General features: G+C 51.1%; 1 protein-coding gene across 1 annotated transcript; it reads right to left on the reverse strand.

Moving 5' to 3' along the window:
* Positions 1–411: 411 nt before the first annotated feature.
* On the reverse strand, positions 412–55,276 carry UNC5B (unc-5 netrin receptor B). Its single transcript, XM_074154233.1, is given in 18 exon segments — positions 412–1,098; positions 1,583–1,764; positions 1,856–2,020; positions 2,298–2,447; positions 3,323–3,556; positions 3,682–3,850; positions 3,940–4,027; positions 4,481–4,873; positions 5,034–5,228; positions 6,289–6,321; positions 7,100–7,264; positions 7,777–7,944; positions 8,468–8,648; positions 9,555–9,658; positions 11,833–11,976; positions 15,741–15,962; positions 55,026–55,176; positions 55,178–55,276. Coding segments are annotated over 18 exon segments (3,009 nt in total). The 3' UTR covers positions 412–932.
* Between the last annotated feature and the right edge of the window lie 87,884 nt (positions 55,277–143,160).

The following is a 143,160-nucleotide window of genomic DNA, read 5'->3' on the forward strand; positions in this document are numbered from 1 at the left end:
TATCTGGATGTACTTCCCCCCCCCAGCCAACTCAAAAAGCAGGGCAGCATCCCTCATCCCTCCTTGCAGGAGGAGGGGGACCCCTCGCTCCATCGAGTGCTGCTGGGGAAAGGGGAGTTTGCAAGGAAAAAAAGTCTTGGGGATGGTCTCAGGTGGCCCTGAACCAGAGGGGTGTCGAGGCACTTCACCCTACAGACTCCCCGGGGGTTCCAGGACATGTAAACACGTTTTGCTTGACTTGGGTTGCACGCTTTTCCCTATAAAAGTATGTTCACTTAAATATCTCTCTCTGCCACCCCGACCACAGCAACACTCTTGCTCTCACGCACAAAAAAAAAAGAAAGATTTATAAATCTGTCTCTTTTTTTTTTTTATCTTTTTTTATCTTTTTTTTTTTTTTTTTTTTTTTTTAAAAAGGACTCATCCAAAGATCTGGATAATAAATTACTTGCGTTTCCTAAGAAACTTTTTTTTTTTCCTTTTTTCTTTCTTATTCGCCTTATTAAGTAAGCCGTTCGCCTAGATTGTACTCGTCTCTTCAACGCAGAAATGCTATTAAAGGAGGAGGAGGGGAACCCAAACGAAGAAGGAGAAGGAAAGCCCCTGTCCCGACTCAAGAAGCCCTAATTCCTCTCCACACCATGAGCGTCACTGGCTGCCACCTTGGGGACAGCCGGGGAGAGGAAGAGAAGGAGGAGGAGGAGGAGGAGGAGGAGGAGGAGGAGGAGGAAGAGGAAGGCTGTGTAACACTTGAATTGCTTGTAAACGCTGAGGATGGGTCTCTAAGGCTGACAGTGATGGGGGTAGGGAGGGAGAAGCAACGGCCTCAGCCCTTCCTCGCTCAGCTGCTGCCTGGGGATGGATGTGCGAGGGGTTTCCCCCCCTTCACCCCTCGTTTCGTCCTCCCGGCCCGCCAGCCGTGGGGAGCATCATCAGCAGTCCCCCTCCGTGGCCATGACCACCAGCATCTCGCTCTTGCCCATCTCTTCTAAGGCACTGGCCAGGGTGTTGAGATCACCATCGTCTTGGTGCTCGGCTTCCCATAAGTCCAGGAGCACCCCGGTGGGGCTGGCTTTGGTGGCAAAGTAGTTCAGATACCTGCCAAGAGGAAGCAGAGAGGAGGTCCAGGTTGGCGTGGCACCCTTCGGGGATGGAGAATGCCATAGCCTAGCAAACCTGTTTTGCAACATGAACCCTGATGGAAATGCCATAACGCAAATGCCAAAGCCCTTGAAATCATCGTCTTCAATTTTTGATGCAGGCATTCATGCAAAAGCAATACAAGCTTTGCTTTGCTGAAATTACCCTCCCTTTCCTCAGTCCTCAGAGGTGAAACCAAGCAGGAACAGCTCAACCATCATCCCAAATAAAGAAGGGCCAAAGTGACAAGAGACCCAGAACCGTGGCACAGGTGGATGCATGGATATAGATGGGTGTAACTACGTGTAGCTGTATCCGTATTTATGGCTGGACGTATAGAGCTGGACAAAACCCAGCTGGATGCACTGCAGCAGGGAGGGACTGGAGTGAAGACCTCCTGCTTGGGGCACAAGAGGGGAAAGCAAAGCACCAGGAGACCTACCGGTCCATGGAAAGCTTCTGGGCGAGAAGTCTCCAGTCGTTTCCCCTGGAGTTGGGGGCATCCAGGCTGTTGCAGATCTTCTGCCGAATGGAGAGGGGGATTTTGAAGGCGTAGGGTCCCAGCTGGGTGGTGGTGGTGGCACAGCTGTGGTGGGAGTGGAGGGTGTCGAAGGAACTGGCGTGCTGCAAGGGGAAGGATGGGGCAAGACGTTGCAGCACAGAGCGGCTCCCGAGCGTGTCCCCTGGCTGTCCCCCCCACCTCCCCACCGCTCACCTCTCCCAGCGTGACGTGGAGCTGGAAGATCTGCCCTTCCCCTTCCACCTGCCGGACACAGATCTTGCAGGTGAGCTCGGTGGAGGCCTGGTTGTACCTCTCCAGCGTGAAGGTGCAGTGCAGGGCTCGCTGGCTGCCGCTCCAGATGTGATAGAAGGGGATTTCCTGCAGACCACCAAAGGAGGGGCTTAGCAAAAGCTCTAGGAGCTCCCCTGGGAGATCCCACCTCCTCCAGCCACCCCAAGGGGATGAGATGGTACAGAGAGACACCACAGACAGCATCCCACCAGGAAAGATCATGTGAAAACCAGTCCCCCTTCCTCCTCCACCCCTTTGGGAGACAACTCTGGAGACAGGACCAGGGCACTCACAACACTGTGGTGGCTGGCTGAAGATGGTGTCCCTGGTCTCGGACCCCGCTACCCCCACCTCATCCCCTCACCTGGTACTTGGCCAGCAGCTTGCTCCTCCACAGGGCGTGGGGGATGTCATGGATGGAGAGACGCAGGTTGTGGTAGCTGTCCTTGAAGGGCAGGGGCTTGGGCTCCTCCAACAGGTACCCACCCAGCGTCCGCTCCAGCTCCAGCACCTCCTGCAGGCAGCAGAACAGGCAGCGTGAGACCCAGGAGACCTTCTCCATACCCAAAGCCAGGCATGGTCCTGCCAAGAGGAGCCAGCAGCAGCAACAAGCCTGCGGGACAGCAGCCTTTGCCACCCCAACAGCTGCTCTCCAAGAACTTGCCAACTCCTCTCACACAACAGCCCAACCTACAACTTGAATTTTCTAACACACGAGCATCTGTATGCACTTCTGTACTTCTGAGATGATGCAAAGGTCCAACACAAAGGTCAGGGATGACCCTTCAATGAAGAGTGCCACCCCATCCATTTTTTAACACTATCCCACGATTACACCAGCAACTCTGAGGAGAAAAAAATGCAATCCAACAGCCAGAGCGCTGCCTACATCTCCACCTAGAGGCACTGCAGCAATCCTGACACCACAGGACAAGTCACAGGGAATTAAACAGCCACACTGCACCAGTGGTCCAGGCAGCCAAAGCACCAGAACTCGAGCTCCTCGTGTTGCACTCGATGCTATCGATGCCACAAACCTTCCCAAGGAGGGGACAGACACGTCTCCATGCAGGGATAACAGGATCTATAGAAAACCCGAGGCAAATCACAGCAGCAAGTGGGTTTTTTTCATAGGAGAGAGAAAAAACCCACCCAGCAGCAGCAAAACCTCTTGCGTAATGTCCGCAGAAAGGGGGGGCCCAGTATAGGAGTTAAGCAACACCCTCATCATTTCCTTCAGAGAGGGCGGGGAAGGATGGGGAAAGCAGTAAACGCGCTTATTATTTCACTGTGGTCACTTTGCAGGCAGTTGCATCAGGTTGTCTGCTCCTTGTGGCCCTGCTTTGGGAAGCAGGGGCAGCCCGCACCAGCGTTGCAAGGCGACGTTACCTTCAGAGCATCTGGCGTGTCCTCCAAGCAGTAGACCTTGAGGCTGTACTCCAGGGAGGTGCAAACAGTGGGGGCAAAGATGGCCAGCTGGAGCCTCTTGATGGCTGACCTGGAGTAGGACTCTCCCACGAAGACGTAGGTGCCGAGCTGGTCCAGCAAAATGTGGCAGGACTTGGCTTCCAGCTGGCAGTAGCAGGGAGTGTTGAGGGTCTCCTCATCCAAGGTCACAACTTCCTACGGCGAGAGATGGGAAATCAAGGCTGGGGTTCAGCCTGTCGTCTGCAGGGGAGGTTGAAAGGGGTTGTGTCCCACAGCGCTCGTGGTCTTCACAGCCTGTAGGGGCTGGGTTCCCACCTTACCTCCCAGTTTCCCTGGTGGGACTGTGTTTTCAGCTGGTAAATCCAATCCGAGGAGCCGACATCAGCACAGTGGGGGATCGTCAGGACGACAGGGCGGCACAGGAGCAAGCCGGTGGGTCCGCAGGTCACTGCCGGGCTCAGCACCGTCTGCGTGCCTTCGGAGGGCAGGCTGGGGAAGGGAGAGGGGACACCAGTTGGAAAGGAAGCCTCACGGCGGCCAAAAAAGAGCAGAAGCACAGGTGGCGTGGTGTGACTTACAGGGCGCTCTCTGCCTTGTTGAGGACCAGGTACATCTCGTAGAACTTCCCCTGGGGAATGGCCCCATGAGGCACCAGCAGGCTCACCCCTAGCATGGCACACACAGGCGTTAGTCACAAAACAAAGGAGAAATGACCAGGGAGAAACCACCCCTCCACCCCAGCTGGCGAGCACAAGGACATCAGTGAGCTAGGGCAGCCCAGAGCACCCCGGGAGAAACATCTCCAGATCTTCCTCAGCTGCACCGCTTGCAGGGAGGAGCCAGGCCACTGCATTAGGAAGCAAAACTCCAGGTTGGATCTTTTTGCAAGGCTGTATCTTTTTTTGCCCTGGATCAATGGCAGGGCCAACCAGGAAAGTCCCAGGAGGCTGTGACCTCCAGCCTGAGAAGCCTAGCTTGGGAATGGCTTGCTGCTTTCCTCCGCTGAGCCAGCTCTGGGATAGCAAAGGGTTCCTCACAGCAGGCAAGTCTGCTGGGACAAGAGGAACTCCTTGATCATTCAGCAGCCAAACATGCCCTCCTGCCCAGCCTGGGGCTTACCGGTGCCTGGGACAGTCAGTCTTCCCCCCAGGTAGCCAAACGTGCCACTAGCGCTGTTGCCATGCTCCCGGGACAAGCTGAGGAGATGCTGGGAGCCCAGGGCTTTGTTCCGCATGTTCGCAAAGTGGCTGTCCCTGGTATTGTCCCCTGGGTAGGTGCCAGCGGCGGGGACCCCCCCAAGCAGGTCTGTCCCATCATGGAGCCCCGGCGAGGAGGAGGCGGTGGAAGAGTTGTACACCTTGATCTTGAGGTTGGGGAGGGGGTCGAGCAGGGGGGAGTTGGTCATGGGGATCTTGTCGGAGGAGTCCTGCAGGGCGTACATGGGGCCACGGTACACCCCCGCACTGGCCGTCAGGTCTGGCTGCATCGAGGGGTGCAGCAGCTGAGGGTTGTCTGTGGGAGGAGAAAACATGGATGGGATGAAGACGGCAGTGGAGACAAGGGGACGTAAAAGCAGTGCTTGACTGGAAGAGATGCCTGTGAAAAAACCCTCCCCTCCTCTCTGCCCGGGCTCGAGCCAGCGAGCAGGACCTGCATGGGCTATGGCTCTTACCATGCCGGGAGGTCTTGAAGTTGGCAGGATGGAAGCCTCCGGTCAGAGCGGCTGATGAGTCCGTGATGTCCGTGTCGAAATCCCGGCATCTCCTCCGGTACACCACCACCCCCACAGCCATGAGGATCACAATGAAGACAAAAATGGCTACCACCAGCCCGGCGTACAGGGCCACGTCGCCTGTGGCCTCCAGCACTGGGAGGGATGAAAAAAAATGGAGGTGAAAAAAGGAGCACCAGAAATGCAGGTCAAAACCCACCAGCGGGCCCCAATCCCACCACTGATTCAGGACATAGGCATGAAGGGGAAGATGTGTACTGGGCCTGCTGGAAAGGCTATGGCAGGATGATGGAGGGTTTTTTCTAAGAGCAGTCCAGATGTCAGAGTGATGCCAGAGAATAAAATAGGAGCGAACCCCTCAAACCTTTGGAGAACACCTTGCCGTGGCTCGTGCAAACTTTACCCGAGCACCAAGAATCCCGGAAACGCTAGGTTTATACAGCTCAGATTCATGAAGTGATCGACCCACACATCCTAACAGAGACAACCCTGAGGAGTAAACCTAACGCCTATCCATGCATCTCATACAGAGGTACCCGAGCTATGCATCCCATCCATCCAGTAAGATCGAGTGTCACCACACCTATACAGACATCCCTCAGCTTCCCCATCGCCCCTTCCCCTGCCACAAGGTTCTTGATCTTCAAACGCGGCAGGAGCTGAGCAGGCTCAGCCCATCCTTCTTCCTCCCTCCAGGCTCACCCACATCTCTTGGCTTCTATGGTTTCGTGATGGAGTGAAGCCCTGTCCTAAGCCCGGCGATCTCAGCCGCGTTAGGACTATGCCACTTCTGGGAGGTGTCACGTCACCCCCGGGTCCCCCTATCTGGATGCCAGAAATGGGAACCTTGATGCGCCCTGGCATCTCCAACTTGAGGGAGTCCTCACCTGGGCCGGGGGGTGATGCTGCCTGGAGTAGCTTTGGTGGGGTTGACACCAGCTGCAGTGTGGTGCACCCAAGAACCGCAGGCAGCAAAGAGGGGGACGGTAGCGGGGGTGCAAAAACGGGTCGTGTTTATAGCTTCAAGCAGAGCATGTGATTGAATGTACACAGGAGTTTTGGGGTGGGCTTTAGTTGTTCCCTCTTTCAACCTTGTCCTGCCCCGGCTGCCGAGGAGCCCTACCATGGATGCAACAGAACAAAACCAAAGCGGTGCCTCTCAAAGAAACAAAATGGTCATGAAATGAGCACTTACGGTGGCTTTTGGGTTCGCTTAGAACTCTTTTATCTGTTAGGGAAAAAAAAGTTAGAAAACAAAAGGTGAAGGTGGTGATGGTAGGATGAGGATGAGATGAAACAAAAGTCCGGGGAAGGGAGGAAGCCAGCCCGAGGGGGCACGAGAAGCTGAAGTGCGGTGGGGAGGGATGGGAGAGCAGCATCGTTCCCCAGGGCATGCAGAAAGCCAGGTAGAAGCACGGGTGATGAGGATGTTCCCACACCTGACCAGCCCCCAGGGCCCATGTCCCCAGCTCACAGGACTTTGGGCATTTCTGGCCACGGCAGCATTAAAGGGGACAATGGTGCCACTCTGCAGCAGGTGGCAGCATCGGCTGCTCAGCCTTCAGCGTGTCCACACAGTGTAGCAGCACCATTATCATCATTATCGTGTTTTTTCATAGCTGCTGCTGCAGAGCTCCTACTGAGCAGTGACACAGGCCAGATGTTTTCATGGTGGGACTGAGAAACTCCCCCTTTGCTTGCCCTCACTAACCACAACCAGCAGAGACCCCAAACCTAGCGCTGCTCCAGAAGGCTTGGTGGGACATTTAGATCCCACCAAAAAAAAAAATAAAATCCCAAAACCTTTCTTTCCACCAAATGAGAAGTAGCCTTGGACGGGGTGAGTCCAGTTAAAGAAATAAAAACAAACCTTGATAAACACACAATTTAAAAATCAGGTGCCAGCAGCGCTGCTGCCCGCCCCATCAACTTGGAGGCATGGCCAACAACAGCGTGGCCAAGCCACCGGCATCACCTACGGCCCCGGTCCCTGCCAGCATACTCACTCTGCAGGCAGAGCCCGTCGGTGCAGTTTTTGGAGTCCAGCAGCACGCCGCTGCAGTCCTTGCCGCCGTTGCGGGGTGCTGGGGCGGCGCACTCCCGGCTGCGCCAGTGGGTGCACTCGGTGCTGCACGCCGACCACTTGCTCCACTCCGTCCATGCGCCATCCACTGCAGGCCACCAAAGACAGGCGTGTTGGTACACCCCTCAGCACCGCCTCGGGGCTCTTTCCCCAGCACCGGGATGTCTCCAGCAGCAGAAAGGTGCCCATGCCCAACTCAGGTCTCTCTTCAGGGAGCATTATACCAGCAAACCCAGCCCTGTCGTGTCTCTGCAGACATCTCCAGCTCTTTCAGGTCTTGGCAGACTGAAAGATGCTTTGGACTGGTCTCCTGAGCCCTTGCCCTCTTGAGGAGACCACGATGTCTCTGCAGACATCTCCGGCTCTTTCAGGTCTTGGCAGACTGAAAGATGCTTTGGACTGGTCTCCTGAGCCCTTGCCTCCTTGAGGTGACCACGATGTCTCTGCAGACATCTCCAGCTCTTTCAGGTCTTGGCAGACTAAAAGATGCTTTGGACTAGTCACCTGAGCCCCTGTCTCCTTGGGGAGCACCAGGAGCACAGTTGGACTGTGCAACCTGGGGGACGGACAGCGTGGGCAAGACTTCTGAACCCGCCTTACCTGGGCAGAGGGTGGTGCAGGTGATTTTCTGGAAAGGCTGCCCATCGCAGAAGGAGCCACCGTTCAGAGGCGCAGGGTTGGTGCACGTCCGGGTACGCTTCTGCCAGCCCCGGCCACAGCGGTTGTTGCAAGGAGACCACTCAGACCAGGTGGACCAGCCACCATTCACTGCAAGAGGAGATCGACAGCCTTAACACATCAACAGAGCCCATTTCAGCAGGGACTGGAGCTAAGCCTAGGGTTCACCAGGCCCTCTGTCCTCACATCTTCTGTGACACTCTGGAACAGCTCACCCTCACGAAAAGCAAAATCATGAGACTCCTTCTCGTGTTGCACACTCCATGTACAAAACACTCAAGCCTGCTTTGGTCCTTTTTCCACTTTGCAAATATTTTTGCATCTGGCCACAGCAGATCTTTGGCTTCAGCTGCTTTGAGAGTCAAAGGGATCTAGCTGGGTCCAACACCCACCCACCTTCGTACCCAACTGAGAAGGCTTGCAAATGCCTACACCTCATAACCTTTGCAAGCTGGTGGAGGTACCTATTTTGCAGATATTGGCTATTACCTAATTCAACACAGTGTCCTGGTGGGGTTCACTGCTACCACTCCCAGAAAGTGCCTGTATTTCCCCTTGGCTTGGAGACAGGGCTGACAGCAAAGGTCCCCTCCCCAAGAGCAAGGGCTAGTACCGTAGACAATGACAGCGGCCGTGGTGCTCCGGCGCTTGGCCACAATGTTCTTGGCCATGCAGGTGTAATTAGCAGTGTCCAAGAGCCGGGCTTGCTTGATGATGAGGTTGTGATCGATGGTGATCAGGAAGTTGGTGTCCTGGGTGGGATCGATGACATCCTCGTTCCTCAGCCACTCCACCTGGCAATACAGAGGAAGGGATGGTGTAAGGACGGTGATTAAGCAAAACAAGAACTGAACACTCAGCCAGGAAAAGCACCATGAATTTCAGTGGAAGTGCCCATCCCATGTGCTCCCCACCACGAGGGTCTCTGAGGACACCCCCACAGAGCTACGCTAGGACACAACTGCTTAACTAGGCTGTTTGGTGAGTGATACCATTGCCAAGCACGGCTGTGGGCACAAGCAAGGACAAACACCGGGTTGGAGGGGGGCTGAATTCACCAGCCCTGATGGAGATCAATCTTCCCCCCAGATCAGCCTATGACCTGCCCCAAAGCCCTCCTCATCTTTATCACTGAGACCACAGACATCCTCAGCGCCACAACCATTGACCGGCCAACCTTGCCCCTGACTCTATTTGTTTCTCCTCGAAAGCTGGGTCAAACCAGGCCTGACCAGGGCACATTACTGCTGTTTTGGCCAAGAATGGGACATTCTGGCTACCACCAAGGCACAGCTCCTGGGAGCTGACGGCGTCACGGGCAAGGAAAGCACTGCTATGGTGCAAGGGAAACCCATCTGTACGGACTTTCCCAGCCCTTGGCTCTCGCTTGTGACTGCTCAGCTTCAGACAAGTCACCGGGTGCCTCCTAATTAGATCTTCCCTCAAATGGGTTAATGGCATATCAGAAAGAGTGGGAGAGGTGGGTTGAGCAGGTGGTGAGGTTAGGTGTGTTATTAGACGTCAGAATAATAGATCCACTGCCCAAAATAAACAATTCTGCTGAATAATGAAAGCTGACGGTCTCGGTGAGAGGCCATCCATCACAGCCGCAAGCTATCTGCAAGGACGTGCCCCGTCTCCCCCCCGGGATGGGAGGGGACACCCCACCGGGCATTTCTTCAGGCTGCTAAGGGGCTCACCTCAGCCTGCGGCACCCCCTCGGGCGGGCGGCACTGCAGCAGGACCTCATGCTCCAGGGGGACCTCCTTGCCCAGCGGCTCTTGGTCAAAGTTCTTCCGTAGGTCTGGGAGGGAAAGGAAAACCCAGAGGTTACCAGCCCGCTGCAGAAACAGAGCAACCTGCAAAAACCTTGGTGGGGAGAGAACATCACCTCAGCACCAGGGGTTCAGGAGTAGAGAAATCCCTCTGGCATAGCACAGCTGGAGCAAAACATGTCCTGGGAGGAAGGGGCCAAAGGAGGACCTTTGCAGGATGGATTTGGGACAGCACATGGTGCTCAAGGATGACACCTGTCCTCCTTCATGTGCTTGCAAGCTTACACCCCCCTCCTGTCTTTTCCTTTTGGGGCTAAACCTCGGCTTAACCGTTGTTTCTTCAACTCTCCCATTTCTTTCCCCTTCTGGACTCTGCACCAGGACCCTTCTTTGTTGAAGGGGGGAAATGAGATTTGCACAACAGCTTGGCTCCCACATCAGCACTGAAGAAAATCCCCCAATTTCAGGGCTATGGGGGCTTTCTGCTTGGCTCTGCCCCAGTTGGTCCTGGCTGAGTCACCTCCTCAGACTTGCTGGAAACCCAGCCACAGCACTCCAGTGCCAAAACGGGCAATGGTCGCTGCTGAAAAGCCCGGTTTGCTCAGCAAGGGGGCTGGCCAGTGCTTTGGGGAAGGGGGAGAGGAGGGAAAGCCCAACAGAGCCCCCAGGGATCACAGAATGATGAACGAATCATGAAATGATATGGGGTTGGAAGGGACCTCTGGAGATCATCTAGTCCAATCCCCCTGCCAAAGCAGGTCCACCCAGAGCAGGTTGCACAGGAACGTGTCCAGGCGGGTTTTTTGGAATGTCTCCAGAGATGGAGACTCCACCACCTCTCTGGGCAGCCTCTTCCAGGGCTCTGCCACCCTCAAAGTGAACAAGTTCCTCCTCATCTTTAGATGGAACTTCTTATGTTCAGTTTGTGCCCGTTACTGTTTGTCCTGTCCCTGGGCACCACTGAAAAAAGACTGGCCCCATCCTCTTGACACCCACCCTTTAAGTATTTATAGATGTTGATCAGATCCCCCCTCAGCCTTCTCTTCTCCAGACCAAAAAGACCCAAGTCCCTCAGCCTTTCCTCCTAAGAGAGATGCTCCAGGCCCCTCATCATCTTGGTAGCTCTTTGCTGTACCCTCTCCAGCAGTTCCCTGTCCTTCTTGAACTGGGGAGCCCAGAACTGGACACAGTGCTCCAGATGGGGACATGGCAGGGTCCCGCTCCAGAGCTTTGAAAGGAGCAGGAGCATCACTAGATGGTGCTACAATCCTCTGTTACAGCACCCAGCCCTCCACGGCTGTGGCTCCCTCTCCCGCAGAGCAGTCAAACTTCGCTTCACCTCATCTGCTCAGCTCCGAGAAACACCAAACCCTTGGCTGGGGCCAGACAAACAGGCTCCTTCAGTAGCCTCATAACATTTACCCTGTTCAGATTAAATCCTTCAGCAGCATAGCTGATTCACCAGCCACCTCCGCTTTGGGTAACACACTGGGTTTATTAGCCTTCTTCTAATAGCAAACTCTGTTTATGACTGGGGAAGCCTGGCCATTCTCCTACAGCTTTGTCATCTCATTTGCTAAGAGAGCAAATTCAGGAGGGTAACAGCCTGATTAACTCGCCCTTAATCAGGCTGACACCCACAAGCAGCAGCTTAGAGAAGTGACATATGACAGCAGGGACTCCAGAGGCAGAGTCGCTGATTCAGGCAAAGCCTGCAAGGTGCTAACTGTTGGGTTATTAACGATAATAAAGCACAGGGAAGAGCTGAGCACGCTGATGGGCAATGCGGTATTAACCCAGGTAGTGCCACAGCCTCTTGCCCAGGCAGGTGGGGACGATACCCACTCAGAGCTGAGATGGGGAGCTAAGACCAGAGCCATGCAGCAAGGATGGGTCAATCTCCAACTGATCCAAAAGTACTGTTTCCAACAGGGAGCCAACTTTTGGAGAGGGCTAGCCCCACCATGTCTTGGGGTACCGGCAAGGAACAGCCTTGGCCACTATTTCAAGCTGGTGTTGCTGCCAGAAGCAGGACATGCCTGGCTTGAAACCACTGCTTTTTCAGCTCGGTACCCAGGGTCACACCTCAGGCTTTGCAAACAATTAGGAAATCGGTGGGTTGTACCCTCTGGAAAACTTTTCCAGCTCCCAAAGTGGAAAAGGTGGGAGAAGCGTTCATTTAAATAAAAGACCAGGCACTTACACGCTATGCGGACGTACGCCCTGCGGCTCTTCGTGGTGCCTGCGGAGCTCCAGGCCACACACTGGCACCAGTAATCTTCTAAGCCAAAGAGCTCTTCCACCTGCTGCCTGGAGACCTCAATCTGCACCTCCCGCACCAGCATCCCTGGAAGGGGACAGAGAGATGGCATCAGCTTGGCAGGAGCACCTGGGAGGAGGGAAACTGAGGCAGCACCCAAGAAGGCTGGTGGATGCACAAAGCTCGAGGACAGAGGCAGTAGGTTGGAGGCATCTCAGAGGCATCTCAGAGGCATCTGGGTTTGGCACCTCTGCAAAGCAGACTGTTCCCTCCGGAGGGGGACTTGGAGCTGAAGCCAGGGCAATGGCTCATGTGGAGGAGTCTTATTTTTGTTTTCCCCCCAGTCTGGCTGGGCAGGACTAGGACCTCTTGACCGTTTGTAGAGGTATCACCCTCCTCCACCAGCCTTCTCCCCTGGCACCGATATCCCTGTCCCTGCCCAGATCTTTTCCCACCCGCTGCGTTGGAAGGATGCCTCCTTAGGCTTTGCTGCAGGGAGGAATCATCCCTGTCGGCTGCCATTTAAATACAAATATACCAAGAGAAATAAAAGATCTTAAGGAAATCATCCAAGGATGATGGTGTCTCATGCCCAATGACCCCAGAAAGGGTTACACATCCCCATCAACACCCCCAGAGGTGAAGTCTGCCAGGACACCCTGGCCATGGCAGGGACGTGATGATAAAGGTGGCACCACCACATTCAGGACACGGTCTCCTGGACCACAGGATGCTGAGGAAGCACCAACCCCTCACAGCACGGCCATCACTGAGGGCAGGAGGGACTCAAGGCTTACTTTTCCTTATTTTCAGCAATACCTGCCCTTTTTTTTTTTTTTTCTTTTGCAGCTTCTATTTATAAAAAGGCCTCAAGTTCATAGTGATAGAGCGCCGTGTGCTCCCCAGCTGTAATTTTGTTAGCTCGCTCCCAGCGCTGCGAGGAGCAATTACCATCTCTCTGCCACTGTCCTGTGGAATAGCTGACAAACGCGCACCTAGGAAACACAATTTATTTTGCCACTGTTAAGGGATAAAGAAAAAAAAAAAAGGCATCTGGGCCAAGCACTTTTGGAAAAATTAGGGCTTTTAGAAGGACCCAGGATGGAGATGGCTCAAAACCATCTTATCTCCCCGGCGGGATGGGTTAAAGCAACCCTGGAAAGGTGGGGAGCATCCTGAAAATGCTCTGTTATGTCTGTAACCCCGAAAGCAAAGGCTACCCAAAACTGTAGAGCGAGCTTACAGCTCGCAGGAGTGACTATTTAAATGTTTCACAGGCATCCAAGCACAGCCGCTCTTACCAACCGTCTCTTCTTGTCCATCTGAATTATCCTCTCTGACTTGGCCTATTTTTGCTTTCTTCTGCATGAAATGTTTTGGATCAGATGCAGTCAGAGCATTACCAAGCCCGATTCATTCAAGACACATCACCTTAAAAGTTGCCTTTTATTTATTTTTTTTTTAAAAGGTCCCTTTTTTCAAGCTTTTGACTGAGGACACTTAAAAAGGCACAAACATTTAACCCTGTTAACCTGTCCCTTTGTGGCCAGCTCTCCCCCCTGCCCTTTCTTAGGGAACTTAGGGAAGTTTGCAGCTTCCCCATGAACGGCAGGCGCTGCAAAGGCAGATTTTTTTAGCACAGCAAACCATTTTGGTTCCAGCTCCTTCTCCCTTGGGCAGCTATGTCCATGCCGGCAGAGTTTTACATGCATGGTATCAACTCCGTACCGAAGGTATTGTCAGGTTTGTTCACTGACAGCAGCAATACCATTCTTTTGAAGCCTGAGTGAAGAAGGTGTGAACTGTTTCCTCCCCAAATCGCTGGCACACCTTTTGCATCTGCCCACTGGGATCTGAGAGGGAGATGTTGGCCCAAAGCGAACGAGTTCCCCCCTAAAACAGGGTAAGATCACGTTGCACAGACTTTCTGTCCCCTTTCTGCTGTTTTCTCCAGCCTGTTTTGCTCAAGAGTTGCATGAGGCAGGTTATTCGGTAAGGGGTAACTCACCCAAGAGGAGGGTCAAGTGGTGGGGCCAGAAACATAGTCCTTTTTCCATACTGCACATCACTAAGTCATGAAACTCCCTGCTACAGTATGCTGGGATGATCCAGAGGAGAAATGAGACCTAAAAGCATTTAACAGGGGTGGGGGGAATCCATCCAGGGCTGGAGCAGGGAGTCCCTAATCGGGGACTGTAGAAAGCTGGAAGGGTAACGGAGGGGAGTCCATCACTCCATCGTTGTCCCGGTTCAATATTCTTCCCTTAAGCACCCACCGCTGCCTCACGCAGGGTGCACAAACCTCTGGCTCGACCCGGCGCGGCCACACGTTATAAATAAATTAATAACCCCTCGGCGAAGGCTGCTCAGTCACTAATCAGCACTGACTTTGCCCTAGAGCAGAGAGGGTTTCAGATCTGGCCTCCGTGAGAGCTGGGAGGTGGAAGATGCACCCCGAAAGAGAGAAACGGTGCTGCCGGTGTTCCCGACAGCCTCCCGAGAAGCAAAAGGGCAGCCTTTCCGGGCATTTTTGACCATCCTTCACAAAGAGATCCTCTACAAGAAAAAGACGCCAGGAACAGATGAAGCAGCTTTAGGAAAGGCTCAAAAAGCCAGGGGGCAAAGAAATGATCTTCCCTTTGCAGAGCAGGTTCAGAGATGCACCCAAGCAAGGACCAGCTCACGGATGAAGAGCTGAGGAGACGCTGGGGATGGGCAAAGCTGAGGAAAAAAGGACAAGAGGAGAGCCTATTAAAGTACTTGTGCTCCTCCAGGCTGATGAAGTCTTCTCCTCTAAGCTCAGCCTGCGTTCTGGGGCCAACGCCGCCATAGTTCAAAGAGCCGCCTTGGTTTAAAGCCCTCAGGAGACAGAATCATTGAATCGTCTAGGTTGGAAGGGACCTTTAAGATCATCTAGTCCAACCATTCAAATGGAGATGAGGGATGCCCCACGCTCATTTGCAGAGAACAGATCTTCTATGGGAAACGTGAATGTTTTCCTTCCCTCCTGAGCAAGCCCCAGGTACCAAAACTGGTGCAGAAAAGATGGGAGCTGAGCTAAGGCATCCCAATTTTAGCGAATCTACTTGGCTACATGATATATCCACCCCTCACGCCTTGTTCTCATGCTGGGACATTTTCAAAGCAGGGGGCAGGCAGCTCCACGGTGCCCAGTCTCATGGAACAAGACACCCCCTAAGACACCTAAGCCATCTTCTTGCCCCCCATTTCAGCCAGCCAGCAGCTGACTCGTCCTCCAAGGCAGGGAAGAGCTCATCTGCCATTAAAAGGCATTTCAAATCCTACCTGCAAATGTTCTCACTGCCCATTAAATGTCTAATCCTTTTGCGAACCTGAGTAAGCTGCCAGCCTTTGCCACCCCTCGCGGCAACGACTCCTACATGTCGACTGGGCATTTTGTAGGAAAGCCTTTCTTTTTTTTTTTTAATCAGTTTTAAACGTGCTGCCTTTCAAATCCCATTTCACAACCCTGAGTCCTGCAAAAGGCTACGCGTGCAAGCACACAGGCTGACTTCCCCAGTTTCTACGGGGTATGGGGACCCATACCATCATCATGCCACCATCAATAGTCTGGAAGAGAGCAGCTTCTCTACTAAAATTCACCGATGATATGGAAAGAGAGACAAGCTGAGCACAGACCAAGAAGGTGGAAAACATACAAAAGCAACCTCAGGAGCTTGCGGCCACCTGGGAATGAATCAGAGAGACCTGCTGGTTTACCCAGAGGAGAATCATCTCCAGTGTGGATGTGCAAGAGACAAAAGGGCAGAAGCACCTGGAAAGAAGAGAGGGGAAGGGCAGGTGGGGGATGCTGGGATGGGTTTGCTCACCAGTGACCTCATCCAGGCTCTCCTTGGTGACGTGGTCGTTCTGGTTGACCCACTCCCCGTTGCACTTGAAGTAGATCTGGGTGGCGGGGTTGGCGCGGCAGACGAGCTCCACCGGCTTGTTCTTCACGATGTAGGCATCCTGTGGCTCCAGCAGAAAGTGAGGGAGGGTCTCCGCCGGGGCCGAGGGGAAGGAGTCGGGCAGCACGTCACTGTACTCCAGCCCTGCCAGGGGAGTCAGAAGGTTGGAAAGTGTCCTTAGTCCCATCCCAGCAGGGATGCAATTCCTACCTATGCCGCTTCATCCCTCCCTCTCCTTCCTCAGGACTGCCCCTCGCGTGGTGGTGTCACTAACAGCCCTTGCTGAGGATGCTCAGAAAAGCAAAAGAGGGCTGGAGGTTACCCCCCAAAAATAAAAGCAAATCTCTGCCAGCTGGAGACCTGCGGGGTGCACCCTGGTTTTGCCTGGGTACCAGCCCCCTCATCCATACCCCGAGTCCTGGCCAACCACAAAGCCTGCATGATCTTGCTAGAAGACACAACGAGGAAAAAGGCAAAACAAACCCAAGTCCAGGGATGGTGATGGAGAAACAGACAGGCTGCGGAGGGGCTAGCGTCCCCCATCGCAAGCTTCCTTCCCACAGCTCTGAGGAATGCACGAGCATGATCCAAGCAAAACGCTGGCAGGGCGTATGGTGGGAATGCTGACCATGACCCTGGCACAAATTTCACACATCCCACTCTCTGGTGGAGCCACGTTTGGGATCCCACCCCCTTGCCAACACCATCTCAGCATCACAGGACAGGGTGGGGGGCACCAGCAGCCCCCAGGGACCAGCCATCTACTCATCACAGGCAAGTGATCATTTCCAGCCCAACCACCTCCAGAGAACATTGCCCAAAAATCCAATCAGGATTCCTAACATCCCACCCCAGAAACCAGATGGGGTCAGTGCCCTGGTCATCTCCATCTACCTGCTTGTTTCCTTTCAAAATCAACCTAAATGCAAAAACAAACCAGAAAAAAGAGGTCATGTCTGCTCAGGCCAGGCCAGGAAAAGTCCTGAAAGGGGGCAAGCACCTCAGTGCTCACCCAGGGATAGAATCCCTCGGGATTGAAAGCCTCGAGGTGGCTCATGCCCAGCACCAGCTTGGGAAGATGCCATGATCGACGCTGCATCCAGCATAGGAAACCTCTTTCCAGCCATTTTGCCCAATTAAGATCAAACCCAAATACCACAGGAGTGAAAAAAAACCACACACACACACACAGGGATGCTGCTGCTTAACCTGTTGTTTCTGGGCATCTCGCTAGCAGTCAGGTCACATCCCGAGGCTTTCCTTTACACCTAAAAGAGTTATGAGCTTTTTCCTCCTCCTCCTCTCCTTCTCCCAGCGGGAGCTGTGATTCTCAACTCCTGGCGCTGCAGCGTGCAGGAAAACAGTAAATATCCCCAGCCCCGCGATAACATCTCTGGAGCTGGCAAGGAAGAAAGGAGCCCACTCCCTTCGTCACCCTTGGCAAGGAGCAGCGCCGCATGGAGAGGATGAGAGAATCCCGGTATGTAAGGAGAAGAAGAAGGAAAAAAAAAAATAATCACATGCATCAAGAAAACAAGATGACCAGGCTGCCTCCCGAGCCAAAATCAGTGAGGGGAAAAAAAACAACACACGAGGTCAGTCGTTTAAAATCCATTTAGGAAAATTGACTTTCCATTTCCATTTAACACAGCACTAAGGGAGAGCGGTAGGACATTTGTCATAATCCATTAACTGCTCTTTTGGAAACAATGAATTAAACTCCAGGCTAATTTCTCTCTCTCTGGCTGGCTCTTCCCCACCTCTCCACCGCTGGCCGTTTCCTCCCCCATCTCATTTGCAGACCTGTAATTTTCCCAGCACCCGGCGGCAGGCAGGCAGGGGGACGGGGGCATGCGGAGGTGCGAGCCCCCGCTGGGTTGTCCCCACATCAGCCCACTGGTACTGCTCCCTTCTCCTGCTGAGCAGCCTCTTACCTCTACCACAGCAGCCAATATCACTTGGTTTTTTCCCCTTTTTAAATTTACTCTTCAATCCTGCATCCACAGAGGTGTTGTTTTGTTGGTTGTTGTGTTGTTTTGGGTTTTTTGTTTTTTTTTTTTTTAAAAACCGCTTTGACGCCACAAAACTAAATTCCCTGGCAAAGGGGGCTGGTAGGAGATAATCCAGCTGGCAACAGAGGCAGCCAACAAAACTTCACTCATGGGCTTGTGTGAAAACCTCTCTGAAACGATGCTCTCCGCGTCCCTGCAAGCGTGCAGCCTGCAAAGCGGTACCCGAGCTCGGGGCCAGGACAGGGCACAGGTATCACACGCTGCAGGGCATAGAATGAACAATAGAATCATTTAGGTTGGAAGGGAACTTAAAGATCACCCAGTTCCAACCCCCCTGCCATGGACAGGGACACCTCCCACCAGACCAGGTTGCTCAAAGCCCCATCCAGCCTGGCCTTGAACCCCTCCAGGGATGGGGCAGCCACAGCTTCTCTGGGCAACCTGTTCCAGTGTCTCACCACCCTCAGAGTGAAAAATTTCTTCCTGATATCTAATCTAAATCTACACTCTTCTGGTTTGAAGCCATTACCCCTTCTCCTATCACTACATGCCCTTGTAAAAAGTCCCTCTCCAACATCCTCTGCAAACCACTGGTGCGATGCCTGGGGCGGGGGGGGCTCGCTTGCCACCCATCCCAAGACAAGGGTGGTTCCTGGGCTTTGTTTTACAGCTCTAAGGGTGGGTGGGTTTAGAAAGCAGGCTTGCTGTAAGGAATGTGAACACTTGAAGTCCATTAGTCTCTCAAAGGGCACTTGGCAGAGTGGAAGCCCCCCCCAACCCCTCGCCCCCGGCAACCAACCCGACACAGCTGAGGACAGTGGCAGGGACCATAACTACTCCAAGATATATCATCCCTGGCTGTAACATGGGTATGAAGCTCTTCATTAAGTTTTTCTTCTATATCTGAGCCAGCTGCTTTTCATTTCTTTTCTTTCTTGCCATTTTTGTTTGTTTGCTCCACAAGCCAGATCTAACACCCCAGGATGTAGGCAAGGAGTCCTGCAGCCTACCTGGCACCATAAGGGTGACCCACAAAGACCCAACCTCCCTGAAGAAGCCAATTTTCAGAAGGACCCTCCCCAGTGGGGCTTGCCTCTGGCAAGGTGACACCCCGAAGGGCACACGTATCCCCTGACCCAAAACCACAGGCAAGGAGAGGTCCTCCTCCAGCAGCCAACACCGAAGACACATTTTCTCCCACCCCACCACCAGTTTGGTGATGCTAAACAAGACTTTAGGTCATCCGAGAGGATTTGAAAGCAGGAAGGGGGTGAGTCATGGCCTGTCGGGGATGAAAATTGCAGATTTGTGACTCACCCACGATCGTATGCAGTAGGATGGATGGGTGACGCTCTGGGCTGCGGTGGGAGCCACCTCAGTCCCCCAGCACAGGCTTCAGGGCTGAAAATCCACCAACCCCTCTGTTGATGGGTCCCACCCAGCCCCCTTCCCCAAGAGAAAGTCTGCCCAAATCTGTGCCGGAGGTCTCAACTCAAAGCTTCAGGTTTCTCCTGCAAGGGGGCACACTGAGTTTGGGGATGAGGATGGTGGAACAGAATGACCTCCCCAGACCAAGTAAGATTCAGTATCTGCTTCGGTGCTACAAAAATCTGCTCAGTTGAAGGTTTGAACCAAAAATCCCAAACCCTTAGAGCCAGGAGCATCCTGGCTGCTGGGAAAGTCTGAATCCTGCAAACTCACAACAGCTGAGAGATCGTTTATTCCTGGCCAAGAGAAACCTGGGGCCAAAAAAGCAGCTTTAACAGGAGACGGGGAAAGAGATGATGGGTTTTTTCATGGCAGACTTGTAACCGGGACTGTGCCGCCGAGCCCCAACCCCACAGTTCCCCCAGGCTCCTGCCTGCTCATGGATGGGAGCAGAACAAGGGGGAGGCTGATTTTCTACTGATTGACCTGTTGGAACAAGTCCAGCAGAGGGCCACAAAGATGATCAGAGGGCTGGAGCACCTCTCCTATGAAGACAGGTTGAGAGAGTTGGGGTTGTTCAGCTCAGGGAAGAGAAAGCTCCAGGGAGACCTTATAGTGGCCTTCCAGTATCTGAAAGGGTCTACAAGAAAGCTGGAGAAGGGACTTCATACAAGGGCATGTAGTGATAGGATGAGGGGGAATGGCTTCAGACTGGAAGAGGGGAGATTTAGATTAGATATCAGGAAGAAATTTTTCACTCTGAGGGTGGTGAGACACTGGAACAGGTTGCCCAGAGAAGCTGTGGCTGCCCCATCCCTGGAGGGGTTCAAGGCCAGGCTGGATGGGGCTTTGAGCAACCTGGTCTGGTGGGAGGTGTCCCTGTCCATGGCAGGGGGTTGGAACTAGATGATCTTTAAGTTCCCTTCCAACCCAAACCATTCTGTGATTCTCCATCCAGAAACCAGCCAAAGACAGGCATTTGCAGCTGGGCAGGGCATTTGGCTCCAGCATGATACGGCCACCGGTATTTAAACACACTGGGGAAGAATTAAGGCAGAGGAAAACCAGGGACTTTGGATGAGAAAGGGGAGGAGAACCATACTGGGGACATTTATCATAAGCCATCAACCTGGCCTTACATCCTCCATCCTGACACCCAGCCACCTGCCTCATGGGAAACCTCTGCTATTGTTCATGATGGGGCCCCCCAAAAAATCCATGTACAGTCAGATGGGGGGGAAACCCCCCCTGCTCATGCCATGAGGATGAATGGCTGCTGCTCCCAGCTGCCCTGACTATCCAGTGGCAGCTGCAAAATACCAAAAAAAACCCCACCTTCGCAGTGGTGCAACACCATCACCTCTGTGTCCCATGGGACAGGGGGGCAAATAGCTCCAGCACTGCCAGGATGAGGTGCCAGGACTAACGGAGGAGGAGAGGTTGGAGAAAGGTTCTGATCTGCTCCTGTGTAATAAGGACATTGACAATTGGCCCTGTAAAGGTGGGAGAGGATATCCTCTGCTAGGACAACCTTCACCTCCAATGGTCTTGCATAATATCATTGTTATTATTATTATATTATGGTTGCATTATACATGTAATATATAAGAAACCTTGCAAGAAGCGGGCGTCTGGCTTCTCCAGGCTAGTGGTACACACTGGGACGTTTAGATGGCTTTTATCCCAACGAACGCTTTGCCAGCAGGAGGGTTCACACACCTGCTTGCGACAAGCACAACCCTTGGGAACGGGTGCTTTGACCCACACAGGCACAGAGGCCACCTCTGCTTTGCCCAAGGCTGCTCTGATCCCACCTGAAGTGACAGCTTTGCCCGCTGACCGCAGGGGTGGCACGTGCAAGAGAGACACTTTTTGCACGTGAAGCCAGGGAAGGAGCCCCACGCAGCTGGGATTTCCAGTGCTGCAATCAGACAAGCAATAAAACTCCCAGCAGCGACAAACTAATAAATATTTGAGAGCGCGCTACACTGACTGTAATCATCATCTCCCTGGCAGACGTCTACAGGGGGTTCCCATCTGCCGGCTTCCCTCCTTCCCAGCTCCCTTTTGGGGCTTTTTTTGGAAGTCCCAGGCTGTCAGCATCCCACAGTCTCGCACTACTTGGGGCACACGGTCTGGTGCTGCGGTGCGACGTGCTACGGGATGGGCTGGAGCGCCGACTTCACCGCTAAATCTGTATTTGGGGGAGGAGAGGCAAAGAGGGAGCAGCTCAGGGCTCGACCTGAGGGACCAAACCCCCAGGGATGAGTACAATAGGAGCAGCGAGGCAGGAAAGGGAGGAGGGGAATAGGCACAGACTTCTCGTTTCCTCTCCAGCCTCCTCTCCCTCATCCTTCATCACACGTTTTAATCTGCTGGGGTTGAGCTGGATTATCCGCAGCATCTGTTCCCCAGGGGGTGACTTGCAGATGTTCAGAGCTAGCATTTGCAACTTGGCTGGAGATCGATGACCCCCAACCAACCAGCACCACCAGCCTGCACAGGGAGCAGCACCAGAGCCGGGGTCGAGCATCATATCCTCCCCCCGACTCCATCACCCCAAAAACACATAGCGCAAGGGATGAGGAGCCCAGAAAGCAATTCCCCTTGCAGCAATGGCCGAGCAAATCAACCTCCGCAGGAAAGCGTTAAAATCCTCTCTTCTGCAATTGTTATCCCTCCAAATATTTGGAAGATTACAGGAGCATTAGCAGTGGTGCCCATCACCCACGGCCACGTATCCCTCCCCTCCGCACCGGGCAGGCAGGAATGTGATGTAAGGATTAAGAAGGGATGCCTGGGTTTCTCCAGCTAAATCTCAGTGGCAGTGGGTGCTTAACCCTTTCTGCCTCCATCTCCCCCACCCCACGTTTATTTCGGGGCAAGCACTATTTCATGCGAAGGCCTGAGAGGCAATGGTTAAACCCATTCCCGCCTGCCAGGCGGGCAGAAATCCTGTAAAAATGAAAAAAAATAAATATGACAGCTTATCTCCAGCACCGGAGAAGAGTCGTCTGCCTTCCCAACCCCCTGGCAGGGAGGGAGATGGCTTCAGCTCCCAGGGCTGAGCTGGTGAAGATGCTCTGGCCACCAGCTTGGCTCAAGGGGGTGTCTGAAAGGCTGAGCAGGGCTCTCCCCCCACTCCAAATCCCCCCTCCTGCTGCCTCCAGGGGGAACGTATGACCACACTCATTTAGGGTTTAGTGCTGTTGCCATTTAAGCTCCAGCAAATTGCAGTGCCAGAGCCACTGCACGGCTCATTCCCATGCCAGGATGCCCGCCAGACCGAGGACATCCCCACTGCAAGCCCCAGAGGGACACAGAGGCATCCCTACCCGAGACAGCGTCATCACACAGGGTGTAGTCCTCGTCCCACCACATTTCAGTCCATCCTGGAGCTCAGGGAAAGCTGGCATCACCACTCCAGGCCTGCCCTCTTCCCAAGGGCTTCCCATCCCAGAGTGCCCTCCTGGGATAATTTCAGGCCCAGCAGTAAAACATACTCTATCTTTTCCTCCTAAGAGCACCACAAGCATCCTGTCTCCCCACAGGATCATCTTTTCTTCCCCAAGTATCCCCTTCTCCTCCCCATTGCATGAATTCAGCCTCCCGCGCACCGCTGCCATCTCCCAAGACCAAGCCCCATCACCAAGGAGGTGCCAGCAGCTCCTGGCACCTTCAAAGGCAAGATCTCCATGAGGCGGAGCAGTGCCCTGCGAAACCACGGTCCCAAAACCCCTTTCTCCAGGGACCCACCTGATGCCCCAAAATAAAAAGCGTTGCTGAGGATGGGTTCGGAAGATCTGAAGCCCCTTGCACTGAGCGAAGCTTCCCCCCCCGCCCCCAGCTCCCTCCCTGCTGCTCCCTTGCACAGAGCCCCATAAAAAACTCATGCCTTCAAAACCCTCCAATTTGTTTAAAGTGGGTTGAGACGCCAGGTGGGAAGCACCGAAGAGAGAGATGCCAGGGACGTAACGGACCTTCAAGCACCGCCACCCCGAGGGCTGCTGTCACCTCCGAGCCCTTGCTTGCAGCTTGCTGATGTAACCCCCCGGCCTCATTAACTCAGCACGGCGCTCATTAACCTCTCCCTCTGCGGGAGGATGGAGAGGACGGGGTGGGACGGACCCGAGCTGCCCACAGGAGGCCAAAAACTGAGCACGGAGCCTTCAGGGGTTAACAAGGAGAAACACTAGTACCCAGCCTCTCACCTCCAGCCTGGAGCGAGGTTGGATTTCGAGGTCAAAAAGCCACGGGGATGTCCGGCCATTGATGTGCTCACGGGGTGTCCATCCCCATGGCCTCTGACACCCCCCCCACCCACCCAAGCATGTGCAACAGTAACTCAGCAAAAGCTGGACCCCAAAACCACAGCGCTCAGCATGTTGCTGTGTCGTGTGCGAGGGGTGACCCTGGTGCACCGGGGTCCGCAGAAGGTGTTGCTCCACCTCAGGGTCACCTATTTATAGGGTCTTCTTCTCCGTCCCACTGCAAAAGTGGAGCCCGCCGCTCCCACCAGCCAGGAAAAGACCTGCAAGTCTGGCTGCATGGGCTGGACTTGGAGAAACCCACCCCGCCATACGGAGCAGCAGGACTCACGGACAGCACGGATGGACCGACATGATGTCCCCAAGGTATTGCAGGCTGCAAACCCCCTTGTCCCCCCCCCTCTGTGCCTCCCCACTCTCACCAATCTTTTATGGACAGCCACACTTCGAAAGAACCATTCAACCTTTTCCCCAAAGCATCTCTGCCCGACAAACCAGCTCGTTTTCCTCCATGGATTGCCCTTTCCCAGGAGTTTTACCGTCCCTTTGCGTCCCTCCCTTCCTTCCAAGCTTGGCATCATCCCCCAGGGTGAAGCCAGCCCTGTCCCCTCCATCCCACCACCTCCAGCTCCTCCCGGAGCCCACCCAGCCCTGGACATGGCTGGGGGTGAGGGTGGGGGGGCACCAGGGACAGACAGACACAAGGACAGCATTTCACGGCAGCATCCCAGACGGGTTAACAGATCCCCCCGGCAAGCAAACGTTATAATTAGAGAGCATTCCTCCCCAGCGTGGGTAATGAGGGGGTGCGCCCAGCCAGCCCTAATTACACCCTTGGAAAAAAAAAAAAAAAAAAAAAGCAGATTCCTCTCCCAGCCAAATTAAAAGCCTGCAGCCGGCCTCCCTCGCCGCGTACCTTTATTAACTGGGACTGGATGGGGGGGGGGGGGGGGGATGGCAGGGGGGTGAAAAATAACAGAAAGCAAAGTCTGTGCTGAGAAAAGGGTGGGAAGAAGGAGCAGCGAGGGTGATTTTGCACGCAAGGGCCCTATCAATCAAAAACCACTTCACCTGACTGAAAGAAAAAAAAAAAAAACAACCCAACAAAAAAATAATTAATCATCTCTTTAGCTAAATTCCCAGGTCAGGTTTTTGTAAAGGAGCCCAAGAGGAAAGCTAAAAGCAGGGTACCCTCACACGGGGCATCTCCCACCCTGGTGAGCCACGCTGGCTAAGAGGGTCCGACCCAAAGCCTGACCCACCACCACCACCCCCGGAGCAGAAACACCCAGGATCTGCCCGCAACTTCCCTCCCTGGGAGCTGGGAAGAGAGAGATTTATCTTGTTGATTGTGCATTACTACGCTGGAGTATTTATGGAGTCACTACTCTTTTTGTTTATCTTTATGATTATGATAATCAAAGGCGAAACCTCCTGAGAAGTGTAAACAGCCGAGATCCCTTACGGTATGAACCTCTTCATTTTTCATGATATAGATTTATAACACGGCACAGCCCGATTGGAGTAAATTGTTCCTTATTTCTGGTTTTAACAGAGAGGAGCTGTGAGCCTTGCGAAGCCCCGTGAATACCCACGGAAAGGACAATGAATTAAAAAAAAAAACAAAAAACAAAAAACAGAAAGAAAAATAAAAAAAAAAAAAAGGAGGAGGAATTATACAGCAAATCCCCGTTACGCTCTATTGTGCTCGTTTCTTTTGTGCTATTTTACACATTTCCTTCAGGGAAGCAGTTATGTTTGAAAACTATCTCCAAATTTCATCTAGCGCTAGTTCTTGTTATGGGCACAGACACTTTTTTTTTTTGGTGCTATTTTAATTCCATTGTCACGGCACTCTTGTATAGTTTGTTCTGTTTACTGAGCTACAGCGTTATTTATAATGGATATAATAATTATATGAACTTTTATTTATTTGCTTTGGTTCATAAAAGAAAAAAGCCAGCAGCGGATAATGCGGTAATATGCTGTTTATTCACATGTACGGCATGTACTGTGTTTCTGTTGTGAAAAGAATAATAATTTCAACAAGAAAAGAGAAAAGGGAAAAGAAAACAAGGAACAAACAGGGACTTGTTACCCCGGTTAACGCCAGAAAGTCCAAGGAATTATTTATCATCATTCAAACTGCAGTAAATCAAGTGCAAGATGCAGTCTCTCCCTGGGGAAAAAAAAAAAAAAAAAAAAGAAAAAAAGGGGGGGATCTCCTATTCAAATGAGCAATGCAGTTTTAAAATGCTAACTGTGAGAAAGAAAGTTGCCAGTTTCGCAGAGAGAAAGCGATTTCCCCTTCGCCCAAATTACATACATATTTAAAAATGTAAATTCCCCAGCATTCCCCTTGAAAGTGCAATTTCCAGGCGGCTGTTTTGCAATGTGTTTTGTTTTTTGGGGTTGGGTTTTTTTTTTGGTTTTGTTTTGTTGGTTTTTTTTTCCCCCCTCAACATGCAAATCAGGAGGCGACCACCTTGGCTTTGGGCACAAAAAGCAACTTTAAATCGGCAGCAAGCAGGGCCACAAACCGCCCGGTGCCCCTTGGGAAGAGAAGGATGCTCTGCTGCCCAACGAGCATCCCAGCTCCAAGCATCCCAGCTCCAAGCATCCCTCCACAGACACGTGCATCACGTGGGGGCCGTGAGTCAGAAGGTTTTGACCTGCCGGGCACCTGGATGCCCAGCATCAAGGTGGGGACAATCCAGCCGCGCTACGGGGGGATCTGATCAATGTTTATAAATACTTAAAGGGTGGGTGTCAAGAGGATCGGACCTCTGGGAATCAAGAGGATTCTTTCAGTGGTGCCCAGGGATAAGATAAGAGGAAATGGGCACAAACTTGAACCTAAGAAGTTCCATCTAAACATGAGGAGGAACTTCTTCACTTTGAGGGTGGCAGAGCCCTGGAAGAGGCTGCCCAGAGAGGTGGTGGAGTCTCCATCTCTGGAGACATTCCAAACCCACCTGGACACGTTCCTGTGCAACCTGCTCTGGGTGGACCTGCTTTGGCAGGGGGGATCGGACTAGATGATCTCCAGAGGTCCCTTCCAACCCCATGTGATTCTGTGATTCTGCCTCTAAAAGCAGCTCACAAGGTTTGATGGGTTCTGGGTGGCACTTCTGTGCCAAAATCCAAAGGAGGAGGGCTGTGTGTGTCCCACCTGATGCCAGAGAAGTGAGGGATGGCATGAGCCCAACAAGGTAAAGCAAAAAGTTAAGGCAGCTGGCTGCAAAGGAGGGAAAAGCAGTCCAAAAGGAGAAAGTAGCTGCCTGGGTTTTTTTCCCCGCCCCCCCCCCCCTCCACCGTTTTTGCCTTTTTTCTCACCCACTCTCTCCTCCCCGGCAGCTCCCGCAAGCCCCAGGAAGGCAAAGCCGGCTGGGAAGGATGCTCCCCGCCGCCTCCAGCCAGCTTCTCCGCAGGCCCCTCGCCAGACGCTGCCCTACTTTTCCACACACACCCCCCCTCCCCGATGTTATTCCCACTCTCCTCCCGCAGCTCGCTCGGCGGCAGGCGTGGGCTGGGGGGGCAGCATCCGACCCCAGGGACCCAAAGCACCCAGCTCCCCGTGTCAGGGCTCCCACCAGCAGACCCCCCGTCCGGGGTCACCTCCCACCCCCACCGGGCATTCAGATTCATTACAGGAAGGCGGCTGGTGCGATGCTGCGCCGTCCTTAAATAATTGTAATCATTGCATTATTTTTTTTTTTTTTAAATCATGAAAAACACAACAAAAGAAAAGGTCCATTCCGTGCCCCAATTTCTGCATTAATTCAACTGGGGGAGGAAGATCACAAGAGCGGCTGATTGAGGCCCCTTTATTAAATAGTCTTTAAAGTTGCCCTTAATCTTTCAGATTTGTTGCTACGATCAAAAAAAAAACCACAAAAAAACCCAAAACCCACCAACAACCACCACAAATGCAAGCTGGAAATATTTTGCTTTTCATTGTCCTTTCCCTGCCCTTTTCTTCTCTTCTCATTTTACTGCGCCAGTAAGGGACAAACAGAAGGGGAAAAAAAAGAGGGGGAGGGGGAGAACAGGGATAGAAAAAGATTTAAGGGGAAAAAAAATAAAATGAAATAATCCTTTCCAATGTCGAATATCGAATATTAAGACTTTTCTCTCCCCCCTCTTCCAGCAATGTCCCTATTAAAGAACGAAAAAACCAAACAATCAGCGAGACTAGCTTAGAGGGCAAGGCTTCCCCATCCCCTCGCCTCCTCCGTCGTACTTTAATCTCTGCAGGTAGGAGAGCAGGCACTCGAGACCAGAGCTTGGCTCTTCCATCGCAGCACATAAGAGAGGTCTCCGGCCAGTTGCAAAAGGATTTTTTGCAATTACCTTCATTAGTTTTATCCCTTCCCCTCTAAACCCCCAAAGCCAGCTGGGCTCCTAGCACTTCGCACCTGCTTTTTACAGAGAGCAAAAACCTGAGATTTGATTAAAACTGGGAGGGTTTGGAAGCGGGGGGTCGGGATGTTTCTGGTGGGTGCCTATTTTCGGTGCCTGGCTTCGCCTGGCATCGCTGCCTGCCTGTCTGCACCAGGGGCAGGGAGAAACATGGAAGGAAGGAAATCCCTACAAAAAACAAAGCCTTTTCCCCTCCCACTCTCATTGAGGGCAAGGTGGGAAGCCTTCGGGAGCTTCCTAACGTTGTTTGGCACCCTCCTTCCCTCCCTGGCATTTAAATACTATGGGACCCCATGTCGCCGCAGACGGTTTCTTCCTTTCTCGCCACTGGGAATTTCCACCTTTTCTTCTCTGGACACAGCCCAGGTTCCCGCAGCGCCAAGTTTCTCTTTCCTCCCTTTGTACTCCCAGCTCTGTCCCACAGCCCAAACCCCAGCTCCCGGCTGGACCAGCCTCCTCACAAGCATCCTCCCCTTCTCAGCGTGGGTACCACTCAGCACTGGAGGTGCCAGGGCTGGAAATGTCCTGGCTTTGCGGGGGGGGTCTGTGCCACCCCACATTGCAAAGGGGCAGCTTGGCATCATCCCCGCCGATGCTGCGACCTGTACGGACCCTACAGGTAGCGATACACAAAGTCATGCTCCCTCCCACACCTTCCCCTCTCTCCCTTCTCACCTGGTGCTACACGATCCCAAGGTATCAATACGAATTACCCGGAAAAAACAAACAAACCAGGATGCTTGCTAGCAAGGTGCAACGCTCCCGAATTAAATCGAGTTCTGGTTTGCTGAATCCAGAGACTTTATGGCGACAAACGCACTTGAGCATCTCTAACTTCAAAACAGGAGCAGGACGGATGCAGGACACCCAGTGCGCAGCTTTAGCAGTGACACGGCTCTTGCAGGGCTCAGAGGGCACCACCGAAAAGATGCGTAGCAAGAGAGAGGGACCAGAAGTGATCCAGAAAGGTCTCAAGGGAGCAGGGGCAAAGGACCACGCGTACTGAGCGGCAAGCCTGCAGCACACAGGGAAAAAAGAGGGGGGGGGGAAAGGGGGGGGGGAAAGGGGGGGGGGGGGGAAGCATCATGCCCCCCCAAGCCTCATCCTCCTCTCCTCTCTGTCCCCCAGCAGCTGCATTTCCATAAGTGATTTGTGCTAATTGCTTTAAATACAGCCATGCTGCGGGTAATCAGAGTCATTAAGTGACCTCTGCTCGGGGAGGGCAGGCAGGGCTGGGTCAGAGACACCCCCCCCCCCTCCACCCCAGGGCCAGCCTCCCCCCTTCCTCAAGCAGGGCACGCTCCTGGATCTCCGGCGTGCTGCAGTGATGGAGCTTGCCTCCAATTTGCTTCTCCCTGGAGCCCAATCAGTGAAACGGCCTCCCTCCTGCTCTACCCGGAGCAGGGAGCTGAGGTGATGCCCGACACCCACAGTCACAGTGGGGATGGATCCCGATGATCCAGCTTGGCCCTCCCTGCTGAACCAGCTGCCTGCAAGCCCAGGGCTGGTGAGGACCAGGTTGGCTTCAAATCAACCACCCGGAAACCCCAAACATCTCCCCCAAATGCTATTCCGAAGGCAGAAAATAGGTATTGCCCTGGTCCCATGCCGGAGGAGGGTGACAGGAGGGAAGAGCCAGCTGTCACCACTCAGGGAACACTGGCCTTTAAGGCTAAGCACCAGCCCAGATCCGCTTCCAGGCATCCCTGCAGCACCCACGGATGGCTTTAGCCTGTGGCTGAGGGGCTTAGCCTCAGAGAGCCCCCGCCACCCTGTCAAATTAACCCTGTCCTCACTAAGGGACATGTCCACCGCCATGTGATGTGCTCAACCCTGGCCAGGCATCTCATCTACAGGCAAGGCTTAAGCTGGGGCTTGCAATTCATGCCCTTGCCAAAGAGGTGGCAGATGGGGTTGAGAATCCTCCAGCACCTTCCCACAGGTCTCTCTCCACTCCTAGATAGATGAATTTTCCTGGAAGCACACCGAGCTCCTCCGGTTCTGCTGCTTGGTGCCCACAGGAGCCCCCAACAAGGGTTCCTAAGTGCCAGTGAGCAGCAACCCTAAAATGCAGACCCATGCAGGGACATATAGCCCTTCTGGTTGAATTTAAAGGCTGGGTTTAGAATCATAGAATGGTTAGAGTTGGAAGGGACCATAAAGATCATCAAGTTCCAACCCCCCCTGCCCTGGGCAGGGACACCTCCCACCAGACCAGGTTGCTCAAAGCCCCATCCAGCCTGGTCTTGAACACTTCCAGGGAAAGGGCATCCACAACTTCTCCAGGCAGCTCGTTCCAGCATCTCCAAGTCAGAGGTGGGTCACAGCAGGCAGGGGGCTCCCTCCCGCACCCTCAAAATCAAGGCTGGGAGGTGTAAAGAAGCAGCCGCGCTTCCAGGAAAACGCACTGCAGCACGGCTTCTGCTCATCCGCGGGGACCCATTACACTAACAGTGTGTCCATTCAGCCTGATATATAAATTACTAATGTAAATTAATGGATAATTGAAGCCCTTTAGTCCTAAATATTTAAATTATTTAACAGGCAATTAAGAGAGAAGGCGAAAGAAAAGAGGAAAAGGGGCCTTTACCCCAAGAGGCAGAAAAAAATAATATAAATGAAGTGAGAGGAGATCAGAAAGAGCCAAATACACACATTTTAAAGAGACACGTCCAGCTTCATTATGTTTCCCGGTGTGTGTGAGGGCGGTGGATATTACAGTGGATGCCCCAAGACCCAGGGGAACGGGCAGGGGAGCATCCACTGAAGAAGCCCATCGAGCAGCAGAACCAGTTCTGCTCTGGGACCTTGCCAGGAGAGGAAAACTTCATGGCTGCCTTCGTTACAACTCTTGGTTATGGGGATCACTGGGACTTCCTGACATGCCAGAACATATTATATTTTTAGATTTATTTTTTTTTTCTCCTCCCCTCTGCCCCCAAGTCAACTGCGTTCCTTTACATCATACTATCTTTGATCCCTTTTTAGTTTGTTTTGGGGTTTCTTTCTTAACCTCTGCATTCACCTGATCAAGTACAAACACCTTTAATCCAAGTGTTTTAATCTTTTTTTCTTTTAAAAGTGGTCTAGGTGGCTGTTTCGCTTTCTCCGCATCCCTTTCCTCCCTCTCCAAACATTCTCAGCAAGGCAAAGTGCTGGCACAAGAGTGATCCATCAGGATGCTGGATCCCATCAGTGCAATGAGTTTCCCATCCTCAGATGCACAGCAGAACCCTCTTAACAGTCCAGCCCACGGCAAAGAGTAGGTCGGGACCGAGAAACACGGGATGGAGGTTTTCTCTTGCCTCCATCCCAAACTGACCAGGGATATTCCCACCGCTCCCCTGAGCACTGGAGAAGGTCGTAAGGAAAAAAAAAAAAATAAAATAATCAGCCCGTTGAGAAAAGACGTCATGTGGGAAAAAAGACGTTTTAACAAAGGCAGCGTGTGAGTTTGTGCGTGCCCAGGGATGACACAGAGGGCAGGGAGAGGGATCGAGACAATAGTGAATAGACTTCAGATTATATCCTGAACTCGCAGCCTCCTGGGAATGGGGTTATAAAAACCCTTTTTATTTTGTTTGTAGTCCAAAACAAACAAGTACATAAAAAGCTAAAAGTGTAGGAGCCAGACAGGAAGTGAGTAACATCTGGGAAACATCTGGTCCCAGCCGTCCTGCAAGCCCAGCCTCCAGCACAGCTCCGGGTACCTGCTCCTGCACTTCCAAATCAGCAAGGGTACCCAAAACCCTTTCCCCTGGCCCAAAATGGTGTTCTTTGGGGAAAACTCTGCCCATCAGCCAGCTCGTCTCATTTGCCGAGTGATGCAATTCCCAAGCTTCCCGTCCCTCTCTGTGCTGGGTGAAAGCAGTAAACCCTTGTGCTATTCCCGCATGGGTACCCAGCATCTCAGCCCACTGCAACACTGTGCCATGGACTAGAGGGAGGAAAGCCCCAGGGGCACGTCACCGTCGAGCGGGACATCCCAGGGCAGGACTTGGAGCATCGCAGGATGCCCCTGCGCAGGGCTCTGAGCGCTGCAGGACGCCCTGAGCATTGCAAGACACCCCGTTACAGGGCTCTGAGCGCTGGAGGACGGAGGCAGCCTGGGCAGCTGGCAGCAGGGCACGCTTTCCCAGCCCCAAGAGATGCCCCACAGCCTCCCCAATAGGAGGGAGGAGGTTCTGCCCAGCAGACAGGGGGACGAGGATGGTAAGCAACTCCCTGGATCTATTAGGTAGCAGGGGGAGGGCTGCAGTGAAAGAGCAGCGATGCTCAGGCCGGGTCTGGATCACAGCAGGAGTCACTCCTGTCACCTCTGTGCACCCCGCAGCTGCATTTACAGCTGGGAAGTGCCACAACCACACTCAAAACACACAGAGCAGCGCTGCTGCCTCCTTCACTGTTACCCCAAGGCAAAGCACCAAACTTCTGGCAAACCAGCTTCATTGGGCTCCTCGGAGCAAACCGGCCGCTCCTTGCACTGGATGGGATCCCCTCCAGCTCACCACATAAAACGAAAGCAAACCCCAGTTCCCCCCCAAAACATTTCCTCTGCATTTCCTACACAGGCAGAGACGTACTTTTCCCTTTGCCCTGGCAGAGCCCAGGATTAGCATCACGTATTTTCCAGTGGGGAGGATTAAAGCCGGTCCGGCGCTGGACCACGCTGGTGAGGAAGCAGCGGCGCGGCAGCCAGCTGTGCAGCATCTGGCACCCACTGCTCATTTCCCATCGTGTACACGTGGGCAGCAGCATACAGGACCCTTGAGGGCCACCGGCGATAGTGCTCGTGGCTCGGGCATCCTACCAAGAGCAGGAAGGACAAGGACACGTCTTCTGGGGTGTTTTGCACCCGTGCTGGCAGCCCGCCTGAATCCTGGAGCATCTCCCCCCTGGAGAGCCAAGGCAAGATGCAGGGGACTTGGGAAGTGAAAGGGAGACACTAAGGATGACGTTGGGGACATCAGAGAGAAAAACAGGGAGGAGGAAAGAAAAAAAAAAATATCAGAGGAGGAAGGACAGTGGTTTGGGAAGGGAAAGACCCAAAGCACTTCAAAGGAAAAAAAATATCCAGCAGGCTGGCAAGGTTAAAAAAACAAAAACACTGGAACGGGAGGATATCGAGACGTAGTCACAGAAGCCTCACCCAGAACACGTCAGTAGAAGCAGCCTCTGACACATCAGGGACAGAGACATAGGATGCTGCGTGCCCAACCCCACATTGCTGCACATACTGCAGCAAAGGGCACAAATCCCAAACCCCGAGGACCAGGCATCCCGAGCCCCTCCAGCAGCAAGTCCTATTTTCTTCCTTGATTTTTCAGTCACCTTTGCACCAACCAGTGGCTGCCCTGATGAGTTGGACCCCATCGCAAGGGGGGGGTGACAACAGCATTGAACTGGTCCCCGCTGTGCGGCACCACAGCTAAATTTGGCCCAGCGAGCAGGCAGAGTGGCTCCTGAAGATGTCTGAACACATCCAGGCCGCTGGGGCGAGGAGGGTGATGCACAGGAACACACCAGAGTCAGGCAACCGGTTCCCACCATCCCCTCGCACGTGCTGTTGTTTCCCTGGCCTTTTCTTTAAAATTCCCAGCCTAAATAAGGCTTTGGGGAGGAAATTAATGAAAAAGCGAAGCTGATTACAAAGAACAATACAATGACTCAATCTGTTTCTTCTACCTCAATTGTATAAAGCTTTTACATTTATAAAGGTTTCTCTCAATACACAATGAAATGTCCTCTGAGGGAAGTGGTAATGGCCCTGGAGACTTTTGAGCAAGACTGGACAAAACACCTTGAAACAATCCCAAAGGAAGGGCCAGATGATCTAACAGGTCTTTTGCATCTTTAATTTCTTGCCCTTTCCTTTCTCCTCCTGTTTCAGGCACACGGTTTGTTGTTTGGTGGTTTTTTTTTTTTTTTTAGCTGCTGCTAATTAGATGTTAATGCGAGAGCGGTTGCATTTTCAGCACACAGTGTAACCAAGAGAAAAATATCGGGGCCCTAAATGACAAACAGATCACAGCGATGGGCATCCTTATTCTCAGTGTGCGAAATACCTCTCTGGAAGAAAAAACAGGTCATAAAATATTGATATCCTTTCCACACCGGGATGGGTTCCTTTTGCACCCACGGTAGCTGCCTGATGCCCGTGAGTCCCAGCAGCACCTGCTTCAGATCTCCTTCTCCATCCCCACATCCAACCTCTTCACCAGGGCACGGAAAGGATCTCAGAGACTGTTTTGTTTAGTTGTAATGCAGCCAGAGACAGTGGAAAACCCCCACCAGAACAAACCCATGTTTAGGTCAACCACAGGACCAGCCAACCCTCCTGGCTGTTCCTTTGTAGACCATCTCCCAGAAGAAGACAACAGGATGCTCTTCACCACCACCTCCTCCTCCTCTCTGCTGTTTGCTAGGCTGTTTATTTGAATCATCTCTAACACCCGCCTCAGCAAGTTGCAAGGAGCTGAGCCGAGCTGTTTGCAATAAAAATCAATGAGGTGGTGCAGAGGCAGGAGCCTGTGCCCTTGCCTGCGGCGCCTGCCCCCACCACAGGACAGTCAACAAGGGCCACCACCCGTCTTTGCCAACGCAACCGTAAAGCCAACTGCACTCACTTGGCAGAGATGCTCCATCACGCTCTCCCCTTCACCCTGCAACCCAGCTCACCAGTCTCACAAGACTTAATCAAATTTCAAATGTTTTATTGTCTTTTATCATCCTACCAGAAGCTTTATAACAGAAGACAACGCTCTGCAGGCCCTTGCCAGCAGAGATGACCCTGACTCTGCACCAACACACCAGCAGATAGAGCCTGTGCAGAGTTTTGGCTTTGCTTCCCACTGGAGCACCATCATACCTAGAGGTGATACTCCAAGGTCCACGTTGGAAGAGCAAGGCACAGGTCAAGAACGGATGAGGAGACTCAAATTTGTGGTGGTGGGATGTTACTCCCCTCATCAGTGGGGTCAGGGCCTCCCCACCAGCTACTGGTGTCCCTGAGGGCAGTGACCTCCCTCCAGCCCAGTGGGGGACACGATGCCTACGCCCCAGACGAGACCAGAACGAAAGCCACTGCTAAGAGACACATTTACGACCTTCCAAGAGGGAGCCCGCTGACAGCTTAACGAGCTTTTTGTTTTTCAAGTAGTGGTTTTATATTTACGACCTGAAAGGGAAAGATGCAAGTAGGCAGACGATCATGGGGCTATCTGCTCCTTCTGCTCCTGACCTGCTGCCGTCCAACCCACATCCAAGCCGTTCCAGGAAGCCATAAAAAACGATTGCATTTCAGCTTTTTCCCGCTCCTTCTTTCTCTCCCCCCACTAAAAACAAAAGAACTTTTTTTTTTTTTTTGGTGGTGGTGGTGGTCATTTCTCTTTAATGTTCACCCCAAGGAAGAGCATCAAATATTAATGCAGGAAGCTTCAGAGAGATCACACCGGAAACCAGAGGTGCCATATGTTGTGGAACATCCCAGTGGATGCAAGATCCCACCAATTCATCCCCAAGGCCTGGCTCTTTAATGCCCGGGAAGGTGGGAAGAGAAAGGAAGAGGCCAGAACCTGGCTTTATGAGCACAAGAGATCACATTCCTGGGATATCAGCCCACAGTTGCACTTAGAGGAAGAAAAAAAAAAAATTAAGGAAAAAAACCCTAAATCCCCAAAATCCACCTTCCCTCCTCAGGATGCTGCACTGTTCTTTACGAGCTTAATAGTGAAAAGAAAGGGCATAACTGCCTGCTTCCCCCCCCCATCTCAGCGTTAGCACAGCAGAGAAATGCCTTTGGGCTGGAAGAGCATTCCAGCCACCAGCGGGAAGATAAGCCTCTTCCTTTGCCTCCAGATTCCTCGGCAGAGAGGAGACACGCGGGGTTTAATCGCACACAGAGATGCCACAGCCAGGACACGAGGGCGATAAGAGCTTTTGTCTGGTCGTGGGCTCAGACACCCTGCTCTACAACTCAGAGGGCACCTTGGCCAAGCCCAGCTGGAGGAGTTGGTGGTGGGGACGACAACGTGCAAGGTCAAGACGTGCGACACCAGGGGCTGACAGGGGGACACTCAAGGCCGAGACAGGCGATGCGAGGGGTTGGTGCCAGACACTCATCGCAACACCCGGTAGGGCAAGAACGTGACACGGCAATGTCCCTACACAACACACTGCTTGCTGCACCGTTGCACGTGACCTGGGACACGCACATCCCCTCTTCCAGGGGAGGAGGGGAGCACCACTGTGGGGCATCCTCGTGCCAAAACCTCACAAGGCCACGGACAGGAGGTGAAACACGGAGCCGGCAGGCAGTTTGTTGCTGGGCAAAGACGGGAAGCTCAGGCCATCTTCTCCTTTTATCCCTTCCATCCCCAAGGCAAGCCCCGTCTGCTGCCGGCAGCCATGGAGACCACGGCAACATGCAAAAATTAAATATATATATACATATATATATAAAAAAAAAAAAACCAAATACCAACTTTTAAGTGAGGTTAAGAGTTTGTGAAGCGCGGTGACGGGTGTTGAGAGGTGCGGGGTGGCTGTGGGGCAGGGCTGGCAGCAGGGCAGCCCCCTCCCCTCCGCTCCCCATCCTCTCTTTATCTGGTGCCTGGGGCTCTGTCCCGGCGCCTGCCGATAATCAGGGAGCTGCACTGGAAACCCCGGCGCCAGACAGGATCCTTATCTCCTCCCGAAGAGGAATGCGGGATGGGGGCTGCCACAGCTCCAAGAGGAGGAGGAGGAAGAGGAGGAGAGGGCTGGGAGGAAGAAGCAGCCCCCCCTCGCCATGACCAGGGCTCGGTTTGCCTGCACGGAGCTACCTTTTTCCAGCTGAATAGCTGCTCCCAGGGCAGCCGGAGGGGTCGGAAGCACCCACCACCTTGCGCAAGGGCCATGTAATTATCCCCAGGGATAATTGCTCTGCTTTAATTGCCCCATAAAGTCGAGTCCTGGGTAGGCTGGCTCCAAAGGAAAAAATTTTAAAAAAATTAATAAAAAAGGCAAGCGAGGAGCCAGGGCTGGGCTGATCCCCCTGCGAAAAGCCCAAGGGCATTGGCCTGGGGCACAAGAGGTGACAGCCTGGGAGACCCACCTTTCCCCAACCTGGGTGGCAGGCAGCTCTCCCTCTCCCTTCCCACCCATAAAGATGCAGGGTGAGAGCTGTGAGCCATCCCTCCCTCCACCAAAAGGAAAAAAAAAAAAAAAAAAAAAAAGCTGAACACCTTCAGGGCTCAGCTTGTGGACCCTCAAGATAGGAGCAGCTCTTAGGGTGGGGGAGAGAGAAAGACTGGCGCCCCCCCAGAGCCTTCCTCCCCAGCTCTGCTCAGGCACTGAGTGCTAGAGCTTGCCCGGGGGCTGATCTCCATCACCAACAGGACCAACAGGAACTTCAAGCAGCCTAATAACAGTGGGGAGAAGGAAAGGAGGGGAAAGCCAAGCTGCTGGCGTTCCTCCTGCCAGGCAGGACAGGAGCCACGGCTCCAACCCAGCGCTCTCAGCTCCCTCCCGCTACAGGGGTTGCATGCTCCGGCACCCAAGGAGAGCTTCACAGTGGTTATTTTTGCAATTAGGAATGCAGACCCTTCCCCAGAATGGCTGGAAAGCATCACACCAGCACCCACGGTAAACTGGTGCCGTAGGTACGTGGCTGCCACAGACAGCCGAGTCCCAGCAACCCTCGGCTTCATCCCAGCCAGGGCTTTCCACCAGCATCCACCAAAGGACACATTTGATGCTATCAGACCCACAAGGAATTTGCATTCAACTAAATAAATAAAATAAAATAATAAGTAGGGGGCTGATGAAGTTTAGAAGCTGCCGACGCCAGCCCTATGTCTAAATATGCACAGTACAGTTGGTGCCTAGGTAATGCAACTGCAGGTATCAGCTCGCCTAATTAGCTACCAGAAGAAAGTCTAATTTAAAACAAAGCTCTTATTTTATTTATTTGCTGACAGTAGCAGAGCTATTCCCTCCAGCACGATGTGAAAGCAAACACACTGTCCTCAAAATAAACCGCCATGGGCTTTTTAATTTTATCCTTCAACAAGTGTTCCCTGGTTAGTCTTTAGGAAGAAGGTGGGGGGGGGGAACCAACACAACTCTGGGGAGTGCCAACCTGCAGGTCCCATTAGCATTACAGAGGGCTTGCAAAGACAGCTTCCCACTTGTCACCTCCCTGCCACAAGAAAAAAAAAAAGCAAGCTCACACACCATAGGAGCTTCTGTGCTGTGCCAGGGAAAGCAGGGAAGCTGCCTTTATTAAAGTGTCTGCAAGAAAATGTGTCCGTCATGTGTCGTCCCCCCCCCCCCCAGCTCCACTGTCATCATTTGGGGTGATGAAAGGATCTCAGCGTATCCCGGCCCCCCTGGCTGCTGTCACCCCGCAGATACCCGTGAGATGGGGCTGCTGCTTGCTGGAGGCACAGGTAGTGGCACAGGTTGGCATCGGGCTCCAGACTGCTGTTGCAGGGTATAGGTCGCCCACCCAAACTAAGAGAGTCCTGATAGTCCCCATCCCTTCCCCACCTTCGCTTTAAGACGCACCCAGAGGCAAACACAGGGGGAAAAGAGAAATCCCTAGGAGCTGGGAGAGAGCACAGGGCCGCTGTGATTTTATTTAGTATCTTTATTTATTGACGTGCTTTAAATAGATATGGATTGACTCTCTCAGCTCTGGCTATTACAGCTTGAAAGGGGAGCTGCAGGCTCTTTAATACGCACACGGCCGCTTCCACAGATGCTCAGCATCCAACGCCACCCAGTACCTCCTCCTGCCTACCAAACTGCAACTGAGACCCCTTTATCACTCTCCCTGTAGGTTCAGGAGGGTGGCACAAGCCCCTGCCATGTATGTATTAGCTCTTGAGTGCCATGGGTTTGGGCAGGGCTTGCTCCAGAAGTGCCACATCCTCACTTTGCCTGGGAAAAGCTTCCCCAAATGCCCACTTTGACACCATTTTAAACCACAAATCCATCCAGCCACCCAGGCACAACCCAATGGGTGGTCGAGACATTCATTTATCACTGAGCAAACAACCCACCCACCTACACACCACATGCAGTGGGTCCTAGGGAGGCTCTCCTCAATCCCAGCATTGCAACCACATCCCAGCAGCAAGACCCAGGAGCAGGGTGGGAAGGGGAGCAGCAAGATGCCAGCCTGGGGAAGAACCCTCCTCTTCTGGGCATTGCACTTCTCTCCCAGCTGGAAGAGGACGTTCGGTGCCAAGTCCCATCACAAGCCTGTTCAAGGGATGCTTCAGCATCTCTCCTCTTGCAAAATCCAGTGGCCTGGTGCCTCCACCACTTCCCCTTTACACCATCCCCATAAAATCATCATGCCTCTCAACCATCTCTGAATCATAGAATAGTTTAGCTTGGAATGGACATTAAAGATCACAGAGTTCCAACCCCCTGCCACGGGCAGGGACACCTCTCACCAGACCAGGTTGCTCAAAGCCCCATCCATCCTGGCCTTAAACATCTCCAGGGATGGGGCATCCACAGCTTCTCTGGGCAACCTGGGCCAGTGTCTCACCACCCTCAGAGTGAAAAATTTCTTCCTAAGATCTAATCTCAGTCTACCCTCTTCCAGTTTGAAGCCAGCATCCCTCATCCTATCACTACATGCCCTTGTAAAAAGTCCCTCTCCAGCTTTCTTATAGGCACCCTTCAGGTACTGGCAAGCTGTTATAAGGTTTCCCTGGAGCCTTCTCCAAGCTGAATCCAAGGCCAGGCCACTAGCTCCACAGCCCACCAAGACAAACCCTTCATCCTTCCCCTGCCACCTTCTTCATACAGTCCAAACTCATCTGAACAATCAGGGATTTAGTCCTTCCTAACAGCATATCCTGCCACCCATTTATGAAAGCGGGGAGAGGCATCACAAGCCTTTATGGACAACTCTGGCTAGGATGTGCATTTTTCTTTCCACTGATGAAAGTAATTCCGTTCAGTTAAGGAGGAAGTAAAAAAAAAAAAATAAAAAAATCACACCATTCTTAGACAGCTGGAAAAGATCAGGAAAATCTACTGCAGCAACCCTGAACAGGTGCTTCCCCAGGGCTTCCAGGCAGAAAACTTATCAGACCGCACTGATAACATTCACGCTGAACCATAAGTCTTCAGCGCATAAGAGGTGTTCCTAACTGCAAACTGAACGAGCAAGGGGAAAATAAGGTTAAAAAACCCCAGAGGCCAAAGGCTGGGGGAGAAAAGAAGGGGGGCGGCAGCAGGTCTGGGGCTCATCTGCAGAACAGGCAGCATCACTAACACCAGACCCACGCTCTCAGGGAATAAAGCAGGAGGATGCTGATGCTGAGCACCCATCTCCTGCCACCAAGACATCCAGGGAAAGTTTGCCTTCTGCGTGTTTAGAGCTGCAGAGAAGTGGGAAAATTAGCATCCATACCACTACCAGACTGGTGAAAGATTTCTCCCCTGGGGCCAGCATCCTCAATCATCCCCAACAATTTATTTGATCATTATTGCCCCATTTACCTCCCCCAGCAGCGTTCAAGTCCAGTACCCATCTTACAACACTCCCCCCCACTCCACCCCCCCCCAGGTCCTGCTCCTTTTCTTCCCCATAACCCCAAACCAAGTCTTTGTCCCAGGCACAAAGAGCCATAAGGTTTCCACTGAGGGTTTCTTTGCACTGTTTCCCCACCCCAAAGAGCTACATTTCCCAACTCAAAGCAAGCTGGCTGTGATTTGTGACTGACGTTTTGAGGAATAACTCCACTGGAGTTTTCTCCACAAGTTTTCTCCACACCTTTTGCAATGATGGGAGTTTGCAGCACAACCTTGGAGGGGTCCACCTTTTTCCTTGGCAATTCTCTGTTCACTCGTTAAATCCCATAAGGATCGCCCCAAGCTGAGGAAGCCAAGTGACACGAAACAAGCTGGAAACAAAACCCTGTCTTATTTCCAAACCACCTTAGAAAGGCGAGAAGTAGCACACGATGCAGCTATATGGTAACCTGACCGGCAGGAACCACATCCAAAAGGGAGGTTTTCCAGCTCCCGGCTGCCCAACATGGCAAGTTATTCTTCTAGAAGGAAAAATAAATAAATAAAATTTTCCACATTTCCCATGCCTAAATACTCTCTGGGCATGGATGACAAGCTTATGGCATGAGCAAACGGTGACCACAGAGCTGCTTTTGCAAGCTCCTCTCCCAACACCTCAGGCTCAGAATTCCAAGCAAACCCCAGGCTTCAGCCGAACTGCTCCCCCATTTCTAGGGGAGCACAACCTCCCAACCAACAGCCTGCCAGCACCACCATCCCCACAAATGTCGAAGGCCACCACCTTCCCCCAAATCTGCAGCTCCGTGCCTCGGCAGAGGTCTACCCACGGCACCATCTCCATCAGCCCGCACCCAGGCACTGGATCCCAGCATCTCCCAGCCCTAACCATCGCTCCTCCCTCCTCCCCTCCCTCCGAGGCCGGTTTTCCAGGCAGAACAAGGATGGGAATTACTCAGGCAGCATGTGACATGACCACCAGGAGGAGGGCATTGCATTACTGGAGCTAAAACTGGATCCCGGTTTCTATTGTCTATTCTTTTGTAGTGATGGGAAGAAAGAGCTGCTGCTCTGTAATCAGGCCTCTTCTGGCTGGTTTGCTGCTTTTAGGACCAACCAGGATAATGCCACGTTGCTTTCATGTGGCAACAGCAGCTTATAAACAATCCCATTACACTCATACACCACTGAAATTAAAGCCCTGCTCCGAGTTTCAGTTGCTCCCAGAGGCAGCCTGCTCACCTCGGACTTAGTATCTTCTCCAAAGGTCTGGAATACAGTGAACGGACTAAAATTCTTTTTAAATAAGCACTCATTAAACTTAATTCCTCCAAAAAACAATGCCTAATACCTCTTTCTGAAAAGAGGAGTAATTCCTCCCAGCTTTTTGCTCATGTTCTTTTAGCAAACGCTCTGCATGTCTTGCTTCACTTCTCTCTGTGTGTAAAGTTGGTGACAGTAGAGCAGCTCCAGATCACAACTCACCCAAAAACCTGAATGCCTTCTCTTCACTGGTGATTCTTCACAGCTTTTACTTTTTTTTTTCCTGTTCCAGAATTGAGATTCCCCTTCCGTCTCCCCATAAAAATTCAGGTTTTGAGCTCCCCCATACAGACAGATTGAGACTAAAACCTCCAGAGTGGATTAACCCAGCCAGAAATGATCTCAGCTGTGAAACATCACAAGGGGCAGTCACATTCTCAGCAGCTTCAAAATAGAGTTGCTTTTTTTTTTTTTTTTTAAAATTAAAAGGGATGCCATCTCACTGCATCTGTGTTTTATCTAGAATAAACATCCTGGTCCTGGAAGAAAACACGCTTTTGCTTTCCTAACTCCAGGTTCTCATTTTCACCACCTTCTTGAGAACCTCTCCATGGTTTCTCAACCCGCCTTCTGCACTGCATTAAGAGACCATCTCCGCAAGTCACACGGTTTAAAACCAAGGGAACTCTGCAATAGCACAAGGATTCATTTCACTACCTAAGTGACCTCTGGGGCCACTTTAAGCCACTTGGTCTTGGCTTAAAGCATCTCCTGGGCAGCTCAGTTGGGACGAGCCAGGAGGCCATCCTGCCAGCAAACAAAGGGCTGGGTTTATTACAGCAGGTAGAAGGACAAATGCCAGCCAGATCAAACCCCACAGAGACCCTCAGGACCTGCAGAAACAGCTGGTACCACTCAATCAGGAAAATGCTATTTCCCCCATCTTTCCCCTTGACACTCTGCTTTCAGAGAGCTGCTCCCCAAAAATGTAAAAAGCCAAAGCACCAGAATACCCTTCACCCAAAGGTCTACAATAATTCAAACTCCTCCAGCCTTTAGACCCCACGGTTTACATAAATACCTTTTTAACTCCCTTTTTTATTATTATTATTTTTTTTTAAATGCTGGCAGAGCAGGCCTAGAGAAACTCTGCCACATCCAGCTCCCCTAGCAGTCTCACCCCAGAGCCTTTTCCAAAGCATGCGGGGAGGCTACAAGGAAGCCCATGTTCTCCTCCCCACCTCCCTCCAGCTGACCCAGGTGTAGGATGCTCTCCTTCTGCTTCCCCTTCAGCTGCTCAACCATCATTAGCAAAGGACCATTTCCTTCCCCAACAATTAAAGGTCAGCTGCCAACAAGTATCTTTTTGCCATGACCTGAAGGCAAGGCATCCTTCAGCGCTTCTTCTCTCGCCTTGCCCAAGGTTTTTCCAACGTTTTTCTCAGTCCTTAATGTATTTTGAGGTAGCCCAGCTCAGCTCAAACAACACGGTCCCATAAATAGCAGAATAAAACCTCCTTTCCTATAAGATCTGCTGCTCAAAATACTCACACCCACATGGCGTTTGTGTTCCCCAATAGTAGGTGGCAAGTGTTATGCTGTTGGTGGTTTGGATTTTTTTTTTTTAGTAGGATATTAATAGATCTCTCTCACTGGCCGAGATAAAAAACTTTATTGCTAATTTCCTAATCAGGCAGGCGCTTAATTGCGAGATGTCTACTTCTGAGTCAAAGAGGGGGAAGGCTGCAGACACACAAACAGCATGACTGCAAAAAAAGTCTGGATTTATTTTTTTTTTAATGGAAATCAAGCTAAAAAAAGAAATATCCCCCAAACAAACAAACAAAAAAAACCCCAAATAAGCCAGACAGCCAAAAGAAAAATCCATTGGAATTTTTGGTATTTTCAGCACAGGAGCTCCTCTTGGTGCATGGGCCAAGGAGATGCTGTGTTCCGCAGTCCCTTCTGCAGAGAGGCTGGAGCCTCCGGCTGCTCCCTGGGGGGGGGGGCACAGCAATGCCTCTCCCCTCCCGCATCCCATATATATAGCACGGTCCCCGCGGGCTGCCAGCAGATGGTTACCAAGCTGACAGGTTGTAAACAGCTCCAGAGAGCCAGTCGGGGAATCAGAGATTGTCTCCATGCCTTTAGTTTTGGAAACAAAAGATGTCTCACAGCTAAAAAAGTTTGCTGCGGGACCTTGCCGCTCCCCCTATTTTCGGATTTCTTTTTGAAAGCACTTCAATCCCCACTCACATCGCTTAGCTCTGAAGTCTATACAACTTGTCGGGCTGCCTGCACATCATTTTTTCCCCACTCTGAGAAGGGAAAAATGGATCTTTTCATCTGGCTCTCCTCTCCGTAAGCTGGAAGAAGAACGCAAGGACAGCCCTGGTGCACAGCACAACACCAACCTTGCTTTTCCAGTGAGCTTCAGGCACTCCCTTCCCTCCAAAAAGCTTTTTTTTCCCCCCCTTTGACTTCCTATAAAAACTTGCAAGTGCCATGAACTCAGGGCAACGTGGAGAAGCTTCTTCCCAGCATCCCTGCTGTTCATTTATGGGAGCCCCAAGGGCTTGGAAACGGTCTTGGATCCCAGCCCTAAATAGGCGGGACACCAGGGACACCGCAGAGTGCCAGGCAGGGACCCAAATCATCTTTTAGGGTGGGTTGAGTGTTTTTAAAAAAAATCATCCCCATGCCAGATACCGCGCCACACCTACCGGGGGTGCAAACTGCAGGACTCCAGCTTCTTTTGCTTCCCTGCTGGTTTTAGCTCTGCAACTCGACCCTGGCAGAAACGTGTGGTTTGCATTCTCCCCTGCTATGCCTTGCAGAGATTGGTGTGCACTCTCCTTCCCATCGGCGCACAAATCCCAAAAATTGCTGAAGCGGGCTTTGCTAGCTCATGCAGGGGTCATTAACATCCCGGCCGGATCTGCTGCATCCCCTTATAGCCGGTCCATAAATACTGATGGAAACAGAGCCGGTATTTCAGTGGGATATGGAGACGAAAAGGGGAGAGGGGGGGGGGGGAGGCAGCAAGCTTGTGCACGACAAAAACCCCTGCTGGCTGGTGACCACCAAAAAGCCACCCTGCTCGAGCCTTCAGCCTCATCCCTCTGCGATGCGAGAAACAGCGAGCCCTTCGGACGTGGGGACACGGATGCCAAGGCACTGCGGGATGCCAGAGGGTCAGAGGATGCTCGAAGGGCAGGCACCAGCCGCCGGCAGGGTTAAGCAGCAACTTCGCCTCCTCTGCGTGCAAAACCCATCCTCCTTTCCCTGTTAGGCAGTTTTCATCTAATTTTCTGCTTCATCCAGCAGCCGGGTTTCTCTCCGCAAAGAGACAAGAGCAGCCTAAGCTGGTTTTTGTTCAGCCCAGAGGACCAATGTGGCGGGAAACAGCAAGAGGGATTTTTACGGAGCATTACTTTGCCTTACCGACGAGCAAGACGTCATCTTCCCCCTCAACCTGCCTTGTGGGATGAAGTTAAAAATTCACCTGGGCCCTCGCACCCGCTTCTTCCCCCCCCCCCCCCCCCCAGGTGTCCTTAAAGCATCACACTCGAGAGGAGCCTCCCGGAGCCTGGGAGGGCTGTGGGATGGACAGATGGACAGGTGGATGGATGCCCCTGGCCAAAACAGCCTAGGCTGTGATAGAAACCAGAAGCCTTGCGGTCTGTGAGCCCGGCTGCCTTTGCAAAGCATACCGAGCATTGCTGGCGCGCCTGCGTACCCCACGCCATCCTCCCGGCCGTGGCCGACGAATGCTGCAGCAAAAAAAAAAAAACCACCCCAAAAATCTTCCGAATTTATATAATTCTTTCAGCAGCACAGGACCGGCAAGCCTGACAGTTTCTTGGTGCCAAACCGGCATGAATGAATAGTTCTCAGCAGGTATTATAAAGCCACACTTTAAAAAAAAAAAAACAAAACAACAAAACAAACACCACACCTGGTTTTGACCCGTTGTGTTTTTAGGATTGGTGTTACTTAAAGTTTTAGCTGGATAGATGAGGCCTTTCCCTACCATTTATCCCTCAGGATCCTTCCCCCATCGGCTGGGACCCCATCTGCAAAGCCAGCACGAGGGTTTTTCCATCCCCAGCAGGACCAGCCCCAACACGCCCCAGACTCCCGGGGTTTTGTTGTAAACTACAAAGGAACCTGCCCAGTTCGTCCCAGTTTGCATAACCAGTTTATCCCAAGCATTTGTTTTAAAAAAAAGAAAACAGGACCCCCCCCCCCCCCCCCAAACTCAACTCTTGTTAGTCACCGTTCAGCCCAAACAAAACCCAACCCTCTTCCCAGCTTTTGGATCTCGCTTTTCCAGCTGTGGGCAGAGCCAACATTTTTAATTTTGGTGTGTATAAATGTTAGAGTCTGAAATATGTACCTCGATACCTTGTTTTATATATATATAAAAATATATATTATATATATTTTTATATAAAATCATATAATTACTATATATGTATATATAGCATGCATACATACATATATAAAACAGATGAAGTATCCACGACAGGGATTAACCGGGGGGATTGCTGCAACTCCTGCAATCCAAAACTGGGATCCCTGGGCTATGGCACCACAGGATTTTAACACGGAAAGCCTCCGCAGCCGCACCTCCCAGCCTTGCTTGCTTCACCCAAGCACAGACTAGTCATTCATCGGTAGCAAATAATTCAGCATAGACACACACGGGGGGGGGAGGAAAAAAAAAAAAAAAAAAGGTGAGAAAAATCAGTTTTATAGCCCTTGGCAGCCGCACCCTGGCTTCATCACACCCTGGAACCTGGTCATCCGAGCAGCTCCGTGCAGCCAAATCCCCTCTCCTGAAACAAATCCCTTTAGTGCTGACGCCGGAGCGTGGAAGGAGGCGCTTGTGGGGCTCCGACGGCAGAAAGCAGCCCAAAGGATGCGTAGCTGGCATCGCACATCCTCCAGGAACGCACGCTCCCTACAGCCAACTCAGGCATCTCCTCCCAAAGGCCAGGGGAGGAGGAGAGGAACCGCAGCCCCAGGTGGAAACGCATGGGTGGAGATGGCAGGGAAGCCCAAAATTGCCACCTCTTCTTCCTTCCAGCAAAAAGCAATAGCCCACAGCCCCAGCAATGCCAACAGGACCGGGCATGCACCCAGCAGCCACACTGTGTCCCCAAGCGGGTAAGACTGGTGCAATGCAGAGGAGACCCTACGGGGCCACGTAGTGATGCCACAACCCCAACAAGGAGCTCCTCAGCACAGGGAACAGCTTACTCCCAGCCTGATGCAGATTTTCAACAATACTTGACCCCCTCTAGGAAGATGTCCTCCAGTCAGGTCCCAGAAAGCAGAAGGGACAGGACACATAGCCTTCTCCAAGTTAGGCTGGAAGAGCAAACCCTTCAACGAGCACCAAGTCTCCAATGCAGTGACCCAGACCACTGATTACTTTTAATCGCCGTGTAATTGGGACTTAGGAGCCCAAGTGTTGTCATTTTAAGCACATCTATACGTTTCACATCTGTCAAGGGGGAAAGAAAAACCTTCAAAACAATATTCCAGTGTGGGAACACCATCCAGTAACCATAAAAAAAAAAAAAGCAGCTGCACCAGGCAGGGAGGCAAAGGTACCCACACCTCGAGGAGCAGCATCCCCAGCCTGTTTGGGATAAACAGGGGTGGAGGGAGGCTGCTGGGATCCTAACACCTGGGCAGCGGCCACCAGAAAGGAGGCAATGGCCCCAGGCCAGACCACAGCAGACAGCATGGCCACATTGCAAGATCCACCCTCATGACCAGCACTAATTACTAGCTTCACTTGCAGGCCCTGCAAAGCCTTCAGAGATGCCCCTCCAGGTGAGGGTGGGGACACTTGCTTGGCTCCATGGATGAAAAGCAAGCAGCAGACGGCTTTTTTTTCTTTTTTTAAGGTTGTTTTAAATAGCAACCATTCTCCGGCTGCTGGAAAACACCCTCCTTCTGTTCTTCAAGCCAACCTAAATAGATAAGAGCCAATAACGCAGCGTAGGACGGCAAGGTCTCCATGGGGAGGGGAAAACAGGCACACAAAGGAGATCAGCCCTCGCTCACAGAGCATGCAAGGCAGGGGGACAAGACCCCTTCAAGGTGGCAGAGAGGCAGAGCCGACCACCCCAACGGAAAGAAATCCTGCTCATCCATCTCCAGAGAAACCTCCAAAGGCCCATTCCGATTGCTCTTGGTCCTCTAACCGTCATCTGAAGGAAGAACTACAGCCTCCCGTCATGCAAGTCCATTGGAAAAGTGGACAGTCAACGAAGCAAGGCCTTCTGCTGAAGACCTTCGTGGTGCCTTCAGCCGCTGCTGAGAGGATGTGCCCATACGTGCCATTAGTTGTGAATAAGCCCAAAACCTCACAGCCTAGAAAGCACTGAGGACACTCACCGACAGCGACCTCAGACAGGAGGAGACAGCAACACTGCATCCCAGGCATGTCCCTTCTCCCACTTAAATCCGTCCCGAGGAGTTTCTGGGCTCTCTAACCTCCTGCCTGTGGAAAACTCCCACACTATACAATGCGACACAACCCTTTTAATGGCCTCCCACCTCCATGAGCCACCCAGCCCAGAAGCCTGGGTTTGTTTTACAACATCTTCTCCCTCCAGCCTGCCACCACCCCAGGAGATGCAGGTACACCAAGGAGCCCCACCAGAGGTGGACAGTCCACGCTCCTCCTTATTTAAGTTGAGGAAGACATCGAGAGGTATTTAAATGCTGCCAACCAAGGAGGGAACGTGGCAAGAAGGGGGCAACTGGGGATCATTTCCAGGACGGTGGCAGCAAAAGGGAAGACTCACAAAGCCACAGCAGGACAAAGTCAGGGTGGAGAAGAGCGTGCTCTTATCTCAGCCCTGCTCTCACCTCCCAGCTCGGAGCCGGCCTCCTCCTTGCAGGGCTCCTATCCTTCAACAGCCACCATGTCCATCTCCATACAACTTCAACGGGGAGGCAGAAGCATCATCACACTTTCCAGGAGCGCTTCCCAAACACCATCCCGCGCCCAAACCCTCTTGTGCGCATTTTACCTGTACCTGAGTGCTATTTGGTTGAACGTATCGAGCCGTGATGAATCCATCTCTCTAGGAGAAGCCAAAGCACCCCAAAACAATCTTGCACCTGCATGCAGCGACATCAATACCAAGAGCATTTCTCCACCTCTATGGAAGTTTTGTGGGTTTTTTTACACCACCTGCCCCCCTTTCTAGCATCCCAGGCTATCCCACCTGCACGGATCCTCTGGTCAAGGATGCTGCTCACAGCATCACTCCTGCAGAGCCCCAAATCCCACCCGGGCACCAGGCATCTATCTGCATATGGAGGTCCTCGCCTCTCCTCCTGCGGTGGCCTCCGCTCAAGAGAAAGGCAGATGGATCTAATACGCGTTAAACGTCTCAGAATGAGATTTTCCACGCTCTTTCAAAGGGAAACAATCCCTCAGCGTCTGCACTCGGCGCAGGCTTGTGAAGGAGGAGAGCTGGGGGGCAGCAAAGGTTACTCGTGGGATCTTTAGAGGAACCACACTGGTGGGACCCCCCGGTAGCAGGAGAGATGCCAGGATCCGACTGTTGCGCCTGGCTTGATGAGGGTTTGGTACTGATTAGAAGCACAGCCCGTGCTCTCAGCCCTGGGTATTCAGGCAGGGAAGGGATCACTTGTGGTGCAAGCAAGGCCCTTCCTTCCTCCTGGCTTTTATGAGAATAAAAGGGGTAAAGAAGCAAGAACAGCCGTGATATACGTGTATATATACATATATTTTGGGTTGCCACTCATTAGACTTGCAGGGCAAAGGGATGGAGGTGGAGGAGACCCCCAAAGATGCTCTGCAAATCTATGGAGGTCTTCCTCCCTACCTGAAGGGACTCACTTCTCCAGAGAAAGGGACAGCCCAAGCCCCGAATGCAAGCAGAGAAAAGCTTCATAGTTTGAGGCTAGAGCTCTGCTCAGTTTGCTTCTTGTAGAACCAGGTGCATTACTCTTTAATAAGCGTCTCGATTTGTGCCCTCCATCTCCCTGGGTGATAAAAAAACAAGAAAAAACCAAACCCACCAAAAAACAACCAAACCCAATGCCACCGCCTTTAACTTAAACAACAAGCAAAGCTAAAGGGAAAAAAAAAATTAAAAAATGGCTCAAAACATTTGTTTTTCAGATCCCAGGGGATTATGCCAGCCCCATCCACTCAGACCCAGCCCCGGGTGGCAGGCAACGGGATGCACCTCCCAATGAGTATTTCGCCTGCACAAATTCAGCTCCAGGAAGAAACCTTGTCTCATGGTCACAGCCCAGTTTGGGGAGTCTCGTGCCACCACCGTGCCTGCCATCCCCACGCACGTGCCCCATGTGGCTCTGCAGCCACCCCCAGGGCTTGGGACCTTGTAATTCTTCTGCCTCACAGCAAAGAGCGAGGTCAGCAAACGTATTAGCTGGAAAGTGGGTATTTCCCAGCACCTAAACGAGCAAGTGCTTGGCCATAATCCCCTCCGGAGAGGGCCTGAGGGCTGAAGTAGGTGGAGGGAGGGAAGACACAGTGGCCTCCGTGGATGCTTCAGGCAGGCAAGGCAAGGGACCCGGCAGAGCCCAGGCTCACAGTTCGAGGGAAGATGGGAAGCAGGGTCCACATAAAAGAGAAAAAACACTTTCTTCCCCCTCTTGAGCGGTAAGACACCCTGCCAGCTGCTGAGCATCACGGTGGCACGTGGCTTGCTTCACTTGCATGCTCCTTCCCCCTTCCTCACCTGAATTTCTCCAGGGACCCCACCACTGAGAAACACAGGGAGCCAAACTTGTCATCACGCTCCCATCAGCGGATTTACCCCCAAGGTACACTCCCAACCACCAAGAGTTTGGGTCAAGGCTTTTGCAGCTTCCAACACCCCAGAAGTTACACTGGGGAGCAGCACCTAACCCCCCAGTTTGGGGATGAGGACCAGGACCCACCGCCCCAGGCTTTTCACTACAAACCTAACCCAGCCATAACCCACCAGTGCGCGTTGGGGGAAGCCGGCTGCAATAGGGAACGGCCCCCCCCCAAAAAAATCTCAGCCAAGCCAGCAGGTCCAGGAGAAGCCACCAAAGGCAGCAGGGAGTGGAGGAGACCAAGAGGGGAGGGAGCTGCAGGAGATTAAAGGCAGCAGGCAGGACACGCCGGAGCAAGCCCCGTGCTAAATAATTCCTGCTTCCTTTCCCTTTCTTCCCTCGTTTTCCAGCGGGGCTTTGCCCAGCCTTTCCCAGCCTGGCTGGCGTTTGATCTCAGGGCTCGCTCTGCCTTTCCCTTCCCTCCAGCCCAGCGCAACCCCAAGGTCTACGACCCACCAAGTTGCCCCAACCCCCCCCAAAAAGCAGCCCCTAGGTGAAAAAGCAAATAGCAAAGGGGGGAGAAAAAAAAACAAAACAAAAAAATCCCCTTAAAAATCCCAGCTCAGCAAACATGTGGCTGCTACCAACCCAGCCCAGTGGTTTGGGAGGAGAAGGGATGGGGAACCGGCTCGGCTCGGAGGAGGAGACGGCAGCTCTTCCCCTCCACCAAGGAGCAGGTCCAGGGCTGCCAGCCCAGCACATTCCTGCACCGTGACTCAGGCCTCCGAAAAACCAGGAGACTTCAAAAATAATATTCTGTGCAGCCGGGATGCTTTGCTCGTCCTTCTAGCTTCCCCAGCCTCCCCCAGGCACGCAGCCCCTGCATTCAGGGCTTTTGCTCCACAACAGGACCAAAAACGGATTTAAACCAAAAACCCAGCTGGGACCCTCAAAAAAACCCAACACAACAACAAAAAAAAAAAAAAAAAAAACCACAAACCAACAAAACAACATCACCCTTCATGCTGGGCCTCCAGCACAAAGCTAAAAGGAAACCCACACTCCAAAACTGCCTCGACAGTAAAAATTCAAGCGGCAACCAAGCCTGCAGGGCTGCAGGGACAGGGAGACGGAGGGTTTCGGGAGCGTTAGGGAGGGTGCTGCATTCAGCCGGGGGCCTTCAGGCTCCCACCAAGAGAAGTCCCTCAGAGGGTGGGTGTGAAACCAGACATCAGAGCAGCTTTTTGGTGCTTTCTGCCTCTCCCAAGTCCAAGCTCCCCCATTTCCCAGCCCTGGTACAACCCCACTGCAGGTCATACAGGATTTTTTTTTAATTATTATTATTTTTTTTTTTCCTCCAGTACCCCAGCCTGACGCGAGGAGCCACATCACTCAAAAGCTACCGATTCAGCACACGGGGAGGGGGGCAGCACCCCAAAGGCTCTGGTCTGGGAGGAAAAAAGCACATCACACCATATTTTCTTTAGGTCCTGAGCTTTGGCAGAGCCAGAGAAGGATCACCCAAGCTCCCTTCGCCCCAGGATGAACAGGAGGAATGAGTGAGTCTTCATGCCACCAGATGCAAGCCCCCTCCCCGGCCGCCAGCATCCGAAGAGCCAGGGCTGTGTCAGCTCGGTGCCACTGCGCCCTGACTCAGGAGCAGGGGGGTGGCTTGCACAATACAACTGATTACAGCAGATTACAGTTGGGCCTATTAAGGAAAGCAGAAACGAGAGGCAATGGGCCTTAAAATGCCACAATGGGGCCAGCGGCAGCCAGCGAGCATCCCTTGCACCGGTATTAGAGCATCCCTTGCACCGGTATTAGAGCATCCCTTGCACCGGTATTAGAGCATCCCTTGCACCGGTATTAATCTCCCCACTTCCCAAGGTGAGATGTGTGGCAGGAGGGGTGGGCAGGGGGAATGGGCTGGTAATTTATGCCCCCCTCCCTTCTCCCCCCCCCCCCTTCCTCCTTTCCCTCACTCCAGCAAATGTTTTCACTCGCATTAGCATCGCTAAAGCGGGGAGGATATAAGTGAATAGGAAACAGCAGGAACCTGTGGCTTTATGGCACCGACATCTGCTGTAATGAACTCCTCGCAGACTCCATACAGCCCCTTCCGTCCGGCTTTCGCCGAGCGGAGCCAAGCCCATCTCATCTCACAGACTCTCCCGATATCCCTACGGGGCCAGCAGGCTGGATCCCACCGGCCCCCAAACACGCCGGGAGGGAGGACTTGAAAGAGCTGCTACTGCTAGAAATGGTAATAAAACCAAGCTCCTTGCATCATCTTGCCTTGCTTAACAGACCCAAAATACAGCGTTGGGGGGCTTTTTTATTCCTGTAGGGTTAGGACAGGGATGGAAAGGGAGCCACACGCACAGCACCAAAAGGACCCATGGACCCTTACACAGGGGAAGGGATAAGGGACACAGCTGGGCTCTCCAAGCTGCTTATTGGGTCAGCAGCAGTGCACTTTTGATTTCTAAAGAGAGAAAAGGCAGTCTGGATTTCTCCCCTATCCCCACCCCCCCAACTACCACTTCTGAGAGATTCTGCCTTCTTAAAAGTAGTATTTTTTCCATTTCTCTCTTTCTTTTTTCCTTCATTATTTCATTCTGCCACTATTAAGCAGAGAGAGCTTCTAAAGAGGAGAGGGCTCCGTAACCAAGAAGCTAAAGGAGAAGACAAAAAGCCAGAGCAGATCTTTCCACACGGGGCTGGCCTCGAGCGAGCGAGCCTCCACCTCCCAGGAGGGCAAGGCTTCCCTGATGAGCAACAGGTCTTGGAGCATCTCTTCCCCCAGCCATCTGCTCCCAGTGACAGCAGCGGGCAGGCAGCCTCCTGCCACGGATCTGCGGGAGCCCACCACCCATACCGGTGGGGGACAGCAGTGCCAATATCTCCCCCCCCCCCCCCCCCCCCTCTTCCTTTCTCCCTCCCCTGGTGTTGCCCTGTGCTGGTGGTACGGCAGAGGGATATACCTTCACCAGGATGGCAGGGTCACGCTGTCCACAAGCGCCCTTGTCAGCGGCACCCTCTGGATTTTGGCAGAAAATCCGCGGGGAAAAGGCCCTCAAAAGCAAGCTCAAAGTCCTCACGCCGAGTTGTTTTCCTGTTGAGAGCAGCACGCTCAAGCGGAACGGAGCACGGCGAGCAGCCCCGGCACAGCCCCAGGACTCAGTGGGGACACCGGTGGGAGCCGGGGCTCCCCCAGCAGCAGAGGAGAGAGCACAGTCCCGGGGATGTGTGGGGCCCACCGCTGCCGGGTTTTCTCTCCCTGCCGCTGCAAAACCCAACGCAAACCATATGTACCTTCTCTGTTATCACAAGAAAAAAATAAATTATTTTCCGGGTGATGTCTCTCCCTCCTTAAAAATCAGGCAAAGACGGTGAAGGGAGCGGATCATCACAGGGTAAGGACCAATCTCAGCTTCCTCCTCTGCATCACCGCACGCAATACCTACACAACACTACTGGAGAAACACTAATTATAGCTCTACAGCTACAAACTTTATATGCGTTTACATACGCCAGATTAACAGCGAGCCTTTAGAAAGCTCCCCAGACTTAAACCGATCCAGCTTGGTCAGGTTCAACTTGTTTTTTTCCTTCTTCATTCCCTCCCTCCTGCCCAATTTTATTTCAACCCCTGCGTGAACTTGGTGCATGCAAAAAATAAAGAGCACAGCACAGGATGAAGCCAGGCACAGGGGTCCTGCACCACCAACATCCCCCCGCCACCACCACCACCATCTCCAGCACCTCCAGGCTGCTTGGCCACAGTTAAACCCTGACCCAGAGCATCCTGGCTAAATCCAGCCTTCCCAGCCCCCTGTCACCCATAGCATCCCACACCCTGCCGAGCCTCCAGGTCCCTCACTGCCCACTCCCACAGCACAGGACCCTCAAGCACACACCGAGCGGGACACCAGTTGCCAGCTCTCAAAGCTCTCCCCTTTTCCAGCAAAGGGAGAGTTCCTTCTGGCTGGAGGACGCTGCTGCAGCAACATCCAAGGCCACTGAGTAAGTCAATAGTGCCATTTCTGTTTTCCATTTGCCAAAACACACTGGATCTTTGTGCGGCGGGGGCGGAAAAAAATATTAATCTCATTAAACTCCCTCCCCAAAATTCCTCGTCACCTTAATTACACTTCAGAAAAGAAGGCTTGGTTCATTTTCCTAGAAAATCAGCTTGTCAGGAGACGTTTTTAACTACTAAGGAGACGGATCTGTGCTGTGCGCCGCTTCGCAACGTGTCCTCAAACCCTTGCCACCAGCTGCGGGAAGCGAGCAACGGGCTCTCCTTCCGAGTTCCCATGAGGATGACAACCTTGCCAGTCAGCGGAGCCCTGACGGTTACGGTTATGGTCTCTTCCAACCTCTAAAAAGCCATCAAACTTTATAGGTCTCCACTTCTGAGCTCTATATTCGAGGACACCTTTTTATACCTGGAGGATAAACATGGGCACCTTGGCTTTGCCGGCGCTGGAGGATGACAAAGGCCAAAGTCCTGAGATGCAGAGGATGTCCATGAGTTGCAGGGGGTGGGGGGGGGGGGGGACAGGACACAAAAATATAGCGGAAAGGCTGAATTTGATCACAAATTAGAGTCCTAACGAGAGAGGGCAGCAGGAGAGACGTGCTTCTGTTTATTGTCTGTGGCAGGGATTACCAACGGAAGGGCTGGATTTAAGTGCATCTCAATCACAAGATTGGGTCGTGCCCAGGAAACTTTGAAGAGCCATAGGAAAAGCCCACTCGGCTGCCCGGCCATCAATAGCTCCGTTTATAAAAATGCAGATTTTTAAAAAAAAAAAAAAAAAAACAACCAAAAAAACCAAACATCATAATATCCAGGCTGCATAATTACTTATTTGACCCGCTGGGGAATCACAGCCGGCGACTCCGCAAACGGGGCTGGGTTTGTTTTGCTTTTTCCAAGGAGCAAATAAATAAATAAATAAAATAAAATAAAAAACCATAGATATAGAAAAATATAAGTCAGCGGCACGGTGAGGTGGGGAACGGCGCTGCCACCCCGCATCTGCCCCGCAGCATCTCCCGGCCCCGAGAGCGGCTCAGCCTCCCCCGCACACCCCTCAGCCTTTAAATTAATGAAGGGGAAAAAAAGGGGGGGGGGGGGGGGGTGGAAATAAACGCCTCAAGGTTAGACTCCCCCCACCCCGTCCCGGAGCTGCCCCTATAAAATAAAGGGGTAAACCAAAAAAGAAAGAAAAAAAAAAAAGAGGTAAAACTGAACTTTTATCGGGGGGATGCAGCGAGGGATGCTGCCCCCCGCCCCGAAAAACTTCTGTCCCCCTCCCCGACCCCCCCTTACCTGCGGCGGCCAGCGCCCGGCGGAGCAGGAGGATGAAGAGGAGGATGAAGATGAGGATGGCGGCGGGGCGGCGGGGGCCGGGCGGCGGCATGGCGGCAGGAGCCGGGGAGCGGAGCGGCTGGAGGCTGCCTGCCCGCCCGCCCGCCTCGCCACACTGCCGGGCTGCCCGGCGCCGAGCGGGGCGGAGCGGAGCGGGGCGGAGCGGCGGGGGCGGTGCCTGCGATGAGCTGCTGCCGGCCTCAGCCCCCACCCCACCCCTTCATCATCATCATCATCATCGCCCCCCCCCCCCCCCCCCCCCCCTCATCCCGAGCAGCCGGAGGAGGGGTGAGGGGGGGGATACAAAGCCGAGGCAGGGATGGAAAACCCACGTTGAAGACCAACTGGCGGAGCCCCATGTGCAGTGGGGAGGTGCGGGCACAAGGGGGAGCCCCGCAATGCGCTCGGAGCCCGCTCCCCGGTGTCCCTCCTTCCCTCCCTCCCCCGTAGCCCAGCGCTGGGGGGGGGGGGGGGGGGGGGGGGGGGGGGGGTCGGTACCGGTCCCCGGGAGCCGGCGAGCCCATTTTCTGGGTCCCTCGCCCCGGGGAGAAGCACGCCGGTAAAAAAATCCTCTTAGCGCCTGAAGCCAGGTGTCCTTTTGCTGCTAAAGGTGTGAGTGCCATCGGATCACACCCCAGGCTATTTCACGTCCCTCCCCTCAAAAAGAAAAAAACAAACCACCGAGGTTAAACCCTAGCTGCAAAACAGAAGCATAAAAAACCCCCAGACCCACGTATTAAAAAAAAAAATAAATAAAATAAAAAATTAAAAATCGCACATTAGGGGAGATACCCTGCAACTACTCCTCAGTAGCCGGGCATCTCCCTTCCCACAAAGAAATGAAAACAAACTTACGTACGGGTTTGGGAACTTGGAGCGGTGGGGCTGCAGCTTTTCACATGGCGAGTCCCTCCTCAGGCTGAGGTTTAAACCCCCTCTCTCACTGGAGGACGGGGGGGGGGGCGGGGGATACAAAAGGGCTCAGCGCTTCCCAGAAGAGGGGACAAGCCCAAATTCAGCCAGGTTTCGTTAACCACAGAACAGCATCCACGCAAGCAGGGCTACAAGGTGAGGGCAAGAACCTCTCCCTCCCCGCTAAGAGAAAGAGAGAAGGGGCTGCCATTGCTGCCTATAAATGGTTAAAATAGCATGGGAACTGCTAACTACTTTTAATTGCTGGCAGCTGCTGGGTTCCTCCGGGGTAGGGCAGTGGGGGCGAAGAAACCCTGGCAGGCAGGCGGTAATTACAGCCTATGCCTCGCTGACAGCCCGGTGGAACCGGAGCTGTGGGTTTGGTTCTCTCCAGTGCCCAGCGTGCCGCTCCAGCCATGGTTGTTTCGCTCCTTGGCCTGAGCTTGGTTTTTGCCTTCAGAAGCGGGGCGCAAACCCGGATGGGATGGAGAAGCTGGAGGGCGGCTTCTGCTGCCCCATCGGGGTGGCACACACGGAGCACGCGGTGGCCTTTGCCTGTGGGATGGGTTTTTTAGGCATCACCCCAAAATGAAAATCCGCCTTCGGAAACCTATCATCAGAGCCATGATGAACTCTCCCCGCTGCCCAGTTGCCTTCTCCCACCTTTGCAGAGCACCTCCCAGCCTCGCTGCCCCTTGGCCAGTCCCACGGGTACCCCAGCCAGACCCCAAAACAGGGGGTACTCATGCCACGCTGCTTGGGCCACCTGCACATCTCCAGCAATACACAGAATCATAGAATGGTTAGAGTTGGAAGGCACCTTCAAGATCATCCAGTTCCAGCCCTGGGCAGGGACACCTCCCACCAGACCAGGTTGCTCAAAGCCCCATCCAACCTCGAACCCCTCCAGGGATGGGGCATCCACAACTTCTCTGGGCAACCTGTTCCAGTGTCTCACCACCCTCAGAGCTGCCTTGAGTGCTACCTCCAGCATTCCACACTTGGCTGCACTTCAGCCTGTATTTACAGAGCAGTGGGATGTGCCGGAAAAGGCTTAAGAGCAAAAAAAAAAAAAAAAAAATTAAATAAATCTCTTTTCCAATTGCTGTCAAGAGGGTGAAGCCATAAAAGAAGAGCCTGGCTGGGCAGCACGGGGAGGGATGCGCGCCCGGCAGCGCTGGCATTGGAGAGGGGCTGGGGATGAGAGGTCTGGGAAAATAAATCGGCAAAAAAAGGGCTATTTTCCGGCCTGATCAGGCCAGAGGTTGGGCTCACGTGCAGTTCATGGCAGCGGAATGCAAGGGCACGTCAGCTCTTGGCTCTGGGCCCACACGCAGCCCCGAATCCCGGGCACTTGCAGGAACCCATCGCGCAGGAGAGGGCTCTGTGCCTGGGTGGGTATTTATTCTTTTATTAAATAACACCAATAACACTGGCTCTGCTGTGCGAAGCACATTGAGGGGCTCTGAAGAATGGCTTGGTACCAGTGCGGGTGTTTATATGAATGAGCGCGGAGAAGCCGGTGGGCATCCAGAGCACCTGCTTTTGGAAGCAGAGTGTGCCTTTTGTACAGGGGGGTTTTTTTGGTGCTTTTTTTTTTTCTTTTTTTTTGGTAGAAATGAGTGAGAACGTGTGGGTTAAATGGGGTGGCGTTTAAGTTGTCATCTGGTATTCAAAATATGAATTAAAGCAATGCAAATTAGTGGTTAGCCTGCTACTATTTCGCAATTTGAGAAAAATATGACACGACAAACTATCATTAAAGCAAAGGGCTGTTTTTCCTCTCAGGTGTTTACCTATTACCCCTCATTTTCCTCTAATGGCCCGGTGCGCACGGGTCAATCAAATCCCCGGCACAGCAGCACCCCTCCCAGCAGCCCATCAGGAGGTGCGACGAGTTGCACAGGCCTCAGCAGGCCCTTGTCACCCGACAAGCGACAGCTCCAAACGAAGCCGAGGGGAAGCGGAAGGCAGGTGGGAAAGGGTCCGCGTCACCCGGTTCAGGTACGACTGAGGAGAGGGACAGCAGCAGAAAGGGACGCCCGATTTTCGGCATTGTGCAAGGAGGGGCTGCTCCCGCTCGGGGATGCGAGAGGACCCTCGGTCCACATCCCAGTGGTGATGCGCTCGGCATCTGAGCAGGGACCATCTCTAGGGCACGTCCCGGGTCGGGCATTTGGGTCTTTAGCATAGCTTTAGCATAGCATTTGGGTCTATAGCATCTTTAGCATAGCTGGGGGGTGGGGGATGGGGGTGGGGTGTGTGGGTGCATTAAGCGTTAAAAAGAGATGGCAATCAGATGAATAATAAACAGAGGAAACTCCAAAAGTGTAATCAGGAGGTGAGACAAAGACTCGCTTGTTCAGGCTTGGAGGTCACGGCGCCCTTCACTCGTGATGACAGTGTCACGGGAGGGGTGGGTAGCGTTTCCCACCCAAATTTTAGAGGCAGAGCGGACCTTTGGCGGGCTGAAATGTCCTGTAAAAGTGCCTTTTTCTTTCAGACGGTGGCCATGCTCCTCACTAAACGTCTCAGCTCTTCGGGATAAGGCTGCACTGAGATGTCAAGACATTTTTAGGGTATAAAGAATCTTCTACTGGGGGGGAAAGGATGATTTGATTCTTTTTTTTCTTTTTTTCTTTTTTTTTTTTTTTTTTTTTTTTTAAAGAGTATTTTCTTTAAAGCCCCCACATGCTATTTGCAGCCGTGGTGGGCTGGAAGGGCCGCAGGCAGCCGAGCACGGGGGTGGCCAGAGGTGCTTATCTATTTGGGGGCTCGTAGGGCTTCAAGACAATTTGCATAGCATTATCTATAACTATGCTATCAGGCCAAACAGTCCCACCGATATAATTAGGCGTTAGGGAAGGAGAGAGCATCTGAAGACACGCACTGAAGAGGGGATAGGCAGCAAAGCCACAGATAATACGGGGTCGAGACGCCGGGAAGGGTTTCCCCACCAAGGAACAGCCGCGGCTGTACAGAGTTTTGCTTTTCCCCGGCACGCTGCAGCCCAGCCGCCCTGGCATCCGCTCCCCACCGGCTCACCCACAGCAACAGGGGCCAAAACACAGAAAATTGCTCGTTTCCAGCTCGGGGAAAGCGGCCGCCGCTGAAAACTGCCGGTCTCGCCGCCACAGGAGGCTCAGCCAGCCCCTGCTGCATCTCCTCTCGCTCCGCAAATAGCCACTTCCCTCTCGCAGGAATCCAGCCGGGTTGAAATCCTCCTGGTTTTTGTATTTATTTTTTTTTTAAAGGGAGATTTTTTTTTTTTTTTTCTTGGGAGCTTGTTGTTAGCAAGAGAGTCCCAGCGCAAAGTAAAGGCAGAGTTTAGCAGTGGTTTTTTGTTTTGGTTTGTTTTTTTTTTTTTCCCTGCTACTGACAATTTCCTCGCCACCTCTCGGTGCACCGAAGGAGGCTGCGGAAATTGCCGCCGACAGACTTGCTGCAAGGATGCTGTTTAGCGCCGTGGAGAAGTCCCAGCAGCTGCCTGTAAAGGATAGGGAATTCACTTCTTAACACGGGGAGAGCCTGGGCAGAAAAAGGGCTGGAGGAGGAGAGGGCAGGTTTTCCCGCAAAACAGGCAGACCGGGGTATTTTGCTGGGCAGGTTGTCACTGGCGGGCACTGGGATGGAGCCAGCCCGTCCTCTCAGTCCGATGTTAGCCAGCCTCCCTGCTAATTTTGCTCTCTGCGCAGCTCCGTGGGGATGCTCGGAGGCAGCAGCGTACCCGGTGCTGGATGCACCCTCAAAGCTTGAACGAAGGGCTTTCTCAGAAACGTCCGCCTCCGTCAGCAACTCCCGTCCTCTCTGAGGGTGAAATACCCAGCACCCCACCCTTCCAATCCCCGCTCCCTGGGCTCCCCCACCCCACGCTGGGAAAGGCGTCCTGAGGTCCCCAGGTAAACCCTTTTCGGCTTGGCCAGGGAGGTGAAGGCAGGGGACTCTGCTCCCGCTCCTCACCTCCAGACACGAGGCGGCTGTACGCTGCATGTCCCGTGCTTGGGCTGGCAGAGGCTCATGAAGGAGCCGAGCAACGTCTTCACGGAACTTGAAGGTGGAGAGGAACCACTGGATAAGTGAGATGTGAGGCATGCCCAATGCATCACATCGGAGCATCAATCTTGGATGCATTGGGATTGATGCATTGGGAGCATCCATCTCGGAGGGAGACGTCCCTGTTGGGGAGATGACCAGTGAGGGCAGAACATCCCCAAGATGAAGACCAAGACCACGAAGCACCATATACATCTCCCCAAATCCCCGGACCCACAGGGATACCTGGTGTGATGGCTCTGCACCAGACACGGGGCACGAGGTGGGCTATCTGAGCCCCCGCCCCCAGCTCCCTCCCAAATCGTGTTCATGGGTGAAAGATGGAGAAGAAGAGAGGCAGGATCTCCATGGAGGCACTGGGGAGGGAGGAGGTGTTTGTGGTTCAGTAACTCCCGAGTCCTTTCTGCTTTGCAGAGCTTTACGAGTGACACTGGCGTGTGATTCGATTAGGGAAAATGCTTCACTTTCTACTGACTCCAGAGCCTCCTTGGCTTCAGCTTGAGATGCGATGGAAGTCCCACTTGGGGGGGGGGGGAAGAGGCTGACACAAATACCCACCTTCTCCCGGTCCTTTTCCATGACCATCGTTCCACCTCTCTCATCCACCCCAGCTGATGCTTCGTGGCGCCCCTGTCCCACAGGGAGACAGAGGTGGAACCCGCTCCCCTGGGGCTAGGACAGCCTGGTTAGGAGACAGGTGATTCCCAAGGTGATCATAACCCGTGTTATGAACTCTTCCCTTCTGTTTTGCTCCAGAGGGAGCCCGTTGGCATCTGGACCAGAGTCAGTGGTGCCTTCCCAGCAGCTCTCCCACACCTATAAAAAAAGAGAGCAGGAAAGAAGCGGAGATAAACACAGCCACGAAGCAAAGCAGAGACCTTTCCGGCTCCATCCTCCGTGCGATGCCAGGCTGGGGAGTGGGAAATTGCCAGGAGGTCTGAATGAGGGAGAAGCAAAAGAAAAGCCGCAGTGGGCCGGTATAAAAGCACCAGTGCTGTGGAGCAGGTGCAGAGGCAGTGATAATTCCCCATTTTTTTTCCCAACACAGCAACTAGGAGTGCCCAAATCGAGTTATCGGACAGCAGATTTAAGGACAAACAAAAGACAGTGCTTTTTCCACACCACCCATGATTAAATTATGCAACTCACTGCCACAGGATGCTATGGAGACCTACAGTCTAAATGGGCCCCAGAACGCATTTAGGCAAACTCGAGGGGCACACAGGTCTGTCAAGGTCTGTTAAACATGATGGAGCAGGCACCTCAGGGAGCCTCTAAGCCTGGGGCTGCCGGGAGCATGCATGGGACAAGGGGCTCAGCAGACCTGCAGTCCCTTGCCAGGCACGCTGGACCAGCACAGCCCAGGAGACAAATAGATAGTGTGTCTCATCACCTAAATAAATCATTCCCCTAATCTTCTTGAGGGCAAGGGGGAGGTTATTGGGCCTCAGAAGTGCACAGATGATGCTAGAGGATAGGCAGAGTGCAGCATGGGGGGGACACCAGGGTTTATGTCCGTGTCCCAGAGCAGGGTAGCTCCGAGCCCAGGGCACTGCGAAGCTGCATTGAGGTGGCACAAGCAACCCCAGAGAGCAAAGGAGCGGTGAAACAAGTGTGTCTCTGTCCCACCTTGGGACCAACCCAGGGCTCTGCTTCATGGCTGAACCGAGCCAAGCTCAGAAACCACAGGGGTGGCCGCTCCTGCTGCCTGCCCCTTCTCCAAAGCAGATGCTGGAGTGATTAATGACCACCTCAGCCAGGTGCCAAATCCCTATACCCACCACGCTGCTGGGCAGGCTGCTCTGGGGAGATAGGGAGGGCAGGAGGGAGGGTGAGCTGGCTATCCAGGGCCACAGCAAACTTTGGGACCAGTTTGTGCTCAAGATGGGCACTGGCGCTAATTGTGCAGCTCCTCAGCAGGAGTCTTCCCCCTTCGAGTAAGAAAGATGAGTGCCAGGGGCTGACAAAGCATGGCCACCGTCCCTGATAAATCCTTCTTGCTAAAATATTGGCTAGCTGGTTTCCTGCATCTATGTACACAGCGGTGTTTGAAAGGCACCCTCACATTTACAGAATTGGTGAGCTTGCTTTATCTTCCATCTCCAACACAAATATTACGCAGCCAACTGTATTCCGAACAGACTAAGCAGAGTTCTCCCTCTTCAGCAAGCAAAAGCAACGTCTGATGCCATGGAGGGGGAAGAGGTTGCTGTTTGGAGCCAGGGGCCGGCACGCTGCCCTTCCTCCTGCTTTGGGCAGGCGTCCCTATACCTGTGGGTTTTTTTTAAGGAACTCATCTCATTTCCTTTTTGCAGACCAGTGTTATCCATTCCCAAACTCCAGCAAGGGTGCAAACCCAACAAGAGTGTGAGCAGAAAAACCTGGGGGATTGGGAGAAACCTCCCCCCCAAAAAAAAACCCAACTCCTCCGGGATCCCTTGCCAGGGATTTTGTGCCTGTGGCTGCCCTCACGTCTGAGTCAGTGGGTTACGGTGGGCAGAGCCCGGCTGTTTGCTCAGCTTCAAGCGGAGATGCTCTTGCTCAGAAGGGAGAAAAACCACCCACCTCCTCCCCAGCCTCCCCCCAGCAAAGACAACACACGCCAGATCCTCCTGCCGTAAACACGGCACCAGCTCCTCGCTCTCCATCCAGCATGTCAGCTCAATAATTTATCGCCCGGGAGGTGCAATAACTATCCATAATTCACGAGCAATAATGTTCTACAAGTTGGAACGGGCAATTTGGCTCCCCAGCCCGCGTGCCGTCTTCCTGGGCCTGCCTTGCGCCATGTCCAAGGTCTCATTTCTTCTTGGCAAAAAGCAGGAAGGCAGCAGCCGCCTCTGGGTTGATGCAGCCATGAGGGGCATCCTAGAAGTGGCAGGTTTTGGAGCCGTGTCCACCTGGCCCTGCTCTTCAGGTTTCCCAAGAGCTTCCTCACCTGCTGGTCTCAAAATGAAGAAGAACTGTTTTTTTGGTCCGAAAGGCTGATAAAAACCACAGGTTGTGGGACTCCGTGTTAGCAGAGCAATAGATGGAGGTGCTTGGGAGGAGCTAGACAAGGTGCATCCCTGATGCAGAGACCTGGCATCCGCCAGCAGCTCGTTGCAGCAGTGCCTGATGTTCACCAACCACCACGCCCAGCAGCAAGGGGATTCCTGTTGGTGCACAAACCCTGTGCCCTGGGAGCCTGCAGGTCCCAGAGATGCCACAGAGTGAGATGTACAGCCATATCTTAACATCCGAGGCTGAGAAATAGCTCAAAACCAGGGGATCCACAAAACAATCTGGGGTTGGGAGTTGGGGGGCTGGGGGAGGTTGCAGCAACGGGTTAGCTCCCGGGAGGTAACACAGAAGCATCACGATATCAGCCCTCCGAGACACAGGGAAGTGAAGCAGCTTCGGGGAGAAGTTGGAGACGTGAGGCACCGAGTTCTCAGATTAGAAAAACACCTTTTGCTCTGCAACTCTGTTAGTCAGACGTAAAACACGGTGAAGCAGAGCATGCCGGAGCTCCTTCACTCCCGGGGGAGATGTTTATTAACTCGTCAAAATATAACGTCTGTTGTTGCCAGTGAGAAGCTAGAACAGCAAAAAAAAAAAAAAAAAAAAAAAGAAAAAGAAAAAAAAAAAAGAAGAAAATAGAAAAGAGGGAGGAAAAATAACCACCACACATGAAAAATATCATTTGCTTCCCTGTACTTGGCTGGAGATGCTTGGTCTATGGAGCGTGCCCCAGCCTGGACTGCGGCAGGAGCTCCTGTAGCATCATCATCCTGGTGGGGCAGGAGGAGATCCCGGGGAAGATGCTGTTCCAGCACCCAGCTCCGACCCACGCACCGTTTGCAGGAGCTGCTCCTCGACCTTCGCGTAATTGGGACAGTTGGCGTACCAGGCCCGACATAAATTAAAGCTCCTAAAATAAATAAGGTGATAGCGGGAAATGAGATACCAAATTAATGTTGAAAGAGCGCGGGGCCGCGCTGCTGCAGTCATTACCGCCCGGTGACACTCCGTAACAAGAAATGGGAGAGCAACCACCCAGCTGCAGCAATTATTTTAATCGTATTTACTTAAGCGCGACAGATCAGGGAGTAACTTTCTTCACCAGGTATTTGCTGCTGCTTTTCTCACCTTGAAACAGAGACCGAGCGCCCAGGGGATTTATTTGGGGGAGGGGGGGATGTCATACCGTTACCCCAGATTTGGCCAAGTGCATCCCTCTGAAGCAACGCTTCGTCACTCCTGGTAACCACGCTCCTCCGTGTGTCACAGGCAGCATTACCAGTTTATTATTATCAGCCCAAGTGGCTTTGGCAGAGGGTGATGCTGGCCTTGATCCAGCCAAGCCACCAGGGATATCCTTTTTTTTTTTTTTCCCCCAACCTGTATTTCAGGACCAGGACCTTGGTTGCTAGGGTTTGCAGGGTGGAAGATGCTCTTCCAGGTGGGAAGGCAAGATGCAAAGCCCCCACCTGACTCTTTGTCAGGAAATGTAGTGACAGGACAAGGGGTAATGGTTTTAAATTGGAAGAGGGGAGATTTAGATTAGATATTAAGAGGAAATTCTTTCCTATGAGGGTGGTGAGACACTGGAACAGGCTGCCCAGAGAAGCTGTGGCTGCCCCATCCCTGGAGGTCTTCAAGGCCAGGCTGGATGGGGCTTTGAGCAACCTGGTCCGGTGGGAGGTGTCCCTGCCCATGGCAGGGGGGTTGGAACTCGATGATCTTTAAGATCCCTTCCAACTCTAACCATTCTATCATTCTATGAGGATGAACATTACAGACCAGTGCTGTGGTGCTTTCCATGCTTGCTGTAGGGTTTCTCCAGCTGTTTCAGCCTCTGATGCTGTCAATATGTACTTTAAGGAACAATTTACACTTAAAAATTACCCCCCTCCTGTGAAAGTGCCGCTGTACAAAACAGCAGATGGTGTTTGAACACTGCAAAACGAAAAATATATCTTTAAAAAAAAAAAAAAAAAAGATATACAAGAGTCTCCCTGGTGCTACACGGATGCCTCAGGGTCTCGATTTGCAGCTTTCTACATGGGGGAAAAAAAAAAAGAAAAGATGGAAAGTGCTAGGAGATAATACCAGTGGCAGGAAAACACTCTTCCTGATGGAGCTTCAGAAATCATGGCATGGGCATGATTCAAAAGGACTATGCAGGACAGGCTCCTTACCTGGTGGCATCGACAGTCCCCAAGGGCCACCACGGGTGCCCAGCTGGGGATGGGACAGGGAGCAGAGCAGGCTTTTTCCCTGCTTTTTCCCCCCACTCACGCTCATTTTGTTTCGTTGGGTGAAGTGTTGTTTATGGAGAGGCAGGGTGGGGTGGGAGAAGCATAAATCATCTGCTTCTGCTTCCGTTTGTGGCTGTTGGGGAGGAGAAGCTGGTCCGGTTGGGATGGTGACCCTTCCCAAGCGCCAGCCCCAGGCAGGACCTGCAGGGCTGATGCGGCAGGAGGTCCTGCTCCCAGAAAGGCACACCCAAGTGTTCCAATAACACTGGTTTTCTACATGAAACATCAAAACCGCTCCTTAAAAAAAAACCCTCCCGCTTGCAAATCTTTCCTCTCCCTCCCCATTCTGGAAACAAAGCCCCACTGAACCCTCATCCTCCAGACAACGCTCCTTCCGTGTGAAAAAAACCCTTTTTCTTAGAGGTTTTATTAATAAAAAAGCTTGAGCGCTGCTAATTTCCAAAATAAACAAGCAGATCTTCAGGGCAGCAAATGCAAAGGGCCCCCGAGGTGTCTTCTAAATGTCACCGAAAAGTATTAGTCCTAACGCGTGCCCGGCTGCTGCTGCCTCCCTGGCCCCTGCGCTGGGCACAGCGGAGACTGGGAAGTCTGGTTTTGGTGGGAGCAAAGAAAAATCCCAAACTCGGGCCCCCGTGCAGTTGCTTTGAAGCCGACGGGCTCCGCAACAGGAAAAAAAAAATTAAAAAAAAATTTAAAAAAATTGGGTTCAGCTTCACTCCTAGCAACGACATTTTGACAGCTTCTATTTTGGGGATGGCTTTATTGTTTTCCCTCTGGTCCTCAATTAATGCCTTACCTCAAAATAGCTACGAGCCAGCAGGACTTTTCCACTCACCAGGCTGTGAGCCGCTCTCAGCTTCCCCCGCCCTGCTGTTGTTGTTCTTGCTCATGGCTTGGGCTCACTGTCCCCAGTTGGACCCCAAGCCCCCGGTGACAACCTCCCTGCCAAAGCCAGGTGCTGAGGCTTAAAAGTCAACCTGGAGGAGAAAGCAGCTGGCAAAATTCTTTTTCCATCAGGCTGAGGGTGCCGTGCCCGAGCACGCCGAGGCCAGGATCGGGTCAAGCTGCCGGGAAGCAGCTACAGCCGGTGCCACGGGAGAGCTGCCGGGCTGGGGATGCTCCAAGGGCTGCAGGAAGGAAGACACAGCCGGAGCTGACCTTTACATCCCACGTTTGCTTTTGGAGCCGGGAAAGGTTCGGCACGTGTTAGCCTCTAGGATTTGCCCTCTGGTGCTGGCTTAGCTGGATAACCCTGCGCGATGGATCCTGAGGAGCATCGCACCGGGGCAGCACCCCCCAAATCCCCTCAAGCTCCCTGCTCCCCTTGCCACAAAACAAACTTATAAACACCCCTCTCAAGGTTATCCAACACTGGTTAAAGATTTAAGAAGAGCACCGTACAATGTATACAGCTCCTCCTGAAATATTCATCCCCCGACATCAATGTTTCATCAATTTTCCATCATATATCACCCTTGACACCAGCATCAATCATGGTGGTGTGGATTGTGAAAAAACAGATATGTTTACAGAACCGCCCACCTCAGTTTCCTCTTTTCCCACATAATTTAGTAGCAATTAGCCTGTGCAGATATCACCTTCCCCTCTGCTCCGGGTGAGCCAGCCATGCCCCCAGCTTCCCTCTGGGGGTGGGCAAGCTGGGGAGGGCGATCAGGAGGCAATCCGGACTGAGCGTGGGGAGCCCCGCAGCAGAGGAGCCGTACCAAAGGCTTCGGCTTATAATTTATCCATGAGAGCCTTCATACCCCTGATGCGGGATACTGGCTGCTTTTTCCCCTTTCCTGGGGCTCCCAGGAACTCTGTTTTTCGTGTGGTGGCCATGTTCTTGGGCAGATGTTGGGCATTGAGTCACAGAATCACAGAATCTTCTAGGTTGGAAGGGACCTTCAAGATCATCTTGTCCAACCATCAACCTAACTGACAAAAATAAACACCCACAAAACAACAAAATGCAACACCATCACTAAACCATGTCTCCCAGCACCACGTCAACCTGTCTTTTGAACACTTCCAGGGATGGTGCCTCAACCACCTCCCTGGGCAGCCCATTCCAATGTCTGATAACACTTTCAGTGAAAAAATTTTTCCTAATATCCAGCCTGAACCTCCCCTGGCGCAACTTGAGGCCGTTTCCTCTAGTCCTGTCGCCCGTGACTTGGGAGAAGAGACCGATCCCCGCCTCTCTACACCCTCCGTTCAGATAGTTGTAGAAAGCAATAAGGTCTCCCCTCAGAGTCCAATGGCCTCGGCTCCCCAGGGAACCCCAGCTGCGAGGGGAACACCTCACCTCTGTTCCGAGGCCACCAAGGAAAAGCCCTGCTGCTGGTTGTCCACGCCAGCAGCCAAGGAACCGTGCCTGCAGGCAGCAGCCTGCCAGCCCAGGGCCATTAGCAATTTGTGCTGCTCACCCAGAAACCCTAGCCTGGGGCCTTTGGTCTTTCATGGAATCATGGAATTGTCAGAGTTGGAAGGGACCTCTAGAGATCATCTAGTCCGACTCCCCTGCCAAAGCAGAATTGCCCAGAGCACATTCCAAGGAAGAGATTTCAGGTCTGACCCCATCGCTGGCATGGGCAGAAAAGCCTTGTAGCCTTTTTGTGTTTTTTTTTTTTTTAAAAAACCCACTTTTTAATCTCAAAAATCATTTAACCTGTGTTAAGTGCCTGCCTGTGCCTTCTCTGGCCCCGGCTTAAAGGGCTGACAGGTGACTTCAATCCACCCGTCAGTCCTCGCCCAGCTGCTGTGGCAAATTGAGGGGGGGAGGAAAGGCTCTCTCTTGCCCCAGTCATCTTTTTTGAACCACAACGTTTCAGCACGGCTAATGAAGTTAAGGGAGACCTTTCCTCTCCCCCTAGCCTCAGCCGGAGAAGCCAGAACATTTTTGCCGTTATCTGATTTGACGTGCAAAAAAAAAAAAAAAAAACAGAAGGAGAGGGAAAAAAAAAAAAAACAAACAAAAAAACCACAAACAAAAACCAACCACCCCACCACTGGCTCCTTCTCGCCTTTAATTGCGATGTACAAATGCCAGGCTTGTTTTTGCTCTCTCTGAAATTCCCTCTGTCAGCGCAGGGCTCCCTCCGGTTCAGGACAAAAATTGACTTCACGTCATGAACGGAGTAATTATTTCCCTCCACAAATGAATATGGCAATCATTTCCCTTTTTGAGAAGTGAGGGATATGTGTGTGCGAGGTTTAAGCTGCCGAGCAGAGCCCTTACCCGGAAACAGGGCTGCTCTCGGGCTTTGCTCACCGGCTGGGCAACCAAACCACCACGGGTGGTGGTTCCCTTCACTGAGGAAGAGTGGGGCTAAAATACTTCCTCGGGTATTTGCGCAGGGGGAAGTGCTGGAGCGTGTCCAGAGGAGAGCCACCAAGCTGGTGAGGGGTCTGGAGAACAAGTCATAGGAGGAGAGGCTGAGGGAACTGGGCATGTTCAGTTTGGAGAAGAGGAGGCTGAGGGGAGACCTCATTGCGCTCTATAACTCCCTGAAAGGAGGTTGTAGAGAGGTGGGTGTTGGCCTCTTCTCTCAAGGGAATAATGACAGGACCAGAGGAAATGGTCTGAAGTTGTGGCAGGGGAGGACCAGCAGAAGTAGGGAGGTGATTGTCCTCCGGTACTCAGCACTGGTGAGGCCACACCTGGAGTATTGTGTCCAGTTTTGGGCACCTCAATACAAGAGAGATATGGAGGTGCTGGAGCGGGTACAGAGGAGGGCAACGAAGCTGGTGAAGGGCCTGGAGAATAAATCGTACGAAGAACGATTGAGGGAGCTGGGACTGTTTATTTTGAGGAAGAGGAGACTGAGGGGTGACCTCATCACTCTCTATAACTACTTGAAAGGACATTGTAGAGAGGTTGGTGCTGGTCTCTTCTCACAAGCAAACAGCAATAGAACAAGAGGGAATGGCTTCAAGCTGCAACAGGGTAGGTTTAGACTGGACATTAGGAAGAAATTCTTCACAGTGAGAGTGATCAGACACTGGAACAGGCTGCCCAGGGAGGGGGTTGAGTCACCATCCTTGGATGAGTTTAAGAGTTGCTTAGATGTGGTGATGGGGGATATGGTGTAGGGAAGAACTTTGTAGAGTAGGGTAGATGGTTGGACTCGATGATCCCAAGGGTCTTTTCCAACCAAGATGATTCTATGATTCTATGATTAGATTAGATATTAGGAAGAATTACTTTACTAAAATGGTGGTCAGGCACTGGAACAGCCTGCCCAGGGAGGTGGTGGAGTCGCCATCCCTGGAGGTATTTAAGAAACATGTAGACATGGCACTTCAGGGCATGCTCTAGTGCCCGAGATTGTTGGTTTGTGTCTGTCTGTGGTTTGTTTGTGTGGGTTTCTTTTTTTTTTTTCTTGTGGTTGGACTCGATGATCTCAAAGGTCCCTTCCAACCATGAGGATTCTGTGATCAGAGATCCCAGTTACAGAGATGACTGTGGAAAAGCTGCATTTCTGCTTCTTCATTCACCGGTGCCTCATTTCCTGCATGGACCAAGGCATCCCTTCTCCAAAGAGAGGACTGGGGTGGTGGCCAGGACACAAGGATTAGCCCATCACAGGCAGATACTACCACCACTCTCACCACCCTGAGAAGGTGGTGAGGGACCATCCCTGCATGGACCAGGCTGAGCAAGGACAAGGACTTCCCTCAGCACCCAGAAGGTAGTTCTCTTAGCAGCGGGGTTGCATTTTGCAACAGGTCTGCCACACGTACGCCTTGAAACACCCTGGCTTCTTTTCTCCCTGGCCGTTCACTTTGTGCGTGCCCATTTCCCACTCTAGAAATAAAAAGGGTTTACCAACTCGTAGAGCGTTTCTTCACCGTCTCTCTAACATGTTGCAGCTTCCGCAGGTGTTAAGAGCCGATGCAAAGAACTACACAAAGCAAGCTATTTGTGGCACACGCCGAGATCTCTGAACCCCGCAACAACACCGAAGCGATGCAGCAGCGGGTACCAAAGAGCCATGAACCATCACCCTGACTACCAAATATTTCCAGAAACACAAACCCCAGGCGATTCTGCAAGGACAAACACAGTGGCAGAGCGGATGGGCCATCGCGAGGCACTTGTACCTGCGCTCAGAAATCTTGTCTTCATGTCAAAACCTTCTGGGTAGAGGATGGAAGGAGGGCGTTCAAGCAGCTTCTCCAGAAAATCACGGCCCGTTCCCTCATCTGGCTGTGCCCTACCACCATGGCCAGCCCAACTCCAGCAAGACAAAAACAGGAAAGAACAGAGGAGGGAGAAGTGGTACTAAATGTTAGTTTTGTTTTGTTTTGTTTTTTTAATAGCTTACCTGCATCATGCTGGGCCAAGAAGTCATAGCAAGCCTCCACCGCGAGCCAACAAGCACTGAAAGCTCCATCCCACTAGTCTGGAGACAGGTGTTTGGTGGCAATGTAGACATGTAATTCTACGTTCTGCTAATGTAGAAAGCACAAAGCTGGCGAGTTCTGGGCTACAGCACACCCACCAATACAACCACAAATGCCGGGGTCAGGAAACAGCAGTGGCTTTGCCTGCTCAAGTAGTCCTTCCCACCCTTCCTAACCTGCATGTAAGACCTCCAAGGAGTTCCCCAGGTGTTTGGAAAGACCTGCATGGACCACCAGGGGCAATGCTGGCACAGGGGTCCAACTCTGACCAGGCAAAAATCAGGGTAAATACACGTGGGTTTTTTGGGGTTTTTTACCTGCATGTGTGCCCAGAATTACGTATTCATTTCGTTGCAGGCATCTCATAACCTGTCACCGCGTTGTCCCACGTGAGCCATGACCAAGACGCAGCCCCAGTGAGACTCCATCTCTCTGCTCCACAAGTTAAAACCGCCGGATGCGAGCATCGCTTCCCGAGCAAGCCGGAAAGTCACTTGAAGGTTGCGAGTGACCTTGAAGAGAGCTGGACGTTGGCTTGTTGGCTGCGGCGGCAGAAGCGTGAAAATGTATTGCAGCCCTTGGGCAGCCTTCAGTTCTCATTTAAGCTGTTAATCAGAGGGGGAGAGGGAGGAGAGCAGCAGCAGCAGCAGCAGCAGCTTTCCCCCGCGAGCCTGACTGTAAAAGTGTGAGTGGCACTGGAAGGGCCTTCAGGACACGGGCATGAGGGGGGGACAGGGGTGTGTGTGTGTGTGTGGAATCAGCTCTGCCTTGCTGCAAGAAGGAAGGGCTCTAGGAGCCCAAAAACACGCATTTCCCTTATTCTTGTGAGCCTTTTCACAGACGGAGTTATTCCAGTAACCGGTTTTCCCATGGCCTGTGGGTCTCCCCTCCAAGAGCGGCATCACCCCTGTGACTCTGCCATGCAGTTTGGGGCCACCTTGTGACACGGGTGATATTTTTGCCTCTCCCGTGGACCAACGTGAAGGCACAGCTGCCCCAGAGCATCCTGCCATCTCTGTATCATGGATGCAGCAGCGGGACCTTTCTCCTTTCAGCCCACACGTCACCGTGCCACAGACCGCATCTGCTGTTCCCAGCATCCCTGAGGAACAGTGCAGCTCCTGTGGGGGGCCTCAGGCCATGAAGCTGTTGGAAAAGGACAGAGAAGGACACAGGCACAGACTCTTCTCCTCAGGAGAGTGGGGCTGGTGACCTGCTCCACCAAGAGGACTAATTCCAAGACAGGTGGGATGCTCTAAGGGAGAGCAAGTAGAGCTTGAGCAGAGCACCCAAGAAGCCACCTCCCCACTCACCTGGTCCGCTTACCCTTTTCCAGCACCGCAAGGGTTAAGATGAGTCTATTACTGTTTGCTTGTCACTTTGTCACTGATCTAATGACCATCGATAATAGTTGAATAAGAATTGATGGAGAGATGGATTTAATTAACCCTGGTGTCAGCAGCAAGCATTGCTGTCTGTTTGTGTTAATGGAGCAGCTCAGGAAAAAAAAAACTCTCTTGAGCTTTGCGTGGCTCAGCCTGCGGCAAGTAAAACAGTCCTATTCATCAGCTGCGCCCTCCAGGTATACCCAGGGAGTGCCAAGCGGAAATTGTTTCCTCTTTCCCCCAAAAGAACAAAATAATCACCTACTCGGTCGCGCTCCGGGTCCCCAGCTTCACCTGCCACCCCACCTCTGCCTCTCCCTCCTGTCTGCTGCTGCCAGACGTTGCCACAGCACGGGCAAGGTCTCAGCAGGGCCAGTCGGAGCCCAGGACCATCTGGGAAAACAATGTGCCGATACTGGGAGGCTAGAGATGTTTAAGTAGCAGGGGAACGGCGCAAGGGGGCTTGCGAGGTGAAGACCAGCGTGAAGGCAGTAACTGGTGTTACCTGATGGTGTGGATGCTGGGCAGGGTGGTGGGATGGGTCAAGGATGCGGGCAGAGAGACTTTCCCAGCCGGCCAGACTGCTCTGCATCCCCCTGGCCTACAGTCTCCCTTATTTCAAAATCCAGGCGTTGCATGCACTCCGGTAGGATTTATCCTCCTCTTTTGGGTTTCAGGCCAGCCGTTCGGGAGCCAGCTCCAGGCTCACAGCACGGTTCCCCCTGACCATTCCATCTGCCATGCAGGATCCTGCAACGATGCAGGAGCAGAAGCACAGGCTTCACAGAAGCTGGAAACTCAGCCCAGCTCATCCCAGTCCCAGTAACAAGGCTGGTCCTGCCCTCTCTTTTATTGCAGCCTGAAATTGGGAGGGAGAAAACTGCAGCGTGGCTAGGACATGTCGCGTCTGCTGGCTCCTTCCCTCTCTTCAGCCAATCTGCGGGTACAGCAGGTGACAGCTCGCATTGCTCCCCATCCTCCTGCGCCGGGCTCCTCTGGAGGATCACAGGGGAAATTCCAGCCTGGAGGAATAGCGGGTGCACGGCCCTTCTCACTCTGCAGATTTATACATTTCCATGGGTGAGCGCACGGCAGCTCAGGGAAGCAGCAGCTCAGCACCATGCCAGGCACTCTGGCAGCATCCATCTTCCCCAGGCCACCAAGCTTCGGCACCAATTTCCCTGAGGCAGAGCATTACGCAAGGGTGGGCACCGGAGCAGCCCCCTCCCCGGGAATTAGCCGATGGGGAGACCTCTCAGGGCAGGGCCGGGGGCTTGTCTGACACATGCCAGGCTTTCTTCACACTTCCCCTTCCTCTCATTTTCAGCTGCGATTGCTTTTCATGTTCTAACACGTGTCCAGCCTTGACCCATGCAGGCGGGCAGGCAGGTCCGGATCCGTTCGTGACACTGGGGATGCACAGGGATGATGCTGGAGCAGCCCCCGGCCGGCCGGGCTGCTCCTCCAGGCACTGGAGGCAGAGAGCCCACACGCTTGCTCTGACGGACCAAAGTATTACCATCTGAAGGAATAACCTTCCCACTGCAACGCCTCGCCAGGCTAAAAATATTTCTTCCAGTAAAGAAGCTGGCTCCTGCTACCAGCTCTGCCTTGTGGCTGGCGTTTCCAGGTAAGACAGGACTCGGATCTTTCACCGTATGAGGTCAGTGAAAATACCAGTTGTTGGCAAACTTATTTCCTGCTGAGAAACGGTGAGGTCAGCTTTTGGCTTCAGCACCTTGTTTAGCATTTGCAGGGAACTCCAAGGGAGCAAATGTCTCAGCCAGGATTCCCACGGAAGAGACAGGCATGGAGAGCACGTGCCCGGATAAGTGAGGCAGGGAATATTGCTGGGAAGGGGAAAGCCGGTGTCAACAGAGATTAGGGGTTTGTTCCTACCCTTGGGTCTTGCTTCTCTGGCTGCAGAATGAAGATAACATCACCCAGACACAGAAAGGTGGAGAGTTGAATCCAACGGTGGCTAATCAGGAGCTTCTAAGCCTTTAACAGAGCTTTCCGAGCAGCCCTTACAGAATTTTGGGTCTGGCTTGGCAGAGCTGGTCTTAAAATGCAACGGGGCACGTGGGTTCCTCCATCCCTCCCTGTCCCAAGATCTTTCTTCTACTAGACCAGCAGAGAAGATCAGTAACTAAAATAAGCAAAGCCGGCAGTGCAATGCAAAACTGAGCCTGGCCTGAACACGGTCCCTGAAGCAGCAAAATTCATCTTTCCTCAGCAGGAATCAGGGAGCTTGGGAAGGATCCCAAGACCAAGCAACATCCCAAGTCCATCCTAGCCTGGCAGAGCTCCCAGCTGCCAAGTGAGGCTGAGCAGGAGCCTTCCTCCCCCCCCCCCCCCCCCCAAAAAAAAAAAAACCCCACCCCAGACTAACCCACACGGTCCTCTTTTAGCCTCATGTGCCTGGTGGAATATCTACTGGCTGCCCACAGCTCCTCTTTGCCCCCAGCAAAAGATGCGCAAGGCACAAGCAAGGTCTGTCCTGCTTTGGAATAACCTGAGTCTTTGGAAAGATGCTGATTTAGAGAGAAGCAGGCTTCCTGTTTTGCTCATCCCCATCCCAGACAGAAAGTGCCTTTGCCAAGTACATCTTCAAATCCCTGCCAGTAACCTGCAGCCATGGAATACGCAAGGCTGGAAAAAAAACAAACCACACCGCCCAAAACCCAACAGAATTTAATTTTGAAGACCCAGCCAGTCTTACAGCTTTTCAACTGCAGGAGCAGGTGAGCCAATAATAAAATCAACTGCCCAGAGAGGAAATGAATATCGGGTTTCATTCCAAACGGATGAGTTCAGCCAGGGTCTGAAAAAGGGAGGGAAAGAAAAATAATGATAAAAAAAAAAAGTAGGAATTGTTCTGTGACAAACGTATTTTGACAATCCAGCTGAAAGGGCTGACAGAGTTATGAGCGAGGGGGAGGAATTACTGATCGCTGAGTGTCATCTCACTTGTTTTTCTTGATTCAGCCTGGCCTTGCTAACAATGTGTGTCACTGCCCAGTGCTGGGAACATCCTCTGCTGAATGACACCCGGTGCTCTCCAAGGCAAAGCCTAGTTTCCGCCTGCAATATACCTGCCAACAGCACCAGCGGTGCTGTGCTGCAGGGGGGGTATCCGCCAGACGGGCCACATCCAGGAAGGACATGGGCTGGAGGGGCCAGGGCCTCCGGCCACACATCCCAGTGCATCTCTATTTGTGACGAGCCTCGAATCTCATCTACCGGTCTTCCAGCTGACCAATGTCATCCAATGCTAGGGGACGATGTTCTGCGACGGGTCTTTGGTGGCGCTGGAGGTGCTGAGTGCTCCTGGTCTCTGCTGGTGAGTTGGAAATGCACCACAGTTTCCCCCCCCCGTGATGGAGATATGCAGGGAAGATCTTGCAGCTCAATCCAGCACGCTTTGCGTTACATCCTCCATGACCAAGTAATCGGTAGTGAAGTCAAGGGGAAAAGCAGTTCCCCATAAATGCTGTTCCCATCCACACATGCTGAAATGGAGCTCGAGGTCTCCGTTTGCAACCACAACCCCACATTGGGTAAAGGGGAAAAGCGTAGGAGGATGGTGGATTCTTGATTTTGGGCTCGTCAGACCAAAACAAGAGCTGCTCGAGAAAAGGGGCAGCTGGCACAAAGCCTCCCGCTATCTTTGCCAAGAGGGTGGGTGAAAAATCTACCAGGCAGCACAGGAGACCAGCACAATATCTGGAAAAAGACCATAGCAGTTGACCAAAGTTGTGTCTGCCCAATGGTGCGGAGGTGCTCACTGCCCACTCCTGCGGCATGTCCTCTGCGTTGACTATTGCCAACACTGGTCTTTTGGGTGAGCCACTAACAACGGTGCCATGCCTTGCTGGTTGGTGTAGAGACCTCCCTTCTCGCCCCAAAACCAGGGTGGTGCATGTTTACCAGGAGTGGGTTTGAGGGACTGGAGCCTTTCCTGCTGACACTAAATTAACACCTTACATTGACCTAAATGCAAAGTCCCAAAGTACAAAGTTTTGGAGGTTGCCAGAGCCTGATGTCTCTTTCTGTGAGTGACAGGGCTGGAGGTGCCTGGTTTTGAATGGAGTTTGTATTTCTAGAGCGGATGGGTGTTGGTGAGGAGTCTCTGATGTCTACTACTGGCTGTTCTCTTCCCGATGCTGCACTCTCCTCCTTGGTGGGGACACAGGCACGGTCCCTCTGCACCCCATGGCTGCCTCCGAGACCTGAAAGCCTCTCCAAACTGCCTTAAATCATGCAGCAGGTTTGGAAGGAATGAAACTGGTGCTGGCAAACAGACAGACACTTAGGCAGAGACAGCATGAGCACACAACCTCCATTTCCTTTGGAAATCTGGCTAGAAGTTATGTCTGGATTGGGGACCCTGGGGATTTTAAATGTCCCTTCTTGGTCTGAGCCATGCAGCTCAGGGAGCAGCACTGACCGGTCCCCCCCCTCCGCCCATGGCATCACTTACCTGGCAAAACCTGGATGGAGCCAAGCCACAAGAACTCATTAATTTTAATTTCCAGAAAAGCACCTCCCTTTGGAGAAGGACTCAGTGCCAACGTGGGCAAACCTGATGGCAACCAGAGAGATTTCCTCTGGTTAAAGGACACCCGTCAAAGGCTGCGTCAATCCAAGCTGTGACCATGCTTTGGAAGAAGGATGCTCCCTGTGACTCGTTATGAGTCAGTTTGAGTCACCTGCCTCCACTTGCTGCTGCTAATTTACTACCCACAATAATTTTGAATAAGCAGCTGATTATCCCAAATTCTCAAATTTTTCCCCTCCTAGAAGCCAATGTGAAAAGTACCTGGGCTGGGGGGTCCTACAGCAGGAGTGGGTCCTGCAGCAGTTTTCTCCCTGGCTCTCAGCTCTTTGCTAGGACCATTATTGATGCTGGCAAGGAGAGAACTTGAGACCCTCCTCCACCTTCTTGGTGTTTGTTTCCCCTAGTTTGATTCTGCAGCTTTTCAGACAAAAGCATTTATGCCTTGCTTCCCTGCCAAGTGACATCTTTCAGGACATGTTTTCTGAGGGTTGTAGTAGAGGGCAACCTCCCAGAGAACAGCGCGGTGCTTCTGAGATAAATAAAGTGCTCAGAGTGAAACCTCCTTGCAGGGGGGGACAAGGGCAACATGAATTTCCCTCAAGGCTGGGGGATGGCTCGGTGTTTCCAGGAACAACCAGCTTGCATTTGCACCAACAACCATTAAAATCGTGGGATGAAGTTCAACAAATTGAAGGTCAGGTTGCCTGGGTTGGGAAGAACTCCAGAAATTGCCAGTGATATATTTATTTTTTTAAGCATTTGTCCGTGACCATCTCTTGCAGGTCTTTCCCACGCAGCTTAACGTCTCTGCCCAGCTCAGCCTTGGGAGAAAGAAATCCATCCATTCAGGTTGTTTTTGATAATTAGGGAGAGCAAAATAAACAAGCCCAGGTATTTGCAGTTGTCCTGGTTGCTCCATTCCTCACTACAAGAAAGACATCGAGGTGCTGGAGCGGGTCCAGAGAAGGTCAAGGAAGCTGGTGAGGGGTCTGGAGAACAACTCTCATGAGGAGCAGCTGAGGGAGCTGGGGGTGTTCAGCCTGGAAAAAAGGAGGCTGAGGGGAGACCTTCTTGCTCTCTACAACTACTTGAAAGGTGGGGGTTGGTCAGTCTCTTCTCCCAAGTAAGAGGCAATAGAAGAGAAAACTGCCTCAAGTTACACCAGAGAAGGTTTAGGATGGATATTAGGAAAAGTTTCTTCACCAAAATGGTTGTCAAGCCTTGGAACGGGCTGCCCAGGGAAGTGGTTGAGGCACCATCCCTGGCGGTATTTCAAAGAAATGTAGATGTAGTGCTGAGGGACATGGTTTAGTGGTGGACTTGGCAGTGCTAGGTTAATGGTTGGACTTGATGATCTTAAAGGTCCTTTCCAGCCTCAATTATTCTATGATTCTGCTCCCACTACCCTGCTTCGTGCAATTACTCATCGGTCAAGTGCAGGGGAAAAGGCAAAATAGAGGCAGGGCTCCTGTTTGCTCACCCCAATGGAGGTTATATGTTAAAGCTTCCTCATTTTTCTCTCTGCTGGTGGATAGCACCTGCTCACGATGACACTAAATCTGCCCAAGCTTCTGAACAGCAGCATTTTGCTTCAACTCTCTGCGTGAGCATCCTAAGGAAGAGCCCAGATGCCCCACCAGGCATCCGGCTGCCCAAGGGCTGCCGGAGAGGAGCACTGACATCCAGCTACATCCTTTAGTTACCCTGGAGGATAAATGGAAGTGGCGCTGCCAGGTTTAATAACCCCTCATGCCCCACCAGCCGCTTCACGGGATGCAGACCTTGTTAACATGCAAAATAATGTAAAGATGCAGGTGGGGTTGTGGCTGGTTAACCAGGAGATGCTTCAGTGAGAATTATCCAATTAAATCTCCATCTCTCCCTTGCTTTCATGCCCTTCCCCCCCACCACTGTAGCTGCATTATCAACCAAACCAATAGACCCGAGTCCTAATCAAGTGCCTTCCACATTAAGCAATCACCGCAGGCATCGGGTATGCCTGCACATCCCTGCAGCGCTGGCCTGGGTCTCTAGGGTACCGCTCTGGGCTGCTGGGAGGCAAGGAAAGCTAACCAAAAACCTAAATATATACACTGGCACGCACTGTATAGTCTCAAGAGGGGCTGAGCCTGACCAGTCAGGGGTTTTTTGCTACTTTCTGATGATGGCACGGCTTCCTTATTCAGCCCATTCTTTCTCCTCGGCCACCACACCGTAAAGAAGCCCAAGCACAGCAGAAATAGGTGCTGCTGCTCTCCTTAAGCATGAATGCTAAACCCTGGTCTTGCAAGAAGAAGGGCTAATACCTTTCCAGTCCTACCTTGCAGCAAGAGCCGTGGCTGGCGCAGCATCAGGATCCAGCCTCATCCCCATCCTTGCAAAGCTCTCGCTGGTCCACACGGCCAGGGGCAGGAGGAGCTGGTGGGGTGGCACTGCCCGGTCGCCGCGCGACTCCTGCGTCACCCCAAGTATTTCCAATAACCCCTCATCTCGACTTCTACTTTTCCCCAAGCGTTTGCACTGTGTTTTTATTGTGGGCTTTCTGGTGAAATAAAAGCAAAAGTAGTAAGAGCAAAGCAGCAGTTACCAGAGCCCCTGGAGCGAAAAAAGAATTCAGCTTTGGAGTAAAGATTAGGTTCATTTTATTAGATGTACTACCTGTTTGCCGACAAAACACAGATTTCAGATGTGAAGCTGAGAAGTTTTAACAAGTTAACTCTTTTCCTACCCATCTGCTGGAGTAACAGTGCCTGGCAGTGTGTCCAGGTGGCTTGGTGTGGTGGTGGCGCAGCAGGTCCTGCAAGAGGGGGCTCGGTGACATGAAGCTGGGACAGACCTTTAGGGACAGAAGTTGCCTCTCTGTGTCCCTAACCCGGTGTTCGGTGAGGATACGGATGCAGCCCACTGATGTGCCCAGAGAGATGGGAGAGAGGTGAAGCAGAGGTAGCATCCACCATCCCTGTCACCCGTTTCTAGTCCCCTGCCAGGAGCTGGGATCACTGCTGAAACCTTTCCCATGGAGGCAAAGCTGGTGGCTGGGAGGGAGGGAGGGGGTCCCGCAACCCCCATCTCCCACGGGAGAAGACCTCGCTCTGCCTGGTCATCCCGTGCCGTGGGATTTCCTCCTCTCCCTCCTGCTGTGCATGTGATTACAGCAAACCCCTCTCCGCAGGGGCTGTGAGAGCAGGGAAAATTGAGCTCCGTGCTGAGGGTGACCCTCTGTCATCTCTGCTCACTTCCCCCCCCCCCCAGCGCCGGCACAGCCTGGGTCCTGCTGGGCACCATGCGCGGCTGGTAAAAGCAGCATTAAATGAAATCACATCAGCCTTCCCAGCCAAAGTGATAATTTGTTTCCGTGAGGCCATCTGACACCCGGTAAGAGCCCGGTCAGGGCGCCTAGTGGGGGAGCTGGGGCCGACGGAGATGGAGATTACCATTATGCTGGGGACCCTTCCCTCTGTGCCACCTCCTGAGCCCTCCCGGGGAGGTTTGCACCTCCCTCAGAGCACCCTGAGATCCTTTCCCATCCCTGGGAAAAGAAAGGTATCACAGGCTGACCAGCCCAGCATCCCATGCCCGACAGGCATTACAGGAAACGGAGCATCTGCACTCAGTGAGCCCTGGCATGGACCGGTGTTTCAAGCACCAGGTGATGCTACCCTGCTCCCAGTGAGCAGCCCTGGACATCTCTCCCTTGCACAGGGGAAAAAGGGAGGCGATCAGCAGAAATGCTAGTTCCCACCCAAGTTTAGCCCCAGTGTGACTTGTTTATCCCATGCAGAACCCTAAAATATGGGGTTTTGTGCCAGCACGTCACGAGGATGAGATGTTTAAGATGTAAGGAGCAAAGAACTTACCCAGACAGATAGTAAAGCCGGGCTCAGGAGCTGTGTTGAAATAGGATTCTCCCCAACGGCTGGGTGGACAGGAAAGATGGGACTTGGGGCAGGCAGCTCATTCTGAGTAATTTTGAACTCGTTTGGCCACGATGGAGCCTGAACATCACCGGGTGCATACCTTGGGTTTGCTCTTCTGCCAGGAAAAGAAAATTAAAGAGAGAAATCCCGATCAAAGGACTGAGAAACAGGAAGGAGAAAGGAGATTCAGTAGTACAGAAGACACCTTCAGCATATGCCTTTTTCCCCACCTGCCTGCATGTGGGGTGGAAAGAAGGCTTCCTCCTTCCCTCAGAGAGCAGACCTTTGCTTTCTCTGTCAGTCTTTGAAACCACCCTTCCAAGGAGAGCAAGGGTTGCAGGAAGGGCTCTGCCATTTTACAGCAGCTTGTGTGACAGCTCAGAGCCGTGCTGGGGGGGCTGGCAAGTGTCACCGAGCCACGCTGCTCTCCAGACCTCCTTCCTTCTGGAGGCAAAACCCATGCCAAGCCCCATCCAGCAGGCAGAGAGCATCCTCAGCTGCCCTGGGGAGGAGCTGGGACGCTCTCCCGCTGCAGAACTGTCTGCCGGGGTGTTTCAGTGGCCCTCCTGCCGCCCGTCCAGCTGGGAAGGTGAAGGTGGGGATACACCAGGGAGCCTGCTGCAGGCATGGACCAGCAAGTGATGGCAAGGTCCTGTGCCATTAGCCCCTCTGGCCTTAGTACCCCAGGCTGTCAGGTGCTGAGGCCACTCGCGGTGCCCAGGTTTCACCCAGCAGCCTGACTTCGCATGGGAGCGGATGACGGGGAGCCCTCCGGGGTGCAGAAAGATGGTACTTGCTATTCGAGAGCCATTTTATCCCCGTTTTTAGAAGCTAACGACCCACATCTCCCAGGTCTGCCAGGCACACACACAACCTACCAAAGGTAAAGGCATAGACCCTATGCTGCAGATAAATTTTGGCGTACTTTTTGAATAGCAAAGGGGGTAATATTTGCTAGATGCAAGGCAAGGGGGGTCTGCCATACAGAATTCACATTATGCACAGGTGTTTACCTTGCTTCAGGCTCCTCATTGCTTTATCCTGGTCAGGTAAGCACTGGAAATGTCACCTGCCCATGCCTGTAATTAAACGCCTGTGACTTTTATCCTGCCATGTGCATATGTGTGTGTGTGCGTGTACATGCTCCCAGACACGGCTTCTTTCTCTCCTCTTTAAAAACTACCCCAAAACTTCATTTTTCGCTCCAAATCAGCAATGCAGATGTGCGCTGTATAGCTGGATGTCGCCATGGCAACAGAGTTTGTCCTCCTGCCCCCCCCCGACCCCTTTCCTCAGATGAAGAAAGAGGGGAAAAAAAAAAATTAAAAATAAACAATTTTAATAATGTCATGAAAAGCAGACAGGGGTATAAAAATCCATTAAGAGCTAGAGTGGTCCTCGCAATGGGAAGTGCTCCAACTCCTTCCCTTTCTGTCGCTCGCTCTCTCTCTCTCTCTCTCTTCAACGTCCTGAAAGGTAACCTTTAAAACACACTCGGCAGCGTGGTACTTAAACCTCTGGCATTTACCTTCATTTCACTCTGGCTTTTATTTCTTTCGAGGGGAGGAGGGCTTTTATGTTATAAGAGGACAAGTTGTTTTTTTTTCCTTCCCCTCGGCTTGATTATTTTTCGCTCCTGTGCATGTGGTTTCTTCCCCCCCCCCTTGTTTTGTGGTCACCACCATTCGTGCACAGAGCACCGGGGTGTCTGGACCCCAGTACTCATCACCACACGTGGAGCAGGATGGGGACCAGCCTAGCATCCAAATTCCGCCCCCTCCACCCTCCAAACACCCCAAACTAACATTTCAATATCCAAAGTGCAGAAGAAAGGTGAGATGGGTGATGCTGGAGAGACAACAGTGGCCTGGGTTCCCCAGTGGGCTGCAGGAGGGGACCCATGCCAAGAAGGCTGTGCCACACAAGAGAGGTGCTCAAGCCACAGGAGCTTTTTGGGGGGGGGGGCTTTTCCTTTTTACAGCAGCACACGTGCATCCCTCAAAGTCCCCCAGAAAAGAAGAACCTGCAAACCCTCCTTAATATTCCTCTCCTCTGGCATTCTCTGCCCACAAAGTAAACCTTCCTGACAAAGTACCTGCCAAATACCCATCTTCAACGCGGTCTCAGAGAAACATCACTTCTCCCGCTCCTTTCATACATTCGTAACAAAAAGCTCGGTGCTCGGTTGGCCGCTGAAACACACCACGCTGCCCCGCAATCAGGGCTTCGCTTCAGCCTCCCCCTTACAGCCTCCCATTTTTTGGGGCCCATTAAGACCCACTAAGAGGTAGACCCAGGAAGCCATCCAGCAGTGAATGCTTTGCGATGACTTCATCACAGGCCTGTGAATCCTGACATGGGCTTTTATGGATCTTATTGAAGGATATCCACACCTGCCAGTCACACCAGATCATGATTTTTATCACAAGCTGCTTACTACATTTCCTTTTTTCTCCTCCCCCTGCCCGAAGATCCTGCTTCAGGAGTCGTGTGATTAGCAGAGCATCTCAGTCCTTATTACAAAAGAAAACCTTGTATTTGCTAGGTTGCAAGAGAGCTTGAAAGCATGACCCAATTGTGCCCGGACACCCACAGGCAAAGAAAGAGTCCAGACTATATTAATAAAAGGAAACTTGCCCACTTTTTCAAGGCCATTTATTAATTTCAAGTGTGACCCAGGAAGAGAGACATGAATTATTATTTCTAACCCGGCAGCACCTGCAATCCCAGGCTGACTCCGTGCAGTACCTTGCATGGCAGGAAACCCCAAGCAGCCCCAACTCCCAAACGGACACCCCAAATACCTGGGACAGATGGGGGAAAGGAGGGCAAGATCCCCCACCCCATAGCTGCACCTGGAAGATGGGTGCATCCCAAGGGGGATGGGGATGCCTAAAAGCCCCAGCCTCCCTTCTGCAGCAGAGTTGTGTCCCAGGGACTTCTACCTTGCAGCCCACACACAGGGACGTGGTGAAGGACAACCTCATCAGCAAAAAGACATGGGTATACATCTGCTGGGTCCTAACGGAGTCACAGAATCACAGAATTGTCAGAGTTGGAAGGGACCTCTAGAGATCATCCAGTCCAACTCCCCTGCTAAAGCAGGGTTGCCCAGAGCACATCACTCAGGACGGCATCCAGGTGGGTCTTGAAGATCTCCAGAGAAGGGGACTCCACACCCTCCCTGGGCAGCCTGTTCCAGGGCTCTGGCACCCTCACCGGAAAGAAGCTCTTCCTCATATTTGAGTGGAACTTCCCATGTTCCAGCTTGTGCCCGTTGCCCCTCGTCCTGTCACTGGGAACCACTGAAAAGAGTCCGGCTCCATCCTCCTTCAACCCACCCTTTAGACACTTACAAGCATTAATAAGGTCTCCCCTCAGCCTTCTCTTCTCCAGGCTAAAGAGTCCCAGCTCTCTCAGCCTTTCCTCATAAGGGAGATGCTCCAATCCCTCAATCATCTTCATTGCCTTACGCTGGACTCTTTCCAGTAGAGTCACTTTTTTTTTTGTCCCCATCTGCCCACATCTCCTCCTGACACAGCTAGGGTAGCAGTGGCAGTGCTCTGATGATGCAGATTGTTGAGTTTGTATTAGATAAAGCTGATTATTTTAAAGCTCTGAGGAGCTCGTGCGGGTGATGCTCCTGTCTCTTGCATGGCAGCCCCCCGGGAAGGTGTATAACCATGGAAAGAGTTCTCTGCGAGACCCTGACTGGTGTCAGCCATGCAGTTAGCAAAAGAATGGAAAAAAACAGGACCAGGAGAGCATATAGAGCAAGGCTCTTGTTTACATCACCACCTCCAAACGCCCATACCACCCAAACTTCTCCACTAACCGTGGCACGCCAATTCCTGCAGATGGGCAGCTTCGCAAGTTGCACCGATGACACGCTCTACCTCCCAGAGACAAATTTGCTCTTTTAACACATTCATCCACTCCTACTCTGCAAGTGGCACAGAACACATTTGCAAAGCAGCCTTCAACTCCTTTTTTTCTTTTTGCTTCCCAAATTTTGAAAGCAAGTTCTTACACTCCTTGGCCAACAAATCTTTTCTGAACTGGCAACAGTAGGGTACCTTAAGCAGGAGTTAGCAGTGATGCCTTCCTCCTCCTGCAGCTGACAGTCTCATGGAGCAACTCCAAAATCTGCGTCTCCTGTGGACCATCATCAAGCAATGAAGTCTTCTCAACTCATACTGAACAGTTATGCACTAGTTTTTCAGTGTAAACTAGACCTGAACTCAATGGAGTCAATGAGTAGAAGTTTGGTTGTGGGGTTTTTTTGTTGTTTTTTTTTTTTTCCCCCCTTTTTCTTTTCCAGTTGGGTTTTTTAATTTTTTTTTTTTTTTTTTTTTTGGAAGGTTGGGAGCAATACTCCAGGCTGACAAAAAAAAAATAAAAAATAAATCAAACCTTCACCTCTTCATGGCTCTGAATCAAAATAAATCATCATAAAATAATCTGTGCATCAGTCCAGTGCTCTGACCAGCTTCAGGTACCAGCTGGTTTCCAGACTGCTGCTCTCCCTGGCTCGGGCCCAAAGATGTGTGGCAAACAATCAGCACTACAAATGGTCATAAAGAAAACAAAGCTTGCCAGCTAATTGCAACAGATTAAAACACCCAGAAACAAGTAAAACACAAAATTATGCAGATCAACCATCTCACAGCTGCTACGTGGTTGAGTTTTCTACAGCTCTACAGGTTGGAGAGGACAGATAAACCTCATTCACTGGGAGGCTTCTTTGGAACACACAGCGCTGGCTCAAATGGCTGTGCCACGTCTTGGGCTTGAACCAAATCAGATGCCTTCAGAAACCCTTTAGAGCAAAGACCATGGTCTCAATCCATCCCCTAGCCAGGAAGGCAAGTGCAAGAGGGACAAGCTGAGGTTTCTGGGTCTTGAAGCGAAGACAGCAGTCCCAATGAGTGGAAGAAAAGGTAGAAAACATCAGAGATGCTCCTCTCAGCAAAAGTGCCCAGGACAGCTGGGTGAACAAGATGACACATAAACCCCACTTGGTCATTTTAACCAATTCCTCAACCAGAGAGAAGGATTTCAGTTAGACTCAGATGATACATCTGCTGACCCTTTGGACAAGGAGGGAGTTTCATCTAAAGAAAGGAAATAAAAAGTAAAAAGGTATGAAATTACCCTTAGATTTTTGTCTGAGCATGATGGGATGGGGTTCTGAGGAGAAAAAAAAAAACACAACAAAAAAAAAAGACAAGAAGAGAAAAATCTTGACTCTTCAGTGTTTGCAGAGATTAAATTGGAGCCTTCTGGTCTGATACATCGATTGCATTTCACTTCCACAAACAGTTGTGTGGCAGTACAAATTATAGAGGATGTGAAGTTCACATTTTTCAGCCATCCAGCAATTTGCTCATTTATCAGTGAGGGCCTCTTTAGAGAGAGCCATGACAGTCGGGCAGAAGTCCTGGGATCTAGAGGAATTCAATCCACAGGGAAAACCCAGAAGTGGCTTCCTTCCTTTGTGCGTGGCCCAGCTGAGAATCTCTCACACACTGTGGATGTATCATTTCAAAATGCTTCGGTACATGTCTAGGAAAGCATCATGATGAACTTGAGCGTAGAGCAGCTCCTTCATCCTGAGCGTTTGCATTTCCAAAGAGCCCACTCATCAAATTCCCCCAACTCCTCAGAGGATGTATAATGTATGGCTGCATTTTTAATCCAAGAAAAGACATAGCAGAAACACAAGAGGCTCCGAAACAAGTAATAGAAAACAGCAGAGACAAGGAGAGATTGATGGGTCAGGGACTGGCAGTTTCAGAAAGCAGCTGAATAAGAGGGCCATAATAGACCAGACATAACAAATGGTTCCAGGAAGGTATTTCCCCCTTTCTCACAACATGAAAACATGCAGGGATGGGAGCTGGGTTTAAATATAAAAGGGAAAAAGATGCCTTTTTTTGAGTGGGGTGGATGATTTACTGCTGGAACTCACTGCCTCAGGACCCGAGTAGGGAAAAACTTTGTAAAGTAGGGTAGATGGTTGGACTCAATGATCCCAAGGGTCTTTTCCGACCTGGATGATTTTATGATTCTATGATCATCTCACTCCAACCTTGATGGCTTCATGGGAGGACTTCTTGCCAGCCCTAGCATTACTGCTCCTACCTTGCTAACTCCTGGAGTTGCACAGATATTAAATGTAAAGGTTGACAGAAGGAGATGTTGGGAGGATGCTGGGAAGAGGAAGAGCAGCCAAATTTTTTTAAGATGCATGCAGCCCTCTGGTGAAGCATCTCTCCAGCACCTAACCAGGGTCAGAGCTCTTTGGGACATCTGGCTGGAAGAGTCCCACCCTTAGGCATTCAGGCTCAGACGTAATGGTGAAGGCTGCATGGCATGAGATGGCTGCAGAGGATCTTGCCTAGAAACATCGAAATTGCCAAATATCTCCAAACATTGACTGCTGCCAATAAATACATTCAAATCGGCCAACAGGAATTAAAACTGGCCTAGCTACTGCTATGCAAGCTGTTATTCAGATAAGGCCTTCCCTGCTGGGACTTGTGGTTCTAATGTCAACATGACATTCACGTTTAAAAAGCCTTCCCATGGGCTTTTCCCCTCCCTTTGATCACTGGGTTTCTCCCACCGATACCTGCAGGTAGCTGGAGATCCTTGCTGGTCCTGGAGCTCCCCCATCACCACCCCAAGCCAATTTTAAAGCCATCTTTTTTGGTTTTGCAGGCAAACTCCTGACACAGTGCTAACGTCTTGTTTTCTCTCCTCCAAATCTGCAAAGCCAGATTTCAAGTGAAAGCAGAGAGAAGGTGTTTTTACCGTAAAAGGTGTCAGGCAGGGTGTCGAGGCACCGCGAGAAGCATCCTCGCAGATGCTACTAGGGTCATGTCAATACCTTGCCGTTTCTTTTTATCATTGCCAGTCTTTAATTTCACCCACTTTTAAGAGCTGTTAGCATCCCAGAGATCCTCAGCCACGTATGGGAAACCCAGAGTCATTCCCAAAACAGCAGAGACCTGTGACAAGTGCGCAGAGGGAGGGGACCTTTCTGGAGAAGACCAAAGGGTGAATCACCCTGTGCTCAAGAGGTGAAGAATCACAGAGCCAACAACAAAGACATCTTGACTACATAACAAAGTCTACCTGTTTGCACACTTTCCTCCCCAGGGGACAGATTTAAGGGCCACTCTGGTTCTCCTTTCCAAGGAGAGGTGAAGTCTATTAGCATTATTGCCATTCTAATAGCATCAATGACACGGGCTTTTAACCCTTCACCCAAAGAAGTGGAAGATATCCACGGCACCGACTAAGATTTAATAAACAGAAAATCATTTCTAACATCTTAAACCACCTATTAGACACAGGCAATCTACTTCTGCCTGTTCCCTGGATGCTGACAATTAGCATCAGTGAAACATGAGCTCTGCACGAACCCATGTAAGTGGTGACACTGAAGCTGAAGGTACCTTTTGGCTGATCAGAAGACTTTCTCTGGCGTTGCTCAGGTCCAGGCTCAGGAGGTATCTCTACAGGATGGGGGCTTCAGAAAGGATCAGCTTTCTTTTTTCTGTCCATCATGTTTGTCCAGAAGGGCCAGGAGAGCACAATAGATGGACAGGATAAGGGAGCCTTCAGTTAATTCCACTTAAACCCAATTTCATTTCCTTCCTAATTAGAGCAGCAGGCATGTTTTATCAACTGATTATCTCTCCTGGGCAGTTGTGTGTATTCTTCTTGGCTACTTTTTCAATTTTTTCCAAGCAAAGCTCCACTGCGATTGTAACAGAAAAAAAAGGGAGCAGGGCAGAGCACAGGCAGTTTGGAGAACACTCTGCCAGGAACTGGGACCAAGGTTTCCTTTTTCATTCCTAAAGGTGGAAAACAGAAGGTCTTCACACCCCTCTGCTTGTAGCAGCATTAGTAGCAGAGTATAGACCTTTAGCAAATTATTATTAAGGGCTACTTGCAAAAAAACAACAAAAAGCCCCATCAAAAACCCCTCTGCAGCAGGCGTTCAACCCTCATGGCCATGCTATAGCTGTCTTATCTCCTACCTGTGCATCCCACAGTGCCCAGGCAAGGTGGCTTCTCTCAGCAACTCCAGGGCCACCAAGCACCCAGGTCTGACACCTCCTACCCACCAGATGCTGGAACCAACAGCCACATCTACAAGCCCCCTTCAAAGCTGACAGCAGGGCTTGGGCGCAGGTGAAGGAATAAGGGCTAAAACCTCTGCAGGTGGATGTGGTTATCCCTGAAGAACATCAGGAGAGGAACCTGTGCCCAATTTTTGTTAAGCAACCCCAAATTACCACCTTGCTGATTTCTCAGCCTAGTGGAAGTAACCCTGTATCTCCCGCTCTCCTGGGTGACTCTTGCCTCCTGCATCTGCCTGGCACGGCACAGCTCAGCAGGCTGGCTGGCTTGGTGGGAAGGCAGATGGCACTGGGACACAGCCGGCATGTTTGGGCTCCAATGCTCTCCAGGGCCACTACTTGGCCCTGCCAAAGCCCCCAGCTGAAGCTGCATGGAGTGCTCCTCAACCCTTCAGCCAGGCAACAGAAAGGCAGGGATGGAAGGTCACCGGTGCCTCCCTTTTCCCCAAATTTTCCCTGCCTTCCTGCACCCAGTCCATCCCATGCATAGTGTCCGAGAGCAGCGACTCCCACCAAGGGTTAAACACTGTCATTCCTTGCCTCCAAATCCAGCTCCTTGCAATCATTTCTTTGTTGTTTTTTCTGGGATGTGTCATGCTTCTACTTGGCTTGCTCCTCCCACCATGGGTGCCAGAGCTCGGCTCCCGCAGGAAAGCCGTGCTTCGGTGATGGGGTGACGGGTTGGTGCTGGAAAGTGGGCACCAAGCCCCCCACCCTGAATCCCTGCGTTGGCATGGGGGTGCACAGTGGGGGCATCAAGGTCATGGCACGGCTTGCTTTGTGTGGGCTTGGCAGAGTGGACGTGGTCCCTCGCTGTGTCACTCCCCTGGGAGTGATGGAGCATCAATGCTGCAAGCATCCCCCAAGCTCACCAGCTTCCCAGCATCTCATGACAATATAAGCAAAACCCAGACGTCTTTTATCCAAAGCTTTTAATTTTTTTTTTTTTTTTTTTTTCCCCAAAATAAACTCATTTGGGCAAAAAGACTCAGACCGCAGAGCTGAGTAGCCCACCCCTTCCCCGTCCCTGGGGCTGCCCCAAGCTGGGAAACTGCAAAGCCCCTTTTTCCACCCGTCTTTCACGCTGGCAGCTGATTCCCAGACACGAGACATAGTTTGTTTTCCCTTTTCCATGACCTCACCCCCATTTCTCTTGGCGCTGCCTCTCCAAGAGCCCTTGCCTAAGGGCACATGCTGGACACTGGCAACACCCCGGGGGGGTATTTTTTCAGGAAAAGAGGTTTTTTGGCACCAAAAAAAATAGGTCTGCACCCAGGAATGTGCCACTATTGCAAACACTTCATGATGCTGGGATGGTGCTTTAAATATTCCCATCCTCTTCATCACTGGGACCCAGACAAAGTCCGTGAGCTCTTGTGCACCCATCCCACAATAAACACATGGCTATGCCAAGACAAGAAAAAAAAAAAAGCAATGTAAATACCACCATTCCTAACCGATCCATTTTTTCCCTCTCCAAAACCCTGGACTGGCGCTTAAATTTCCTGCTGCCCCATAAAAACTCATTAAAACAGTTTCAATGTGACCAGAGCGGTCATCTCGATGGCATTTACCTCCCTCAAAATGGGACGCGACAGCTTAGAGTTAATAAGTCCGGGAGGAATACTTATAAAATAAGATGGTGTCACAGCGTGTTGTTAAAATAGCAGGTGAGCCGGCCCATTTGGAGAGCTTAATGGCCCCATGTTTTAAAAGTATCCGTGCCACATTTCGCCCAACTGATAATAAATCTGCAGCAGATATGGATTTTCCTGCCCGGCCACCGCACTGGGCTCAGCTCGGTCTCCGCACCCCAAGGGGATCTCATTCCCCGTGCAATACCCTCCCGCTTCCCCTGTCCAGCCCCTTTGCCGTCACGTTTTTGGGGACAGTGGCTGCAGGGATGCGTTTATGTGTTTGTGCAAAAGTGATTTCGGTGGAGGCAGCGGTTTGCACCATCCATGGGGAGGGGGGAGAGGGGGCATTGTCCCACCATCTTCCCCCCTCCTTCTTCCCAAGCATCTCTTCTTTGCCAGGGCCAAACTTTTGGGGGGATTAGGCAGAGCAAAGCTGCTCCCACCTGGAACTTCTCCTCCCCCAGGGACCTTCCTGTGCTTGATGCTGAAACCTCCGCCTGCACAGAGGTGTAATGAAAACAGTCTCCTCCAGCAATGATGGAACAGGGTTCAGAGGAAGGATCCCATGCTGTGAACTGAATATATAACCTGCCACCGCACCCTGGGGCAGCACTCGGTCCCCTGCCGACCCCCCTCTCCATCTCCGCCTCAGCAGGGGGACCAGCGACCCCCCCAGCAAGAGGACCCCATCACAAAATAGCTGCAAGCTTCCTCCCTCCCGCAGCACCAGTGCTGCCCAGAGGCACAAGGGGCCATTTTCACGGTGTGAATAAACCGATGCCGCTGCTGGGAGCGGGAAACAGGAGCTCTCCTCCCATCCGGACACACGGATAACACAGACCAGAGAGCTGAGGGGGGCCGGTTATTATATATATATATTTTTTTTTTTTTTTTTTTACCTTGCACTATTTGCAAGAACTTAATGCACAGCGTGAAACCTTCCAACTGACAAGTGAAATTTAGTTAGCAGAGCTTCTATTATTCCCAATTTATTACTCCACTGGAGAGTTGTGCAGGCTTAAGGGCTGGAGAAAGGAAAACACAGGCGCGCACGCACGCACCGACAGAAGCCAGCAAAGCAAACCCAAGGCTCCCGCTGAATTATGACTCACAATTTATAAACCATTACGTGCAATGGATTTCAACTATATTTATTGCAATACGACTGCTAGCAGTTCAAAAATCAATTTGGTAAATGTGGAGGGAAAGGGCAAAATTATTAATACGTTTTATATAAACGCCGTAGCTTATCCTTTTCCTGGTAAATAACTGCGAGCCCTCTGCCTGCTAAAGGCAAGGGGGTCGCCGTAAGGGATGGGATTCACCCCAGGGTGCCCAACACAAGGGGGTGGGAAAAGAGGGGAGAGATGCACAAGGTAGAATAAAGGCAAGGTGCCACGACAGAAGACGACGGAGGAGTCTTGGGGAAACAAGGAGGTGGCTTGTTCGATGGTTTGTTGAGGCAGGGAAGGGTCACTGGGCACAACACAGAGTGCGTGTGCGTGCAACATCTGCAATAGGTTTGGGGTTAAGGACATGGCAGAAATGCTTCAGAAATCCCAGCTCCAGCCGACAGGTGAGATCCTTCACCCCATGAGGGTGGACAAAGCGAAACGTGGCGGGTGGGACACCCTCCTGCTGCCCGAGCAGAACTGGTCCACTGCCTCCATGGGAAGATGCTCAAGCGGGGAAGACCTGGCATGAAGGTGACCTGGTGTGTTAGGCAAAGCAGCAACTCTGCATCCAGCCAGATGCTCCGCGCCACAGCACACTTGACCTGCTGTATCAGACCCCAGCCGCTCCAACGCCTCGGCAGCTTTACCCGCACGCTAGCCTGAGTCCGGGGTTGGTTTGGAGGAAGCTCGGTTTCCTTCTGCCTGACTGGGAGCAGCGGCAGCCCCAGGAGCCCAGGTGGACACAGCACACGCTGTTAGGAAGCAGTGCAAAGAGAGATGCCACCTGGGATGAGGACAGGAAGGCATGCATTTGGCGAGGGGAGGGAAGCTGCCACCATGTCCAAAGTACAGCTGCAGGGAAGCACGTTTGCAGGAAAGGTTTTTCCTGGCCTTGTCAAGCGATAAGTTGTTGCTTCAAAATGTATGATTGGGGAAAGCACACAAACAAACAAAGACCCTTGGTCAAGAGGTCCCATCTTCTGAGGTGGATATGGAGCAGAGAGAGACATAGAGATTACCTCCTCCACGTACCCAGCGAAAGGCCAGATGCTTCTCATCACTACACAGCAGATGTAAAGAGGTGAAAAGCTAGGAAGTGTAAGAAAAAACATGCTCGTGGCCACAGTGAAGGTCCCTACAAGGTGATATTGTCAGATGTCCGGAAGAAGGTGGCTGCATCATCGAGGCAGGCAAATAACGCATGGACAAAGCACCTCAGGCAAAAGCTGACAGCAATTCTCCTTCTTGCATGGGGACAGAGCAGTGACAGAGAAGGGGAAGGTTCAATTTATACTCTGGGAGGTGATGGATGGAGATGATATCCCCAGTCCACATACCTCACTTACAGCTTTGGGAGTCACAAGCCCAACTTTGTCATGAAAATTCTTGAAAGATGCATGTAAGGTGGTGGCTGGCAGGTCTGCTGTCGAGCAACCTTAGGAAATCGAAGCATCTGCTGCAAAAGGTTGGATGATACTGGCTTTTCCATTTTGGTGATCTGCAACCATATGGTGCACTCCAAATGAGAGGGTTTCTTCTCCAAATTGAGAAACGGAACGAAAAAGCATGAGATTAGAGAAGAAGCAGAGGGGTGTTTTACATATCTTTAAGGATGACCTTTTTCCAGGTTTCTTCTGTAACGTTGGGAAGGAAATCTACTTCTATTTTAAAAGAAGAACTGGGATTCTCATATGTTCCCATGATTCTTGATGCTGGCACTTTAAATTAATCATTACAAAGAGCCACCACAAAAATAGCGATACCAGGAATGAATATCCTCTGGGCAAATGTTGCAAATGCTGCCTGATGTGTTCACGTTAAAAAATCATTCCTCTCCTTGGCACCTCTCCTCTGGCTCGTCTTATGCAAAGCATCTAACTAAGGAGAATTTCCCAGGCCTCGACAGAGGCCGGTCAGTTGGGCAGATCGAAGCAGCGAGTTCACAGGTAATTATTTATGTGTGAACTCAATACAGCAAGATTAAATCTGAACTATGTTCTCTGCCAGGGTCCATTTTCCCTCGGAGTGATGCCTTACACAAGGCTTAATTGGTCAGGAAGGCAAAGGTTTGAAATGTTCTAAAATTCAGTAATCCTGCATGTCCACCATCTCTCTCCAGGACACGTCCCCACCCCGCTGACTTCTGGTATGTTTAGGAACGGGGAGAAAACACCTCGTGATTTATGTGAGCAGCTGCTGCCAATCCGCGCAGCTCGCTTATCGAACGCCATAAGCCCAAGAACGAATTTTGAAGTGGCGAATGATTTCCAATAACTGGTTTACCTGAGGACACCACAGGTCGCAGCGTATTCACGGGCGGTTTGCAAGAGGTGAGAGAAGCTCGATTCACTTAGCAAGTTATTTGCATGGAATTATTTGCCGAACTCTGTACTCGTCACCCAGCAAAGTTTGGTGGCAGAGCTTTATCCGCATGACCCAATGTCATCCTGGATTCAGCAAGATTTGCCCTTTTCTCCCTGGGGTGACTTGAGAGCAGAAATACCACGGTGGTCCTCAATCAGGGTGGAGGTATTCTGGCAGAGCCCGTGGCTTGGCGATGCTGTTGGAAGAGGAAAAGTGATTCTTCACGCAATGGAGGGTATTGGAACACGAGACCGCTTCCTATGGGATGCCATCGATGCCAAGAGGTTGTGTGGGCTCCAGGAGAGACTGGACAAGATCATGGGTAAGGCTCCGCTACAAACTGCCAAATACACAGAAGCTGTGTTTGGCTCCAGGTATCCCCGAGGAAAGCATCTGCTGTGGGCTGACAATGAGTGTCACCTCCTCTCACCCCAGTGAGACTGAGCAGCAGCAACCAGGGTTTCAGGGAAGAGGAGACCCATAATTTCATCCTCCCAGTTCAAACTCTGGGCGGGGGGGGGGGGGGGGCACGGAAATCACTCAAATCAGAATTTGTCTCACAGAAAACCCACCTGCCTTTTGGGATGAATATTCCCATCCCTGCTCCTGCCGCCTGTGCAGCCCAGCACTGCCCGCTGTGCTGAAAATATTTTCTTGGCCTTTGCAGTGTGAAATGACAGCGATGGAAAATTAACTGATTTTACGGGAATTGTTACTCACCATTAAGCTTAAACTACCTGGAAGTTGGGCTTCCTGGCCTATCTCCTCCCCTTACTCTAACCCTTTCCAGTCCGCTGCTTTCTTGTGGCCACCTTGTTTGTGAGCTGCTGGGACGACTTTTGCTGGTGCCTCCATGCCCAGAATAAGGAGGCGCTGCTGGGGGACGTGAGTTTCTTGAAGACAGCAAAAGAGAAGAAAATGGGCCTTTGCCCACTGAAAACATTTACCCTAAGGTCATTCCCATGCATGGAGCTACAAAGCTGGGAGGAGAACATGGTCCATGGCCTTTGGGCTGCAAAGGGGTTGATAGGGGCTAGGAGGATGGGCACCCACTTGATGGGTGGTTAAGGAGCAACTTCAGCCAAGGAAGAGGACTTGAGGAGAATGGGCTTGCTCAGCTCATGTACCCATGCCAAAAGTGAGCAGGCAGCACCTGGGAAGGGATGGAAAGCCTAGCTCCTCTAGCTGCTCCCGACCCCTGAGGTCCACCTGCATTCAGCAGAGTGCTTGTTCAGCAAAGGCAGCAGGGTGCTGAGAGTTTGTGCTCAATCTCTGCAGGATTCGGCATGGCACAGCTGCCTACCCATCCAGCCACCCACCTATCCACCTGCTTCGGCGGCGTTCTCAGGGCTCGGGTGGCTGCATGCCTTGTTTCCCCCACTTTTATGCCCGCATTTTTCTATCGGTGCTGAACAGACCTGCCCAAGGGACACAAGGAGTTTAGCAGGATTCACGGTTCCCCTTCGCCCTTCTCCCTCCCAGTGCTTTCCCCTCGCCCTTCCTCCATCCCGAGCTGTTTCGGCTTAGTGCCGGGGAGAGAAAAATGTGCCTTGTATAAAGCCGTGACGGCTGATGACTTATGACATTTATCTTCCCTCCCGAGGAGGGCGGGAGAAGTCACTTGTGGCTGATTTCACCTGGGCTGTCAAGTTTCTCGGCGCTGGGTTTAGCCTCGGGGTGACAGTCGGGCTCTCTCTCACAGGCCGATGCAGTGATGTGCTGCAAATGCTTTAACGAAGGGCTCCCTAAAATTCAGCCCCACACCTTTTTGCCTGAGCGCAAGCATCACCTGTAAGCGCTCAGAGACCCGTGAGGGATACAGGTTGCTGTTGTCCCACCAAAACAGTTTCCCTTTAATGAAGAAACCCCTTCCAGACCAATTTGTTAACCTGCCCCTTCCTGGAAGATGTGATAGCATGTGGTTGGAAAGATGGATGGCACACGCAGCGCGTAGCACGGCATCCATGGCACAGGGCTGGAGCACTAGGGGAGGAAAGCAAGGCTCACAGAGAAAGCGTTGCCTGTAGGGACTGGGTTCCCCAAGCAGAGATGTCTGCCCAGTGCTAAGGAGCTGCTGCTCCTCCTCCCTTCGGCTGCCCAAAACCAGACGCAGAAGGGATGCAGGTCTTTTCTCAAGCACCTTCAGTGCTGCAAGGTCAGGATGCTCTGCTGGAGCGGCAACTCCCCGGGGAGGATTTTGCCAGTGGAGCATGCCTCAAGCAGGGCATCAAAGGGGCTGCAGCGTGGTGTGACCTGGTTCAGTCCCAGGTGGAAAGAAGCTCTTTTCCAAGGTCCCATAGGACTGGCTCCCATTGCAGGCGGGAGGGCTGCATCACTTGACACCAGAAGATGTTCCGGGGTGGGGGGGGGTGGGGGGGTGTTAACACCCTGCAAGCATCAGGAATAAACATCATTCCCAAGGACAAGAGGGGGAGATGAGGTGATAGAGCAAAGGCAGGGAGCAAAATCCGTTGGGTGTTACTAGGAAGAGAAATCACATCAGACTCTGGGATTCCCTGGAGAAGAGAACAGTTGGAGGTCAGGACAGCCTTTGTGGTAAGTACAGATGTGCTCTTTAGCTGAACCAGAAAGACCTTTCTTATCTCCTTACAGGCTTTCAGGCTTTTCCCCATTGCAAAGTGCAATGGTACTGGAAATATACCTTTTTTTTTTTTTTTTTTTAAACTGGTAATGTGTTTTGTTGCTATAAACTCCCACTTCATTCCATTGAATATTTAAATACTTCTAGCGCTCTCCAAACTCTGTTTTCTGGCTCTCTCTCCGGTTTTCCCCCTTTCTGAAAACAACGAAGATTTAAAACAAGCAAACTAACCAACCTTCCTCTCCGACTGATTTTTCTCAGAGGCTTTCACCTGAGTAATTCTCTGCCGGCTTCCCATCAGCGGCTGTACCAACAGCCACCAGAGGTATTGATCAAGTACTGAGTCACTTTTGAGCCAGCACAGACACTTGGAAAGAAAAAATAAAGTCCTCTAAAGGAAAATCTATCTAAGTACAAGAAAATAAGGAAAGAGAAGGCTAAAAGCACAGGTATTAAATGCAGTACAATCTGGCTTTATAGAGAGTCCTTTGTAGGTAATTCCAAGTTGCCTTACATGAATTTAGAAATGGTTAGAAGTAATACCTCCTTGAAAGAGCTATTCCATTTAGGGATAGTTATTCTTTTTTCATTTGTGGTATTAATGCAGTGCCTAAAAGGCCTATTCATGGATCCCATTGTACTTGGTGGGATAGTAGCACAGAACAAGAGGGTCCCACAATGGAGGTGTAAGAGAAGAGCCACCAGATAGATACTGATAGATAGAGGAGAACGAGACCTGTGGTCCATCTGATGCGTAGCAGCCTTAGCACATCAATGCCAGCTTTGCCAGTAGCTGAGGGACCTGGCACCTCTGTCTTGTGCACAGGGGAATAACCTCCACTGCTGAAGGAGATAACAAGCAAGGGCACAGGGATGCGAAGTCGAGGAGATCAGGACCGGTCATATCAGCTTGCCTGTTTTAATTTTTCCCTGAATATATACCTATAGTAACTGTAGAAGAAAAGATACTGGTCCAGATGGACCTTGATTTCACCCTGTTACAACCTTTAGAGGTGCAAGAAGCTCCCATAACTGCCCATTCCCCTTTACCTCCTGCCTCTTCCCACCCTCCATCAAGTAGCATGAGCTGCGCTAGATTTGGGCTAATGCTAGTGAAAACGTTCAGGTGTGAAGGGTAAAACACAGCCCTTAATGGAGGGGCTCCAAAAAAAAAACCACTGCCCAATTTCCCTGGCAGGGCACGCAGCATAGCCCCTGGAAGCTGTGAGGTGACTTACCCTGGACACAGCCGCTGGGAAGCGGCTGCCCGTGATGCTGAAGAAGAACTGATCCCCGATGCCTAAGAGCAGGGGAATACGTTGCTGCAGATGTGAAGAACAGTAGAGCTCTCCTAATGGAGGGGCAGCAATTGATGTTTTGTTTTTTGCTGGTGGTAGGTGCTTGGTTTTGTGCTTTTTTTTTAAAAAAAAAAAAAAAGAAAAAGCAGATTCTATATTTAATTCGACTCTACGGGTAACGTACCTTGGAAATGAGAATGTGATCGGTGAACTATTAAATATTGCCTTTCCATAATTCTGCGCGTGTTTGTCTCTGATGCCTGCAGTTTTTCTCCTCTCTGTTCTCTTCCTGGAAGCATAATAGTGGCTTTAGCTTTTTTATTACACAGTGCATCTGTTGCCACTTCTGTTCAAATCTCCCAAACAAATGCATTTTCCCCGGATCACCAGCACTAAAAATAAAAAAGGAGGCATCGTCCGGGTAGCTGTTACCTACCCGTGCCCTTTGCTTGTTGTTTGATGCAGGGCCAGTTCCTCTTACCCTGGCATCACTTGTGCTGCTGGGGTCCGGGAGTGCCTGGAGGAGCGGTCCCAGGGATGGAGATGAGGAGCTGGGTTTGTTCCCCAGTAATTTCCCTGCTCAAAGGGTGGCTGTGCATGATCGGCAGGATGCCTTGATGGGAAATGAACGGTCACATCTCTGCCTGCTGCCTCCTACCCTGATGGGCTCCTGCTCGATCACCTCTCCCACCGGTGCCTGGCCATGCTGTGCCCTGGATTTGAAATATAAAGGAGAATTCCACCGCAAGCTGCTGCCTGGGAAATCTCAGAGGGGCTGTTGAGGTGGGAGCTCCTCCGATGGAAGAGTGTGCCCATCCATTCAGCCCTGAAATTAATTAAGAAATGCTCCTCCCGCAGAGCGGGATGGTGTGCGTCAGAGTTGCCCTCCAGCTCCTTTCAGCAGAGCATGAAGAGGGCCCTGAGAAAAGCACGGTCACGATGCCAGCAAAAATTTGTCCCTTTTCTTTTACTGTCTTCTTCCAGAATGGATCTGGCGGGACTGCTGTCTCCAGCAGCAGCCCAGCTCTGCCATGTTGGAGGACTTTTGTTCCTGCTCCTCCATGATCCCAGGGGCTGATGTTAAGCACGGTGGTACAACGCACCATCGGCTCCTGACCCAGGGCCCAAGAGGGGAAAAGGGACATCGAGGTGATGTCCAGCTGCTGAGGGTCCAAGAGGTGGAGGTGAACACCATGCTTGGGTCTAGGGGCAAGCAGCAAGCAAGATCCAATCCTCTGAGTTTTTTTTCCCTTTTGTGCCTCAGTGTTATGGTTTAAGAAAACCCATAACAATTGGTTGTCACTTAGACGATCATTCCATCACCCAATGACCCCTCCCCACTCAGGAAGTGGAATTGGGGAAAAATAAGGAAACACAAGGGCTGAAATATAAATAGATTTGATAGGAGAAGACTAAATATTAGCAATAATACTAAAGAACCAGTATTAATCCCAATACTAATGTAAGATAGACAAGAATTATACCCATTATATCAGTAGGAAGCTGTGCACTCCCAGCAGCGGACAGCAAATGTCGGACACAGAGTGCTATGGCTTCGGGAAGAAGAGAAGGGCTCAGGGGCCCAGCACCTGAAGGGGCAAGAAGTTCTCTGAACCACCACCCCCACCAAGAGAGAGAGAAACTACGCAGTAAACTTTCTAATTTACGTTGAATGTGGCATTCGTGGTATAAAATAATCCTGTTGGCCAGCCTGGGTCAAGAGCCTGGGTCTCGCTCCTCAACTCTGCACCTGGCGAGCTTGAAAACACTGAGACCTTGAATCCCACATGGTCTATCTGGCTATAAAATAAATATTTTCACTAATTCAGACACTAGAGTCTTCTAAAAATGTGGTTTTCCCAAGCATTAGAAGAGAAGTTATTCCTGTGTTGCTCAAACCAGGACACTCAGACAGCATTAATTTCTGTGGCTAATAAGGGGAAATATTACCTGATTGCCTACGCCTGCCTTTCTCACACCTGGCCTCCCTCCTCTCCCATTGCAATGCCATGGCTCGGTGTTTCCCATGCAAGCAGAAGTGGGTGGCCAGCATAGCCACAACCATCTTCTCGATGAGATGCTGCGATGCCTGTGCACAGGGCAGGGTGTGCTGCTCCTCTGGCTCTATTATAACAATAAAAAGAACAATAATGGCATTCAGGATTTACATGGCACTTCCAATTTTCAGTGTAAGATATTAACGAGGCATCCCTGAAAGAAAAAAAAAAATTCTTTGATTTCTTTTCCACCTGTTTGTGTTTTAATTTAAAAAAAGAAGAAAGAGGAAAGCTTCCACACTGTGCCTGCTGTTTCTGAGGTCCAAACCTCTGTGCGATGGCAGCAGAGGACCAAAAGGCTGCCTCCTCCACAACATCCGCAGCCCCAACGCCATACAACCAGGTGCGGCCATCAGAGGGTTTGACCCAGCCTTCACGTGGGCAACTTCATGGTTGTCTACACTCGCCTCTTAAATCTCACACTGCTTCAGCTCCACCAGTAATAGTATCAGCATTTCATTAGGCAGAAATTGGGAGGGTGCTGAGTCCAGACTCAGATGCATTTTCTTTATGTGTGTTGAGGTCCTCCCTCTTCTTCCTTCAGCTGCCCTTAGTTTGACAGCCAATGGCACAGCAAACCCTTGCTGCCTTCTCTTCACGGTGCCTTCATACAAGAAATAGCAGCCTGGAACTCCTCTCTGTCTTGACTGGAGTTTGAAGATCTTCCTCAGCTGGCTTTCCAAGGTTAGGTGAGCCCCACCAGCCTCAGAATTCTGAGGTTTGCCTCTCTTCTGTACAATAACTGATCCAGGGCATCTTCCTCTGCATTATCCGGAGCTACCCTATGGAAACAGAACCTCTATGATCCGCCATGCCAGAGTCAGCTCCTCCGGTGGCAGAAACGCCAATAGACCTCAATGTCTTCTCTAGCCCTAGATCCACTGTGGATACTGGAGCCACATCAGTCACAGCACAAAAGAAAGGATGTGTGCAGACAGTTATCAGATCTGGTCTCTTTACTCTCACTTCTCGTCCTGTCTTGGAGCAGGAAGCACTATTTTTTATACCTTTTTGCTGCTTCTAAACACAATCAACCATTTCTTGGCATTTGATCCCACTTCTATCAATGTGGAAGGAAAAATTCCTCTTGGCTTCTGCTGCTGCAGCATGAAAGATCCCAGAATATCAGCACGGGTGGATGGTTTTAAGTTTCTTCCCACCTTTCTCCCCTGTCTTTTCTCTGCCAGGAGACGGGGGCTTCAAGCACGGGTTCCCTTCTGGGGTTAACCCTCCCTCCCGTCCTCCGGAGAATCATCTCTCTGGAACTGGTTGCGCAACACCGCCTTGGCTGCAAAGGAGGACAGAGTCGCGGCGTCTAGCAGCACAGCCCTGAAATATTTAGAGCTTCGTGTGCTAAATCCAGAGCCGCAGAGCGATAGGGAAGAGGCTAATGACACGGATGACGCCTTCCGAGCGGCATCCATGCCGCAGCCGAGGCAGAAAGCCACGGTGTGAGGGTTCCAGGGACGGCGCTACCATCAGGGCATGGCTGATGAAGCTGCAGAAGCAGCAGAGGAGCAGCACGCGTGGTGGCTTCCCTCGCCCCACTTGTTCAGCGGCTAAATAGAGGGTTTCAGTTTCAAGGGCCATTAATCTGGCATCTTTCGTCAACTCCAAAATGAAGCCAAACCGGAAAAAAAAAAACAGGAGAGAGCGGTGGTGGCGGCGGCGGGGGTTCTTTTCCCTTTTAAAATTTGTAAGCGTGTGTGTTTAGTGCTCATGAAAATGTCAAATCCAAAGCAGAGGGAACTAGTACATCATCTGTCAAAACTGCAGCTGGGTTTAGCAGCTCAGCATGACATTATAACGGAACAACGCGGAGAGGGGAAAAAAACAAAAACAAACCCCAAGAAGCGTACAGCCCAGCACGAAACAGAGAAGATGAAGGCCTGCCTGGCATATCAGAGGTCATTAGGAATAAAACCGACACATAAAACTGCGAGTAAAACGCACAGCAAGTTTGCAGGGAGGGCCATATTGTCTTAAAGGCTATTTCTGTCATTGCCTTATGCTACAAATATCCTTCTGCTACAGGACACGGAATAGCACACGCATCTCACCATCTCTCTCGGGTCTGTGGCTCCTCTTGTCTACGTTGTCCTCTAGCCTTCCTCTGAATAACCAAAATTAGCATCACTGTGGTTTTCACCCATGGATCTCAAAGTGTCCCCAGAACCCTGTTTTCCCCCATCTTGAGGGAAAGGGGAGTGGAGAAAAGCAAATTACTTGACCCAAGGTCACGTGGTGGTGATGGATCCTGAAATTACGATGCTCCACCAGTCCTTCGGTGCAGACACTGAGCTTCCAGCAGACCCAGATTTCTCTCCCCTTTCTCTTCTGCGTCCCTAGCAGCCTTCTCGGTTGGCTGTACTCCTGCGACCTCCACATCTCTCCGTGACCTTACCGCTTCTCCGAGTTTGCTTTCTCTCGACGTTTCCAAGCACTCTGGGGAGCGGGACCTTGTATTTTTAGCGCTTATGCCATGAAGTGCTAAGCAAATTCCCAGTGACATATTATCAATAGTCAGCGCTATTAAAAATTTCTCCAAACTCCGGAGAAATCCAGCCAAGTACTGAGCAAAAAGCAGTCAATTTTGAATCACTCCAGTCCCTGTTCTTCTAGTGTTTTTAAGAGACGGTTGCATGAAGGTACACACAGGGGATGGCAACGGGCATCTGGATATCCTCCTGGGGTTCGTGGAATGTTTTGCCCCGGCAGCGAACAAAGATCTGGGCTGGAAGGGGCAGCAAGCCTTGTGGTCCACAGCAGGTTGGTAAGACTTGCTTTAGGTAGAGATAAGGCAAAGAGCGCTTCGCTCCGCAGGGATGGAGGAACCATTTGCTATGAACATTACGGGCAGGTGCCCTCAGGGACACCCAAGCCACTGCTGCAACAGCGAAGCAGAGAGCTGGGTGAGAGAGCGGGGAGCGAGAGCTGGGTCTTCCCGGCCACCACCGCCCTCCGTCCAACTTCCAGGGGTCTTGCTTGGCCAAGTAAGGGTGAACGGCTCTCTGCTGCTGGCTCAGCATTGTCATTTAGAAATAATTAAGTAGTGTAATCGTATCTCCTGAAGCAGGTAATGCCGCCTGATTATGAGTAGGGGAGGGGGAATTAGAAGCCAAGGCAAAGACAGAGCTGTTTAATGGACCCATTAGAGGGCATTAGCTGATAATGACAGGACATCGCTGGCATTTTAAAGAGAGGCAGCGCGCAGAGGCATAGCCTGAGCTATAGGCTTGGGGTGTCCGTGTGCCTCTCCATCTGTCATATTGTCTCTGGCCAGCTGTAGTGCTTCTCCAGTCTCCCAGGGATTGACTTGTACATGGTCTCTCAAGCCTTGCTGGGTGCTGGAGGAGACACGAGGGGGTTGGAAAGCGGAGCGTGGCAAGGTGACTGTCCCCTGGGTGTATTTTTTGGCTCATGGAGCCGTGTGGGAGCAGCTGCATCACACCTAGCTTGCAGCAGGCATGAGACCACTGATGCTGCAACCCCAGGACTTCCCTACCACAGGTCATCACTGATTTCTCCCCATTGACCTTTTGGGTGACCTGTGCCACCGCTCCACCAGAACCCATCCTTACCTCCCAAACCTTGCTACAGTACTGAGAACCATAGAGTGGTTTGGGTTGAAAGGGACCCTAGAGAACATCTAGTTCCACCCCCTGCCATGGGCAGGGACACCTCCCACCAGACCAGGTTGCTCAAAGCCCCATCCAGCCTGGCCATGAACACCTCCAGGGATGGGGCATCCACAGCTTCTCTGGGCAACCTGTTCCAGTGTCTCACCACCCTCACAGCAAAGAATTTATTCCTGAGATCTAATCTTCCTGAGACCTCCCCTCTTTCACTTTAAAACCATTTCCCCTTGTCTTACAGCTACACTCCCTGATAGAAAGTCCCACCCCACCTTTCCTGTAGCCCCCTTTAGGTACTGGAAGGAGCTATAAGGTCTCCCTGGAGCCTTCTCTTCTCCAGGCTGAACAGACCCATCTCTCTCAGTCTGTCCTCACAGCAGAGGTGTTCCATCCCTCTGATCATCTTTGTGGCCTCCTCTGGACTCGCTCCAACAGGTCCATCTCCTTCTCATGCTGGGGGCTCCAGAGCTGGACACAGTACTCCAGGTGGGGTCTCACTAGAGCAGAGCAAAGAGGGAGAATCACCTCCCTCGACCTGCTGGCCACACTGCTTCTGATGCAGCCCAGGATGCGGTTGGCTTTCTGGGCTGTGAGTGCACATTGCCAGCTCATGTTGAGCTTCTCATCCACCAACACCCCCAAGTCCCTCTCCTCAGGGCTGCTCTCAATCCATTCTCCAACCAGCCTGTATTTGTGCTTGGGATTGCCTCGACCCATTTGAAGACCTTGCGCTTGGCCTTGTTGAGCTTCATGAGGTTTGCACAGGCCCGCCTCTCAAGCCTAGCTCAAGCCCGCCTCTCTGGATGGCATCCCTTCCCTCCAGCGCATCAACCACATCACACAGCTTGGTGTTGTCGGCAAACTTGGTGAGAGTGCATTCAATCCCACCGTCCATGTCACTGACAAAGATGTTAAACAGCACCGGCCCCAGTACTGACCCTGAGGAACACCACTCATCACTGGTCTTCACTTGGACATCGAGCCATCGACCACAACTTTTTGAGTACCACTATCCATTGATGGACATTGAGAAGTGTCCACAACCCTGGGAATGTCACATGAACTGCTTTCTGCTTCCTCAGCTAATTCACCACCCACAGCCTCTGACACCCAAGATTCATCATCACTCACCGGGGCTGGGCCAAGAGGAAAGCATGGGGCCGGCAGCACTTCCAGGAGCACCAACGTTCCACTTCCCTCCCGTGCGGTCTGGTCAAAAAGCATCAGCTTCTCCAATTGGTGAGGCAGATACACTTAAAAACAAAGAAATAAATATAAGCCAAATAGGCTCTACAAATAGGACCAAGTTGGTGGGGAGGATGATAATTAAAGACTCCAGAGAAATAGAGACATGAGCAAATTGGATACACGTGGGGTGACTAAGGGTGGCAAAAGAAGTCGTGTGTCGTCCCGTCCCCCCCCCCAAATTATTGTGGATCTAGCATTCCTGTGTATTTTAGTCCTGTTCCTGACAAGAGGATATCCCCTTCTCTGTGTCTGTTCACCAGCAGCTCTGCACATGGGCACAACCCACGGCAAATCAAAGACCAGCCAAACACACCACAGAGCTTGATGCCACCTGAAAAAGAGCCTGGCTTGGTCCCGGGGCAAGGGTAAGCAACACCAGCCAGCCCTGCTTGCTGGGGAATGGCAAGAACAGGGTGGACGAATAATTTGTGGATGATGGGTAATTCAGGGTGGAACCCCTCCCTCTGCACCCCAAGGAAGCCACAGCTCCAGCTAACCACTCGGGTGATGCTTCCCCAGCACAGGACCCAGTTATCCCTCCTGGGAACCAGAGAGGGACCTTGCACAGGCAGCAGCCTGGATGATTGATATAACCTGTTCAAGGATATGTTTCTTTCTTGCTTTCTCCCTTTCTTCTTTTCCTTCGCCGCCCTCCCTTCCACATCCACCGCCCCTTCTTTTCCCCACTGGGTCATTTCAGTCGGTAATTACAGCTGAAGTGGACAATCTGTCTTTTTATTTTTAGGCTGGATGCACTGCCAACAGCCACCGGGCTGCTGAAACGAGGCAGCAGAGATGGCTGCGTGGGGAAGGGGCATGATGTAGGGTACCTGTCTCATTGCCCGGGGCAGGTATACCCCTCTGGTGTAGGTGTGAGAGCAGGTTCAGGGGTGGATGCCCATGCAGATGCTTTCTGAGCATCCTTTCACCACCTCCCTGCAGCTTTCAGGGTGCCAGCTGGGCTGGGACAGCATCTACACCCAGGTTTGGCAGGACAGGCAAAGTTTTGGGATATTTAATTGTGAAGCCACAGCAGGACCAATCCATCCATGGCTGCTAGCTGACCTCCGAGCATGAACTGTCTTGTTTCTCTTGTGCTGTCCTTCAGCATCCACCTTGGGATGCTGTTGAGACAGGGCAGGGGTACAGCCCCCCGCCTCCCCAACACAAGTGCTTTACCTTAGGCATCCTGCAGGTTTTCCTCCTTGGCTTTGGGTTACTCAACTCCTGCCTCTTGGTGCCTTTTTCTCCCCCTTGCCTCATATACTTTCTGCTTGTCTGAGCAGTTTTGCTAATAAACTCTTGCACCTTGATCAACGGGAGTGGGGTGGGAGATGCACACAGGGTGTGGGTGGGAAGGAAGGGTCCCGGAGGAGGCACGGAGCAGTTTGGCAGCAGCGTTAGCACCTACTCAGTCTGCCCCTGTTTCGCTAGACACCGCTGTCTGTGATCGCCCTGCGTCCATGTGCCAGCGAAGATAAATCCTTGATTCAAAGGGAGGCACTGAGAGCGAGAAAAAGCAGAAAAAGGAAGAAAACAATTAGAGCGAGTTATGTTTTAAGGGAAGAAATTCAAAGCGTCTCTCTCTCTCCCTCCTGGGCAGCTGGAGAGTTTTATCCTCTTCCAGCTCGGCAAGACGCACAAACCCCAAAGCTCCTGTTGTTTATGAGACGACAGGTTTGAAGGGGGCAGGGAGAGGAGCACACAGCTCCTCCAGCTCTCCCTTCCACAGACGGCTGGCATCTGAGGGATGCAAGGCAGGCAGCTCACTTAACCCACACTCACCTGACCAGATTGATTAGTCAGGTTCTTTAAGCTCACTTTGGCAACGTTGCCCCGAAGTTGGGGTTAAATCCCTGCCCCAATGCAGCTGGGATGCACACCAGAGACAGTGGCCACAACTGGGGAGCGGAAAGATTGTGGAGGAGAGACAGGGGAGCAAACTTCACCCTCAAGAAGTATTCCAAGTTGTTTGGTGGTTGTGTTTTGTTTTGGTTTTTTTTTTTTTAAAAAGAAGTAATTTTAAAGATAAAAAAATAAAACCCAAAACCAAGGAGGAAACCAGTGGAAGAGGGTCAAAGGCAGCCGTGTGGGCTGCAATGCCATGGCGCAGGGCAGACCACCCCTCTGTAACGCCCCGGCTGCACCACAGAGACACCAGAATAAAGCTGGTGGGAGCAGAACACGGGGTCTGAGCAAGCCAAAGCACCGTGCACATCAGTTTGGTGCGACCACTACACACCCAACCTCCCTGGAAGCTAAAGGCATCCCTGGAGCTTGGGAGGTGAGGATCCACCCAGGTTGTAACTCAGCAGAAATGCTGTACTATGTACGACCTCTCTGCTTGGAGATCAGGAGAGCAGCCCAAAGTGACTTTCTCCAGCTCACAGGGCCAGGACCCGAGATGAACACAACATCTTTTACACCACATTTCAGATGTGAAATGACCCCACATCTTGGGTTTGGTTTTTTCCCCCCCTTCCTTCCCCCTTTGCAGATTGTTTCTTTAACCTGAAGAAGCTCCACCCCCCCACCACCCCAAAAAAAAAAAAAAAAAAAAAAGACAGGAAAAGCAGGACGGAGCCCAAACGCAGAGTCGGAGCAAAGAACCTGTGAAGTACAAGATGGGCTACTTCGTACAGCAAGCACTCATTAGTAAAAGATATTGTTGCCTGCAGGGAGACAGTTTCTGGGTGATTGAATGTAGAACCGTTTGGAACAAATTCAATAAAACTCAGCGTGCCTTTTGCTTTTAAATATGCTGTTTCCTCTAAGCTGGCGTTTTTCGTGGAAGCGCATTGATTGAGGCCAGGGGTTCACCAGGGAAGTTTCTGAGGCAAGACGCTGGGCACGGTGGTCACCTTGAGCCAGGGGGAGGTGGTGACCCCCAGCCTGGCCTGGCCTCATCTGAAGGCAGACATTTCAACACAGTCCTCTTTGACAAACATCTGAAAGGCCTTGGTTGTGCTCCAGCATGAAACGTAACCTCAAAACCTGATGTCAGAACCTCAGAGATTGCTGCAAAGCCTATTCTGGGGCTTTTGAGTGGTCCAAAGCTGAGGGCAAGCCTGGTTTTAATTGCCTTGATTTTCCATGCCTTTCACCCGGTTGTCACACATGCCCATAGCACCAGGTTGTTAGGCAGAGGATTCTCAACGGATTCTCTCTTTATTTTCATTTATAAGAGCCTTCAGGACAGATTTAATTGCTGGGGTACAGACTAGCCATTTCCAGTTATGACTATGAGTGAATAAAAGTGCTGGAGCTCCTGTTTTAATTAAAAAACATGATATCTGTTCCTACCTACTGTGCAATAGCAACAATAGCAGGTTATTAGGAGAAGTAATATCAATCTAATCCGATCTGATCCAATCTGTGTAGTTATTAGGCCTAGCTAACTATTGGTATTGATTTTATTACTAATATCACTGCTGCAATAAGAAATCAACCGCAGCACATAGTTTTGCATCATTCATCACGCTGTTCATTTGTTTGGCTTCAGATCAGCTGGGTGTTTTTCCCCATTGCTCAAAATCCACGTACATCTTTCCTTTCTCGGGTTTTACCTCCTTTTCCTTCATCTTTACCTCTTCTTCACTATATCTTTTGTTCCTCCCCTCTTTTGGGTTGCCCCTTGCCCTCTATAGAAAAAAAAAAAAAAACAACAAGCAAACCCAAACAAACTTAATGTGAGATCAAAGCCAACACATAAATTTTTCTTACTCTGAATTCAGCCAAAGAAACTTCCAGCAGTTATGAGTCAGCAACGCAAGATAGAGCTGCTGGTCACCGAGAGAAATTGCCAGGAATTTGGGGAGGATGAATCACCCTCAAAGATGGCTGAGGCGAGAAACAGAGAGGGAATCTCTTGTCCTCTCCCTTTGTCATTCAGCTCATTTTTGTCCCACGTTTGAGCAAGGAGCACAACATGGGAATTTTCTTGCATCTCCCCATAGGAAGGGGCTTGGAGCTGAACTGGCTCTCTCTGTGAGGCCACACGTGGTGAGCTGGGAGGGTGCTTGTCCTCATGCTTGGCTTTGGCTCCCGATGTTCCCAGGGAGTTAAATTTAAACTCTGGGTTCGCTGCAGTTTCCTTGCAAAGCTGTCTATCACCTCTTGTACCTCTCAGCCTCTTCCTTGTTCACTCGAGAAAATAACAGCTCACGCCGCTCCCGGGCTCTGAAAAAGCCCACATAATTGGTACACTCTCCACAAAGTACATCTCAACCAACAGCGTAGCTATTTGGAGCGCCAAGGGTGGCCTTGTCTTTTCAGAAGGGTCAGGGGTTGACAACCTCATTTATTTTCCTCAGTGTTTGTCCAAGGGAAGAAAAAACCCAACCAACATCCCAGCTCCTCAAAGTCAAGTCTGGTAGCACCAATTTAGGGCGCATCTGGAGGAAGAGAACAGGTTTCCATCCCACAGCTGTGCAAAAGCCTCAGCTCTAGCCTTGACCTTCTGGTGATTAACCAGCTCTCAGGTTTCCTTTTGGGCTTTTTTTTTGCCCCACATCTAGGTAGGATGAAGGATTTTGACACCAAAAACGCAGAAATTTGCAGAAATGTGGAGTCTGTTCCAGCGATCCTGCACATCCTCAGCCACCTTTCTGTTCTCTTTTGAGCAGAAAATTGCCACGTCATCAATTTAGTGTAGGCAGCATCTTGAAGACCAAAACCAGTTTATGTTGCTGTTTTGCTTCCTGACTCGGCAGTCTTGGTGGGGTCCAGCTAGTGGCTATCATTAACATCTTTCTCTCTCTCACAACAGATAAATAGCAATACTAAGAGTCATACATACTTATAAATAAATATAAAAGGAGCATCAATTCAGCCATGAATACAAAGCTTAAGAATACAGTGTCTCATTCCTGCTCACTGCCTCAGGCATCATGAACTGACGATCAAAATTCACCAAGCACCAAAAATATTAGTTTAATATTTGTGTGTGCTCAGCTTCTTCTTGTGCTGGAATGACAAACAGCCTTGCAAAGGCATTGCCAGAGGCACTAACACTTCCATTCTCTCTCTCACTGATTCTGGCACACAGAGGGATCTTTTCAAACCGATAAATGCTTTCATTTTTGTCTTCGCTGAAAGGACTTCCTCTATGGGGTGATGTTTTGCTAGAGGATATGATTTAAGAGCAGAGATACGGTTGTGATTCAATATCATCCTCAGGAATTTCTTGTAAAGTCAAGGGAGAGACAAATTCCGACATTACAGGATTACCTGAGCCCCATTTGAATTTCTCAGAGTCTTTCTGGAGTGACAATCAGGCAACAAACCCACAAAGGCTGTGAAGCCTTTTCATGTGGTATCTCATAGCTTCTGGTCCCAGGTGGGACAGCAGCAACGTGGTCTTTCTTGTGGGTTACATCCTGACCTGCGTGAGAACATGCAAAAGTAAGGAGAGAAAAGAAAAAGAGGGGAGTGAGCTTTTCCAACCCCTCTGTTTGGGTTGGCTCAAAGTGGATGGAGTTCAGAGCAGTTGCAACATCAGAGATGGTTCCTTACATCCTTGCCTACTTGGGATGCATCAGCCATCAACTAAGAGTTGGCAAGTTAATCCAGTGGGGAAAAAAAAGACCAACTGTGAGGAACAGATTTACAGATTTTTCTCTTTGCTTTCCTTCCTTGTGGCCTTTTTGTTGCTGCGAGGCAGGATGCCCTGAGCTGATGTACACCAGAAACCCAGACAAACAACAAATGGCTGTCAGAAACTCTCTACAGAAACCGATCTGCTCACCCAGGATGAGCTCAAGCACAGCAGTTTGAGTTACCTTCTTGCATTGTTCAAACCCTACTGCCCACAGGCAGCAATGAGGGCATGCCTGTCACCCCCCCAGCTAGCACAGGTCAGCCCAGCATCCACTCTTAGGTAGCAGCCCCCTCCTACTGATAACATACTTCTTTCTGGCCTCAGGCAAAGATGTTTTGGACAGGTTTCTCGATTAGCCGGGGAGAAGAACAATGCTGTCTCTCTCCTCGCCAAGGTGGGCTGTGGCAAGGCAAAGTCCTTCTTTCACTCCAGCCCTACGCTGAATCGCAAAGCTTTGTATTTGCCTGTCAATATCCCAGTTGGATTCTGCTTCTATATATTTAATTCGAGATGAGTACTGCAGGACCTCTTTTGTTAGCTGGATACCTCATGCACATTGTTGTTACTTCTTTCATAAAAATCAATAAAGACTTAGGAACAACAACCAACAATAATAACAGTACATCTCTCTGTCTCTTTGTGTACAACTTGCTGAACAACTCAGAAAAGCAGCAGACAGCAGTCCAAACAAAAGATAAAAAAATAAATAAATAGTGGTTTCCAAATCAGACCTGGGCTATTAACCTGTTGCCTATGGAAAAAGTTTATCATCCACTTAGAAGCGAGGCATCACCAGTCAGCAGCAGAGGGTCAGGAAGGGAAGAAAGGCTCAGCAGATAAGGCACCGGACAGGGTTCCTCTAATTTGGTGTCCCAGTCTTCTTGCCTATGGAGCATTGGCAAAAACACTGACAGAAACACGAGAGCACCACTTTGAAAGCCACAGGTAAATCGTTGCTATTGTAGTGCCTTCCTGGGCACGGACAAAACTCAAGAAGACACATTCCATTAATGTTTTCTATCCTGCTTTGAAACAAGGAAAGATGAAGAAAGATTTCCCTGCCATCCACATCCAAGAAACACCCAAAGAAGCAAGAGCTGAAATTACCCACGACTGCTACAGTTCAATTCCAGAGTATCATTTAATTACCCTACATGAGAGGTTAAAAAAAACCAACCAACCGCACACCTGCAAGGCGACACTTTCTCCTCTCCTTGTACTCACGTGAGTTGTTCCTCCAGCTCAAGCTGCATCTCCCACGGACTATCCAGTCCTGGGTGCAGCAGGATCAGGGCAATCACAGCGTCGCTGCTGCTGCGAGAACCCTGATGGCTTTGACTTTGCTTCCCTGGTGTTCACAAAGCCTGGGCAGGACACAAGCACAGCCCCTTAGGTCAGGGGCTGGCCAGCTGCGGTCCAGGTCACCAACACCTTCAAGCGAGCTCCAGCAAGCTGAGCACTCCATCACAAAAGAGCCTCCCCGCCCCAAACTCATTTCCTGAAGGACCACTCGCTCAGACACAACCTGCACTTCACATTTACCAGGTTCCCAGCATCTGGGTTAAAGAAAATATATAACATTCTAATACTATTGTTTTAAAGGTTAATGTATTCCCAGCCACAATTCCGAGCAGGGATTTCAGCCCAGGAACAATCACCCAGTGGCAGGAAAGCATCGAGTAGATGACCTAGGTCTTTCCATCTCTAATTTTTATGCATGTATGACTCCTTTTTTCATTTCTTTCCTTTTCTGGTTCACCCATCCAAAGTAATATAAAACCTAAGGCTAAACACAGCTGGGTTTTTATCCACATCACAGCTGTTACACACACAGCATCAGCACATATCATAGCACCTAGGCTCCTCCACTGGTTTTCCTTCCCCTGTGAAGGATTGCTGCTGGTGCTACACACAGACCAAGACACTTGCAGCAGGCATCTTTCCTGACTTCCCAGGCATTCCCACATGCAGCTTTCATAAACCAGAAGGCTGCTCCGAGCGCAAAAAGATAAGGAAATTCAAACATCAAAAAGAAGGAAAAGCTCGTGCCCCTGAATATATTAACAGCTGATGAAAAGACAGGCTCTACCTCTCCAAAACCTTCTCCCGTGCTGAGAAAGAAAAGATGCAGAAAGCAAATAGCACAGCCAGAAAGCATTTTAGCTCTTGAAATGAAGGAAAAATAAAAGTTTAGGGGGTTAGTAAACAGTAGCCCTAAATACAGCTGACCTCGAGCTTTTTCCACAGAAGCCTTGGGGTAGAGACCCAGGAGGGAAAAAAAAAAAAAAAAAAAAAAAAAAAAAAAAAAAAGCTCCCACCATTCCAACCCCCACTAACCCAGTGCTGTTCAGGTCTTCCTCTTTTATCCCCCAGCAGCTGGGTCCACTCAATTAAATGGCCTCAGCTGGGGCAACACCTCACCTGTAAACCCATCCCAGCTTGTCTCTGTGCAGCTGAGCAGCAAACGAAGCTTGGAGACAAGACTGACCCCAACAGCAGGCACCCGGAGATTATCAGAGATGGCTGGTGCTTACAGCAGAGATTAATTTCTTAAAGGCAGTGCTTTGGAGTAATATTCATACATTTCTGCATTAGAGGAAGAAGTTTCATTAGATCTAGAATAGCACTCTTGGGTGCATAGAAATGTGCTGTACTTGTTTAACCCAGCAGTTTTTTAATGACACATACAGGAATGTTATTAGTCTTCATTTTAAATTTGAAGCCCAGGTTTTAGTTTTCCTACAACTCTGCTGATGCTGAGAAAAGGTGAAAGCACTCCTAAATCTTACACCCAGGCAAAACCAGGGTAAATCCTCCCCAGGACCATAGGGAGGGGGCAGGGGATGCTGGGAGGAGGACTTGGACCACCCCAGAGAAGATCATCCAGGAGGAAGCATCGAGCATCCTTGGAAACGTCATGAGACCCTCCAAGGAGCTTCATGTCATAAGATAAAAAAATTAAGCAAAACATTACCCTCCTTTTCATGCTCTGGTTTGCTACTCTTGACTTCATCACAGCCCAGAAGAACCAGAGCTGGTGTGAGCATCCAGCCTGAGCAGAGCTGCATTGCACTGTAGATGGGGAGGCCTCCTGGCCTCTTAAATTCCAGGTCAGCCTGATCCAGGGCTAGAATTCACCTCTGTGCCAGACCCAAGGTAAGATATCAACAGGCTCCTTTGGAGGCTCCAATGTGCTTAAAGCCCGAGGCTGAGTTACAATGGGAAACACAGAAACAGGCAATATTACACAAATGGAGCAAATTAGAGAGAAGAAAGGCACGGCTAAGGTGACTCAGATGAAATTTAGGCCATCAAAACACTGCCCTGCTGTTCCCTACTGGGCTGGTGACTTTGAAAGCTCAAAGCCTGCCCGTGGGAAATAGGAGAGGTAAGGACGTAGGTTGTGTCACTGTGGCCTTAATATTCACAGCCCAATAGCACCTCCCGGCATATGCCAGGACTGGATGCTTTCCTTTCAGAGAGAAAGGACAGACACCATTAGAAGCAGAACTAGTCAATCTTTCTTTTTTTTTTTTTTTTTTTAATTTTATTCCAACCAGCATTCTGGTTGGGGGGGAGGGAGGGAAATGTTTTTTTTCATCCAAATACAATTTTCTATGGGAATTGCATGATCTTGATGTTTTCTCCCATTGCTTCTTGTCGGTGTTGAAGAACTGACATGCACAAAATTTTTTAAAGAAAGATATTTTTATGTTGGATAGCTGAGAGCTGAACTGTTTTGATCAACTGGATGAAAGCGGTCAGGAAAATTCCAGATCAAACATGATAAGATATCCAAGTGAAACGGTGCTTTTCAGCAGTCGGGGCTTTTTTCTGAATAAAAATGTTGACACCAGGGGGAAGGGCAGAAGGGAAGAAAACCTGTCCCAGCAAACTCCACCACTTAAAATTGCAAGATAAATAATTATCCTTTTTGTTGTGTGTGTGTAGCAAAGGTGGTCTCACCAGATTACGACAGCCAACGGAGGAGGAGGGGGCAGAAATCCATGATAATATCTAGTTATTCAAACATAGATAATGAGAGGAAAAAACCACCTCTGGTGCCTGGTGCAGTGTTAGACAGGCAGTTTTGCTGTTACGGGTCTGACACCTCTCCGTGCCCAGGAGGGGTCAAAGTGGGCAACGCCGTCTCTTGCATCACCCTAGGATTAAGGGATTACCATTAATTAACACTGCGGCTCCGCCAGGACCCTGCCTGCGTTGCCTGCGATACACTATCTTCCCATCGGAAAGAACCAGATGGATCTGAATTTCCAAAGTCTCTGAGACGGAGAAAGAGCAGGTATGAGATAGGAGGTGGGGGTACAGGGCGAGCCGAATACGGAGACAGGGGGGCCGTGGATCGTCAGAGAGGAAAGCGAAATCTCGGTAATTTAAGTTTTTTCTCATTTCCCAGGAGAAAAGGCATGTGGCATCCCACTCCGTGTTCATATGTCAGCACCTGTCTGCCCGTCCCCTGCTATTAGCTTTTGACTCTGTTTCCTTTTAAAGCAAACCTGGCAGAAAGCTAGCACTCTCAAAGTAGCAAATTCCCATAAATTTGGGGGAAAAGCTGAAAAAGAGAGTTTCTGAGTGCCCTCACTAAAGGCAAAACTAAGGTAATATCAAGGGGGAGGGCTTTTGTGGAAGGAGGGTTGAAGTGGCTCGGGTTAATGGCAGGAAAGCTCAGGTAAGTGCAGAGGAGAAGATATCTCCTCATCTCCTTGGTTCCCCCAGGGAGATAGCTCCTCCGCTCTCCGTTTCCCATCAGATACTGAGCCCGTAGCATCTACTGCTGCGACACCATGAAAATAGCAAATCCTCAACCTCTCCTGGCCTTTGCAAGATCCAGGGACCGAGATCTTAACAGTGACTAATGAAAGCGAGCCATCCCTGTCCCTCGGCACCTTTGGATCACCTTCATTTCCAAAGAACAGCTGCTTGGCACTACCCAAAACCCCGTCTCTTCAGTTGCGTACACTGTCCTTGCGACAGCAAGTCACCTCTGAAAGCCTAATACTCGAATAACCAGGTCCAAAGAGGGAAACAAGCCGTGTCACTGGGAAAAGAGAGTTACTTACCCCAAATTAGGAGTTTGCTGTTGGTGCAGCAGCTCTCTCCAGCCCCAGGGTAAGCCAGACATGCCCAGCAAGTGCCCAGCCTGTGGCTTGCATGGCGTGCCCTCCCAGGTGTGGTACCCTGCGCTTATCAGGAGGAGAGCATCAATTATCCCAGCCCACCTAGAAAAGAAAGCATTGAATATATTTAGCAGATAGTCTGGCCAAGCAGCATCAGGAGGGGAAGATGAAGGTGTCAGACATAGCAGGAGCCCAGCTGATATTGTGTTCTCACTCTTTTTTCTTTTTATCTATTTATTAAAAAAAAAAAAACAACAAAACCAAAAACCCAAACCAAACACTTTCTTCAGGACAAACTGGCTAATTTCACTTTAGAGTCATACCACCAGCAGCACAAAACAAACTGGGATGCCCTGCACACCTCCCAGACCTTAACTGTGTCCAAATCCAAGTACCTTAATGTAGCAACAAGTCTGTCTATAGAGAAGAGCCCACCTGTAGAGCATCCCGACCTGCAGGATGCTGTATTAGATGCCGGGAGACCAGGACCGCTCTGTTACCACCGTGGCATGAGAAGTTCCCTGGGATAGTCCTTCTCCAGGGTTTGTCTGTCTGTTCCTCATTGGCAGAGGTCTCTCAGCCGCAACCTTCGTGTCTAAACGAACACCTTAGCTTAGCATTCCCCAAACCTCTATGTCCTTTTGAACCTTTTCTGGTGGCACTTTCAGGTTGTAATATGCTGGTTGCACATTACACATGTAGCTGGTTGCACGTCCTCTGTCCCACCTACCTGCCTTGGCGTGTGTAGACACAAAGAGTGGCACACTGTGATAAAGGTGCCTATATTTGGGTGCATGGATGCTTTTGGCAGGTGTGAGAGCAGAAAGACCTCCTGCCCATATCCACAAAGCCTTGGATTGTACTGGTGGGCTTCAGTTAGGTAACTGCAGCCCAAACCCTCCCATCTCAGGTTTGGCTCTTTGTCTTGCTGCTTTTTTTCCCCCCAAAAAATCAAGTAGACAAGGAGTGCCTGGTTAACAGCTAATCTCCCTGTTCTCTTAAATCGCCAAGATTAAAAGCTTTCTTCCTGAAGACTGCTTCATAAAAGACCCAAAGGCTTTTACTCATTTATTCCTTTAAAAAGGAACACATTATCTACTTTAAAAGATGAGGGTTTATGGGCAAAATCTTCAGCAACACTCCATCTCCCGAATCTGCACTCCGCTGGTTTTCCAGATAATCCAGAGCTGCAGAAACGCACCTGAGCAAAAGCAAACCTTGGCAAACTCCAGCCTTAGTGCACGACCACCGAGATTCATCCCACTCCCCCTTAGAAATGTGGGATTTCTGACAGTCAGACGCTCTCCTCCAGGCGAGGTGGCCCTTTCCTCCTTGGAAAGGTTACAGCTGCTCAGAAACCGGCACTTTTGGAACTTTAAGTCAAAGTGTGCTGGGGTTTGAGTGCTGTAGGAAAGGAAATACGGCACGCACAGCCCTTTTATTATGTGTTAGCCGAATAAATGTTCCTATTTCAAGGCAGGTGAAGCAATAATAAATATCAGGTAGGAGAAGTGAGCCTGCCATACCTTTTCATTTGTATGCATAGTATTATTTTTTTTATTATTAAATAAAAATGCACTCTCCAGAAACGTAGCCCAGACCTGCTAGCTCAGGCCAGCTCTTGTTAAAATGATTATTAATGGTAGTGCACCTCTTCATAATGGGAATGAATGGTCCAGCCGCCTTTCAGTTCCACACATATTACTGACTTATTCCTTCAGCCTCCCCTCGGCCGCAATATTCCCCGCAGCCTTCCCCTCCAGCCCTTGAAGACCTGCATGTGGGCGATCCATCTTGTAACTTTTAATGCTTATTTTTTCTAAAGAGGATAAAAATAAACCATTCCATGTGGATGAAAAATATGGGATGTAGCACCGAGCCCACCAAGGGAGATGGGGGGGAGGGGGCGGGGAGAAGGAAGAAGAGTCTTTTCCCCTTTTCCATGTATTTAAACCAAAAATGCATAATCCATCTCCCTTAACAGCCCCTCCCCTCCCAAATAAATAATTTCCTCACCATGGTGGAGCAGGGGGGTGACAAGAGGAGGATTATAACTGATGGGAAGGAGGCAAAGGCAGACCGGGCAGAGATCTCCGGGCACTCGGGGGGGTTTCTCGCGGTGCACCATGCAAACCCCAGGAGGATGACTGATGTAGCGAGAGCAATTTTGCCACAGCAAATTCTTGCAAAAGCAATTTTTGAAAGAAGGGCTGCTCCCAAGCCCTTTGCATGGCCCTTCTCGTATGAATCTCTGCGGCCAGCAGGAAACTCGTACCCCTGGATGCCCAGGAGAGCCTGGGAAGGGATGGGGAAGAGGGCGAAGGGGGGGTCCACGCCTTTGCTTTTGCCTCTGCATGACAAGAATGGGTGTCTGCGTTTTCACGCCTGCTTAATCACTTGTAATCCTGGAGGAGTTGGCTGCCAGGGATGGGCGAGCGTGCCAAACCATGCCGGGGTGAGCATGGCTTTGGCAATGCAAGTGCTGGCTGCCAGCACGGGGTTCTTCCCCCACCAGCTGCTCCGGACTGGATCCAGGAATTTCATAGACTGGAAAAAACACTGATGGCTTCAAACCTCGGTCTCTGTCTCTAGACAGGTTCTGGTTGCATTAGCCACACAGGGTCTCAAGGCTGTGTGTCTCGTCTCAGCAAGCACCAAGCCCCTCTTGGGTTGCTGTAAAGCAGTCACTAATCGAGAGCTTGCATGTGGCTGCAGCTGGTTAATAGTAGGACAACAGGCAGGTGCATTTTGATGCACCAGAACAAATAAACCTGGCTGGAGCTGGCCGTTGATGGTTTTGAAAATAGGCAGCAGCATTGGACCTCTTGAAGCCAGCTCAAGGGGCCCAAAACCCAGGCAGAACAACTCCCCCCAGAACCACGAGCTCTTCCAGTCCTTCAAATTTGAATGCCCAGATATCACAAATTTCATTCAAACTGTCCTGGTACCACAAGAATGCCCTCCATATACCACAAACATCCCAAATATCACAGGCTGTTCACCCGATACCCCAAAAACACCATCACCATACATCTTCGAAATAACTCACAGCTACACGCCCCAGGTCCCCCAACAACCTCCAGAGATATCACCAAAACATCCCCAAATAGTCTCTAAAGACTGGCTACCACTAGTGAAAATCTTGCTTCGGGTGCTGGTGTGGTCCTCAGCACTTCCCACCGTTACGGGAATCTAGAAAAGCCGCTTTGCTGTTGCGTTCAGTAGCATGTTTGTTCTGATTCACTGAAGTATATGGGTTAAAGACATGATAATTATGGCTTTTAGCAGAAGAGCACTCACGGAAAATGCAGTGGCAGTCCCGGGACATGGGCAAGGCAAGGCTCACAGGGATCAACCCTGAAAACACTAGAGCGGCTTCATGGCACTGCTGGATGGGACAAAAATAGCTAAGGGGAGTATGGGTTAACCTCCCTGCTCTCCCGTGTTCTTACAGCTGCTGGGAACCGAAGATAGAGTTTTTCAGGGTTGGTCTCTTTATGTTTGCTGTTTAGCTGCTTTTCTAAAAAAAACAAAAACAAACAAAAAAAAAAAACCAAAAAACAACCAAAAAAAATCCCCACCCACCCAACCTATGTCCATTGTTTTTTTTAGGAAGATGAAACCTAACCCTAATTTTGATTGAAACTAGTGGTTACTAGCCCATGCAAGTGGTTATCACTGCATCTCTTCTCCTCAGCATAACGTAGCTCTGGCTCCATCTCCACCTGCGACGACGTGGCGAGCGCGGACGGAGAGGCATTTGCCTACACGTACGTAAAAGTGATTACGGGCAGAAGCCTGGGGGATTTGTTTCGGAACAATGTCGTAATGAGCCTGAGGATAATCTGCTGCCCAGAGACAGGTCTTTCTCCCGGAGGAGTGGCAGCCACAAATTAGATAGTCACATCGTGTTATTTCCAGCGAGTTAACTCCCAACACTGCACCTCCGTCCCGCCGAGGAGGGGGACAGCACAAATTGAACCCTCCCCAGCAGATGCGCCCCAAATCAAAGATGCTTCGGGTGGGGAGAGGGGCCGGGGGGCAGGATTTTTAATGGCCCAAAGTGGTGGAAATTCATTACCCTGATAAGGCCCTGGGAGCTGTTGGTTTGAGCTTCAGCCACAGACAGTCCCTAGAGAAATTTCACCATGTTCAAGCTAATCTTCTTATAAACATTGTTGTGGGCTTGCTTTTTTTTTTTTTTTATTTATTTTATCCGACATGTGTCAAGCAGGCCTACTAAGCCTATTACATCTCCAGGGAGGTCGAGGTTTTCATTTTTTCCTACCCCACTCCATCTGAAGGCTGTTCATCTCCTTTTTGGCTCCTCTGGACATTTCTCCATCACTACAGACAAACAGATTTTTTTTTTATAATTAACGCTGGGAAAAAATCTTGGTGGGTTTGGAGGCTCAGGTGAGACAAACAGCCAGGTTCCAGCTAGACATCCAAAACTTCTGGAGTTCATAGGTTTCAGAGATGAGCAATAAAACTTGCTGAACCATCCCTTCTTGCTGTGCTCATTTATTATTATGTTTTTCCAACAAACCCTCAAAATAAATAGATAAAGAGTTAACTGGCCATTTTTCTGTGCTTCTCTGGTACAAAATAGTTCGAGCTACTGGTGAAACCCCAGTTTGGTACTGCTTTTTTTGGTGTGTGTTTTTCCCTCCTTTTGTACTTACAGGTAGGAATAGGCGGGGATTAGACCCCTGGACAGGATGAGTTTAAATGATGTGGTGAGTGTGAACCTGCCTTTGAGTTTCAGGTTGAGGGATACACGTTGGCAAAGGGACATCTTTCCTGAGACCTCTCTCCACACTTCACTGGAAAGTTTCTAGGAAGCCAATAGAAAGGACGAAAAGGAGGGAAAAAAAAAAAATAAACATATAAAAGCTTGTGCTGTAAATGGCCATTTTCTGGAGGAAGCATCAAGCTCTCACCACACAATGGGAGATTAGAAGTACCCAAGGAGCAAGAAACATTCACACACGTACATGCACACACACCAACACGTACGCTCTGGAGACTTTGCTACAGAAAATCAATGTGAGCTTATCAGCCTGCAGCAGAGTCAGGACAATTAAACATTTCCCTCTCTGCCTTTATATATTGGATTCAAGTTTTGAAGTTGTTCTCACCTGTGTATGGAGAGAAAGAAGCATCTGAGCCAGCATCTCTTATGAAGAGTTATTTCCGATGCAGACAGTAGCCAAAATTATTTCCATGGTTAACTGCTGCCTTCTTTGCCCTTCAAAAAAGCCCAAACCTGTCTCTTGTTTCCCAGCTATGGACCAAAAAAAAGGCAGGTAGTGTGCATTCAACATCAATTTCTCTGCTGGGACCTCTCTTTGTGCACAGACTTCTGCACTCACGGGAGAAGTCCTTCCCCAAATGCTGAGCTTTTGTCGTCATGTTTTTCTCTGGTGCAGAGCAAAACTTTGCAGGAGACAAACCAGCAGAAACCAGAAGTGGGGCCCAAGCAGCAAAACTGAGTCCAAATTCAGAGCTGCCCCCCAAGTCCATGCACAGGTTTGGGATGAGGCTGTGGATGCCATCTACTGCACAAACAATCTATTAAAGCACTAGCTCCCGATCCCACCAGAGCTGAAGGCTGTTTAAAGCCCCAGAGGAGTCTCAAGCCAGCACCCAGAATCATAGAATACCAGGTTGGAAGGGACCCCAAGGATCATCTGGTCCAACCTCTCTTGGCAAAAGCACGGTGTAGACTAGATGGCCCAGCACCCTGCCCAGCTGAGTTCTTATAAGTGTTTAATGTTGTACAATCCACTACATCCCTGGGGAGATTATTCCAATGGTTTTAATTTGGCTGATGGTTTTAATTTTGAAAACTTTTCTTCTTGTGTCCAGTCAGTAGTAGTTCTCCTGTAGTAACTTGTACCCATGTCCCTTCATCTTTTCCATGCTTCTCCTTGTAAAAAGAGTCTCCATCTTTTTTGTAGCCACCCTTTAAATACTGGAACATGGTGATAAGGTCTCCCCTAAGCCTTCTTTTCCAAGGCTGAATAAACCCAGTTCTGCTTTAGAAACCAGTCCTTAGGTCACCTTCGTTGCCCTTCTCTGGACCCTCTCCAACCTGTCCACATCTAAACATATTCTCCTATTCATTTGCCTGGTTTTTACTGGACACCAGCTACTGAAAACCAGCTACTCCAGCTCAAAGTCATTGGAGGAATGGAAAAGCACCAAGATAAACCAAATAATTTACAAGCTCAGTAATGAACAAGCCAGTGATTGCTGTTCCGAGTGCCTGCTCCAACCATCTCCACATGCAGGTGTGGGTGGATCGCCCAGGAGCTCTGCGTGACACAAAGCTTTCTGGAAGGACACCAGCACCCTCAGCCTCCTGGCTGCTGACTTCCTGTCCTACAAGCATTTTCTATCTCCCGGGGGACTCAGGTTTGAAGCAGGAGCTTCCTCTTAATTTATTTATTTTTATCTCCCCCAGTCAAAACGGACAGGGTAGATAATCTGGGCTTACATCCCTTTGAAGTCAACCAAAAGGCTTTTTAACTTCAGTGAGCATCCGAGCGGGGACCAGGCCTCCATGTACCTGATCTGCAGGCACCGCTGGGGATTTGGGCAACTGGGGCTCCGGCCACACAGATGTGCTTTAAAGCCATCGAGTCCGAGCCCTGCCTTGGCGAGAGATCAAGCACAGCAGATTTGCCTACAACTCTCCCGTCTTATCACGCGTTAGCCCCGTCCAGATGTCAGCACTATCCCTCTGTTAACAATCCCCTTTTCCTCCTTCTTTTATCTCCCCGTTAAATTGCTGACAAGACCTTCCTGGCGGCCTTTTCAAAAGTGGAGGAGATCAAAAAATCAACAGAGTATTTCAAAAGCAAAAGTCCTCAGGGAAAATAAGAAGGAAAAATATAAAAAAAATAAAAATAGGAGGGAGAAGGAGCCTGCAACGCTGTTATAGTGCACGGTGCCGAAAGCAAGAGACCAGTCCTGCAAGTACTTTAATTCACTGCTGGTAGGAAAGGGGCTGGGGATGGTTTGGGCTTTCACGGAGCTACCGGCACGAGCATCGCTGGTGCCTCCACCTTTGCCCTTGCAAACACTCGTGCCGCACTCAGCGCTGCAGAGTGGCCTTAGAAAGGCACGTCTGGTTGCATCCACACCAAAACCCCAGCGTGGTACCCCAGCCCCAATGGATGCTGATGGTAAAGCTCCTCCTGCCTTTGTGAGGACCAGGAGCCCGCTCCATGAGGTGCGAGGATCTCTCCTTAGGAAACTACCTCCCCTCTGAACACAGTGGCCAGCATGGAGGAGGAAAATCACCTTTCCCATCCACGCAGAGAAGCGTTTGGGCCTTTTTGTTTTGTTTTTGTTTTCTGATGGGCAGGCAAAGGCAATATCTCTCCCTGCCTCGTCAAATTTACTTTTATTGCCCCTTTTCCACAGCAGTACAGCAAAGCTGTAGAAGAGTTTTAGCTTTATGCCTGCTTTTGAAAAAGCGACGCTGCCAACTTTCAAAGGACATCGAAGAGGAGGCGATGCAGGGAGGTGAGGTGTCCAAGTGGCTGACAGCAGCAGGCAGGGATCACCAGATGGAAAAAAAAAAAAAAGAAAAATATAAAAATATTCCTAGCCTTTGCTGACATGGCCAACACTACGTCAGCAGCGGCAGCCCGCACATGCCAGGAGGAAAAAAAGGCAGCAGAAGAAAGCAGCAACACCAAGCCAACCTGATCTTTACTTCCTTTTTTCTACTTGGCTGATCATATTTGGTTCTTCGTTTAACTGGTGGCAGAAGGTTGCTGGAACAAAAAGCATTAGGATTGGGTTCCTCCCCTCTAGCTTTATTTTAAGTTGTGGGGGGGTTTTTTTGTTTGTTTTTTTTAATCCTTTCTTCTTCTCTTAAAGGCTTTTCAGCAGATTCAGATGGCCAAATGCTGCTGGCTTCTTCTCTTAAAGGCTTTTCAGCAGATTCAGATGGCCAAATGCTGCTGGCTTCCCTGGCTAATTGCACGCTCAGGTTGCAAACAGCTCTGTGCTTCAGCAAGACCCGAGCTGCTGCTGGGGAAACACACACCTAAACTCATTGCAGTAATAAAGAATTGCGAGCAGAGGAAAGCAATAGCAGATAAATCCCCACTTGGGCATGCAAAGAAGGACCCCTCACAGCCCAAGCAGAGGCACTTGTTATTCACTCCTCATGATTTCTTATTTATTATCTCACTTCTTTCAAAATTGCAGGAATCTAATCAGAGTGCAGAAGCAACAGAGGGTAATTTCAGTGATCAGTCACACACTACCAATAAGGAATAATAAACAGCTGGAGTGACCACTTGAGATGATCCATGGGCTCGCGTTGGCTCGCACAAGCTGCTCAGTGACCAATTCTGGGCGCTGAATAAGATCTCAGGCTGAACACCCACTTAAGGCCATCATTAACGCCAAGCCTCTAGCAATCCCATCCCTGCCTCTGGATTACATTACTCACTCGAGATGTAAGCAAGCACGTGCATCTGGATCTGGGCTGAGGTTCATCATATGCCTGCCAGCATGTCGCTTAGGAGACGAGAAGAAAATAGGTAAATACAAAAGAACTCTCCCACACCCTAGAATGACATACAAAATTATTTTGAAGGCAACGTTTCCTGGTCTAAGGATGAGGTAAATCACTAAATCACAAGATGATGCTAGTGTCATTGCCTTGCTTCCAACCTCCTTGTACAACCCAAGCTTCTCTCGTGTCATCGCAAACACTACCAAAGAAGCCAGGAAGCGAGAAGAGCCCTGTCGCACAACTGGGAAATGAAAGCAAAGCCCTTCCAGCAGAAGCGGCTAGACAAAATCTGATCAATGATGCTCTCAACTGTGCTCCAAGGCTCACGTGTGTCTCCTCAGCCACTTGCTCCCCCCATGGGGAAGAGCCGCAGACATCAACTTCTGCCCATAATACGCTTCTATAAATAAGTGGTACTTCGTTAGTGAGGAATGGGGGGGACCAAGCGGTCCATCCACCCGCTCCGCTAATGGTTACGTCTCCCGTAAGTGCCTGTCTGGCTCTCGGCTTTGGGAAGATACTGCACAGTCGCAGCTTCAGCTTAGCTCTTCACAGTGGCAATGCTTTCTCCCCCCGCCAAAAATACAGTGCTGCATCACCTGCCAGCTGTGCCGTGGGTCTTCTTCCCCTTGGAGAAGCAAGGGGGACCACAGTTTTGGCAAAGCTGATGGACTATATATATATATACACACACACACAAAATATATATATTTCCTCCTTTCAGCAGGAATTCTGCCAAACACTTCCACATGTTGCTATTTTCTTTTTTAGCGTCTACCTGAGCTGCTGTCTATTTGCTGCTTCCAGTGCATAGCATGACACAGTGAATTTCAATAAATGCATTATTATTTAATCCCTTAAGTGACATAGGAGGAGACTACTAAAAAAGCCCCAGAGCTTTCCTGTCTGGCTGTTATTCCTGCAACTGTGCCTGGCACCTGGCACTGCCTCAACCGATCCCTCAGATCGCTGCTAGCCCCCAGGCATCCCATGGGATACCCCAGGCCGCCTTGGAATCCTCTCCAGCAGTGCTGGCCCTGCACTAGACTATGTCCTGGTGGCTTCCAGGGCACCACAGCTGAAGGGTTTATTGTTGTCTGGGGACCCTGAAGGTTTAGCTGTAACTCTCTTCTAGTCCCCCCTGGGACCATCTTTGTCATCCTCAGTGACCCTCTTGTCTTACATGTCCGACCTCGCAGTGTGGCTTCAAGACCTGAGCAGGGCCCAACCCTTGCATGCTTCACATCAGTGGAGGCAGAGTGGGGAAACTCTGGCTTTGTCCTACTGAGAAAGCTGGAAACAGCCTGTGACATCTTGTCCAGCAAGCCCTATGTGGAGTTAGGGCTTGCACCACGAGCCGTGGAGAAAACGCAAGCCCCCCTCAGTGATTTTTCAAGGTTATCTTCCCACCAGTCAAATCCTGGGGGATGTTTCTGAAAAACCTTCTTGAAAAGGTTGGGACCGCACACATCAGAAACACCGTCCTTGTCTAGACATCGGGGTGGGCACACAGTAATATCAGTAACTCACAACCAAAGAAGCTAGTGGAACTCCACCAAACCAAAGAAGCCCCCATGAACTTCCCTTGGGACCAGCAGGGTTCTCCTGGCTTCACAGGGGACAACCTGTCACGAAATTATTGCAGGGGCATCTGCCATATACAGAGAGCCAGCTTGGCTCTTCGGATGTCCCCAGGGCAGCCCAGAACCAGAAATTTTGGGGGAGGAAGGCTGTGCCCCCACGCAAGCTCCTACAGAATGCTCCCTCCTGCGTGGAGGACTGCTGTGCCAGTTCAGGGCGAGCAGCAGAACCGCAGGGTGCTTGTTTCAACTGAAAATAAAAGGCCATTTCCACCTCTAATTAACCTGAGGTACATTCAAGCGACAGAGCGAGGCTCTCATTAGCCAAACCATGGCAGAAATTCCCGCGCTGGCTGCAGTGCGGTGTGATCTCCGACTGCAGCTGGCACCCGGCATGAAGGGTGACAGGGCTTGGGTGGCAAAGGCAGCTTTTTAAGCTTGGGTTAGAATATCAATTTATAAGGGGAAGAGACCATCATTTGGAACATTTGGAAAAGCCACGGCTGAGGAAACAGCTCTCCCTTTGCTCCTAGAGGCAGGAGGGCATCCCCTCAGAAGCTGACCCGTGGCGACAAGCAAAGTGCCCTCCCAGGAGGTAGCAAACTGGACGGACCCCTCACCTTATCTCCTTCCAGAGGGGTGACCTGTCCCTGAAGTGAAGTGGGCAGGAAGGAATAAAGAGAATTTGAGTGGAGCTTTTACAGTGGCCGGGATCAAGAACAAACATCTGTCTGGCAAAGGTGTCTTCTCTCATGAGTGACACGGGGCTGACCGTCTCCCTTTTTTTAAGAAAGGATATTAAAAGCTGTATGAACTTATGGATGGGAAAGTACACCTGATGATCAATCATTATTAACACCACTAATAAACAGCTGAAGAAAACAACATCACATCATCCCCTTGCTTGAAAACGTCATCACAATTCAGGAATTTACAGCTGACTTAAGTAGTTCTGTAACAAGTTGAAGTCTCTACCATACAAGGATTTTTCAGATGCAACACCTTCCCACTTGCGGTTAGCACCAGGCTTCTTATTTTTCCCTTTTCCTGGGGAGAAACTATTATTCTGCCCTTTCTGCGAGGCCAGACGAGAGAAACCCAAAGAGAGAACCTAGAGAGTTCTCCTCTCCCGGATGCACACCTTGGGATAACTTCTTGTCTGTCTCCTGTGATACCATCATGACAGATCATATGGAAATACTTCAGACAGAAAAGATGCAGCAAATTTAGGCATCGACCCAGTAATTAACAAAACCCATAACAAGGGAAAGCAGGCCAGCTAGCCTAACACAGGATATGCAGCATAGCATCATCCCAAGGTCTTGGATAAAGCTCCTACAACACAGAGGGCAATATTGTCAGACCAACCTCCAGCTTTGGGCACGTTTCTAATTAACTTTCAAAAGGAAATAGTTAAAAATGGCAAGTTTTCTGCTTCAAAAGAACTGGAACACCCAGCCTTCACCACTGCATCAGCTAAAGGAAAGAAACCCAGAGAGTTAATCGGGTTTAGATCAAAGGAAAAAAAAAAAAACCCAACCAAAAACCCCAACCTAACAAACCAGCAAGCAATCTCATCCAGACCCGTACATGTGAAGAGTTTGCAGCGACTCCTTCCCCCAACTTTTTTTTCACTTTCACGCTCCTGACCTTCTCCGTTCCATCCAGGAGGGAATAGGAAAGTTCGAAGAAAGGTATTCCTGCGTTATTTTTAGCAGAGCCAGAAGAAAAGTGACTGGAAATAATCCATGAAAGCAAGCTTTCACCTTGATTTTCAGACTCTGGAGATTTCGATAGCCTCGATAACAATCACAACTTTACCAAAGGCATATAAAATGCTGAGTGATACCAAGAGCATAAATTGAGCTCTTCCTTTCTTCCTGCTTTGCATTAAAAACCCAGTGAACCATCAATGGAGACAGAGGGAAACGCTTCCCCCCAGGAACCACTGAACTGGTGGCCAGACGACAGCCGGGAGACTCAGCCTCGGCTGGATTTCAGCACACTGGGCACTTAAACAGCCAGCAAGAAAATTCCGTGTTATAAATGACCACATTCAAAATACAGGCCTATTTTGGCAAGATGCTAGTGCCTTGTAGGAGGGGTCACTCTTTCCCAAGCAGGATTAAGAAATAGCCATTCCCACCCCTCCATAATTTGAACAGAGTAATATTATAAATGCATTGTAGAATAAATAAAAAAAAAAAACAACACTTACTCTCAAGTTATTAAAACCCACTGAGCTCTTTCCTCCAAGGAGGGCTAAGCTGCTTGAGAAGAGGTTTATAGAGGGATACCTGGCACTAAGCAACTGCATAGGGACCTCCATGCTTCTCTGCCTGCCCCAACCCACGAGCACTGGTGCAAGCAATTGCTGATGGGACACAGGCCTCAGCTGCGTGCTTTAGAGACCAAAGGAATTAATTAGAGAAGCCACACTCCCAAGGTGCTGATCATAAGAACAAAATGAGGGCTGATCCCATTAAGTCAATCTATCTCCTCCGTTGGTTGCTTCCGTCTGATGGCTCCCTCTTCCCCATCGCTCCCTGCTGCGCGTTCCCACCCCTCTTCTTCTTGTGCCGCTCGTAGCGTTACGGTCTCTGAGGAAGGCAGGAAGATGTGGGGGGACTGAAACGTTACGGTCCAGGCTGTGCCGGGAGGTTGCCTGCTGTGCCAGGCATCGCTGCACGGCGCAGCTCTGCTGCATGCTAGGCACGCCGTGGAGCAGAGCTCTGCCGCGTTCCCCAGCCAAGGCACGTTCACAAGCTGCACCCCAACCCGCTCAAAAGCGAGCCGTCATGCTGCTGGCTTCAATTTACTGCTCAGCCTTACCCAGGCCACTCTGGATTTAAACCCACTTTATTTCTGCTGATCCATTTCAAAGTGACCACAGCAACGAGACCGATTCACTGGCTGGGTTTTAAAAAAAAATCTATCACTTCCCCCTTGCTTTTCCCACCATCGGCTTTTCTTCTGCGACCAAACACCTCCTTCTCCCTCTGTGGCCAGGGCTGTTAAGAGCGTTTCTTCCCAGGATGGCTGTCCCTACGCTCTCCTCCAGCTCAGAGGTGGCAAAACCCCTCCAGCCCTGCGCCGATCCTGGCCCAGCCTGGTCCATGCCCCTTTCCTCCTGGTTTTGCCCTTGCCCTGTGCCGTTGGGTGTAGCCCCCATGCTGTGGCTCCGTGCTGCGGAGGGTTGGTTATCCTCAGCGTGGAGAGAGGCAGGATGAGTCCCTGGCATGGAAGATGATCCCTCCTGGCTGTGGCAATGACGGGGTCGTTGACATGCTGGAGGGCTGTGCTGCCATCGAGCGAGACCTGGACAGGCTGGAGAGCTGGGCAGAGATGAACCTGATGAAATTCAATAAAGGCAAGCATAGGGGGAGAAATAACCCCCTGCACCAGGACAGGTTGGGGGTGACCTGCTGGAGAGCAGCTCTGAGGAAAAAGACGTAGCAGCCCTGTTAGACAACAGGATGCCCATGAGCCAGCAATGTGCCCTTGTGGACAAGAAGACCAATGGCATCCTGGGGTGCATCAGGAAGAGTGTGACCAGCAGGTGGAGGGAGGTTCATCCTCCCCCTCTGCTCTGCCCTGGGGAGGCCCCATCTGGAGCACTGGGTCCAGTTCTGGGCTCCCCAGTTCAAGAAGGACAGGGAACTGCTGGAGAGGGGACAGCAGAGGGCTACAAAGACGATGAGGGGCCTGAAGCATCTCCCTTATGAGGAGAGCCTGAGGGACTTGGGTCTTTTTAGTCTGGAGAAGAGAAGACTGAGGGGGGATCTGATCAACGCCTATAAATACTTAAAGGGTGGGTGTCAGGAGGACGGGGTTGGTGGTTTTTCAGTGGTGCCCATGGATAGGACAAGAGGAAATGGGCACAAACTTGAATATAAGAAGTTCCACCTAAACATGAGGAGGAACTTCTTTACTTTGAGGGTGGCAGAGCCCTGGAGGAGGCTGCCCAGGGAGGTGGAGTCTCCGTCTCTGGAGACATTCCAAACCTGCCTGGACACGTTCCTGTGCAACCTGCTCTGGGTGGACCTGCTTTGGCAGGGGGTTGGACTAGATGCTCTCTGGAGGTCCCTTCCAACTCCATGTGATTCTGTGATTCTGTCTTTGTGGACTGGAGGGTGCCCAGCCCTTTCAGGAAACCAGTACAGACTGGCTTGCATCCAGATAGGCTAGCCTGATAGGCTAGCCTGAAGAGGACTCAACTACATTTGGCTGGGCTCTCCTGAGCCTCACGTCATGGCCTGGAGGCCATCAGAGACAATTTTTGCTAGTTGGTGGGTTTTATTTGCAATCTGCCACAGCCTGACACCAAGAAGCCATGCTGTGCACCCCCTCTGCTGGAAACCTGTCCTTGGGGGGAAGGAGCCCAGCCGGCTGTGTTGAGCATGCAGCCTATTTCCAGCAGACCCTGGCATGAATGGTGCCATCAGCCTCTCCTCGTGGTGGGAAATAGCTGCTCCAGACCAGAACGAAGGCACTTGGTGGGGGACAGCAGCTGCAAACCTCCCCCCTTTCCATCAGCCCAGGGAGAAGGAGTTCTCCTCCCAGCCGTCCTCCTGCCTCAAGGACACCTTTCAAACGTGGCGTGCCTTTGTTTCCTTGACACCCGGGCGGCCACGTAAGCATGCGGGTGGGTCCATCCCGCTGGCTTGTTTTTTTCATTAAGCGCCGCTAATTGGGCACGATGCCGTTCGGAGGCGGTGCTGGCAGGAGCGGAGGTAAGCAAGCAGGCGTTGCCTTTGCTCTGCCTTAACAGGGGCAGGATTAATTGCAGCCGCTGAGGACGACGCGGGGCAATGCCGGGGAGGGAGGGAAGGAGGGAGAGGGTGGCATTGATAAATGACCCTCACCCACTAACCCGTCGCTTGCTCGCACGGAGAGCGCTATCGATCAGCGATGACTATTTGGATCCCTCCTGCCCCATGTTATTGAGACTTTCTTAGACTGAAGAATACGAGCCAGGGGTTATTGATCCCTTGTAACTGATAAGCTACTCGCTCATGTTGTTTTAATCAGCGTCAGGGGCATTTGGTGAAGGCTGCAGATGGGAGGAGGAGGAGGAGGAGGATGAAGCACAGCTACCTGACCCACAAGGCCAGCCCAGAAAGGAGTTTATCCCCCAGTTCCAACTTTTTGGTTCCCCAGGGAGCCATGAACCACATCGTGCTGCTCCCCTCCTTCCCCGAGCAGGAGCTGCCAAGGCAACTGCAATGAGCAAGTAGAGAGGCATTAAAAAAATCCCACTTTGCTGAGTTTTAAACCATTTTCTTGGATCGAAAAGGCACTGGTAAGTGTTGTCATGGCAGGAGATATTTATTGCCATCTCAGGAAATGTTTCATTATTCTTTGGTAAGTGGTGGCTGTGAATTTCAGCCTGTCTTCCTGGCCATAAAGTGGACCATCAGGCAGATTATTTCCGGCAGCCGGGCTCCACCAAGGGATGAAGCGTCACCTCCCAGGTCTGAGGACTATTGTGTCTGAGAGAGCCCGGCCCAGGGTCTGCGATGAGGCATATAAATATCTGCAAGAGACCCATTTCCCACGTATCCTGTGGGGAGAGGGCAGGTAGGCTCCTGATGTATTTGCAACAGAGGGAAAACACCCCGAACGCCTTCAGCATGCTCTTTAAATACAGTAAAAATAAAAATTGAATTGAATCCCGTGCTTGGCCAAATGAAGCTATTTCAGAGATGACATTTGGGAGCACAGCAGTCCTCTCAGAAGCCTCTGAAATGAGCTCAGCAAGTCTGGATGGAGGTGGAAAAAGCAGAAAGGCAAAACCACCAGCTGGATGGGACCATCGGTTCCTACCAGTGGCACAGGGCATGTCCCAGAGAGCTGCTGGTGATGCTCTTCTTGTTTGTCAAACCATGCAGTCGCCCTGCATTAGGATGGGGAGACACAACCACTTCATCATACACAGCATCTCTTTCTTGTGTGAAAATATCTAATTGCTTTCCCAGTCCATGTAAGCTGTAATTTCCCATGGCAGCGAGTCCTGCTTTTTAAACGGGTGCTGGGTAAAGGATTTGCCTTTGCCACTCTTGGAACTTCTCTAGATGTTCCCTATTCCTGATACCTAGTGTTTCTTGTATTGAGCAATCATTGCAAATTAATTGTTCAGCTCTACTACGCACACGATTTCATACCTGTCCCTGCCTTTATCAATCCATGCCTTCAGTGGATAATTTCCTAGGCTTCTTCCCATCCACTTTTTGGGATGGGAAAACCAGACTTACTCACAAATTATCCAAGGCGGCATATACGCCAGGCATTCATTAAGCAGCATAGTAACATTCCCCATTTCACTCTCTCTTGCCTCTCTCTAATTTCTATCATTACATTTGTTTTTTGGACTACTATGGAGCATGAACTGTCATTTTGATAGATATTTCTAACATAACTCTCAGATCTCCTTCCTGAGCGGTAATAGCCAGTTCAGAGCCCATCACTGTATGTGTAAAGTTAGAATGATTTTTCCCCTGTGCATTGTTTTTCATTTAGCAGCCTTGAATTTCATCTGCCGTTTTATTATCTACTCACTAAGTATCATAAGGTCCCTTTCCTATTCTTGGAGGTTGGCTGTATTTTAATCTTTTTGGTATTAATTCAGCATTGCTAGCAAACATTCTTATTTCATTTTTTTCCCCCCAGACCCGCTTGGACCCCCTAAGTTCAGGGATAGGGAGCCGGACCGATGCCCAATGAAATGCATGTTTGCTATACGATCAGCAAGTGCAAAAGCATCTTCCCAAGGCAGCATCTTTCACAGAGGAACAAGGTGCAGGTGGGAAACAGTCACGCCTACCTCCATGCATAGTGGCTTCCTTGTCATCCAAAATCACGTTCGTTTGGGTTTGTTTGGTTTGGTTTGTTTTTGGGGTTTTTTTTTGTTTGTTTGTTTGTTTTTTTTAATAAAATAGAATCACAGAATTGTCTAGGTTGGAAGGGACTTCTCAGATCGAGTCCCACCACCAACTCGGTGGCAATGAATTGTTGAAAGTGTCCGCCCTCAGCAGGAAAAGGCTGTCCCTTGTCAGCACATCTGGAATAAGCATTCCAGATGTGCTCCAGCCGGTACCCAGGCCACCCAACGAGGGCTCCTGGTCTGCGTGCAACTCCTGGTTCTTGCTGTAGCTATGGACAGAGAAAGGTCTTCCTGCCCAGTGACAGAGCATCCACCGGCATGTCCCAGCAGGAACGGAGCACAGTAGGGACCGAGTGGCAGTCGTGCACGCAGGGCAAAGGGAAAACAATGCACCAAAAGGCTCTGCCTTCAGTTACAGACCTGCCAAGCTCTCCAGTTCCCCAGTTTTCAGAGACAGCTGTTTTCTAAACCATTTTAGCCAATGGGCCATGGACATCCTGCAAAACTGCACATTAAAATGAGCCATGGACACTCCATTAGCCATTCCTCAAAGCCAGGTGGTAGAAAATAGTTTATTAACTGCTAAAGAATGGTTTCCCTCTATAATGAACCTTTCTCCAGTATTGAAAAAAAAAGCCATGTCTTACTTTCCTCTTCTAATAAATGGCTTCTTTAGAGTTTAATTAACTTCTCCCTGCTCTTCTTTTGTGGCGAAGTGTCACCCTGACCATGAGACAAACTCTGTTTGTTCCTTTATCCGGGAGAGCGCTGGCCTGTCAGATAAACTGCTCTGCCTAATTTGCTGGGGCTTTTCTCTTCCCGCTTGCATATTTCAGGGAGGGAAGCAGTAATAACTGAAAGTGATGTTCTCGGGTGGCTGAACATCTCCAGCCCTGGGACTGGGAAAGAGCACCTACTTAAATACAATATGGGCCATGCTCCTGCAGTGCTGCTGGGGCTGGGAACTGGGACCCATTTCATACATTCACTAGGAGCTGGGTCAAGCCCTGTGTGCGCTCCTTTGTTTCCTTGGGCTTGAAAAAAAAAAAAAAAACCAAAAAAACCAACCCCAAACCTGGAGGAAACAATTTTTGCACTTCCAGGAGTTCAGGATTTTGTATTTTCAGCAGTGCGTGTCTCTCCTGGTGTGTGTGTGTGTATATATAGCTCAAAATCAATAAGAGTGAGATTAGGTCACTGTATTACTGAGAAATGTGCTCCTGATAGCATATAAAACCAAACAGCTCCTGCTCCTTTCCACTTGCTATTGTGCTCCAGGATCAGCTACGTGTGCCAACACAGCAGCACAGCCTGGAGAAGGCAAGGGTTGTTCTCTTCTGCTCTTACAAAAAGGATGCAGAGGCTGAATTTGGGCCGAGTCAAGGGGGACCATCACAAGCTTCTGCTTTGGCATTTCAGCTGAGCTTACAGCCCCAGCACCCGTCATGCAGCAGAAGATGGGAGCAGTACCTTCCACCTTGGAGTCCTCAGCTGGGAGGGAGGTAGGAGCCCATGAGCACGACCTGGAGAGATGGGTGGCCTTTCCATGCAACGTCTGGGCCCCTTCTTAGGAAAAGACGGTGTATTTGCTGCAGCTTTGGGGTCCCAGCAGTAGCTGTGCTTCCAAGCCAAGCCCTTTTTACCCCAAGTGGGGCTTTAAGTAAAGATGTCCTAGGGCCAGCCTGGCTATACGTTAGACACACACTGGACTGCAGCTTCGAATTGTGCCGGTTAATTAATTGTGCCAGGCTGACAGCAGTGAGAGGGTTTTGTGCGCTGAAGCTTTCAGACACCAATGCAGTAATGGTCTCCAGCATGCAGACAGTCTCAGGGGACTTGTCCGTCCTACCCAAACAAAATTAATTAATGGTGGCAATAAATAAACCAATCCAGGCGAATGAGAGCATCTGAGCCCCTCCGGGGAGGCTGCTGAAGGCGCACCGTGGGAAGCGGCTCGCGTGGGAGCAGGACTCATGTTGGGGTGATGGACACCCCATAGCCAAACACCTGCAAACACGGGTAGCAGCAGAGCAGCGAGGCACCCTGGGACGCAGCTCTGGCCACACAGGAGGGCTGGGCAACACGAGCACCAAGGTGGTACCACCCGCGAGCATCCCAGGACCTGCTCTTCCTCCTCCCCGTGCTGCTTATGTGGAAGGCAGCTAGCTGAAATACACACCTGGAATTTTGGGTGGATGGACGAACCACTCTACCATGCTATTGGTTTGGGCTGAAATTTTAGCTGGCAGTGCCTGCAGGTCAGAGGGAGACCACTGGAGTTACTGACTGCACAGCATCTACTTGGTGCCTGCTGCTAGGGGTGGGAAAGGGGTTTTTTTTTTTTGGCTGCTCTGCCTAGTTATGCAGCAGCGTGCCCCCTCTGTAATTTATACTTGAGGGAAGAGAGCTGGTTAGATAAGTTTTCCTGTGAACATGATAGGAAAAAAAGAATTAGGGAAAGGAGAGCTTTTTCTAGCACACGTTTGATGAAGGAACAAACTTTTTGAATACGCCGGGTGAAACTGTGCTGCAGTAGGAGCACGGGCCAGCACAGGGCATCCCAGGGAAAGGACGGCAGCCGTGGCTGATCATTCATCCCCCTCTTCTGTGCTCAGCACAAGCTCTGCCACCACATTCAGGCTAAACTTGATGTGGAGGACTCTCTCCTCTGCAGACACGATGCAGCCTGGTCCGCCCCAGCCCTGCCTTACGCAGGAGCAGGTCCCTTTAATCCAACTGTTTTATCCCGCTGCCTACACCCCCGGGGCCATAAATAAAACCACCGTGCATGGTTGATACCAATCAAACGAATCCATCACAGGCAAGCCCCCACAAGCTTATGGGACTGATAAACAGGACCTCACGCACCCCTGTGCTCATCCCGTCCCTGCTCTCCCCCTCTGCCAGGGCTGTGGGGTCCTACCCAGGCACGAGGTGCAGGGTTCGCAGCCGGTATCTACTCAGATCCCCACCCCGAGGTCTAATCACCGGCCTCTTGTATCTCGAGCAGTTCTTAGGCACTCCTAATTGGCACTTGACAAAGTGCCTGCCACATGTTGGTCAATACCAATTAGCATACTTATTAAATGCATGTATTTGTTGGCAGCAGTTATCTAATTACCTCACAAGTGCATCGGGGAGAGGCCTTGCAAAGGGTGCCGTGGCCAAGAAGAAGCTTTTTCAGGTGATTGGTGTGCAAACCCTGCGAGGCACCAAACCCTGCTGAGTGGCAGGCTGGAAAAGGGGCTGCACCAAACCCATATATTATGGCTTATGCTGGGCTTAGGACCTGCCTCTTCAAGGACCCGACAAACCTCCCTGTGCTGTGTGGTGAGAGAGAACGGAGGGACACCATCTGCACAGCCCCATTTCCACCCATACTCAAGGGATGCTTCCAAAAGGGGGAATCTCACCTTCCCTCTCAGTATCCCCGCGCGCCTCCACAGCCTTGCTCTGGGTCTCCAGTCCAGCACCATCACCTCCTCCTGGTCACATCACCCTGTTCCCTGTACGGGTGAGCTTGCCAAGCATGGAGTTGAGCATCCCCCCACCACTTCCAAGGTAACACGAGTCAATCAGAGATTTGGGGTTTTCCTTCTGCAGAATTAATTACCTGGGAGCCAGGGAAGAGGAATAACGAGAGAGGCTGAAACACCTGAAATTACATTTACCAGGCTTCACGAGGCTGCTGCTTTTGATTTCTTTCCCTCTTTTTTGCATATCGTACCGCAGGCTGAGCCTAGCCAGTAGGTTCTGCTGTTATCAGACAGCAGGCAGAGTGGAGAGTTGATATAACATTCATGCCCGGGAACCAAAACAGACCCTGCACACTGTTTTAATTTAATGCTCGTGGAAGTCTCCAATTCCCACAATTCTCACCTTTTTTTTTTTTTTTTTTTTTTTTTCCCCAACCCTCATTGGAACCGGTATAGCAGAGTGTGGCCAAGGGAAGTTCCTCTCCCTTTTACATGAGGGCTGGCATGGAAGGACTCTTCCCTCGGCAAGGGAGAAGGGGACTCTTCTGGGTGATGGAGAAGACGACATTTTTGCATTTTCACATGGGAAAACGAGTGAGGATGGAGGGCGCTGGGTGCTACAACAGACCCAACTGTGAAGTTGTTGAGACCCAGGGTGAAGGGCTGGAGGAAGGGGGAAGAAAAGTCATGGTCCTGTTGCAAGCCAGCAACCAGCTCTACTCACCATTTCTGACCACCCTTGACATTTTTTTCCCCTCCACTTTCCTTAAGCTTCTCCACTCCCTCCGCCAGTCCCTCCAGCACACTCCTTGCTCTGGAGGGTTGTGTCCTTCTGCTGTAGCTTGAGCTGGTCCAGGTCAGATGGAGCACATCTAAGTCTTCCTTACTGTTGAGCCTACTACATATCAAATGCAAGCAGTGTGCCGAGTAACTAATCTTTCACGTGTGCCTATTAAGCAAAAAATTAAAAGAAAATTACATGGGGAAGTCAGCAGCAAGTAGGAGGGGATGGGTTGTAATTATATGGCTATTAATTGGCATAAAGTGCCAGTTTAATGCTCTCTGGCCCATGCCGATATTTCCTAGGGAAATTTTCTCTCTATTAGTTTTGGATGAGAACTGGGATTCTCTCTGGAAGCTCCGAATCTGCACAGAGAGGTCACTTTCAGCTTCAGTCCCCCAGCAGGTTTTTGTTTTCATGCACTGACGGACAAAAAGAAGGGGCTGCTTTTATTGTGGCTTTGTCTGCCCGAGGTGGAGGGTGGAGAGAGCCAGGTTTCACCATTAGAGGAGGGTAAGCAAGTAGTGTTCCTTTTAAAATCCAGCCCACGTGGAAGTATTTGCTCCAAATACAAAACTCAAGAATAGAAAACTCAAGGGACTATTCCCAAATATCCCCTACAGCTTCTGCCAGCACTGGGAATTCCTGGAAGGTGGGAACCTCCTGCCCAAGCAGCTCCTCATCAAAAACTGACAATTAAACAGAACCAAAACATTTTGAGCACTAGATGTCCATCAAACCCTCCAGAGGGTTTAAAGGAATGATGTGCAGTTTCCTGCCAACTCACCTGGCAGGGGACCAGACAATCCAGATGCCTGGTCCATGATGCTCCTGTCATCCAGGATACAGCTGTGCCGGAGAAGAAGGAGAAGCTGCAGGTGCTTGCTCTAAAACCAAGGTACGCATGTATTCACAGCTCTACACCATAAGGTAGGAAGGTCTTTCCTCTTCAGGAGTCCCATGGGCAGCTGGAAGACACTGGAGCAACAGGCAAATCTGCTGTGTTATTACAAATTGGGGGGGGAGGGGGAGGAGAGAAAATGGGAAGGAGAAAAGGAAAGTTTTTAGATTTTTCTATGCTAAAACAAGATTATTTCCGTGGATAAACCAGAGTGCTCTCAATTTTGCATCAGATGAGAATGATCATTTCCTCTGGAAGTCAAAGGTTTCCTTCCAGGAGGAAAGCCAAATCTGCCCCGCTCCAGCCGATACGAGCACCCTCCAAGCGGCTTGTGCCAGGACCCCAGCAGGAACAGATTTTGCTGAGAGACCTAAGGATTTATCTTGAAGCTACAAACCTATCTCCTTTATTTCCTAAGCAGGAGAAAAGCACTCACTCACTAAAGTGAGCTCAGGGGGGAGGCAAAAAAAAAAAAAAAAGGGGAGAAAAAAAAAAGAAAAGGAGGGATTTTATTCAGTCCAGAGCTTGGAATCTCAGAGCAAGGAATTCTCCCTTCATGCCATGGCTCCCCGTGGACAGCATTAAGGTGGAACTACATGCCTTCTGAAAAGAAAGGCTTGCACTATGGCCAATTTTCAAGCATTTCAAACCCATAAGATTTGGAAAAAAATATTTTGGTTTTCCCTCAGTCTGTCCCTCTCATTTCTGAACACTTTAGAGCAAACTTCTCTGTGCTAGAACAAGGTCTAGGAAGCTTCACAGTCACCCGGCTCCAGCAGCCCGAGGCATGAGAAAATGAGGATATTATGAAACTTTAGAGAAAATCCCCAGCTATGGAAGTTCAGAGGCTGCTCTGGAAAAGACTTTTCTTTGCCATGCAACCAGAGGAGACCCTCCCATAGCAAAAGGACTGCAACACGTGGTCGCTAAACCCACTTACTAAGCAAAGAAATAGCTTTAAAAATTTATTTTTTTTTAATCCACACCTAAGTTTACTAGTTGCTTCTCCTGTATGGTTTTGTTCCTCAGCAAGCAGCTGCCGCCTCAGGAGAAAGGTGCTTTTTGCTGAGGATGGGTTCCACGCCGGGAGCCGAGACCAGTCCCATCATCAGAGGTGGTGCTTCCAACAGCTTCCAGCAGCTCCAGCCTGCTGCCAACAGCTGTATTCACCCAGGAAGGGGATTTGCTGGTGGACTTGGAGCCTTCCAGCTCTGAAAACACCCGCTGTCCTCCGAAGGTGCGCGGGCATCTGCTGCCGAACAGCCGGCAGGAGCAGAGGAAGATGTGATGGGAGGGTGAGTGGGGGAATACGGCAAGAGGACAGCCTTCGAGTGGAAAAAGGCCACAGGGCTCCCCGTGCAGGGAAAAAAACAAACAAACAAAAAAGCCCCCCCCCCTGCCCCCAGGTCTGACTCACAGCCCCCCCCTTCGCCCCGTCAGAAGTGACACGGTGGCACTGCCACGGCTTTAATCAACTGGGCAGCTGCTGAGCTGGAAGGGAGTCCATGTAAAATCAATGTGCCGTTAGAGAAACCACCGAGGGCTGCCAGTCAATATGCTGAAAAGACACTGCTGCCTGCGACAACCCAAACCAGCAACCTGCTGTTATTGACAGAAGAAGTGGCAGGCTTTAAAAAAACCAGCATCTTGTTCTTCCCTCCTCCCCCTCCTGAGTAAATTAACCCCAAATCTCTTTGTTTACCCTCGCCCCTAATAAGCTCTGGTGGCTCACAGAAATGGTGTTCCAGGCTCTTTCCTGAGCAGGCAAGAGCCTTTGTTCCCTTTCATCCTGGGAAAAGGAAGGGTTTAGATAATCTCAGAATGCCAGAAAGCAATTTATTTTGACCTAGACTGTTTCTGCAATGTCATCTCTTGGCTTCAGCGCGGGGGAAGCTTCGTTACCCGGCGTTTATGCAACGCAGCCGCCCTCGGATGGGGCTGCGTGTCCCAGACACTGCGCAGGAGCGGTGACGAGCAGCCGGTCCCTGTGGCACTGGGAGCAGCCCAAAGCGGCTCGTCCCGGGATAAGGGACAAGGCTATGGCACACGGCTGCTTGGCACCCAAGCAACGCCCTTCCAAAGGTCTCAGCTGCAAGAGAGATGGACAGGTCAGCCAGGAGCATGGGTCACCTAGGGTACCGCACACCCCAGGTCCCCGACGGCAAACATGGAAGAGGCTCAGGAGGGGACGCTCTCCTGTCCCCCTTATGCCAAGGCAGCACCAGCTCCACCCCAGCCATCCAGAAGGAGCATTTGGTCCTTCTTCCCTCCCCAGGAAGAAAAGATTTACAGTGATGAATTCTCACTGCTCTTCCTTCCTGCTCCTAAGCCCCTGGGTGAGCTCAAGCCCTTTGCCTTCAAGATGTTTTTGGCAGCCTCAAGCCTGGAAACTTTCTTTAGAAAGGAAAAGCAAGAAGCAGAGAACATCACATAGCCACACAGCTAACAGCAGGAAACAACACCAGATGCTGCAAGGCTGTCTCAAGAACAGCAAGAGCTGGCAGTACAGTGCTCAGCAGACAAGAGCCTGTGTCCCTCCCAGCTCCCCCATTCTGGCTCCATCATCGGCTACAAACCACCTACCCAGACGGCACGGATTGTGGTGCAAACACACTGAGCTACCTGAGAGCAGCATCACTGCAAACCGGGCTGGCAGCATGGCCCCACCAACGGGTCAATGGTGTGAGTCCCCCTTTGCCAGACACCCCCCCCACACCCCCCCAGAACTCCCCCATTGCACAGCACAGACTTTTAGCTCTGCCCCATCCAGGCTGCTCAGGGATTGCAATAACTCATCTCTCTGTCAACAGGGAATATTTTTAAATCTCTTCCTCCCTGCAGGCAGGCAGAAGTCTCCTCTGCCTTTTCCAGCCAGCTTTCTTTTTTTTTATTATTATTATTGTTGTTGTTATTTTCCTTTAGATGAGGAGTTTAAATCCCAAATCCTCCTGCCTTGTTTTGGGGTGGGGGGGTATGACAGTTGAGCAGCAACTCTCAGGAAGACTTGGAATTGCTCGTTGCAGGCAGTCAGAAAGAAGAGCTGAAAGTTTGTTCATCCAAACTTTTGATGCAGAGCATAAAGCAAGGCTTGTCTCTCCTCTCCCTCGTCGGCCCCTCCTTGTCTCCCCCCCCCCCCCCCCGCCAAAGTTACATAAAAATAAAACCAGGCTCTTTCATTCTCTTGGCAGTCAGCAGCATGTCCTGCGGAGCAACCTTGTCCTGAGTTTCTTCCACCGGGCTGGGAAAAGGGAGGAGGAGCACAGACCATTCCCTGGCTGGCTCCCACTGAGCCTTATTTCACTCTGTGTACTTCCCAGCGGGACACTGATGCGGACGGGCATCTGGAAAGCCTGCAAGAGTTTCATCAATGCTTTGTTTTGTTCTGTACTTTCCACGCTCGGGGTATTATTAACATGCTGGCTTAGTTGTGCAACAGCACAGCGAGTAGCGCCTGGGCTGCTTTGAAGAGGGAAGGAGATGGGCCACCGCGGGCCAGTCACTGCCACTACAGACCCGCTGAAATCCCTGTGGTTCCTGCGATCGCTGAAGGCCCATGCTAGATATATTACAGTAAGTCAGCAGAAAGCAAATAAACAGGCAGACAGGATAAACAGGCTCTACAGCCTGGTGTTTCCTGAGAAAAGTATGATTATTTCCACCACCCCCCCCGCTCTCCCTCCCTCTAATGCCCATCACTTTGTCAGCAAGTCTGTGTGCACAAGGGCATCTTTTGTCTCCCAGGCTTGCAGACCCAATCCACTGATAAACAAAGCGCTTGCTGAGCCTCAAGCCCCGCAGAGAGCTGACTTTACTCTGGATGAGAAGCCTAAAAGCCTTAGTCACAGAGATCGGCTGCGCTGCCACGCTGCCTGCCCGGCGGTTTTAATCCCTCGCCGTAACCCAGCCACCCTCAGACCCCTACAACCTGCCCTGCCAACGTCCCGTGTCCCAAGGTGACTAAGCTCACACACCACAAAACAAGGTGCAAGCCCCGCGCCCGTACTTTGCTCAGCACAAGGGAGATCCGGCCACCTACTCCTGATATGCCGGAGAGATGCCCCAAGACTCCTGGGATGAAAATCATAAGGGAGGGTCTTCCTCAGGGGTGATGGCTTCTTTCCTCTTTAAAGACCTGTCTGTGGAGTAATTAAAGCTCCTGTTTCTAAGCCGCTTGGTATTTTAATTGATTTTCTGCACTGGCTGCCCACAGTCTAGTCATTCAAATCCGACACTTATCTTGCAAGCCTCAAACGAGCGGCAAGGGAAAGCAACCTGCCCTTGCACTTTCCTGCAAGTCCATTGTGGTCAGGACTGGTTTGCACTGGGGATGCTGTCGGCTGGGCCGCCTGAATGCCAAGCTGATGCCTTGATCCCCACTGCACAGCATCTCAGGGTGAGAAGAGCTTCCCACCATGATTTTGTACCTGTTTTTTTTTTTGTCTGCTGAGAACTTTCTCTGGGCTTTCCAGTTTTCACAGGAAAAGAGGAGATTATCAATTCTGCACGGTCAGATTCTTGTCAAGAGAAAATTGGGAGCATGGAAAGAGGGACTGCTCTTTTCAAATTAATTTCTCTTTTTCCCCTTCTGGTTATAGATGCTGCCAGTACCTGAAGAAGCAAATCTGGCAATGCAAAC

Source organism: Numenius arquata, chromosome 10 (genome assembly GCF_964106895.1).
Source record: "Numenius arquata chromosome 10, bNumArq3.hap1.1, whole genome shotgun sequence".
NCBI classification, from domain to species: Eukaryota; Metazoa; Chordata; class Aves; order Charadriiformes; family Scolopacidae; genus Numenius; species Numenius arquata.